Below are 129,984 nucleotides of genomic sequence, written 5' to 3'. Positions count from 1 at the left end.
AGGGGAGTTTATATGGAAGGAGAGATAAAGGGAGGATAGGAGAGCAGTAAACTCAGAGGAGAAACAGCATGATGAGTTGAGAAGGAGGTTGAACTCACAGAGGAAGAGAAGGCGCTCGGTCCAGAGGCTGAGGGAGGAAAGCAGTGAAGACATTTCGGTGCCTGCAATTCAAGATAGCAAGTGGTTGGCCATCCGAGAAGGACAGGCAGTACAGGAATCTTCTGGGTGTGTGGCACTCTCAAATTGGTATTTAGCATTGAATACCAGTGATGGTGATGACACCTCAAAGGAGTGCAGTCTTGAGCATGGCACCAATGGGGCAAACGCCTGCACAGGGGGACACAGTGAAGTGCAGAAATGCAGTAGTCATAGAGAATTCGATAGTTAGGGGGACAGACAGGCATTTCTGTGACCGCCAATGTGAGTTCTGCATGGTATGTCGCCTCCCTGGTGCCAGGGTTAAGGACATCACTGTGAGGGTGCAGAACATTCTGTGGGAGGTCTAAGATAGGTTTAGAGTGCACGTGTGTGAACGAACGAAGCATGGTAAATAAGGTTGGTGAGCTGCAGGCGCAAAGAGCCACATTGGAATACAATGTAGTGATGATCAGAACATAAGAAATAGGAGCAGGACTAGGCCCCCTAGCACCTGCTCCACCATTCAATCAGATCATGGCTGATCTTCAACCTCAACTCCACTTTCCTGCCCGATCCCCATATCCCGTGATTCCCCGAGAGTCCAAAAATCTATCTATCACAGCCTTGAATATACTCAACGACTGAGCATCGACAGCCCCCTCGGGTAGAGAATTCACAACCCTCAGTGAAAAAAATCCTCCTCATCTCAGTCCTAAATGTCCGACCCCTTATCCTGAGACTATGCTTCCCAGTTCTAGATTCCCCAGCCAGGGGAAACAGCCTCTCATCATCTACCCTGTCAAGCCCTCAAGAATTGTATACAATGCAATGAGAAACCCCAGGGTGTATAGGTCCATCCTACTCAATCTCTCCTCAAAGGACAACTCTCTCAATCCAGGAATCAATCTGGTGAACTTTTGTTGTACCCACTCAAAAGCAAGTATATCCTTCCTTAGGTAAAGAGACCAAAACTATACTCAGTACTCCAGTTTGACACTCCCAAGTTCAGAGAACGCACAGCGCTGACATGACCCAGTTCATTGTATTTAATGGTTGGAAGTTCCTGCATGCTTTTTAGCTAATGTACAACATAATATTTGAAACAATGGAATACTGTATGTGATAACCAATCTAGAACAGAGAAAGGACTCACAATTAAAAGCACCTTTCATGCCCTTAGGAGATCCCAAAGAACTTCTCAGCTAATGAATTCTTTTTGAAGGGAATTTACTGTTGCTTTGTAGATCAAGCAGATAAATGGCAAATTAATCTGTTTTTGGTGGTGGTGGTTGGGGGATAAATGTTGGCTAAGACACTGGGAGAACTTTGAATAGTGCCATGGGATCTTTTACATCCACCTGAAGACGGTTGGGACCTTGGTTTAATGTCTCATCCAAAAGGCAGCACTTTGAACAACACAGTACTGAGTTTAGATTTTGTGCTGAAGTGGGGCTTGAACCCATGATCTTTTAACTCAGAGACGCATATAACCACTGGGTCACACTGACACTCACCTAAGCTGAACTGACCACCGAAACAGGTAGTAAACATATGATCGAAGAAGCTGAAGTCTCTAAATCGTCTTTGATTCCTTAGCTCACAGCTGAAAATGCTTAGCAGGCATTAACTACCCATAAGTAATCGGCAGCAACATAATCCACCACTAAGTCCACAAGCAACCCCTCAGAAGCTGCCAACCAGGACTTCAGGACCTGGCTGGTTAAATATGCTGCAATACTAATACTGCAGCTTTCTGGTGAGTGCCCTCAGTCACATATTTGGTACATATTCAGCCCTTCTAACTGCAGGTGGATGATCAGCATTCTACCTTTGAGACAAAAATTAGGCAAAGGATGAACACCTTATATTAATTGCTCTACCCACCCTGAATCAGGACTGCAATGCATTCCATGGTGTGTGCAGATTATTTATTTATGTTTACAGATTTTCACTTCCCCTCGGCAGAGGCTCCCAAACGTTATTTGTAGAACCCCACCCGTCGGAGAATCATCCTACGTACCCTCCCCCAACCTTTCTAAGAAACGTTACATTTTACAAATGAATGCTCCCTGTGTGGAATCTCATGCAATGTGGTGAGGTGGGGGGGGGGGGGGGGGGGGGCACATATCAGGAATTTTGACCCACCCTGCCCCTCCCCGTGACTTTCCATCCATTAAGCCGCATTCATAAAATTTACCCTGTGAGTCACCTCTAAGTAGTGAGAAAAGTATTTTGATGGTGGCCATTTTGTTTTCTCTCTCTGGGTAAAATGTCACATATTGGCTGCCAAACCAGTTAGAATGGAGACGGGGATCAGGGACAGCGGGGAGAAGAAACACTAAATAACAATAAATAGCCTGCAGCAGCACGCACTGGGTTATCAAATAAAAACAATACTTCTATTTAAAGGTAGAATCGGTTCATCCCACAGCACCAGTTCTGCTTACCAAAAATGGCCCACTAGGCACTCGCATCTCCTGTAATAACTTAGCAGTACGATTTCTTGCAATGATAATCACATTCGGGGATGCCAACATAACTAACAAACCTGGCTCTAGGACAATCATTCACGAAGGACATTAAAAGTGCAGCAAATGATATAAAGTGCATTTACAAAATGTATTATCTATACTCTACCTCTGGTACGGAGAGTTGATAGTTGGAAAGTGTGAGCGAGCACACACAATTGCATGCCATCCAATTTTCTCTCCCTGCCCTCCTGTGATAAGTACCTGGACATCATTTCAAGGTCTCTTCCTGCTGACTGGTCATGTGGGAAATCACTGGCACAAACTGGCAAGCTACAGTTCAACAACACTCAGGTCACAATTACATGTTGAGTGTCTGCCTGCAGTTGAAAGTGATACAAATGCCAAACTTTAGCTCTTCAGCATAACTCTGGGATAAAATGGTCAATATTAAAGCTGAACTTCCTTGAAGTTATTTATGTTGAAAACCAATGGTGCCCAAAACAAAAATTATACTTTTTAAAGACCATATGATGTTTGGCAATTTTTGTGCCTTTTGAAGTAACATTTAATAGATTTTAATGTTTAAAAGTAATTATGCTTAAAATACATTTTTTTGAACTGACTTGAACACCAACAGTTCTCATTTCTGTGCTGCTGGGCGCCCAGCTGACAATCACCTTATCTCTTTTAAACATGGATACAAAACACACCTAGTTTTCTTACATGGTGTTTAAGTACACGACTTCAGACATAGAAACAGAACTAGAAGGTTTTTGGTTCAAGCCCCTCTCCAGACCAGCTCAGTACCAAGGGAGTACGACATTGTTGGAGATGCTGTCTTTCAGATGAGATGTGAAGGCAGGGCTTGTTCGGGTAGCATTATTTGAAGAAGAGCAGGGAGTTCTCCCAATGCAAAAGCAAAATACTGCAGATGTTGGAAATTTGAAATAAAAACAGAAAATGCTGGAAACACAACAGATCAGGCAGCATCTGTGGAAAGAGAAACAGGTTAACCTTTCAGGTCGATGACCTTTCACCAGAACTGGAAGTAGTTAGAGATTTAACAGTTTATAAGCAAGTACAGAGCCGGGGGGGGGGGGGGGGGGCGGGGGAAGAGAAACAGGAAAGACCTTTGTCTGTGATAGGGTGGAGGGCAGGAGTGATTAAATGACAAAAGGGATGATAGTGCAAGGCAAAAGGGGATGGTAATTGTACAAGTAAAGAAACAAAAGAGGGATCCAGAGGAGAGGTAAACGATAACAGCAGAACCATTACCAGCACCTGCTGTCCGAGAAAATGGGAGCAGTGGTTATGAACTGAAGTTGTTGAACTCAGTGTTGAGTCCAGAAGGTTGTAAAGTGCCTAACTGAAAGAGGTACTGTTCCTCGAGCTTGTTGGAACAATGTAAAAGTGCAGTTCTCCCAATGTCCTGGCCAACATTCTTCCCTCAACCAAAAAATGGATTATCTGCAGATTTATTCATTTGCAGTTTGTGGGATCTTACAGTGTGCAAAATGGCTGCTACACGTCCCTACATAACTGCACATCAAACGTCATTCAGTGCTTTGGGACATCCCGAGGATGTGATAGGTGTTATGTAAATGCCAGTTTGTTCTTTCTTGAAGATTAAGTAGAAAAAATCCTGAAAGTTATATTTTGTTCACTTTTTGTGCCTTTATGATGTGACATTTAATAGATTTTAATGTTTAAAAGTGATTATGGTTAAAATAAAATTGTGAGGAAATATATCTTTTTAAAACTTATGGGCAACAAACAAAAATTTTGAATATCCTTATTTTTTTCTTAAAATTAGCTGTCCCAAATGACCGTTAAACACTTTGTTAAACCATCCACTGCAATGATGGAAACATGAAACTGTCCAAGATATGCATTTCTTGGCATGTACCGTACCTAAATGTTGTAATAACAGCTTCAGATTTTGATAGATTTGATTGTTATTTTGAGAATGGGCAATAGTCAGCCACTATTTTCTGAGCAATAATCATGGGTTGTCAGATCTTTTAAAGCAAATGTTTAGTGTTCCAACCTTAGTTTTTCTGCAAAGCCCATCACACATCATTCCCTTCAGCTTGACTTCCTCTATAAATTTACTGCTTTTACTGTACTTCATGATATTGCAGAAATATCAAAAATAAATTGCAGTGATCTAAACATTTTCTGATAAACCAAAATTAAGCCAAAATGCAGAATTATTTTCAGTCTACAATCAATCATTTAGAGAATAAGATAGAACTTACCATCTTTTGGAAAAGTGACACCAAAACTCATTGTTTAATTAACACCCTCAGGTTGTTTTTGTTCTTTAAACGTGGGAGTGGGAATTATGCACTGGTACAAATACAACTCAGTTCAGCTGGTTAACAGATATAAAAAGTAGAAGTGTGACTTTTATACTGTTCTTTACGGATACGGGATGTGGTTGACTGATGCCACATGATCACACCAACACCAATTTTACTACCTCCACTGTCTCTCTCCGTAGATTGATTAACTCAGCACAAACCAGGGATCTTCCTGGGTGCATATGACTTAGTACCACTCTGCACCTCTGGGGGAAGTGACAAACCACATGTACACTGAGTTCAACACCAACATTTGATTAAAAACAGAAAATGCTAGAGATATACAGCAGCCCAGTCAGTGTCTGTGAAAAGAAAAGGCTGGTTATCAGGTTTTGGACGTGTATCTTTCATCAGAACCTGAAGACGGGTAATGATGTTTCGGGTATGTACTTTTTAAATCAGAAATATGAATGGTCTGCACCCAAAACATCACAGCCTGTCTTTTCTCTTACAGAAGCTGACTGATCTGCTGTATATTTCCAATATTTTCTGTTTTTCTTCAGATTTCTAGCTTTCCCTTTTTATTTTAAAAGTTTCTTTTTATTTGGTAGCATTTTAATTTATTGTAGTGATACATTAGCACCATAATATAAATGATGCAAAAATGAAAATAAAGTGATTGGGTTACTAAATCTATTGTATGATGGATCAGGCTCAAGTAATGTGTTTAGCTCGAGTTTTGAATCCAAGAAGTTATAGTTAAAACTCAACCAACATCACAAAGCTACCAACTGATGCCAAGCTCTGGAAAATAAATGTTCTTTGGAGAAAAGGAAACATGATCAGATTTAATTGGTTTGAAGTGCAGCTCATACAGAATTAATTACTCAGAGTTCATAAAATCTGTGTATACAAGGTGAGCCCACTTTACTAATCCAATTGAACACTAATGTTATGTAAATGGACCAGATATGAAGCACTTATCTCGGAATATACAGGATGCTGACTAAGAGGAGGTGATGCCACCTTCGTCTCATTGCCTAGTGTCTGGATACAAATGAACTAAATTTAAAGAGACTTTAGAAACATGAACTAAAAGTTCAAATACCAGCCTTGACTGATAGTCTAAACTCATCTTGGCCCATTGGACCATCGACTCCTTCCCCCATTTTCAGTTGGACAACTAAATGGAATACTAGAGGCTCAGTTCAGCTCAACAGAAGTGCATGGTCCTTCCTGTGCCTAATGGAGCAGTACTGAAGTCATTCTGCAACCCACACTGTACTGCTACTCATGAAACTTCCCAACCAAGAAACATGCATAGCAGCAGGAGAAAGGAACTGGGGCTTGCAGAGGAAGAGAAGTGAAGAACAAATATACAAGACAAAATTGAGGAGTGGTTTTCACCATGTTTACACAGAACAGTTTGGCTCTAAAATGAATCTAGAATCCTATGTTGTGGCCAAGCATTTTACTTGAGATTATTTTTCTTGAGTGCAAGGTCCAAGATCAGTCTATTGGGATCTAGATGTCCACTATCAACAACTTCTATAGGGCTCCTCCTGAGAAAAACATCTCAAAGCACTTCACGGGGTGGAAGGAAAAGACATTGAGCAGGAGAGAAGAGACGAACATTTAGGCATGGTCAGATAGAAGGGTTTTTAGATTTTTGATAGGAGAGAGGTGGTAAGGCAGAGGGATTTAGGAAGGGAGAACAAGAGGATAGGGCAAAGTGGCTGAAATAATTGCAGCAGAGAACAAGGAGCAATCTGGTATTGGAGAATCAGAGTGTGTATGGAAGGATGTACAGCTCAAAGACATTGCTGAGGTGGTATGGGACAAGAAGATTTGAAAACAAGGACAAGAGTTTTAATAACACAGGAAGTCAGTGGTAAGAATGGGGGAGATGGGCGTGCAGGGTTTTGCGTGTTGGGGGGGGGGGGGGGGGGGGAGAGGGGGTTTCTTGGCATTTTGGATAAATTATAGTTTGTGGAGGGTGGAAGCTAGCAAGCAAAACATTGGAAAAGCTGAGCCTTAAGGCAATGAAGGCATGGATTAGGTTTTCTGCTGTGGTGAGGGAGATGTAAGAGCAGAGATGTTTGGAGGTGCAAATAAAGTGGTCTTAGTAAAGGAACAGATGTGGGGAAGGAAGCTCAACTTGGGGTCGAGCAGGAGGCCAGGGCTTTGCACCTCTGGACATAGATTTCGGAGGCAAACAAGGACACTGATGGAATTGAGGCTAATAGAATGGAGGCCAGAGGCATTTTGGTGTTTGCAGGAGCCAAAGAGAATGGCTTTAGTTTACCATTATTAAGCTGGAGGAGATTTAGACTCATCCAGAAACTATGGAGTATGGAGGCTTGATTCAGAAAGAGGATGGAAGGCTTCGAAGGAAGTAGAGGCAGTTGTACCGATGGCATCCATTTTGGATACAGAAGAAGTCCGCCCGTTCCTCGCATTTAATATCTGAGGTGAGAATGGAAAATGCAGTGGAGAAAGCTCAGAGGAGAATATTTGAAATGGAATTTGAAGTTGTGGGAAAAAAATAGTAAAGGGAGCCAACAGGGAAGGTGAGTTTGTGGGAGGCAAGGAAGGAATATGAAGCCAGGTGGACAGCCTTGGTAAGGGGAAGGAAAAAATTGAGTGAGTGATCAGTAGGCAGATTTCAGTTAAGCCCAGAATGCTGATGCACTCCATTAGGATGAGGTCTTAGACGAAAGAGCCCTGCTCATGTGGAGCATAAATGCTGGCAGAGACCAGTTGGGCCGAATGGCCTGTTTCTGTGCTGTAGCTTTGATGTAACTGAACCATTTTGCCACAGAAATTAGAGTCAAAGTCATAAAAAAATCATCAGGCGCTCAAGGTACTCCTGCATTATCAGTGCAATCAGCAGCTCACAGCTCATCCCTTGAGGACACTTAGAAAACTGAATTTCTTGTCAAAATAAACTTTTGTTAAAGGCAAAGTTCTTTTTAGAAACTGTTAAGTTTTTTATTGTCCAATTGTCATGTTCATGGAGCTTGTCCCAATCATACTTTACTGCCAGCTATTTGGCTACCTTCTATTGCACCACAATCCAGTAATACAGACAGATAATGGTAAGTGGAGCTTGCCAAGAGATGTGCTGCTTAGATCAGGGTTTCTACAAGCTGCAGATTCAGCACAGCCACTGTGCAAGGCTTCACACCACAGTCCATTTAACCGTTTATTCAGCAACCCAAACTAAATGAAACAATCAGAAAATAGTTCAACTCAATTACATGTGAAAAGTTTGATTCTTAAAGTGTGCTGCTGTGCAGTAAACATTGAATTGAAGAACATTTGAATCAGGACTTTGTACTTCAGAAGAAACTATACTTGGGTCAGGAGTGTGGGTGTGTGTGCACACGCATATAGCCGAATTGGATTGCACAGAAATTTACAAGATCGAGAAGAGTATTTTATCTCTACAAATTTTCAGTGCTTGTGAGAATGGAGAGGGTTTTCAGACGATGGGAGTAGCAATAAGTCTCTCTCACCTCCGTCACTCTCGTTTGTCACTCTTCCTTCACTTCTGTTTCTCTTCTCCCTTCCTCACCCACCCCCCCACCCCCCACTTACTTTTCCCTTTATGAATCTTCCAGTTTCTTTCCCCCAATCTATTTTCTACAGCAAGCAGCACGGAGAATAAGAAACCAAATGTTAGTCAGGACTGTCCCTGACCGTCCCCGGGTAGGGGCTGCACCAGTGGTTTAGAATGTTGGGGAGAAGAAGAAAACGAGTACTTAAGCCAACTTCACCGTCACTCGCCCGAGATCAGCTAACTCAGCACAGTTCACTTTTAATAAATATTTCTACAGGTGGGAAAATAATAAATTTGTGCACAAGCGAAATGCATTCTTTTACCTTCAAAGTAAACTTTTCACCCTTCTAGAAAAATTAATTAGTGCACTTCATCCAATGTGGTGATGTGGAGCAATATAGCCGTTATTTCAAGCAAGGCATTTTAACATACAACCTATTCAAGGTGAATTAGTACACTTCATTCAGTGAACTTTTGCAAAGTTTATTTTAATCCCTGCATCTTTCCTTAACAGCAATACACTTTATTCAGTCATGAGGCAGCAGTACTTAAAATACAAAGGAGAAATCTAGTACGATAACACTAGATTATTGAAATAGTCGTCATTAATCACTCCTCAGTACACCTCGTCCTTCTATTGCTATTGACCAGCATTTGTTCCAATTTTTAAAAAGTACCATTAGCTTTAAAAGTATATTTATAGAAAATATTTCGTGGGTGAGGCTATTGATATCTTGTACAAAGAAAGTCACTCCTGCTGGTCTCTGAAAAAAACATTTCAAAATGTTTTAATAAAAAAATAAATATTATAATGGAAATATGTCTTCCATTGGAAAAAGACCTGGATAATCTGAGCTGGGGGAAAATGCTGTTTTCTTACAGTATCGAACACAGCTGGACAAATGTTTTCAAACTGGTGTAACTTGTGCCCCAATTCCCCATGTTCCCTAAAAATAATAAAAACTCCAACATAATAAAAATTGACAAGTGACATTGGGGGGGGGGGGGGGAGGGGTGGTGAACTCATAATAAAGCTTGTGACATTTGCAAAAATTGTTATAACCATGATAGAATTTGAAGAGGAAGTAGAGAAGTTCGATGTAATTCAGTCTTACAGAAAATGGGCAACAATCAAGAGTTTCACTTTTTGTTGGTGTAAACATAACCAATGTCCAAAGATCCAGTGGAGACAATCACTGCTCTTCCTCAGCTTGCTTGATTTTTCCAAACAGAGATCTGTACAGTTCTGTCCTGGACAGGAGAAAAAAATAACATTTTAAAAATTTGCTTTTCGTTGAATAAATGCTAATCCACCTTTAATTAGCCCACTGCAGCCTGGAAAGGGAGTCTCACAATTTCATAGCACTTTCAAGAATGAAATTCTATCCAAAAATGTTTTTATTAGTTTTAGGACAATGAATGCTGACGATACCATTAAAGGAAAATGGCTAGGAGATCTTACTGAACCCACTAACTGTAAAGTATAATGATTTTATTATCCTTAACTATCAGTAGATATAATTCTTAACCCAAGGTGTTTCTTCAATTTTATTATTTCAACAACATCTTTTAATTCCGCTCCCTGATACAATTTCCAGCAATTCTTCCAATTGCTGAAAATTGACCTCCCAAACACACGATCAGCAATTCCTCCAACCCTGGGCTCCCAATGAAGCGATAAGCACTTACCGCTTAATCAAAAATTAATTTAAAAAATACAAATGATATAAAGTAAAACAGAAGGACATTAAAGTTCAGAATTCTTTGTAACTCTACCGTATCCTCATGAAACTTCCAACTGAATAATCATCTTTGTGATTCACTGCACTGGGGCCCTAGATTTTTTCACTTCTGTAATGCATCTGGCCCCGGTATGAAATCAGATGAATTAGGTCCACGTGCAGAACAAGCCAAGAGATGCAGCCTGATTTCCCAATTGTAAAATGGGCTCCCATGTTTAGTTTCACACGTACGCTAGACATACATGCATTAGGGAAGCTCAAATCAACAGTTGTGGAGCTCAGGCATAAGATACTAGGAGATTTTAACTTTTGGGCAGCTGATCTATTTTGAGGGCCAGGTCTCATTACCAAGCTACCAGCAAGCTGGGGTTGTCAAGCGGGTGTCCTGATGCAGCTCACCAGCTCTGGGCCATTGCAATATCAAGCTGCCCAATCCGGCAGGCAGGCAGGCAGGTTCAGGGAAGGTGGAGCCGGGGACAACAGCAGCCCATATTATTCTTGTGGAGCCTGGAGGAGCACTCCTGCGTCCTGCCGCCCAGCAGAAGGTCCTTTTGAGGATGGTGGCAGCCAGAGTGCTGGCATAAACGGGGCGGTAAGCCATTTTTGGACCAGTTTACATTGGGCGGCCCAAGATAAAATCTACCCCTAGGAATCTGTAAGGAAAATAAAAAGTCTAAAGTTTAGCCGAGGCTTTCAATGGCACAGGTGTGTTACTGTCCATGACTGACAATTTCTTAATAAGTCACCAGTGACCATCAATTCTTATACATTATCTGAACTTCAGTTAAGATGCAACTTTTTAATCTCCACCTTTACTGTACATTTTGCTTACACCCTAGAGCTACTGAAGAGAAACTGATTTCCTGAAGAGACTGGTGTTCACAGAGTGGCAATTTGTGTTTCCAGTTCTTAACGTTTAACAAAAGTATGACGATATTTGTAACTGCACAGATCAGAAATTCAAAACCCATTTAAATATCTTTCAGCTGTGAAGAATTTCCAATGTTAAATCTTCAAAATGCACTCACATCTTTAACACCCTGGGGTAGATTTTTGTTGTCACCACCTGGGCCTAAGCATCGCCTGGCTGGAGCGCAGAACGGAAAATCTGGCGGGGAGGGTCACACACTGGTAATAGAACACACCAAATTTTCCTTCCATTGAAATTAATGGAAAGAAAAGTCCGGCAGGCTTTGTAAGGGCCGTATGATCCTCCCTGCCAGATTTTCCTTTCTGCACTCTGCCCAGCAATGCTTATTGCCTAGGCGATAACGATGGAAATCGACGTAATTGTCCTTTGGGGAGATAGCCTGATTATTTCTTTGGCAGGAATGATTAGGGGGGCCGGGGGAGAGAAAGAGAGAGACAGAAAGATAAAACAGAAAAAGGGGAAAAGAGAGCAAGAAAGATTAAGAAAAATAAATAAAGGAGGTGGTAAGCAGAGACAAAAAAGGGGGGAATGCAAATAGAAAGAGGGAGATACAAAAAGAGCAAAAGAAAGGGGGAGCAGGTGAGAGAAAAAGGGAGGTAAAACAAGAGACTTATTACAAAATACTTGACTCCAGGGAAAAACATTGTTCAATTACATAACTGGATATTTAAAGCTAAAAGTAGTTAAATGCTCACTCTTTATTGGCCCTGAAAATCCAATGTAAACACTCATTTGGAACTAAAAGGCTAGCAATAAAGATTAGTAATACGGACTGAAACAAAAACTTTCCCCCCGAATGCGGCATTGCTGGCGCACCAATGCATTGTTCCAGAACAGTACGACAGAGGAGGTGCATCTGCACAAGGAGGTGTTTAAACGAAAAGTCAGTCAAGTGAACCTGAGCTGCTCTGCTACCAATCAACTCTAGGGCAGCTTTAGCAGAAACTTAGAACAGGTTACCTGCCTGTGCTGCCAGTTGGGGACAATGGTGCGGGACGGGGAAGAACACAGGCGCTTTTAGAAGAAAAAGGGTAAAATTGTTTTCCTGCAAGTACACCATTCATTTTGCAGGTGGTTTTCCCTTGCTTGATCAAAATATGGGAGGCAGCCAGTCAAAACTGTAAAGTTGCACTTGCAACACAAAGCACATATTAGAAGCAGGCATTAACACATACTTGCCCAAGTCCTGCGTGCAATTTCTGGCATCACCAGCATAGCACAGCTGGACAAAAACAAAAAACCAACACCAGTGCTAAGTGGGCTTCAAGCAGACACACAATTTTAATTAGGGTCAACTTCCCTTTGCAATATTCAACAGAACAAACCAGATTACTCCTCATGGGGATGGTAATAAGGGAAAAAATAATCTCCTGTCAGTAACTGACATTAATTGCCTTTGTTCTGGAATAGACCAAAGTAAAGCCAAATTCTTTGCAAAAAACAGGCTTTAACATTGTAGTTGCATTGTTACAATAAAGACCATGACTGAACCTGCATTCCGTCACCTCCCCACAAACCAGCAAGGCATTTTCAGATTAACTGCAGTTTAAAAGGAACAGAAAGTACTATTTGGAATTTAAGCAACCCTCTAATTATTTTACAAACATTTTTCTAGCTTAACATAAGATTCTAAACTGTAAGGACTTTAGCTGTCTTTAGCAACTGTTCACTATTCCATGCTAGAAAACCGTGGCTACTGCAGCATGTCAATAGCATGGAGTCTGAACAGCATATACATGAAAAACTTTTTTTTTAAAAAGATGAAATCTCATTTTATGAAGCTATTCATTATTGATGCCACTTTTTTTCAATTCTTTTCAAAGACAAAGCTCGAGACACTGAGCCAACTGCCGCAAGAACCTTGTCAAATCAAATAACAAATATTCAAAAGGTGCACCCTGACTGGCTATCATGTTCTAAGGCAATCATGTATTTTCTAGAGGCATGTCCTTTTCAGCCAGGCCCTTCAAGTGGGGAAACTAGATGGAATATTTTAATAGGATGCACAAAACCACACAAGCACTGAAAAGATTTGAGGAATTCAATCAAACGAGCAATAAGGGGTATCATTTAAATTCTGTATATTTTAGACTTGAGTGACAATACTTGAAAGACAATGAAAGTGACCCTAGCTCAAGATTCCAATTACTCTCGTCCATTCAACAGCTTAGATTAGTCCACTGTGCTCTTTCATTGTGATTTACTCTTGATTGCTTGTTCTCATACAAGGTTCTGTTTCTAACAAAAAGAAAAAGCAGAAGAAAGATCCATAAACAGTTTTTTAAAAATGAAAACCGCTCCTAAATACAAAATCACTGCTAATTCACCTACTGCATTTAATACAATGGATAAAGTTTTGCCAAACCTTCATACCCACATCACAGCTTCCAAAACGTATTATAGTAGTAAATGGCAGTTTGTTATAAATTGGGGTGGGATGTCCTTTTTAAGCAGTGATTCAGTACCAGTTGCCAATTTACAAATATTTTAACCTCTCTTTCTATATAACTGATGAGTGTCCCCCCACCAATTTTCTCAATCCTCTTCCCCTTGTAAGACATTGATTCCTTTCTACGGTACATTGCCAAGGGCACTGGTTGTCCACCGGTAGGTACTTCGCTCAAATGGTTATTCTTCACGTGTAAGGCTCGGCAGAATGTCAGCAGGATATTTGATTACAGAGGGCTGAGCTTGATCCTGCTTGTGCCCAACATCCACAGACACCTCCAGCTGAGAGTATTGGATAGCGCTACCTAGCAGGAACCCTGGCTGACATTTCCCTTCCCCTATCCAAATGTGCTGAGACCCAATTATAGCGCCCCTACCAATGCCTTGGCTGAGATCAGCTAGCTCAACGTACAACTGAAATCAAATCTGTATAGCTGAATTGCTGACTAGATTAACTTGCTGAGCCACCTGTGGAGAGATCTCTACTCAATACCAATCTTTTGCAGCAAGTGCCAGATACATGTACCACATTGCATCTTCCAGAGATTTGAACATTACAGCGAGAGAAACCTACATTTAAATTACTACCACCTCGCTGAGAATCGTTTTGCTTATATGTAAACAAAAATGATCAATGAGTCTCAATTTCCTACTGCTTATTGTGGGGCGGGTCAGTGGGCAACATATGTTTGCACAAAAATGACAAGCCCCATAAACAAAAATGGGAGGCTCCCCAAATATGGCTGGCTGCCTGCTTACCTTTTTGCATTTCACATCCTGGCCTGTTCCACTTCCATCCACTGTACTCTTCTGCCTCAGCTGGTCCACATATATATTTGTATACTGACGCCCTCAAAGCAAACTCGCTGGATTTGCAAAGGGTGGCTGCCGGGTGTGCCGCATTTTTTTTAAAAAGTGAGTTTCAAGCTATGATCATTTGGATTCCATTAACTATCCTTTTCATACAATAGTGCCACATCAAGTCTGCAGTAGCCCTGCCCCACAATCAGTAACTTGCTACATAAAAATTGATTTAGAATTATTTTATTTTTATGTTTGATGCGCAGAGGAATTGTTGGAAAACCATGTGATATTAAGATCTATGTCCACAGATTAATCACGTTTGTGCAGTAGGCTTGTGTTACCCTTTAATATCAGCTTAGCTCAGTTAGTTGTACTCTCGAATGAGTCACGAGATCATGGGTGCAAGCCCCACTCCAGGACTCGAGCATGTAGTCTGGGCTGACACCCCTGTGCAGTACTGAGGGAGTTCTGCATTATCAGAGGTTATGTCTTTTGGATGAGACTTTAAACCGAGGCCCTATTAGTCTGTTCAAGCAGACATAGAAGATCCCATGATACTAAAAGAAAAGCAAGGAAGTTCTCCCAGAGTCTTAACCAACAGTCCTCTCTCAACCAGCACCACCAACTTCATTCACCTCATTTGCTGTTTGTGGGACTTTGTTGTACACAAACTGGTTATCACATTTGCATGGATTGAGTGATTACGCTTCAAAAAAAAGAGTAATTCATTGGATGTGAAGCAAATTTGAGTGTCCAGAGATGAAATATGCTGTATAAATTAGTTATTTTTATTGTCTGCAAATACAGCATAGCAAAAAAAAAAATGCACAGAAAAGCAGTTCTGGTGGCAGTTTGTGTCCCAACATAATCATACATAAAGTAGTAAATTTTAGTTACATTTGCTCCTCCTTTAATTGCAATATATTGAAACGTCCATTTCATCCAATAGAAAATGGCACACTGCGCTCTATAGACTAGAAGCATCAGTTTGGGTAACAGATGATGCTGTGTATTAGAATGCTTTAAATTGATGGAACATGGGCTTAAAGTCCAGTATAGACAGACAGCTTAAAAAGAGGTTCTCTTGCTCTGATGACTGCTGACAGCCCAAATTGAAACAGCTTTTTGACATTCTTAATCTAGATCTCCCTATTCATCAATTGACAAGTCAAAGCATTCTGAAATTGGGACACCTTCCATTAATTATATAACGTCACTCCAAGAGGCTTTCAGAACTGATCATATTGAAGAGTATGCTCCATAGAAATTGGAATTCAGGAAACTTCGCTGAATGCTGTAGGAACTCTGCTTTGAACCTTAGTGCATGGAGTGCATATTATAAAATAGTTGCAAAGTTTAAAAAGCACAGAAACTACTTTCTCTTTGAAGAGAGAAAGTGGAAAGGACTACATAAAGCGGCCTCGATAACAAATGCCAAAAACTGGTCACATTCCTTGGTAGCTAGCTTAGAGTTCTGGGAAGTATTACAACCCAAACTTACAGCCATGGAAGTGTGTATCATGTTCAAATTATATTTTGAGAGGCTCTCTATTTTCTCTCCAAGTGAACCATCCCAATATTCACCTCCAGAGATATAGTCAATAGTACCCTTCATTGATAAAAACAAAGGCACATTTATGTAATGTGGGGAAATAACTGCAAGGCCAGTTTTCCCTCCCTCATCTGAATGACTTCACAGATGGGCAAACTCGTCCCCTTGGGGAGGCCTGAACATGAATAATCAGTTGACATGGATTCTAGTTCAGGTCTCCCAGTTGACAGTCCAGTACTGCAACATTGAGGCGATCAGGTTTCTTAGCAATTCACAGCACTTGGTCATGGCCCATTTTTTTTTTAAATCGAAATCGGTTTTCCAAATGTAGTTTTGTAATATGGATTCAGGTTTATCATAAACAGCATTTAGACTGCCAAAGTTTATTTAGGAGCTATCTGAGGCTTTGAACATCCGTGTCTGGATGGGATTGAAACTCAGATGCGAAACAACATTCGCACCACAACCCACCTTTTTAACCATGACAGGTTTTAAAAAGGACTGGATGAATTCCTCATAGCAAGAAGGATTCAGGGCTATCCGTGCTGGAATCACAGTAAGGAACACTGATGGCAGGTTTGGCAGGGTAGACTAGGTGGATAATGGTCTTCTGCCCCAAACATTACTATGTCATCATGTTCAATTCATATGCAATGGTAATTAATTGGCAGTGACTTTATGGCATCCGGTATCATTTGGATGGAATCGATAATTTTGCACTGCACAGGAAAATAATTGGGGGAGGGGAAGAAGAAAGAGGACAAAGAATGTACTTCCCCAGCAACATGGTAACCCCCTTGCTCCCAGGCAAATTTAAAGAACTTCCAGAGGTGGATTAATTTCTGGTCCACTAACAGCCTCGCTGTTAGCACTATTGTGTTTTCTAGCATCAATTGATTTGTGATTTACATATAAATTAGACAATTACTACACAAGGCCGTATTTAGCATATAAAATTAATTTACAACTATAACCATTCGTAAATCTCCAGCACACTTTAAAATGACACTTTGTGAAAAGATGGGAGAGGACAGCAGAACTTAAAACTTAGGGGACATGAGCATTTACACAGCAATTTCTAATATGAAGCCAGTTTAAATACATTCACCTTTTAAAAATGAAATTAAATAAATAAAAACTACTAATGTCCTTTACAAAAATAAAATGTTAGTTAATGAGATTTCAGTCCAATACAGCAACTTATCCCACAGATGGAATAGACAGAAAAGGATTACAGCATTCACAGTTGCTTCTCTCCCCCTTTCTTCTTGCAGCTGCACTGGTTTTTTTGGCCAGGTACACCATGCAGAAACAGAAACTCATCAATCCTGCAAGTTTAACCTTGTCACTGTTGAAATTCACTAGGGTAAGGGTACATTTTAATACTTTCAGCTCCCTTAAGGCTATGCAAAATGAACCATGATTCTTTGATTTTTCGTATTAAAAGTAGATTTGAGCCAGTGATTTGTAACAGGTTTCCTCCCCTTCACAGCGTTTTCTTAGAATATCATTAGCAGAGGTAAGTGTAGTAAGGTATTTCATGGTTGATACAGATTCATATTAAGCAGCATACATAATATTTCTGGTGTGAGATTTGGTGCTTCCTGTAGGAGTCCTAAAATTTAATATGGGGCAGTCCAATGGTGTGGTTTGAACGCTAACATGCACCATTATGAAGCGGGAAGGTTGCAGGTTCAATCACCATCTCCACTTGGTTTTTGATCGAGTAGTGTCAGGCAGGGAAATGGTGGGCAGATATTACAGAAGATGGAGGGGAGAAGACTTGGAGGGAATATCTTATCTAGGCAGTACTATGGGACTGGCCAGATGGACCACAATGATCGTTTCCAGCTGTTCTAATGTTCCCTATGTACCTTACACCTCTTATTGACTGGCCAGAAGGACATTGGAAAAGATTTAGAAGCAAACTGTCCTGCTCTCTCAATAACAGTGACACAAGCTCCAGAAAGACCCAAGATAAAAGAACCAGCATCCATGGAACTGTACCCTAGTCAATATCTTCAGGAGAGGATGAGGGAAGATAATTGTGGGAAAAGAGATACAGGGATAAATTAGAAAAAATAATATTTGGCACCAAGATTATTTCCAGACACCTTTTACAATCTAATCAGGTAACAGAGAAACATAGAATAATGATTTTGTTCCTGAATTACTAGTCATATAACAGAAACATTCTCTTGTCACATATCCACTTTGGTGAAATTAACTACAGATATACAATTTTGCACAAAGCTAAGAGTGGTTCATTTACTACTTAACCTCTTCAGAACATTGTTATTTTTGATATGTCAGTCTGTAAAGTTTATTCTGACAATACAGTGTAGTTTTTACCAAAATCTGAAATTGAAACTAATTATTAATAAAATATTCAATGAACTGCATTGGAATTACAAAAGTGCAGGTCTTGGCCACTAGATGGCAGTATTTAATGGCCTCCCCATTAACAAGATGGATGTAAGACTACACTGAATGCTGCACAAATCAAAACATAAAATGAAACAGTCCTACAATAATTTACCCTGTACAGCACTAGGAGGAAAATGTGAAAAATACTGTTTGTGGGCTTTTTAGCAGGTGCAAGAGCACACTGTATCCAGCATACTGTGCAGGCCTGCTTTCAAGTTTAAAACTTCAGAGATCTCCCATCCCATGGATAATATGCAAGGTTTTGAAATGATTTCTTTTCTTTCTTAATCAAATGCTGAAAAACCACAACATTTGTAACAGTTTTTATAAATTCAAATGACTGATTTTAAAAAAATCCCGTCTTGAAGGGATTAATTTGTGCTGTGGTGTGGATCCATTAGCATTTCAAGCCCCGCTCTCCCTGCACCTCACCCAAATGACCATTCTTCATCTGGGCGCTCAGACAAGAGAGTTGAGTGCCGTTAACTTATGCAACCATGGTGGGGGAGATAATAACTGTGTTCAGTCTTGATCCAGTGTCCATGCTCACACTTTCCAACAGAAGACATGGGGCAACGATCAGGAGCAGGCACCCAGTCTGATCTCTCCTCTCCCTAGCCCAGTGGTGCCAAGGTACTACTCCACACTGACCAGAGATTGAGCCTGCGACCCTTCTAGTCCTCACGCAACGCTGGACTGTAGACTTACCAGCTAAACCATTGGTGAGGGCTTTTAAAAAAAGGGTAATTTTAAGTTTACAACAAACATTTTGCACACTCAAGAGGAAACTAACAAGCACAATTAAAAGGATCCCTTCTGTAGACTGAAAAATATTGCTGTTCATTTTGCACATCTATGCTCAACTGTAGCTGAAAAAATATTACATACACATCTCAAAAAGCAGAAAATGTGTACTTTAAGGTCATAATAATGGGCAATCTAAAAAGTTGAAAGTTTAAGCATTTTTCAGTTTCATAAAACTGAACCACAGCCCATTCCACTGAAATATGCACAAGCAGAAAAGCAGAAGCAGAGAGGCAATTTCCAGTGGACGGTACCCTAACTCTGTAATGATAGCCTCAGAATTTAAGGGGACACTTCTGATTTTACCAAGTGCTCAACATGGTTTATCAAACATAGCAATTGTATTTTCCCAAAATATTTAAATATACTTTTAATTTCTTTATTGTAAATATTCCCATTTTCTCTCTTCTTTCCATCACAATTTCACAGGCTGAACAGTCCAATTGACTGACATTCTCACAGACATGTGTCAGCTTCTCTTTGAAACTACATTTTGCTGCAGTTCTTTCGAGGGCCTAGTAGGTAAAGGCAGTGCTGAAGTACAATACTGAGCTATATAGACCAGGAGGTTCCAGGATTGTGCTAAGTTAGCTGATCTCAGCTAGGTTGCTATAACTGGATTTAATGCCCCTCGACTTGGGAGAAGCAACAAAAAAAAACAAAAATAAATCTGCCAGAGTTTCTACACCTGATCAGTATTCAGTAGCTGGAAAGCTCTCACATAAATGATGTGTGAAGACAGGATTGGGGGTTGGTTGTGATGCCATCCATGATCAAGGAGCTTGCCAACACACACTCACTGGTGAGCTCAAGCAGGAAGAATGGTCACTTCAAAGTCCATACAAAACCCTGGTTAGACCGCACCTGGAGTACTGTGAGCAGTCTGGGCACCGCACCTTCGGAAGGACATATTGGCCTTGGAGGGTGTGCAGCATAGGTTTACTAGAATGATATCCGGACTTCAAGGGTTAAGTTACGAGGAGAGATTACACAAATTGGGGTTGTATTCTCTAGAGTTTCGAAGGTTAAGGGGTGATCTGATCGAAGTTTATAAGATATTAAGGGGAACGGATAGGGTGGATAGAGAGAAACTATTTCCGCTGGTTGGGGATTCTAGGAGTAGGGGGCACAGTCTAAAAATTAGAGCCAGACCTTTCAGGAGCAATATTAGAAAACATTTCTACACAAAGGGTGGTAGAAGTTTGGAACTCTCTTCTGCAAACGGCAATTGATACTAGCTCAATTGCTAAATTTAAATGTGAGATAGATAGCTTTTTGGCAACCAAAGGTATTAAGGGATATGGGCCAAAGGCAGGTACGTGGAGTTAGATCACAGATCAAATGGCGGAGCAGGCACGAGGGGCTGAATGGCCTACTCCTGTTCCTATGTCTGTGGAATTATAACCCTAGTGTGAAACATTGCCTCATGGTAAAAATAGGGGGAAAAACCCCTGCAGTTTCAAAGCATACATTATGTGCAGAGCTTTCTCATGACAGATCAGGAAGATCCTGCCCAGAAAATCATGGAAAGATTTTTTTTTTGGCACAATTTTCTCACTTCCTTCACTCCTGAAGGCATTAAGGCCTGCTGAAGTAACTGTTCCATGGGCACTCGCGTGTGCTCCAGAACTTCGACCAAATGACCAATCTTCATATCTGAGCCTAAGTATTGATTGTTAGTAGGCTATTCAATTCTAGAGAGCATCACAGTCCAGCCTGATCCTGTTCTCACTCAACGTTCACACAAGAGCACTTTTCAGTTAGGGGTCGTTGGTTAGCAATGAGAAACCCTGGCGGATTTTCTTCTCCCTAGCCCAGGAGATACAAGGCCAATCTGAGCATTATTAATGCCACAATGGGAGAGGTAGCAGGACAGGTATATAAGGTGGTTAAAAAGGCATACGGGATACTTTCCTTTATTAGCCGAGGCATAGAATATAAGAGCAGGGAGTTTATGCTAGAACTGTATGAAACACTGGTTAGGCCACAGCTTGAGTACTGCATACAGTTCTGGTCACATTACAGGAAAGATGTGATTGCACTAGAGAGGGTACAGAAGAGATTTACGAGGATGTTGCCAGGGCTGGAGAATTTTAGCTATGAGAAAAAATTGGATAGGCTGGGGTTGCCTTCTTTGGAACAATGGAGGCTGAGGGGAGATTTAATTGAGGTATATAAAATTATGACAGGACTAGTTAGAGTGGATAGGAAGGACCTATTTCCCTTAGCAGAGGGGTCAGTGACCAGGGGGCATGGATTTAAAGTAATTGGTAGAAGGATTAGAGGAGGGCTGAGGAGAAATTTTTTCACCCAGAGGATGGTGGGGGTCTGGAACTCACCTCTTGAAAGGGTGGTAGAGGCAGAAACCCTCAACTCATTTAAAAAGTACTTGGATGTGCACTTGAACTGCCATAACCTACAGGGCTACGGACCAAGTGCTGGGAAGTGGGATTAAGCTGGATAGCTCTTCTCGGCCAGCATGGACACGATAGGCCGAATGGCCTCCTTCTGTGCTGTAATTTTTATGATTCTATCAGCTAAAGTAGCAGAGGTGGTGAATTGAACCTGAGACCTTCCTGATTTGCATAGCTCAACTACACCCTGTCTTTACCAAATAAAGTATTGGGGAGCTTGATTAGTAATTTGACTTGCAACACTGAGTGGAACTTCAATATTACAGTTGAGGAAATTCTACTCAAAACTTCACACAGGCTGCCCCTAACCAGAAATTTTAAAGAACAGAACATGAGATCAAGAGGTGACGGAGATATACTGAGAAATACCCAAATAACTCCCTCTATAACAGTGAGAAGTATGGGGAAGACAGTAGAATATACTTCCTTATATTATGTTGTAATGCTGGTTCTGGAACCCACATGTGTGTGACATAAGCACTTTATCTGCTAAGGTAACAAGGTTCTTAATTTCTCTCTCTCTCTCCTACTTCACACAGAAATATAAAAAACTCTGACAAAAAGGTGCAATTCACAAATACATGCAAAACAGTACAATTTAAATTGAGCTTCAGAAACTAGCTAGCCTAACTTTATGGTGTGTAGAACGCTGGATTAAACAAAAGCAGCACACACAAGGTGACAGCTCCAAAACAAAAACAACAATTACCAGTAATTGTGAATTATTACCGACTTGAGATAGATGAATCTGAATGTGGTTTTGTTCAGATGATAAATAGGCCATTGAATAAAATAAATTAGATTAAAGTAATAATCTGGGTAAATTAATGAAGAAAATAACTTTGCTCAAGCTAAACATAAGAACATAAGAAATAGGAGCAGGAGTAGGCCAATCGGCCCCTCGAGCCTGCTCCGCCATTCAATAAGATCATGGCTGATCTGATCCCAACCACAAATCTAAAGAACACAAGAAGTAGGAGCAGGACCCGGCCACTCAGCCCCTGGGCCCTCTCCGCCACCCACAGGGCCTTGACCGATCCAAACTCAGCTTCATGTCCAATTTCCTGCCCGCTCCCCATAACCCCTAATTCCCTTTACTTCTAGAAAACTGTCTATTTCTGTTTTAAATTTATCTAATGATGTAGCTTCCACAGCTTCCTGGGGCAGCAAATTCCACAGACCTACTACCCTCTGAGTGAAGAAGTTTCTTCTCATCTCAGTTTTGAAAGAGCAGCCCCTTATTCTAAGATTATGCCCCCTAGTTCTAGTTTCACCCATCCTTGGGAACATCCTTACCGCATCCACCCGATCAAGCCCCTTCACAATCTTATATGTTTCAATAAGATCGCCTCTCATTCTTCTGAACTCCAATGAGTAGAGTCCCAATCTACTCAACCTCTCCTCATATGTCCGCCCCCTCATCCCCGGGATTAACCGAGTGAACCTTCTTTGTACTGCCTCGAGAGCAAGTATGTCTTTTCTTAAGTATGGAGACCAAAACTGTATGCAGTATTCCAGGTGCGGTCTCACCAATGCCTTATATAACTGCAGCAATACCTCCCTGTTTTTATATTCTATCCCCCTAGCAATAAAAGCCAACATTCCGTTGGCCTTCTTGATCACCTGCTGCACCTGCATACTAACTTTTTGATTTTCTTGCACTAGGACCCCCAGATCCCTTTTGTACTACAGTACTTTCCAGATTCTCGCCATTATGATAATAACTTGCTCTCTGATTTTTCCTGCCAAAGTGCATAACCTCACATTTTCCAATATTATATTGCATCTGCCAAATCTCCGCCCACTCACCCAGCCTGTCTATATCCCCTTGTAGGTTTTTTATGTCCTCCTCACTCTACTTTCCCTCCCATCTTTGTATCATCTGCAAATTTTGATATGTTGCACTCGGTCCCCTCCTCCAAATCGTTAATATAGATTGTAAAGAGTTGGGGACCCAGCACCGACCCCTGTGGAACACCACTGGTTACTGGTTGCCAGTCTGAGAATGAACCATTTATCCCAACTCTCTGCTTCCTGTTAGATAACCAATCCTCCACCCATGCCAGAATATTACCCCCAATCCAGTGCTTCTTTATCTTGAGCAATAATCTTTTATGTGGCACCTTGTTGAATGCCTTCTGGAAGTCTAAATACACTACGTCCACTGGTTCCCCTTTATCCACCCTGTACGTTATGTCCTCGATAATTATCTCTTAGCAAGGTAAAAGCAATTACCTTGGACTGTGCCAACATGGCTGCTGAATCTTGGTGACCAGTACTGACATTTCATGTCTCAAAAATAACTTCAGTAGTAATTTCTCCACCCAGACTAGAGTTAATCTCCTACAATATGCACTATAAACAGACAGAGAACGTATTCAGGAAACCTACTTCTAGGCCATGCTAGTTCTTTTCTAGAGCCGACTCTAGGAAATGCATATGCCAAGCTCTCTTAGCTTTTGCCTCCTCCCCTGTGAGGGCAGCCTGGCCAACAGTGGAACTGAGTCCATGCTGATTGGCAGGGTCGTGTCACTGCTGTGTCACTGTGCACTGGTACACCAACCAGCAGACAAATGGTCGTCTTCAAAAGTTCCAGGGCTACATATAAAATACACTGAGGGGTTTGTGGAAAAATACTGAAGGAATCCAATGGAACTTCTTCACATTATTATAACTAATAAAGATATCATTATTTTCCTAAACAATCTCTTTCACAAACAAACCTGTTTACAACCATGCCATACAATTAGGTAATGAAGCGTTTGATGTCTGCAATAAAACAAAGTTAAAGGGTGTTTTAAAAATACCAACTAATCTAATGAGCAGGGTTCAATTTCTGAATGAGCGAGGGCAGAACATCTCCTCCCTCTAAGTGTTGACCCCACCTGTCAACCAGTGGGTGACTACTAACAGGTCACAAGTAGTTCTGAAATGAAGTTTGTTAAAATCCTCGTCCTCAATGTAAGCCATTACACCACCAGAACGTAGCAGATAACCTGAATCGTAATATCAACTGTACATACTGTAATTTGCACAAATGCTCATTCGACAATTGGCAGTGTGCCACTACAACTCTGTCCACTGCACAAATCATACGACTCAAGACAAGAGTTCTTACACGATCTGCACATACAATCATCATTCTATACCGGCAAATATCTAACATGTGCACACACATCTTATATTGCCTTCCTACAATTACAAACCCTTACACTTCACTTGCGGTGAGGGTCTGGAGATTTATTTCATGCCACCTTTGTTTTACATTTGCTTGCTGAGATTTAAGCTACAATTAAAATTATACCTATACCAAATAATCATGAACAAAAAGGGCAGTTTATTAGAAGCAAACCCAATTTCAATTTCTAGGAAGGAAATGAAATATCACTATCTCTAACCATTTACAAAATGAACTAAAGCTAAAATAACCTGCATGGCACTAGAACTTCTGGGAAGATGACTTTTTTGATGTGTATGGTGTTTGCATTTATTATAGAAACTCTTCAATTTACCCAAATTATTTTTTTAAAGGTTGATTATATGCTATTAGAAATGTTAAGTTAAAGAGCTTGCTATATAATAACCAGCAAATTAATAAGTAGCAAACGTGCTGCAGAAAATGAACATTTCATGCTGTTACGGAAATGTGCAAAAGGAGATCAGACACTTACCCACAGCAAGAAAAGGAATGCTGGGAACTACAAACTCCCTGGATCACTTGTGCATCTTCTAGTGATTAGTTATAGAATGGCAGGAGTAAAGATGCATGACATTTGTAGATTGCATAAAAGGAACAGCAGTTGGGTATAGATACAAGAGAAGCATTTAACATATTATAATATGCATGCTGCTCAGAGCCTGGAGTTTCCCTATAGTGTAATAGGGTCAGAATCTCCCCCTCCCCTATAAGTGAAAATTCACATTGCAAAACAATTATTGTACTATTCATTTTGGTCAAAAACTTAAAAAAAAATTATATATATATATTGCAGAATTTTCTTCCCTTGCCAATTTTCTCCCCTCCCGATGGCGTTTACAGGTCACACTTGAGCACCTTGCTCGACGCGAGACTCACTGTCCACAAATATCTGCAGGCTATCCAATTGCAATGGGGGGGGGGGGGGGGAAGAGGGAGTGGTGAGCAGTAAGCATCGCAGCAAAGCCCAATCTCACCATCACTTGCAATTCACAAAGGCCTGGCTTATTTTGCCCTCTGCACTGAACAACTAGCTCAACATAGACCAGGATTGAACATGGGCCATTCCAGTCTGTATGGCTCAGTTACTCATTGGATAAATTTAATGAGCCATTGGGTAGCCTGCATCTATTTTCCCTCTATATAAAAGGTTTTGAGATGATCAGTCACATGTAAACTTGTGTATCACAAAAATTTTTTTAAAAGAAAGCTAGTAATTTCCAATTGACAGAGAGGGCCTTGCAGCTTCTAATTAACCTTAAGGAGACACACCTAAAAGAGTATATAAAAAAAAGTCAGTCTGACCTCTACTTGACCAGAGGAACTCCCTGAGAGCAGTTAACCTTAAATTGATTTCAGGAAAGCACAACAATTACACCTTCTGGCCTTAAATGGACACACCATGTTACACACAGCTCCATTTTAGAAGAACAACAGTGCGTTACACAGTATAATGCCCCAGTCCTTGTAAAACATCTGACTTATGATTAGCACCACAGGTGCCTAGAATTATTTTGAGGGTGCTTGGCTTTATTTTAAAAAAACATTACAAATGGCATTTTGTTCAGCCTTTGATTACATCACAGAAATCAAAGTAGAATGTAACCTGCATTATGCAGTAACCTTCTAGCTTGAATCAAACACATTTTGGGCTCCATGCCCAGCCACAATGGGAATTTTAAATAGCGATCATGACTATTTAAGGCTAGCTGCTTGGTGCAGGTTCAATTTACTTAAATCATTAATTTGTCATCATTACCTGCAGCTGTAGCTACACTAGCAAGTGTCAGCGCAACCTAATATACCCTGCCTACAACTGCAACCTCTGAAGAGCACCTCCGATTGCACCAGTATGATATTTCGATTTCCCAATCCATCTACTCTTATGGCCTGAGTGACGCAACCGAATTAGTACCAATCACGCTGAATTATGAGGCCTGTTTTGTGCTGCAGACTCTTATCCATTGGGAACTCAATCCAAACTATCCAGAAAAAATTTCACTTCGGATACTCAACGACCAGCACACAAACAGGACTTTCATTCCACCTGCCTGGGAAAATCTGAACCCCAAATTTGACAATGGGAAGGATGTTTATAATCCGGTTTGCAGTTTTACTGAATCGCTTCATCGGTCAATTGAGGGATCGTGCATCTATATTCCACCTGTATACCAATTTAACTAGACAACTATAGGTGCATGTGTTAACCAAAATTACCTCACCGAGATGACAGCTTTTTTAGTTAACGAAATACCATGGCTAATCTGATGACTTAGAGCGACACTGCCCTGTGCAACACTAAGTCTCACAGAACACAAGATTGCAAACTTAATTCCAACTTGAAAACAGATCTCGACCATGGCGACAGTATGATTTTACTCATATTTTGAGCTACCCATGCGATTGAGGGAAATCTGTGTCCAAGAAAGGAGACTGCCAGCCATCAGGCTGGCACAGTTCCTGTCCTCAAGCAGAAACACAGCTGATAGTTGCCTGGTGTACCTCCAGACACGCCCCAATTCCTGAAAATGTTTTGGATGGATCTTCCATTTCAGAGAGTGAACTGTGAAACGACACAGTGTCTGCTGTTATGCTGTCTACCCTGACTAAATACTGAGCTATGAGAATAGCCTAGTGACCCAAACACTAATGCACTAGTAGGTTTGCATCTCGAGACCAGGAACGAGCACCCTCTTCCATTCTGCCTTTTCCCCCCGCCCCTCTCTGCTTGTTGATAGTGTCATTCGACCACATACACACTAGCTTGCTCTGTACTATGGTCTGAAAGTGTTCCAGTGCTGGCATTACTATCTTTAATTCCAACTGATTTGATGTAGTAGGTGAATTGCGAGGGGTCACAGTCTCAGGATACGGGGTAGGACATTTAGGACTGAGATGAGGAGAAATTTCTTCATTCAGAGGGTGGTGAACCTGTGGAATTCTCTACCACAGAAGGCTGTGGAGGCCAAGCCACTGAATATATTTAAGAAGGAGCTAGATAGATTTCTAGACACAAAAGGCATCAACGGGTATGGGGAGAGAGCGGAAATATGGTATTGAGATAGAGGATCAGCCATGATCATATTGAATGGCGGAGCAAGCTCGAAGGGCCGAATGGCCTACTCCTGCTCCTATTTTCTATGTTTCTGTTCTCTTTTGTCCACCTTAGCCCCGGTGTCCTGCAAAAGAGTGGCCATTGTGCCAAGGACACATTGATTGTTACCATCATCTGGAATGGGGGAAATTACCTGTTGCACACTCCTGTGATCATCATGTGAGGTCCAAGGCCAAACCAATCCATGCTGACTGGGAAAGGGAAGCTTCACAAGAAAACCCCATTATTGGAGTAGGTTCAGCAGAAGTGGTTGCATAAAAACCTGCATATTGGGAACTTGAACAGATCAGACATCTAAGCATTAAATAACCTCTCACTGGGATCTTCCCCTAAGTACTAGAAACTAGTTTGAACGCAGAAAAACCTTCGACTGCATCGTCTGAAATAATGCGCCTAAAAATTATTTTCTTGTAGCTGGGACCTCACGTGACTGTAAATCCCTGCCCTTGAACTGTATCGAGAATCTACAGCATGGTTGTGCTCAGATACTTCAGGCACAGGCTTGGTAGAATTCAGCCATGGGCTCTGATGAGGGGGTTGAACATGATTCCTCTTTACTGTAATAGCTTAGTGAACTGACACAAGCCTGTTCCAAGTTTTTGGATAGCTCAAGAACAAATATCTGATCTAATGAATGGCTATAAACTAAATATCCAGTTTATTAAAAGTAAGAATTAGACAGAAGCAGAAAATCAATACAGCAGATTTCACAACTAGGATATATAAAAATAACAAAATGCCTTACATTTGGGTGGAGATTAGGAGACCATCACTTTAACTTTCTTAGTAATACTAAGCATTTGTAACATGAGGTATCATCCAACCACTATGGAGTCTTTAAGTATTAATCTCCATCTCAATGTACTCTGAAAATACTGCTGAGCTGGGAGCACACAGCCTGGGATAGACCTTTCATACCTTTGAAGTTCAAAGCTGAAATACAGGAACACAAAAAGGTGCTCTCATAGTTGAACCAAGCTTATCAAATTAAAGCGATGGTCTCCTGAACTCCAGCCAGATGAGAGGCCCCGGCCTATTTCATGTTAGCTAAATTGATTGATTTCAGGACAATGGACAAAGTCTGTGTTAAGTCATTTCTACTTGCTTTACAATCAAAATGTACAGTATTTGTATAGGAATAATGGCTTTGAAGTGACATTTTACATACCAAACAATATGTAGCCTCTCCACCATGTAGAAAACAACTCTGCAAAGAGACAGACAGCTGAGGGTTTCTCTCAGCACGCAGTAATCAAATTTAAAGTGCCAGCCACATCTCAAATATCTATATTAAAAATCTTAAGCCTACATGCACTTCCTGTCAACTTTTTCCATTAATGGGCAGAGGGTGTAGTTACAACATGACAAATTTACATATTCTAATTTATTTTTAAAAATTGCCTGTCACTTTATGCGGAGTTATAATGTATCAGAAATGGGGTGATTGAGTGTTATTGACTGACAAGCTTGCTAAAATTGTAAACAAACTCAGTTCAAGTTCAACCTGATAAAACTCTTTGAGAAGGTGACGGATGTGGTGGATGGGGAAAATGTAGTGGATGTGGTGTACATGAACCTTCAGCAAGTCTTTGACATGGTACCACACAGGAGAGTATTAGAGAAGATTAAGGGGTGTGGAATTAGAGGGAGGACAGCAAACTGGATTAAAAACTGATTAGAAGAAAGGAAACAAAAAGTAGGAGTTAAGGGTAGTTTCTCAATGGTTGGAAGAGAGTAGCCGTGTCCTACAGGGTCTGATCTGGGATCACTTCTGTTCACTGTGTGTGTCAATGATTTGGATACAGGACTGGGGGTTGTGGTGTCCAAATCTGCAGATAATACTAAAATAGGAGCACCAAAGGAAGCTGCAAGGGGATATTGATACCATGGTGGAATGGGCAAAAAGTGGCAAATGGAACTCAATATTAGTAAATTTGAGGTGGAACATTTTGGTTAAAAAAAATAATTATACTTTGAATGGGGAAAAGTTGGATGGTGTTAAAGATTTGGATTTTGGGATTCCGGTTCAAGACATTAAAAACAGCGCCTCAAGTGGGAACGGCCATTAAATAAAAAGCTAACGGAATACTGGATTTTATGTTAAGAAATGCAATTAGGGATGAGCAATAAATGCTGGCCTTGCCAGTGATGCCCACATCCAATGAACGAATAAAAAAATATATAGAATATAAAAGTCTAGATGTAATCGTGAAGCGATATGAAACCTTGGTAAGGCCACAGATGGTGTACTGAGTTTTGGGCTAAACACTATAGGATGGATGTTGAGGAAATGGAGAATGTACAATAGGATGCCGCCTAGTATGAAGTACAAATACGAAGAAACACTTAAAAAATTAGGGCTGTTTTCATTAGAACAGGAGATTAAGGAGTGATTTGATGAAAATGTTTAAAAATTGGACAGTGATAGAAACAGATTGTTTCCAGTAGTTGAGGGGTGTGGTACATAGGACATGTGTAAAATTAAGTGTAAATTGAAGACAGAGAGGAGAAACTTTATTTTTTTTACACACATACAGGCTGTGAAATATTCTTCTAGCACCTGTGACTGAAACAGAGACCATGGGCGTGATATTAGGAGGGAGGCGGGTTGGCAGCGGGGGGGGTCGACTGGGCGCGTGGATAACACGCCCAGTGAATTCGGGGTGTTCCGCACGCGATTGCAGCCTAATTGAAGCCACTTACCTTGGCTTCCGGGTTTCGCGCTGGAAAGCTGCACAGTGGACGGACTGCGCACCCGCATCATAGGCTGTCAGCTGGAGAAGCCATATTTAAAGAGGCAGTCCTCCACTGACTGATGCTGCAGAAAGGAGCCAAAATTACAGCATGGAGCAGCCCAGGGGGAAGGCTGCTCCCAGGTTTAATGATGCCTCACTCCAGGTCCTACTGGATGGGGTGAGGAGGAGGGGGAGGATAGAGATCTTCTCCCCGGCAGATGGGAGGAAGTGGCCTGCTTCTGCCACCATGAAGGCCTGGCTCGAGGTGGCAGAAGAGGTCACCAGCACCAACATATCACGCATCTGCATCCAGTGCAGGAGGTGCTTCAATGACCTAAGTAGGTCAGCCGAAGTGAGTACACTTACTCCATCTGCCACGTCACCGGCCCCACCGCCAACACTACTCTATCACATCACTCCTCACACCCACTCAAAGCTCATCCTCATCTTACCTGCACTTACTCACCTCGCCAGTACTCATCCCACCATTACCACTCAACCCAATCCTCATACAATCTCATGGCTCTGTCTCATGTATCTCTTTCACAGTCAGCCTCACCCAACCTGCCACTACCTGTGCTGCAGCCACAGGGCATGCATCACATGTGTAAGGCAAACATGTCGCGAGAATGAAGGGGATGCATAAGGGTGTTTGAGGGTTTGTCGTGGTTTTTACTTATAATTGATTTCTGATCAACTCACATTACATATTATAGTGTCACCACTACTGCCACATCTTTGCAAATCTTGTCTGGTTTGTACAATAATGCCCTTTCCTGAGGATCACCATGAAGACCCACAACCAATGCCACCCATTGTGTCACTGCAGAGTGGGTGTAGGTGTATTTGCAGGGCTCTTTTGTGCAAACGACTGAGAGACGTCGGCGATGTCCCCGGTGGCACCCTGGAAGAATGTGGTGAAGTTGTTGAGGGCAGTGGTGACTTTGACAGTGATGGGTAAGAAGATGGTGCTCGGGCCAGCCGGGAGCAGCTCGGCATGAAGGAGGCTGCAGATGTCCACGACTAAATGACGAATGACTCAGCCTCCGTGTGCACTGCTGCTCAGAGAGGTCCAGGAAGCTAAGCCTCGGCGAGGGTAGTGCCTTCTGCGACGCATCTCTTTCTGCGGTTTCCCTCCCTCCTGCTGTGCAGGTGGATGTGTCACAGCACTGTGTTGTGGAGCTCCACGTGTCAGAGGTGGATGGCGTGGCTGGCAAGGCCGGTGATTCTGTTGGTCCTCCAAGGAGGTCATGACTGCAGCTATGGCGGCCCCCATCCGAAAGATGTACGTTTGAGGGGGTCCGCAAGATAGGTAAATGTGTCTGCACACCGGGGTTGAGGTTTCAAGTTGGTGAATTTTATTATTAGGAGGAAGGTGGTAGAGGCCAAACTTTGTCCAAAGTGACATGGTGGCCTCCTGCAATGAGTGAGGGTCTCCCCTCCACCACCCACCCCCACCTGTCAAATGGACCTTTGCAGCTGCCACAGGCTGGTGGCTGCAACACGTCCATTTCAACTGGGAGTGTTTCCCCCAGCAGGGGAAACACACTCAGTTGAGATGAAAATCCCACCCCTCCTAAAATATCCTACAAATCAGGTCTGCTAACGACCTGAACTATCTAATTAATTGGTTTAAGTGGGACCCCGCCGGCTTTAATTGCCGGCGGGAGTCCCGCATGCGGCGGTCTGCGCGCGCATCTAAGCACATCACTGGGGAACCCGGAAGTGGGTGGGTTGGAACCGGGCTCCGGACCCGTCCCAGGAATCACCGATTTTCGGAGCCCCCCCCCCCCCCTACCAGCCACGAACCCGCCGGCTCGGACGTCCAAAAATCGAGCCCCATGTCAACATTTAAGAATAGGTTAGATAGGCGGTTAAAGGAAACGGGAACAAAGGAATATGTCAAGAGTAGGACTACATGGGATTAGGACTACTGCCCATGTGGACAATAAACACGAACACAGACTGGTTGGGCCGAATAACCTGTTTCTGTGTGGTAATTCTATGTAATAACAGTAAGCAGTTGGCCAATCTCAGGATCATGTTTCAGTAAAGTATGTCATCAGCCTACAGCTAGGATCTGGGCAAACAGCTCACATACGTCTGCCAAAGATGGCTGTTTGGAGCTGGATACTTCCTGTAGCCAAACACATTTTAAAAGAAACTTGCAATTTAGGTCGCAGTTATACTGCCTTGCTGTGAAGAAATAGTGACAATATGACTCTGGAGTCAGATCAGGCATCTGACTGGATAGCACAGTAAAGTCGGAGGAGTGAAAGTCTCAGCAGGTTGGTGGGTGTAGCCGAATTCATTTTTCAGCTCACAGACCATGGTATGAATTCTGGACTCCCGAAACTCAGGTGACTAGCAGGACGTCGTCAGGTGAATGCCCAATACTGCATATATACACATATATTGAAGACTGTTTCTTGTTGCACCTATAGTCATATGCTTAGTAAAGGTTTTTACTTTCAATGCCTACTTTTGGTATGATGTGCACTGCAGCAACTCACTAAGGTTACTTCAGCAGCACCTCCCTCCATTGTGCACTCTACCACAGAGAAGGACAAGAGCAGCAATGTCATGGGAACAGCATTACCTGCAAGTCATTCACCACTCTGACTTGGGCATATACCATTGTTCCTCCAATGTCGCAGGATCAATATCCTGAAATTCCCTACCTAACATTATTATGGGAGCAACATCACAAGAACAGCAGCAGTTCAAGGAGAAGGCCCATCACCTTCTCAAGACAATAGGGAATGGGCATTAAATGTGGCCTTGTCAGCATTACCAACATCCCAAGAACAAATAAAAAGTGCATGCATCATGTGGACATCCATAATATTTGCCGTATCTTGGAAATGGCTTTGGAATTGCTGAAAAGGTCACAAAAATCTGAATGGCTGTTTATCTTGGATTATGTGACCATCATGCATTGGAACACAAAATGGTCTCAGATCAGTATATGCAGTATAACTGCAGCCTTAGGCAACATAATAAATTCATATAATAATTAAGTACTACCTTCCATTGATCTGGGCTAAACAATGAAAGATTGGCAGTAAGGTTTTTCACAAAGTTGATAGTGAGCGAGTTGCAATTTCATCACAAGATTATTATATTTAGGTATATAGCTAATAATAGGGATACTGGAATTTTCTGACTATAATAAAGCTTTACTATCAGCAGACCCACTGCTCTCTGGCATCTTGGATTACCTGAACAGCAGATCATTGTGCTCACTGATTAAAGCAAATTTGTTTCTGGCTGAAACAGATTTCATTTTTAACAATCATCACTTGCAGAGAGCTCAAAGGAAATATTAATCCAATTAGCTGCAATTAATGGTTTTCCAATTGAAATGCAGCTCTTTTCAAAGATTGGCCAGGTCCCTATAATTTCAACTGCTGAAAGCTGCAGCCCTCATCAGATGAAATCTCTACTTTTCTTACAATTGACTTTGAAAATCCTGTGCCAGCTTTTCTTCAGTGTTCTTTGCCTTCAGCAGATTGTGCTGCCAAATCTTGAGGTTCCTGTTGATAAAATCCTATATGACACCAGATTCAAATGAAACGTCAAATTGTTAATGGGGTTATCGCATCATTTATTGTGAAACTATTTTCTCAATAGCTACTCTTCCTTTTGCATAAACACCATTCTTGTATCAAATCAGAAAAACTGACTGCGAAACTAATTTAACCTATACTCCTTGCATACTAGTTCTGTTCATCAAATTGGGCACGATTTTACTAAACATATTTTGGGAACAAATCACTATTTTCTTTGACAGCGTTATACATGCACACACCCCTCTCAACATATGACATTAATGAACATACGAAATTGACCGGCAGGAAAACAGCAGTTGGTCCATCAAGCCTGTCCCACACTCATGACGGCTGGAACATCATGACGGCTGGAACATCATGACTAGACACTACTCACCCTGTCGCAGCCATGTAATCTCCTGGAGAGGCAAAAAAGCCAGAGACAGACCCAGGGCCAATAACGGCAAAAAATACTCTGGAAAATTGCTCTTCAATCCCCACCTAGGAGCTTAGTTGGATGGGATCTTTCAAGCTTGATATGTCCCAAGTCACCAAAAAATACAGGTGAGTCAATAACCTTTATGTTCAGTTCTGTAGACCACAAATTAATGCAACTTCACTTTGAATGTTAATTTAAAAACAGCAGCCAATTGTCTTTATAAAATTTATTTTTGTTGGCAAGTTTCTTTTAAAATGTATTTGACTACAGGAAATATCCAGCTTCAATTGTGTTCATGACTCAACCATGCCTTTTAAGGAAGTCAAGCACAGAAATCAGCCACCTTTACTGGTGGACTGGTGAAAAATATACAATATATATCCAAAACGCAACATTATTTCAACAGAGTTTTCAAGGACAACCTAGGAATGTACTGTTTAATAGTAAAAAAATATATTTGAATTAAAAAATATTTCAGATGAATACTGAAAAGAAAGACTTATTTAAGGGGTTTGCTGTGTAAAGACAAACAAAACCTTATCAATATTCTGAGGGGAAAAAAACTTCTTTCAAAGCAAAATAGCAGATCATTAAAACTCACTGAATAGGTTTGAAGTGAGCAAAGTTATAATCAAAGATTGAAATTGTTCTACTGAATCCATTGAAGATTTTCAATGCTACCAAATGCTCAAGCATTCATATTTAAACTAGACTTTAGATTTCAGCTTGCACTTGAAAGTGCCTCCTTTGTCCTTCGTGACAATTACTGCAGGAAGACCCTGTGGCTCTGATTCTTTAGCGGATGCCATCTTTAATGATGATGTATGGGTGTCCCTTTCCTCCACGCTGCTGCAGGTCAAATGCATGACATCGCTGCATGTGTATCAACAAGCAAATTATAAACCGTGTCAATCTGAGTTAATGCAAGGCTGTAATCCCTTTACAAGAGATCTAATATGTGGCATGAGTTATGTTCATTTTGTAATCTGATAAGAATAGAGTGAGTTACAACGCTCTAATAAAAGAGTAATGAGGCTCCTTAATGACACCGTTAAAAGGTAAAATAACTTAAAATATTGCTCTTGTAAAAACTGATTAAATCTGTGTTGCATACTTGCCCTGTCTATTGCTACTTGTCAGATAGACCATAGATAAGGGTACAAGGCATCTGACAGTTCAAGCATTGCAATCAGCTAATTGCAAAGAAGAATGTATATGGTATTTATCAGTATGCATGTTTTATATGTCAGTGCAACTTTTAATAACATCCCTATAAAAAGATTAAAAAAGAACTGATGAGCAAGTATGTGAAGTTATGAATAGAAGGTGGAGTTTAGGCCAGTTTCTAACTCTGAAAAGCAGACGTGGTGATGGGAAAAATCAGAATGAGTGTTACTAATTACTGAATGAAAAAAGTGTGGTAGGTATTTTAGCAGCTTAAGCAGACTCTAAATCTTGCCTTCATAACTCTAAGCCAACAAAGGGAAGATACTTTCAATTCAGTCAGGGCTGTATTCAAACCCAGATCAAAAGGTCAAAGTAAAGTCTCCTAACCCATTGTGCCACCTATTTTCCCTTAATATTCTAATGAATCAAATTTCATCCTCGCACACAAAAGATTAGAGTAGCAAATGATTTCAATTATGCACAGTTTTGCGATAGTGAACTTACTTAAAGAACTAATGAGACTTGACTGGAGATTGCAGATATACTATTTGGGGGGGGGGGGGGTGCAGGGGGGAGTAAAGATTGTTTTTCCTTAATCCAACGAGTCTTGTCAAGGAAGGTGGCAGATGCAACAGTGTGTCTCATCATACAACCCGCTGCTTGGGAATCTGAGTTAAACTGCTTGAGTGAGAACGCAGCTGTAGTTCCCAGTTAGACAGCTGGCTCCAGTGGAGGTTGTAGGAGTACTGCTGTATTTTTCTTAATGTCCAGATTGTCATAAAGGTGTGGAGGCACAACCAAAGCCATGTGACCCTGCATTGAAGCACAGCAGTCACCACTTCTCACAGTCAATCCCCAGGTCACCGATAAGCCAAAGCATACTACAAGACCAACTTATCATCACAATGAACCTTGCATACTGCATACTACATTATATATGACAAAGAACAACTGCAAATAAAAACACTATCAGCAACTGAATCACAATAGGTGTATTAGCAATTTTGCTGACAAGTTAGCTATTGAGGAGTAATTCAAAAACTAAAAACTAACACTATTGTATTAGTTCATAATCCAATCATATATTTTCATGTGCATCACCTTATATTCATCTCATACCTCAGGTTCCAAAAAAGGAGACAAAGAAAATAAAATTAGCCAATGGAACAAGAAAGAAAACAATGCAATAAAACTCATTCTTAATCCTTTTCAAGGGATCATCTCAGATTTGAACTCTTCTGCTCCCAGGATCATGAAAATCTGCTTTCCTCAAGGGATCTGTAACAAGTAGGTTCCACTGTCTGGAGATAGATGAACTAATAACTAAAATGATTGAGCATTTGACTCCCAACCAGAAGGTTATGAGCTCAAATCACTGCCTACCTGTCAATCAAGCACATGTGCTTCACTTACACGTCAGAGTGCTCCATGGAAGCAAATTCTACTTTTGCCAGGTAAGGAAGGAAGTGGGAGGGAGAGAATTAAAGGACCTTCCTGAGTTGTGATTTTTTTGAACCTGGCCATAGAAGCATCAATTGTGGTCATGGAAAAATCTGGCCTCTGAATTATCTCCAGGGAGGAGAAAATGTTTATTATTTAAATATGTAGAAGCTGCAAAATGGAGGAATTAAAGAAACAAGCAATAACAATACATTAAAATGAAGGCAGCTGCTTAGCTTCATTTATGGTGATTTTATCTGTTTTTCAGCCAATCTCCTTTAATTACGTATCTTAGTAAATGAGCAACACGGCCATGCATCCTTTAGAACAAAATCTCATTAAGTCTATATACTGCCTGCTACTACAGCAAGAAAATTTATAATTAATTAGTATATATTGCAAAATCCTCCAGAGAAAACTTAATATATAATTCAATCAAATTATCAATTATACATGTAGTTAATGGTCCAGGTGTGATCCATAAATATCACATCTCTTATTCAATAAAAATTAGTCCTGATTATAGACATCTTGGAATTCAGGAGCCACAAAAGGACTATTCAATTTCTTCTCTAGTCCTTTACTGTCACAAAAAGTATATTTTCCAGACATGAGAGCCTAGAATATAGTTCACTTGTCATTTCAAATGGGTACACAAACCTAATCAACAGTACTGAACATATAATGCTTGCAAAAATCAAATCTTGCTGATTTAGTACAACCCTAAAGTGGCTTCCATTTGTTCCATCACAATCCAAATACACAACCCTACAACAGCAGGACTTTTTTGATAATGCTCTCTTCTAGGTGCCAACATACCAAATACATACACAACTTCCAGAAGTTAGAAGGACAGACCATTTTAAGCCATGGGCCTATTACTGCTCCACAACTGTCCTCCTTGCTGTGGTCTAGTGGATAATGTCATTTCTACCCCACCCCCTTCTACTCAAAAAACCTAAAGGCAGACACTCCAATCCACAGCGTGCCCGAGGCAAAAGCTGATGATACTCAACCGAATAAAGAATATTTCCATCAAAGCACATCATAAATTTAAAAATATCTTTTTAACCCAAGTACATTCCATATCTGGCGATAAGCACTCATTATTCACAGGACCACTTCTTAATGAACATTGAAATAATTTCATCAGTAGAAGTATGATATAAAAATACAATTGTTACCCCCAGAGTAAACAGCTGTCCATAAGCCTGGTTGCCTCTTTAACACAGGATTCTGAATGGTTCCCCACAACCTCTACAAGCTGGCACAGGCTGGTGGTTTCTCCAAGCATTCTCAATGTGCAGGGTCACTAGCTATTCATTTTATATGCAACATTTTGGCTTTAACATTTCCACAGAGGACTAGAAGAATATGACAACTAATTGGAAAGAGTTGAGTAAGTATCAAGAAACTTGTCTCACCTTATTCTTTAATGGAACCTACCCTTTACTTGTACTTGTCAGCATTAATCAAACCAAATTAAAATGAATGCCAAAAGCTATATTTTATGAATATATTACTAGCTAATTTATATTCAAGTGTTCCCACTTATTCTGAAACCACCTTGTTGAGGACAATGGATTTTTGAAATAAGTGTGCACAGCAGGACGTTGGTTGTTGACAAGTTATCACAACATAAATAATTTCCAAATTTCCAAGTAAAAATCTGATTCATTTCAGGAAAATAATCAGGTTTCACTATAGTTTGGGGTCAGGTGGTTCAGTTGGTTAGGAGTCATAGCCGATGACCAGTAATCTCAGTTACTGGCCTTTACCTCTGGAGATCCAAATCTCAGGAAAGTGAAACTGAACTCTCACAGCTGGCCATTGTTAATGGACTACATTCAGCACTTATTTGCTAATGTCAGCTTCCAGAAGCTCAGTAGGACCAACAGTGCAACAAATGGAATCGTCTTGTGCATAGAGGGTGGGAGAAAGAGGTAGGAATGAAGCTAAATAAAGGGGTTTATTACATGTACTGTCAGAGAACCATCACCACCCCTCTAATTCTCTGGTCTATAGCATTATGGGTTTTGAAGTAAAAATTTTCCATGTTTCTCTAGCTTTATCATCAATCACCATAATGAGCAAACAGTGATACTTTTTGAATAAATGAGTTATCCCTCCAAAATTACAAAAATAAAAAGATAAGTATGCCAAATTTAGTATATGTTAATACCATTAATTTGATTGCTACAGAATCTACAAATGCTAAGTTTTCTGTAAAGTTACACATTTATACAAAGACATACATTTAAGTCTTCAGCCAATTCGATTCACTCCACGTGATATCAAGAAACGGCTGAGTGCATTGGATACAGCAAAGGCTATGGGCCCCGACAACATCCCAGCTGTAGTGCTGAAGACTTGTGCTCCAGAACTAGCTGCGCCTCTAGCCAAGCTGTTCCAGTACAGCTACAACACTGGCATCTACCCGACAATGTGGAAAATTGCCCAGGTATGTCCTGTCCACAAAAAGCAGGACAAATCCAATCCGGCCAACTACCGCCCCATCAGTCTACTCTCAATCATCAGCAAAGTGATGGAAGGTGTCGTCGACAGTGCTATCAAGCGACACTTACTCACCAATAACCTGCTCACCGATGCTCAGTTTGGGTTCCGCCAGGACCACTCGGCTCCAGATCTCATTACAGCGTTGGTCCAAACGTGGACAAAAGAGCTGAATTCCAGAGGTGAGGTGAGAGTGACTGCCCTTGACATCAAGGCAGCATTTGACCGAGTGTGGCACCAAGGAGCCCTAGTAAAATTGAAGTCAATGGGAATCAGGGGAAAAACTCTCCAGTGGCTGGAGTCATACCTAGCACAAAGGAAGATGGTAGTGGTTGTTGGAGGCCAATCATCTCAGCCCCAGGACATTGCTGCAGGAGTTCCTCAGGGCAGTGTCCTAGGCCCAACCATCTTCAGCTGCTTCATCAATGACCTTCCCTCCATCATAAGGTCAGAAATGGGGATATTCGCTGATGACTGCACAGTGTTCAGTTCCATTCGCAACCCCTCAAATAATGAAGCAGTCCGAGCCCGCATGCAGCAAGACCTGGACAACATCCAGGCTTGGGCTCACAAGTGGCAAGTAACATTCGCGCCAGATAAGTGCCAGGCAATGACCATCTCCAACAAGAGAGAGTCTAACCACCTCCACTTGACATTCAACGGCATTACCATCGCCGAATCCCCCACCATCAACATCCTGGGGGGTCACCATTGACCAGAAACTTAACTGGACCAGCCATATAAATACTGTGGCTACTAGAGCAGGTCAGAGGCTGGGTATTCTGCGGCGAGTGACTCACCTCCTGACTCCCCAAAGCCTTTCCACCATCTACAAGGCACAAGTCAGGAGTGTGATGGAATACTCCCCACTTGCCTGGCTGAGTGCAGCTCCAACAACACTCAAGAAGCTCGATACCATCCAAGATAAAGCAGCCCGCTTGATTGGCACCCCATCCACCACCCTGAACATTCACTCCCTTCACCACCGGCGCACCGTGGCTGCAGTGTGCACTATCCACAGGATGCACTGCAGCAACTCGCCAAGGCTTCTCCGACAGCACCTCCCAAACCCGCGACCTCTACCACCTAGAAGGACAAGAGCAGCAGGCACATGGGAACAACACCACCTGCACGTTCCCCTCCAAGTCACACACCATCCCGACTTGGAAATATATCGCCGTTCCTTCATTGTCGCTGGGTCAAAATCCTGGAACTCCCTTCCTAACAGCACTGTGGGAGAACCGTCACCACACGGACTGCAGCCGTTCAAGAAGGCGGCTCACCACCACCTTCTCAAGGGCAATTAGGGATGGGCAATAAATGCTGGCCTCGCCAGCGACGCCCACATCCCGTGAACGAATTTAAAAAAAAGTAAAGCAGACTGGGCTTTGGAGTTCCCCATCTCCCAAAAAGGTTAGTTCAGCTGCAACATAAAGCTATTACTCCAGCACTTCTACCCATTATGGAAAATAGCAGACTTTTTTATAGCTTTCCAAATCCAACATACATTTTCTATTATGATATCTCAGTTTGCTCTGCAGGATAGCACAAAAGTGATTAAAGCCCACTGATGGTAGTCAATCTGTGAAGAGATGTACCTCGGGCCAATCATAAATTTACGATGATTTCTCTTTTCTGTAGCATTATAATTAGAAGAATGAAAGAAGCAAGATCACTTCAGTAGATCTGGCATGGCTATACTTTGATGCCAGTGACAAATGGTGATCTGATAACAAGAGAAGGGGCGGGTGATGGGTTGAAGAACAGGTCAATATCATTGTGCCATGAAACACATTTGATGATCGTAATTTATTACTTACCTCGCATCATCGTTCATTGTACCGTGGTCAATAGGTGCCATGAAACTCACTAATTTGTTGTGAACGTGGTATCTGATAGGAAAGAAATGAAAAATTTATTTTTTTCTGATATTTAGGCAATTTCATTTTACTTGCTTTATTATCCTAAAAGATAATGACCTAATGTTGGAGTATTTATATAATTGGATTATTTTTCCCCTCTGTCATCTGAAGGAAAAAGATCTGAAGGTAAGAGGCATTCCTTTACCAACTCTCTCCAAAATAGAGCCCTACAGTCCAAAAGGGGCAGACAACATTGAAACATGTTCTTTCACATCAGTCATACACAGGTTTAGGCATAGATGCAGCTTTTGATAGTTCATTACAGCCTAAGTAGGGTCATTTAAGTTGATAGTCTATTTATTGAAAGAGACAACTAACATTTCAAGAAATTACAGTATCTGGTTTGTATCACACTGACATCATGCATTTCAAATTCAAGTTAAGCCTGCAGAACATGTATTATTAACCTTTAAATTAAGAACAACATTGTCACAAAGTATTAGGATGGAGGTTTACACCCAGAATTCTCCTAAGATAATGAATTCTTGATGTCAGCTGAGGGTTTGGGAGGGGGACACAGAGCAAACCTTGACTGTTACCACATGGAGAGGGTTAAATTTGAAAACTAGTAACTTTCCTGCAGCTCCTAGTGGCTGATCACAGAGCAGCATACGCTAAGATCTGGGAGCAGGCAATGGTGCATTGAGTGGTTAGATTTGAAAAAGGGAGGAGAGAATACAGAACAACTGGGTTGGTTTTTGCATAATAATAATAGCATCAGTAATAAAACAAATTTGAATGAGATGGATGCAGTAATTGTATCAATTAAATATGCGATTAAAACCAAGATTAACAGATTAAAATTTTTAATCGCTAGATTAATCACGATTAATCTTTTTCATCACTTGACAGCCCTACTCCTAACAGATAATCAAGAGTAGCAACAGTAGGGCTCTGGGAGCAGTCAGACTGCCCCAATTTTATTTTGAATGCAAGCTGTTGGGGAGGGGGAAGAGAAAGATGAGAAAAGACGAGGCTGGAGAGGGCGAATGGCGCCGAAGGAGGGGGAGAATGGGGCGGAAGGGAAATAATCAGCAAAGGAAAAGAATTGAGCAAAGGGGGTGTAAACCTCGTAGAAGGTATTATATCCCTTCCAAATAAAGCTACTGTCTTACTCTCCTTTTTGATAACTGAACTAGAATACTTACATATTACAGTGAATTACATAGTCTACAGCACAGAAACAGGCCATTTGTCCCAACTGGTCGATGCCATTTGTTTATGCTTCACACGAGCCACCTCCCCCCTCTTTTCCTCCAACCCTATCAAGATATCCTTCTATTCCTTTCTTTCACATGCTTATTTAGCTTCCCCTTAAATGGATCTATGCTATTCAATATTGTGTGTGTATATATAGTAGGTATTCCTAATGGACCTTGATGTTAACTCCTCATAGCAAAATCGACAGGATATACTTACCGTACTTTTCTGCCCTTGCTTGCTCTGGTATCTACTTTTTTCTTAATCTTACTCCGTAGCTTCTGAATAGCGAGCCACTGTCTATATAAATGAACAAATATTATTAGAACGGGAGTGAAAAACAAACAGAGAAAAAGCACAGAACCAGTTATAAGAACATTATAGGCACAGGTGAATGTTTGATCTCCATTTTACAGAGTTCCTACTATTGTGTTGTCAGCGAATTTTGAGATTGTGCTCCCGATGCCCAAGTCCAAATCATCTATATATACACACCGAGAACAAAAGTGGACCAAGCACTGATCCCTGGAGCCCACCACTTCCAAGCCTTCAACAATCCATGCAACACCTTTTTACACTAACTGTTTCCTGTCTGTCATCCAACTTTCTATCTATGCTGAATCTCCCTGTACAAGGAGGAACTTTGCTGTGAATCATGTTAAAGTAGTTCCTCTTGCCTCTTGGCAAGGGGAGAAATAAGCAGCTGTTTGGAAGCAGACAATGTGCCTACTTGGCAGCACTGAAGTGTAGATGGCAGACAAGTTACAAGAATTTTTTAAATTACATTTAAAAGTTAGATATATAATCCCCATCACAACTTTCCTCCTTTCTTTCTTGAAGGTACTGACTTCCGCTGGATCTGGTTTCACAGAATGGCAATCAGAAATGGAAGTCCTGGCTGATTTTTCCCTACCTAGTGCAGGGACATTGATACCAACTGTAGAGCACTAACTGTAGATCCCCAACGGTTATCAACTAACTCAGGACAGATCAGGAATTGAACCTGGGTCCTTCTGTTATTATGGCTTTGCACTCCACTGAACAGGAACTTTACCCACTGGGCTATCAGAAACAATTAACTTTACAAATATTTTGTGTATGTGTTTTTACGTATGTGAAATACAGAATTGGTCACATGCAAAGTTATTTCATGTGAGCACAGAAACAGAAGTAGGCCTTTCAGCCCCTCGAGCTTGTTCCGCCATTCAATTAGATTATGACTGATTTGTACCTCAATTCCATTTACCCACTTTTGTTCCATATCTCGATACCGTAACCTAACAAAAATCTACTGATCTCAATTTTGTAAGTTTCAATTGACCCAGCATCCACAACCTTTTGGGGGACAGAGTTCCAGATTTCTACTACCCTGTGCGTAGAAGAGCTTGCTGATTTCACTGCTGAATGGCCAGGCTCTAATTTTATTATTCCCCTTTGTTCTGCATTCGCCAACCAGAGGAAATAGGATCTCTGTATCCACCCTAGCTGAATCCTTTTATCATTTTAAACACCTCAATTAGATCAGCCCTCAATCGTCTATTTTCAAGGGAATACAATTTCATTGCATTATCCAAGAGTATTTGCACGTACTTGGTTTCAAGGTGTCAGTTTTTATTTTAAATGTTTGATAATGTGCAGTAAACTCTCTGTTGGGTTACCTTATTCATCACCCAGTTAATACCATTACCCTCCACAAACATGACACTGAGCTCATCACAAGAACATAAGAAATAGGAACATAACAAACATGGCCCCTCAAGCTTGTGCCACCATTCAATAAGATCATGGCTGATCTTCGACCTCAACTTCACTTTCCCGATCATGTCATTAGGCACTGCCTGGAAAAATCACCGTTTTAAGTGAGTGAAAATTTCTGAATACAGTTCCTTCCCCCAGTTTTAATTCTGGATTACTGTGCTGGCAGAGTTGAGGGTGGGTGACAGACTCGTGTTAAGGTAGTGATTGATTTTAAGTTCCTATTTTGTAAATTGTCTGTGTTGAAATTACAATACTGATGACTTTACTACCACCACCAGTTGTCAGGCTTTGTAAATGCTCTGCCAGCTTCTGAACAACTCATTCCAAATTACATATAGTTAGGAAGGATAGAGATCTGATCACATAACTGTAACTGCATCCATTTTGATAGTATTAAAGTTTTGCAAGACCAAATAGGTCGTCATGGACAACAAGGTCATCTCTATCCTCTTGCATGCGTAAAACAATAATTTTCATCTGATTCAGATTTTGCATAAAAGTAAATCTGCATTACTTTAATCACAGTTCAAAGTTTTTGGGTCCCTCTTTCCTGTATGGTCACTGATGTGAACACTGAAATTTTTGCTGAACAAGTTATCAAATAATCACAATTTACTGCCCAAAATCAAAAATACCATAATTTCTTAAACTGAAATTAAGTGTTTAGATATTCCACACTCCAGAACACACTCAATTTTATGGTGCCATTCATTTCAGAGGGCCAAACAAAATTTTAGCAAAGTAACTAATTTTGAAATAAAAATTAAATGACATAGGAATAAGGCCCAATTTAATTAAGCTTAATGGGGGATTGTAGGGCCTTTCTGGATGGATGAATTATGAGCTGAATGGCCATCCTCATCTGCAATTATCTTATTATAAAGCCTCAAAATGCAGAAAATTCTAAATTTAACTGAATTTTTACACTCATCTCTTGATAATTATATATAAAATATGTTTGGAGCATTAAATTTCTCTCCATGAACATAACCAGCTTTGGTAATTAGGGCTACCTTTCAACACTTACCGGCCCATAGCAACCTGATCATTTGGATCTATAGCACTAGTCTTCCGCTCTATTAGTTCTCTGAGGAGCTGTGTAAAAATAGGAGATTAAAAAAATTAAGTGATTAGATTTCAAATTACAAATTTTAGAAATTGTCTCTTTACCAGCCCATTCATTTTCTTCAAGCCTATTATAAGTTATTGTGGGGCAAACAGATGGAGCAGTGGGTAAGCACATTGCCTTTTGGGATAGCATAATTCCTATATTTATGGCAAACATCCAAGATGGAAGCCAAAATAGGTTAAAAACTATATTACAGCCACAAGCTAAAGCCCAACAGTACTCCAACAAGAAAACTTTGCCTCATAAAAGGCCAGCTGCTTTCCAACTTGCAGAGGACAATCTACATAGGTATTAAAACCTGCACTTTTTAGCTTTGTGTATGTTGTGTGTTTGGTGGGGGGGGGGGGGGGGAGAGAGAGAAAGAGAGAAGAGGAGAAGGAAATGATAAAACACACAAATACAATTATCTTTGGTATCTGTGGTCTCCAGACATTTCTGTAGCTCTCTGCTAAGCGTACGACTTATGTGACTTCATTATCAAAGTTATTTTTAAAACCACTTTTTGTATTCTTACTGAATCAAGGCAGAATATGAATAAATGACTGCTGGACACAATGTTGTTTGGTGCTGTAAATACACTGAGCATGCTGTATTTCTGATCGGATTAATTTAAAATGCTCAGAAAAGAACAATCACCATATAAGTAAACAACAATGCAACCCAATAGTTGCAGTTTTATCTCTGGATTCTAGTGCCAGTTCAGAGTTAAGGCACTGAAAAGATTACCACTCCAATGACAGGCAAATATACGGAGTTTTGAAAGTCTCATACTAGACCTCAAATGAGTTTGGAACACAAAAGGCTGCTTACTTAGCTATCCAAGTGCAAATGGAATATTTTACCAACTGCAGCTGAACGTGCTCACGGATGGGGAGGAGTTTACACTACCACAAGAACAAACTAGTCCCCAAAATGTCATTCATACAGAAGAGGAAGAACTTGCATTTATATAGTGCCTGATCACATCCTCAGGATGTCCCAAAAGGGCTTTGCAACCAATGAGTTCCTTTTTGAAGTGCACTTACGCAATCAAATCCAGCAGCCAATATGCACACAGGAAAGTCCCACAAACAACATGAATGGCCATATAATTTGTTTTGGTGTCTTAGGTTGAGGGTGGAATGTTGGCCAGGACACCCGGAGAACTCCCTGCTTTTCTTTGACAATGGCTTGGGATCTTTTACTTCCAACTTGGCAGACAGACCTTGGTCTCATCTGAAAGGCAGCACCTCTGACAATGTAGCACTACAACCAGAATCACGTGCTCAAGTCTTGGAACAGGACCGAACCCACAAATTTCTGACGCAGAATAAGTTACTACGGATCTGAGAAGCAAGAGTGCTATCAACTGAGCCAAGCTAATAGTATCCAATTAAAAGCAATCACCAAGGTCCATGGTAACTTATTTTTACCATACAAACACCAACTGAAACACAAAGGCCACATAATTTGATGACTATTACACTATAGCTATGAACGTAAATGATCACAACTGTAAACTTGAGGACAATGATTAGAAAGCAATTCTCCCATCATCCTCATTATGACATTCTCATTCTGTTGTTTTCTGCATGTCAACAGATATCAATTCTTATGGATTCAAACACCAGTGCTGTTCCAAGGCTTAGTTTTCAAAGAGGAGCTTCCATGGACAAGGACAGATTCAATGTATCTAATACTACTAGAATACAAAGTTGTGGTTGACTACTGAATTGAGTGGCATGGTGGGTTAAGTACACCATCCTGTCACTTGTCCTGGGTCTGAATAGGACTCAGTGACAGGATAAATGTAGTCTCCTCTCTCTTTTCAGGCTGTAGGAGTCCTCTATGTTAGATGAGTTTAGGCAGTCTCAATTCACGTTAAGGTCACAACACAGAACGGTTCATAATTCAGCACTAAACTGACAGTTTCAAAAAGTGGACAGTAAGGATGGGCTGTAGGAAAGTGGAAAAATATAGGACAGCAGAGGATCCTCTTGTGAAGGTGGAGTTAAGGTATGTTGAGAAAGATTTGGAATTTTACTCTGAATCAGACTGTGCTATACCTAACCTGGAAGTGCTCAATGCTGAAACACAATTGCAAAATTGAAAGTGTTCAATTTCCCAGCACCGGTAGCCATCAACCTGATGAGCATAAACATTTACCAAAAATGTGTACTTTAAAAGTAACTAGTTATTGGAGCACAACCTATCAAAATATACTATATTACTACAGCTTTTTAAAATAGTCTATTTTGAACTAAATTGTCTGTGGATATTATTCAACTTTATTATTAAAACAATGACTCATTATTACAGCTTTCAACATGAATTTTTAGGATAATGCCAGTAATCTGCAAGTCTATTCTGAAAGTATAATTTCATTAACTTAATAAGCCACTGCACTCACTATATTACTAGAAAGCAACCCTCCCTTCCAAGCCCTATTCATCTGACCTACTTCCAACATCTCTCTGGCAGACAATCTGTCAGTTTATCTATTGTTGTTCATCATAGTCACTTCAGGAAGCTAAATAAAAGATACAAATCCACCAATGCACGGGCTTATGACACTGTAAACCCACGTAACACTGCCACTCAGTTAACGTGTGCCCTTAATCATTGCAGCAACTTCAGCGACGATCTCTGCCAAATCCCACTCAACAGAAGAAATTAACCAGGTCAGCGAAACAGGTGCAACACTATGTCTGTCAACCACTCTCTTCCCACAATTACTTGTACACAATGAAGCGGTAATCTTTACAGATCATCTCTCTGAAGAAATGTATTGAAAACTGTAAAGGAAAATGAATGTGCTGCTGCCTTGCGGCTCAGCAGATGTCTGTGGGTGATGTACAAGGCAGGGATGAGCTGTCGTAGAAATCTGTCAAGGTTTGGCTAAGTGATTAAAGCCTCCACAGTCTAAGCACCATATTTAGAGTCTACAGGAGTCAAGACTTGCACCCATTCCTTGCTGCGATGCCAGATGTTGGCTAACGTTTCTGTTTCTATTTACTCCACTTGGACAGAATGAGTTGGCACAGCAGCCGCACAATCTGGAACATTCTGCAGTTGCTGTGTTAACAAGTGTCAGCCATCATTCAACCAAAAGAATGTTAGAATCTCTCTTAGTTGCTGCTGTTTCAGATGTGTCGAATCCTTTGGGAACTGACTATGATTAAGTTCTCGGATCAGAGACACATTTGGTTTACTCAGTGTTATGCTTCACGAACCTTTAAATTAACCCCTCACCTTCATTAACCCTTTTAACAAGGGCTATACTTTTGATATCTAGAATTAAGAAATCAAGAATGCCTAAGTATAACTATTAGTTCAAATTACTAAATGAGTTTTGTTAATAGAGTGGTAACAGGTAATCTATCTTAACTTTCTGCAATGATTTTTCAGGGCTATTTTAAACAACTGATTTACTTCACATGCATTTTACATCTATATTTAGGAAAGAGAAATTGATTAAGACAGAATGAAACAGTACATCAAAAACCACCAAAATCTGGTATGTCAAGAACTACATTTTTAATACAGTTTTTATTATAAAAATGTCGTTTTGAGTCCACTGATGGTTCAACTGATGAAGACAGTGAGTAGGTGATCAGGAAGGTCTGTGCTGCATTGGTGCATATCAGCTGGAACAACAGTAGGGATGCTACAACTGGCCTTAACGCAATGTGTTCAAGCAGAAAAAAGCAGCAAGTATTTGCAATCTTGATCGCTATCCAGCAGTCCTTGCAGGAAGCATGTGTGTGTATGTGGACTCAGAGGTTGAAAGGATCAGGCTCAGTTACAATATTCTTGCGGTAAAATAGACCGTCAACTCTGTGTCTGGGCTCACAAGTGAAAAGTGGCCAGATAGACAAGGTATCAGAGGAAGTCTGTGGAACTGTACCTCGGGTAGGAATTAATGCCTTTAACAGAGAAGGGGCGTGGAAAGAGGGGGGAACAAAAAAGGCATTAAAAAAATATTACACTCAAGTGCTAATGTGAATCATTCAGTGGGCCTTCATGCCAAGGAACTTTTATTAGGATAACAGAACATGGTAGGACATGTTTTTTTTCTGATTCAAAAACATTTGAAACATGAATAAAACTGCACTGATCTGTTCACCATACCCAAGAACTAGAAAAATAAAATCGCTTGTGACAATGTAAAGAAACATTTTCCAAGCAGGTACGCCAGTAATATGAGCAACTGGCTCCCCTGCTTCAACTGTCTGAGGGGACAAAAAAAACAAAGTCGACGAATATGCTTCAATAAATCAGTACGTTACCTGCAATTACACAAACACATACCTTTAGACCCGCCAACATTTCTTCTATAGCAGATTTAAAGGCAGGTTATTTCTAGTCCTAACTTCTCTATAAAATTGTACTGATATTTTTAGTGCTGTAAAAATTGCTCTTCAAAAATACAGCCTTTCTTGTATATCAGGTGAGTGAAGTAAAAATCCTTATTCTAAAAAAATGTTATATATGATATATATAAAAATTCAATATATTAGTTATTAAAAATAATTAGGCTAAAATGATTATTTTTTTCAAAAAGGAGATAAAGAAAGTGACCTGGTTCAAATAATTGGAACATGGTGAACTTTTTCCATTGCTTCCCCTCCATGGTTAATTTGCCTCATTTGTATTCGTTCAGATTTTTCCTGGGTGCTTTTCTTTTGTGCATAGATTTTTGCCAATCACACCACAGTTGACTTAAAAAAAATTTTTTTTTTTGATTGTTCTCCCCTCCTGTAACATTCTTTTTATTTTAAAAGGGAGAGTAGTGAAGATTGTAGTACTTGTGCAGCCCCCAGAAAGCAGACATGAGCAGCACAAGCAACGGCCTGAGTTCGAGTCAGCTGCCCTCTCAGTTCCAAAAGATGAAGGACTGAGAAAGGAAGGATAGCATCCCTTTTAATATTTACAAATATACGAGGGAATAATTCAACACTGCAATCTAACCTTTGCAATTCTGATGGTTTTCTAAACCACTCAAAATTTCACTTTCACAGTTTGAAACATTATTTTAAAAAAAATTACAGCACTGAAACTCAGTCCCGGCCATTCGTTATTCTCGATGTAATGCAGGGTTATCCTCTAACCAACCATAACGCAAGAAAAAAAAACCAAGATGGGCCCTTCAGTCCATCCAGCTCACTTTAAAAGGAAATAAAATTTTCAGACCTGTTTCTAAGGTGGTTCTCCCCCCTTCCCCATTAGGTTCCCACCATGGAATGCAACACTTTCCCACTAACCAGGCTGTAAATGGTCTGCTTCCAAACCTAATCCAACACTTCTTCGATTACAAGAGTGACCTGCAGTAAATCTGCTGCTGTAAAAGATGCACTTCACACAAATCGAGCCCAGAGAGTGACAACCTCTGGCATGTGAAGCTGTAGGCCTAAACCAGATTGATGCCACAAGGCCATTTACATAAAGTGATTTCTCTATCTTGGCTTGAAGCTTGTATCCTTTCATTCCCCGCCTTATTCAAGAATTTCTTTTTGGAGGAGGGGGCACAATTGGAAAATTTAGTGTTCATTAAGATAAGAGACCTTAGTGGCAGAACATCTGTGGCACTAAAATGCTAGTATAAAACATTTCCATCATGCATGAAAAAATAGATGAATGATTGGAAGATCCCTTAATTATAATAAATTTAACTGCATTTATGAACCCCTATGTTCATCAATTTCACTGTAGCACTAGGCTATACAGCCAGATGTATATTTTAGTTCTTCCACTGTCTCTCACAAGGACTTCGAAGCATCATTTCCCTAACAACTCTGACAGAGGTGGAGGAACTATAACCTGTGGAAGAATTTGTGCATCAAAATTATAACGTCACGTACTCATGGGAGCCAGTAAAAACATCAGGGCTCCATCCGATTCACATGCGAGGTCCTTTCCGGGCTATAATCCATCAGATTGCTGAAAACAATTTACACTTTGCCCTATCTGTATTAATAGCTAGGAAATTCTGACGACACTGGGGCACTGCCTGTGAATACTAAAATCCTTATACAGTCTACTCCTCATAATTCAAAGTCGTTTGTTACACTAATAAAAAAAAATGAATCACCCAATAATTTGAATTAAGTAATGTAAATAACACAGTGAGATTTAAACGCTATAAAAATTAAATCAGAATCTGATAAGTGATTTTGAATTAATAGGAATAGATTGTAATTGAGGTAAAACAAACAGTAACTGCATGTTTGGAATATCTAGACTCTGAAGCAACCAGTTCAAAAGACTTGTCAATGGAAGCAGCTTGTGATAATCAAGTTTGTTATAATAAAGTTTGACTGTATGATGCACCCCTCCCCAGTGCATCATAAAAGCTACTCACTTGGGTTGTTGGCAGTATGTTGACTTGGCTAAGGTACATTGTAGTGTAGCCTCCTGTATAAGTATAGGCATAAATCATATTCATAGTGAACACTAAGTACATTTCAAGATACTGCAGTACCTCCCCAGCTGAACTGCTCACACAACATCACTTAGTGTCGCTTCACGTGACTTTAGAAGATCACGTCCCCTGCATCCCCCAGAATAAAAAATGCTTAGCCATGTGACATTACTTGAACTTGATCACAGTTACTCACTGTGTTTGGCATTTTAATCCAGCTTTGAAAAAAAAATAGGAGTTGATAACAATGTCTATTATCCAGGTCACTACACTGTTCATCCAGAACAAGTGCCAGCTCTGTATCTTTTCTGAGATGATTTATTGCAAAATGTCTCTTAATGTAAGACTTGCTGACTGAAATGTTTCTCTGATTTGGAACAACCTGAACTGCAATGACCCTTGTCTCCTCTATTGCTAGGTTACTCACGTCAATTTAGATGCTTTATTGATATCCAAACAGTAGCTGGGGTAGGTGAACCCCTTGCTCTATTTAAGAACACTCACCTGATGGTAAAAGTCGTCATCATCAAAAATCTCTTCGTCTATGTCTTTCAGATGTGCATTTGACTTTCCTTGTGGTACAACCTCCTGTGTAGAAAAATAAGCTGACTGTCCATTACAGAGCAAGGGAGGAAAGAATTCCAAGTTCAATAAAAGCCCTGTCACATTTCCCTTACTGCCTAGATACATAATAGATATTTTGTACATTTTAACAAATCTCAGGTGCTTTCCACCCCCTGTCCCCTTCTGAAGGTAGGGGCTCATCCTATGGTACGTTTTCACTGGTCTTACCAGTACCTTGCCTAAGCAGCCAGTTTTCATGAGTGGCACAGAAGTTTTGACAGGCTATTTGTCCACAGGAGTCACCGCAACAGAGACCATAAAATCTAATGTTCACACAGGTGCCCTTTTCAGGAGCGATAAGTGAGGACTAGTGTGGTCAGTTATAGCACGGGACCCTGGCTGAGATTCTGTAACATGGCACAGACCGCTGCTCCAGCTTGGACCCCTTAATGGTCTGATGGCTCACTGCCATACCACACAATGCATTCATCCACTCAGCCTCAAGGCAGCTGCCATTTGTATTTAAACTTTGAGGTATTTCTGAGCATGCTAGGATTTGTTTGCTTAAAAAAATTCCAAGTCTAAATTGTTAACGATAGTTGTCGTTCAATCTTTTGATTCCATTCTACACCAGTCACTGAAAGCAAACATGCAGGTGCAGCAAGCAGTTAGGAAAGCAAATGGTATGTTGGCCTTCTTTGCAAGAGGATTTGAGTACGGGAGCAAGGATGTCTTACTGCAATTATACAGGGCCTTGGTGAGACCACACCTGGAGTATTATGTGCATTTTTGGTCTCCTTACCTAAGAAAGCATTTACTGGCAATAGAGGGAGTGCAGCAAAGCTTCACCAGACTGATTCCTGGGATGGCAGTCGTATGAGGAGAGATTGGGTCAACTAGGCCTGTATTCACCAGAGTTTAGAAGAATTAGATGGGATCTCATTGAAACGTAAAAAATTCTGACAGGGCTAGACAGACTGGATGCAGGGGTCTGGAACAAGGGGTCACATTCTCAAGATGCGGGGTAGGACATTTAGGACTGAGATGAGGAGAATTTTCTTCACTCAGAGGGTGGTGAACCTGTGGAATTCTTTACCACAGAAGGCTGCGGAGGCCAAGTCACTGAATATATTTAAGAAGGAGATAGATAGATTTCTAGACACGGAAGGCATCAAGGGGTATGGGGAGAGAGCAGGAATATGGTATTGAGATAGAGGATCAGCCATGATCATACTGAATGGCGGAGCAGGCTCGAAGGGCCTACCTACTCCTGCTCCTATTTTCTATGTTTCTATACAATAGAATTCAACATTAAAAGCACAATTAGTTTCACAGTTCGGAAAACAAGCATGTATTCTGAAAGCTTCAAAAGGACATTCATTCAATCAAATCATTCAATAATCAAAAGAGAAAAGCCATACCAAGCACAGAAATGTTATACCAGAATACAAGATCCAAAGAATTTAAGTTAAATCTTTAGCAATAGTTTTAAATGTGTTGCTTCACAATTCCAGTTGTCAATAGGATTCTGTTTTGCTATTTTAAAAGTTTGCTACTCAAAAGCTAGAGGATATTTTTAAACTCCGGAAGGTGTAAATGTCTCCTGGATTACAGCTCCATGGTTCCCTTCTGGTACCACACCCAAGTGATCATTCTTCATGTGGCACCTAAACAGTAAGTGCTGACAGAACTTGTGACTGTATAGAATGCAGGCATCACAGTCAAGCCCGAACCTGTTTACACCAGGAATACACTTTCCAGCAGTTGTCACTGGATAATGATCAGTAATCAGAATCCTAACTGGTTTTCTCTCCATAGCCCGGGGAAAGAGTCAAACCATAATGCTCCTACCATCACCCCAGCCGAGGTCAGTAAACTTAGTACAGGCTGGGACTGGACCTGGGATTTTCTCGTAAAAACCGAAATACTGCCAATCAAACAGAAACGGAAGCAGAAAATGCTGGAAACCCAGCAAATCAACCATCTTCTGTGGAGAGAATAGGCAACAGGTGCTTTGAGTTCATACCTTTCATCAAAACCCATTAGTTCATAGGTTCAGATGAAAGGTATGAATGTAAAGCATCAACTGTCTGATCTCTCCACTGATGCTAGTTGACCTGGTGTTTACAGTTTTTTGCTGGTTTTGTTTCTGGGATCTTGTAGTCTGTGTGGCTCAGTTACACATTGCCTTTATCCAACTAGGGGAAGATATTCCATCTCTTTTTTTTAAAAAAAGCAGCTTCTTCAGAATACAAGTTTGGAGTTTTAATTCCTTGTTGACATACCATCTCCCCAGGCACAGTCTCCGGAATCTGCTGAGAATCTTCTTCCGCTTTTCCGAGAATTCTATACAAGGATCGTTTAGTCTGGGTCCGTCGTAACAACCTCTCTTTATCCATCATAATCTGCTCAATCTGAGTCAAGACTGAACGTTCAAAACCACTGAACCCCTGGAATAAAAACATCAGAACAGCAAGAAATCAGGTAACATTCAATTTAAAAATGCATTAATAGAAGGAGCGCTCCTTCTAACTGAATTAGCGTGAAATTCATCTTTCAGTTTTAATGAATGGTCTTTCCACAAAGGTCATTTTCTTTAAAAAAAAAGCAGATTTATAGAAGCTATATACAAATGAAACATTAAAATGTATTTGTGTTCCAACAAACGTTATACGTGACCTACTAATCCAACCAACTAAATATATAAACCAATACAGTGAACCTTCAATTGTCCACAATACCATCAGCTACCAGAATTTCCCTGGGAGTCAGGGATTAGTTTTGCATAAACCACCTAAAATGCAATTCAGAGTATTCAGTTGATTTTTTTTTGGGTCTGGGTGCTTGATCCAGTAGAATAAGTAGTTATCTGTATATCCGGTACCTGGTAGAATCCATGCAGCTCTGGTGCTTAGTTTTAGGTCTGGGAGACCAGGAGTTAGTTTGTCAAATTTTTTTGTCAAGAACATAATTTTTAGAAGAGAATAATATAGGTTGCGTCTGTATTAGGCAATCATAACAGGTCAATCAAAATTTTAAAACTATATCTGATTAAAATGAAGACTTTCAATTATCCACCAAACCCCCTCCCTTATAGAGGTACCACTGTATAAAGCTTTAGTTCAGTGTTTGATTAAGCACGATTGCCAAGATATTTGACCCAATAGCATACAGTGAAGAAAGATGATCATTGCCACTATAAGCCAAACAAAATTAGTGCTGCCATCACTTGCACCCTTTAGGAACATGCATTGTCGTGTCAATAAACCAAAGATAAGTACAGAAATATTTCACATTATTGAAAACATTAGTCTTAATATAAAATTATGTTCAGTTTAAGGCAAGATGCAATAAAGGTCCTCATATGTATTAATTGCACCTTTAATGCAACCACACAACAAACTTGACAGTATGTATGAAAATAACAAGCTCCATTTTGTCATAATCATAAAATATCCTTACAAATAGTTCCCAGACTTTTAAAAAATCTTCCCTTTCGCTTCGAGAAAATATCGAAAACAATGCAGAAACAAAAGATCAATTCACCTTGCCCATTTTGCCAGAGGATAATTTTGTTTTATCGTGCCATTTCTGCAACGTGCTATTCCGATATGTTTTGAAGTCAGCAAACCGCTTGGACATGAAGTTTGGGTACTCATCCATTTCAAGCTTCCTTTTCTGTGGCCCTTTCCTCTCCTGCACTTCCTCCATTTCATCATCACTAGGAATCTCATCACTGGAAACAAAGAAAGCAGTACCTTACAAAGGTGAATTCCTTTTTTTACTTGCACAAGTATGAGATGCACAACACAAAACCGTAATCTTGGTTTATTCTTGGCATGTCTTAAACACAACCAAATTTTTGCTCTTACCATTATTAGTAATGGAAGTACTGACGTCATTATGTAAACTAATTTGAAGGGGTATTTTCCCAGTTTTTTTTTTAAGTGTTTGACATTTTTATTTCACAGGTTTGTGTTCCACAAGGTAGAAAGGAAATGTGGCTCATCCAGGAAACAAATTAATCGGCATCTAGAAAAACAATGGGTTACCTGCCCAGAAACAATAATACCTAGAGCTATTACCAAATTTCCTTGGAAAATAGAATAAGCAACTTTGGTAACTGTCAGGTGCTAACTGTTTAATGGATATAGATCCAATTTATTTCTAAACAGAAAAAAAATTAGAATATTGACTAATATTTATACAGCAGTAAAACATCAATGTAAAAAGAGACAACTATGAATTACTGGTAAGATGTACTACACATGGAGGAGGACACTTAAAACAACTGAAAAAAGATTTGGCGTCTACAAAACTCATCGTAAGTGTCGTATAAATCTTTGAGTCTGAAATCACCAGCATTCATTTTGACAGCCAAATAAAGGCTGGAAATTCATGTCCACTGGGACTGTTCTTGGACTGCCAACACAATCTTGTCGGTTGTAACTCCCAACAGCTTCACAAACACCTGCTCAACATCCGCTGTAATTAGACTGAATACAATACGGCCAGCATTTTGCAAGAGAAAGCAAGTGACTGAAATATCCCATTATCAACTCACTCACTGCTGTATACTTTCCAACACTGCGCTTACCTGTCTGGCTCGGGTTTCTTGCCATTGACAAAGTACTGTGTGCTTGGATACTGGAAAAGCAGTTCATCCTGAAGCTCAACTAGTGACCTCAGCAGTGCCTTCAGTGCTTTGCAACCTAAGGGGAAAAAGCAAGCATAACGATTACACATCTGACTATACATTTATTAATTGAACCTTTTTAGTCACTTCAGAGATAAACTTTTCTATTTGTGGGGAAAATATGGAATTAGCACAGGATTAAGCTCCTGCTTATGAATACATTCTTTACTAGTGAGGCCTTTAAAGGGCCCAAAATTGCCCTCATTGATCTGAAATGGAGATCAGCCCTAAAAGCAGCCTTACAAGAGTGAAATCTGGTGTTAAGATGAAGTCTTATAAATATCTATTAAAGGCATTACCAAATCATGCTTATGTGCTGTGGGCATGCTTAAGCACAGAGACAGTAGACAATCCTGTGTAGTTACGGTTGAAGTCATCCCTGTAAGGTTATTGGACAAATTTTTTCCAGTTTTGTTTATAAACATGTACCACAGTGACATCTTTCATGTTACTGAAAAGGAAAGAAAACAGAGGTGTCTAGATGGGTTTTTTTTTAAAAAAAAGAGGGGTTGCGGGCAGCGATTTTGAAGGGGGAACGGTGGGGAGAAACGGACCATGAGGAAAAGCAGCAGCCTGAAGACTGAATAGGGAAGAAAGGATCTTTGTCCAAAAGTCTTGAAAATTTACTGGAGAACTAAAAGTAAAACAAAATCAACCATTTAAAATGCATGGAGTATTCCACTTGAGTTCCTCAGCCAGAGAAACCCCATTGAATACTCCATGAATATCATGCTGGTATATGTCCTAACAACAACAGAAGTTTTCCTCTCCCAAAATGGATGAAATCCCCATTTAATATCCATCCATAGTATCAAGCCATGGTAATATAATACAGGTCTAACCAGGATTTCAAACTTGTCCAGTTTGTGTATGCATACACAGGTACAGATGCACATACACAGAGATAATATAGCAGGAAATTTAATCCAAAATGTCTGTGACAGTAGTTTTATGCATTTAATTTACCATCCAGAAACCGCTCAAAGTCCCACTGAAATTAGCAAAATTGGAGTACCTAAACTTTTTGTGTGAGAAATTAAAAGACCAACAGATAGTATTAAGGCTGAATGTTGCCAAGTACAGTATGTCTAGATTATATTTAATTCTATTGATTCTAAAAACAGGCTTATTACAATTAGACTTGCTATTTTGATGTTTAATGAATGCCAAACAAAAATAAAATTGGCAGCAGAATCAGTGCTTAAATGAAGAAAATCACCTACAACTAATTTGGTGAAGCTACAATGGCGTTTTGAACTTCCTGGGCTGTCAACTATAAGCAGGCCAAGATTAACTGCAAACATTCTTCATCTTCCTAACGTAACGTATTTGCCTCAGTCAGTTGAATTTTGAGGGAACAACTCCACTAAAGATATTAAACTACTCTGGAGACACACCCTCTGTATAAGTGAAATCATGCTCCTGCTGAGGAATTCCACTGAATTCTCCAAGCAGGTCAGATGATAATTTTAGTCCTCTCATCCACTGAATTTACAGGCCATTTGGATAGAGTTCCAGGCTTTTACTGTTCCTTTTCTTCAGGCATTATTTGCCACTTCAAAACTGCCGTCATCAACCATTCCTTAAAAAGCCCACCTTAATATTCTCCAACTGCTGCCCATCTTGAAACCTCCCCTTCCTCACTAATGTCCCAGAATGAAAGCCATCACACCCCTGCACTGAAATTCTCATCTCAAACCCATGCTACATCGCTCCTTATCTAGAAAATCTTGCTTAAAACCTACCGTTTCAATCATGTCTTTGATAAGGACAAGTTATTGTTGTTTAATTCAATTTTACGAAAAAACAGACAAATGTTTGAGAATCTTTTTTCAACGAAACCTGGACTTCAGGTGCACCCTAGCACATTTGATGCACAATAATACCCTTTCACTGTAAATAACTTTCCAGCCTCAAGTGTTTGTGTAGTCCTCAGTTTGAAAGTTTGTGATAGTCCAAAGGCACCAACTGCAGCTATTAGTCGCTTGAAAAGCTTGAGGTAGGTACAGCAGAATCCGAAACTTTGTGAGATCCGTGGGCACTAAAAGTTCAATCCATTGTAGAACAGTGTGGATTATAACTGAACAATAAAATACCCCAGGACAGAAATTCAATTACATGAGCTGGCACACATCAGCCAGACACGAAGTTCACAAAGTTTAATTTAGGATTTTTGATAAATTAGTAAAATAGAAGCTGAGGCTTTAATTATAGGCAAAGAGTCAAATCAAACTTTTCTACAAGGGCAACTGAAATATTATCAACCACAGAAACCCTCAGCAGGTCAGTCAGCATCTGTTGAGAGAACAGAGGAGTTAATGTTTCAGTTGTGAACCTTTGGCAGTTCTGAATGTTTCTAACATTTTCTGTTTTTGTTTCAGATTTCCTGCAACTGCAGTTTTTTTTTAGGAATTTACTATCAATTCAGGAGAGAAAAAAAAAATATGGGAGATACTTCATTGTAAAATCCATATCTCGTGATTTTTCCTATTGCCCAGGGCTAATCCATTGATATGTGGAAGGTCAATGAACAAGAATTTCAATTCTTAATAAAATTATAGTCAGTCAAGTTCATTACTTGCAATGAAAGAGTTAAATAGCGTATTGCATTAATTGAAGTACTAATGCCTGAGTTATAGGTCAATGTGTGTAAATCAGGGGTTTTAGTTTTTGGTCAATATCATTAACATTTAAACATTTCCAATTGCTTACACATGTAAATGACAATACGAGGTATCAGATGTAGTAGAAACAGCTTTCATCACAGCTGCCACTTTAAAAACTTGTAAAAAGGGCACATATGCAAACCATTCTGCATCTACACACGTAGTAGGAAATGTAAATTGTTTGCAGTATTTGTTTGGATGAGCACATAACTGGCATATCTCTCAACCTGCAACATGTTGAAAGGATGGAATTCGGTCCAGGGTTTGGTACAGGAGTGAGTTTTTTTCCTGTAGAAGTAGCAAAGCAACTGATTTTGCTGGCATGGGACCGTTGCACATCATTGCTGCACTTCTCGATGGTGCTGAATGTTGGAACACCCTGATTAAAGTGCAACAGTTGAGAGGTATGATAAGCAGACAACCTTAAAATGAACAGAAATTCGAACATGGCCTTTCCCTTTAAAGTTTTTCTTACATTCATTAAATGTATTACATAAACGTTAATCAATTGAAGTGACAAACCCAGTGAGTACTATGGATTAACAAAGAGAAAGGGTTAAAGGAGAGAAGACAGATTGGGGAACGAGAGACCTGGAATTTGTACAGGAAACCAGAAAAGGCTACATATCTATTTTATTGATGATTTCTTGTATTCTGGTTTCATATAGAAATTGATTGCCACTTACTACACTGTAAATCTGCCTGCCTTGGGCAACTAGTTCACCTTGTGTCACTGCATGATCTGTTTCTTAAGTTTACCAAATGTCAACTTAAATATTCTGAAAAATTTGCTATTTTACTGGTTGTTAATGCATTTCCACAATTTCCATATTTATTTACTCCCATGTCAAACTGAGATATATTTAGTTTTTTGGGGAAGGAATGTAGCTGTGAGAAGTAAGAAGCCTACAAAGCAATGACAGCAGCCTTTAATTGTTGGAAATTAGAACTGCAAATAAACGACAATCAAGTAAACGCAGCCCAATAAATATTCAATATATGGACTACTAATTTTTGAACATTTAGGGGCATCGGTGGACTTTTTTTCCTTTAAAATAAAACTTAAAAGCTAGGTGCCCCAGGTACTAACCAATATTAAACCCAATAATTTGCAGTACAGTAAAACAGTAAAATATTTATTCAAAACTTATGAAAAAAAAAGTTAAAAGTATCATATTTAAGAATGTAATTGTTAAGGCATTTCTTGCAGTATGTGTGTTAAATATCTCGTTTATTCAGCAGGGCGATTGTTAATTTTCTACTTTCAGTAAAGGTCAGCAAATGTCTGCCACCTTTGATTAACCATTTGGGTACATGTCCCTTGCAACTTTTAAAATATGCCAAATATTTTCTATTGTGCACCTACAAAAATTCATTAAATTTCTATTGCTGGGTATCAAATAGAAGAAAATTCCACCATTTCTTGATGGACACTAAAATGCACAATTTAAAAAAAAACTGTGCCATCATTTGCAAGAGTTAATGAGAGAAGATGAATATAGCTGAAAATAGAGCCCTGAAATGGTTGGGCTGCAGCCTTCGATACACCCTTGCCTTTTTGGATCATTTTCAGCTACTTTCTAGAGACGGTTAAGAAAAGAATGACTGTTACTTATTAAGCAAAGGAGGAATGACTTTCAAAAAAAAAAGCTGTTTCGTCCACCATCACTCTTAGGATAGCAAGTCTATCGCTCAATATGACAGGAAACCCACATCTGTGACCTGAGAACAATGGTTTTCATTCAAATCCACAAGCCTGCTGCTTTCTCTAGTCGTCCCCTGCAATTAATCCCAAGAATACATTTGATTAAATCTTTTCAAGCAAATCCTTTGCTTTGCTTTTGTTAGTTCATTTCTTGTCAACATCCATTAAAGTATGCCTTTAATTCTCCTACAATCTAAAAAACACCGATCCTGCCGTCTTCAACTTTAATCAACTGTACACCAGCATTTTTCATTTCATAATAATGTGCTGTTTGGAATTCAAAAGGCAGGCTCCACATCAATCATTCCTTGTGAATTTTTCCACTGCAATAAATATGCAAATGAGAAGCTAGTCACTCGTATTTCAGGCCAACTTGCTAGTGTTTTAAAAAGACACAAATTTATTAATTGCCAGTGGCCAGAGGAATCCTATTACTGTGGGCATTGATTACAAAGCTGCCTGAGTGATTATTGTGCAACTTGCAGACTATCCAGGCATGAGGAGAAATTATTAAACCAGTCGAAGATTATCAACTTGGAATGACAATAAGCTTCAACATTAAGGTTCTGCAAAGTTCCTTAACAAAGAATAACATATGAACTGCTCTGCTGCTGAATTAGCATTATTCCATAATCCTAAAGCCCACCAGTGCTACTTTTCAGTTTATCCTGTAATACCCTACAGAATTGTAATTCTGACAGAAAGAAGCTGATGAATTTAGACTGTTCAATCCAACTGACGGAAGAGAGTTGAAAGTATTAATGCAGCCCAACCTTACACGTGTTTAATACCTTATCAAACTTAATTTGAATGCCAATATATAGTCAGCAAAAAGCCTTTATTAGCAGGTAATCAGCCATTTAAATGAGCTGTTATAAGCAGCAAAGCACACCATCTGAGTTACAAATACAGATTCTACACATACCAAATATAGGTTTATAGATTAATATTTCTATAACATGTTTAGAATTTTGATTTAAAAAAATATATACAATTAGTTTTCCTAACCAGTTTCTGATGAGTTAATAAAAATATTTAAGACAATTAGTGCTAACTTTTCATTTGCTAGTTATTCATTTTGCGGTATCTTTTCTGTATTATATCTGACAGAGTCCACATAAAGGAGGGATTTTCTGAACATCAATTACATCCCAGGCATCGTGTAATGCAAACATCATAAAGAGCCTGAATATGTTTACTTTGCTCTTCCATTTGGACTGTATTAGGAGTTCATTATGCAGAGTATGCTGAAATTCTTTTTTTTAAAAATACTCGTTGATCTCTCGGTCTTTACTCCCCATGTGCAATGCCACAAGTATAGTCTTAAAAAGCTGAAGCAGGGTTATGGGACGGGGGATAATTGCCAGAGCTTGCAGATATAATTTAGTTCCCATTTTTAAGATATGCATTCTGACCTTATTTTTAACTAATACGTGGATTTTACATTACTTGTATTTAAATAGCAAAACTTGTGGTAATTTGGGAAGCAGAATATAGTTGATTGGAGCACTGGAGTTTCATCACTGGTGGGAAGGTCTAAGTAAAGTGTGACAAGTTTACATTGACAGTTTCCACTACAAATGTGGACATAAGAATTTATAATTTATAAAAGCTGATAGGAAGTGAGATTTTTAATATATTAGAGATAGTATACAATTCTAAAGTTGCATATTCCGTTTCTTTTCTATAAACTTGTTTTAAATAACTTCAAGTTTGAGATTCTATTGCATGGGTAAAAAAAGAACGTGCATTTATGTAGCATCTGATCATATCCTTGTAATTCCCAAGAACTTCACAACCAATTACTTTTGAAATGCAGCCATTGTTATATAGGCAAATGATGCAGACAGTCTGCAAACAGCAAGATCCTACAAACAGCTAATGAGATAAATGACCAGGCAATGCATTTTGGTGGTACTGTTTGAGGGAGAAATGCTGGCCAGGACACCCAGGAGAATTATCTGCTCTTCTCTGAATAAAGCAGTCAGATGAAGCCTCGGTTTAATGTCCTTTTCAAAAGGCAGCACATGTAACAATGTAGAACTCACTCAATACTGCTGAAATGGAAGTGTAGATTTATATGCTCAAGCCTATCATGGGGCTTGAACCCACAACCTACTGACTCGGAAGCATGAGTACCAGCAACTGAGTCACTTGCCAAGAGCAATTATAAGCTGACCGAGTTTTTGCCAGCGTCTTACCCTCCTGAAAGAAATTAGTATTAGTAAAAAAATAGTACTAGAGAAATTAATGGGACTGAAAGTCGATAAATCCCAAAGACCTGATGATCTCCATCCAAGGGTTTTGAAAGAGGTGGTTATTGAGATAGTGGATACATTGGTTGTCATCTTCCAAAATTCTACAGATTCTGGAACGGTGCCTACAGATTGGAAGGTAGCAAATGTAACCCCACTATTTGAGAAAGGAGGGAGAGAGAAAACAGGGAACTGCAGACCTGTTAGCCTGACATCAGTGGTAGGGAAAATGCTAGAATCTATTATAAAGGATGTGATAACAGGGCACTTAGGAAATAATAATAGGATTTGGCAGAGTCAATGTGGATTTATGAAAGGGAAATCATGTTTGACAAACCTATTGGAGTTCTTTGAAGATGTAACTAGTAGAATAGATAAGGGGGAACCAGTGGATGTGGTGTATTTGGATTTTCAGAAGGCTTTCGATAAGGTCCCATACAGGAGGTTGGTGAACAAAGTTAGAGCACATGGAATTGGGGGTAATATACTGGCATGGATTGAGAATTGGTTAACAGACAGAAAACAGAGAGTAGGAATAATATCACAATCTATATCAATCATTTGGAATAGGGGACCAAATGTAATATTTCCAAGTTTGCTGGTGGGAATGAGAGTTGTGAGGAGGACATAAAGAAGCTTCAAGGGGATCTAGACAGGCTAAGTGAGTGGGCAAGAAAGTGGCAGATGGAATATAATGTGGAAAAATGTGAAGTTATCCACTTTGGTAGGAAAAACAGAAATGCAGAGAATTTTTTTAAATAGTGAGAGATTGGGAAATGTTGATGTTCAAAGGGACCTGGGTGTCCTTGCACATGAGTCACTGAAAGCTAACATGCAGGTGCAGCAACAATTAGGAAGGCAAATGGTATGTTGGCCTTTATTACTAGAGGATTTGAGTACAGGAGTAAAGGTGTCTTACTGCCTTGGTGAGACCGCACCTGGAGTATTGTGTACAATTTTGGTCTCCTTACTTAAGGATATACTTGCCATAGAGGGAGTACAACGAAGGTTTACCAGACTGAACCCAGGGATGGCAGGATTGTCGGATGAGGAGAGATTGAGTAGACTAGGCCTGTATTCTCTAGAGTTTAGAAGAATGAGAGGTGATCTCATTGAAAACATAAAAATTTCTTACAGGGCTTGACAGGGAAGATGCAGGGAGGATGTTTCCCCTGGCTGGGGAGTCTAGAACCAGGGGTCACAGTCTCAGAATAAGGGGTAGGCCATTTTGGACTGAGATGAGGAGAAATTTCTTCACTCAGAGGGTGGTGAATCTTTGGAATTCTTTACCCCAGAGGGCTGTGGAGGTTTAGTCAAGGAGTACTTTCAAAACAGAGATCAATAGATTTCTAGATATTAACGGCATCAAGGGATATGGGGACAGTGCAGGAAAATAGTGTTGAGGTAGAAGATCAGCTATGATCTTGTTGAATGGCGGAGCAGGCTCGAGGAGCCGGATGGCCTACTCCTGCTCCTATTTCTTATGTTTTTATGTTCTCTCCCCAATCTCCCTACCAGCCTTCATTAAACTCATCTTGTCACCTTTCTCTCTTGATATCCTCCTATTCATCTCCTCTAAGTACCCAGCTTCCTCTTAGCCCCATGCAAATATCAATCCAACTTTATTCTCTGACAGTCTCTATATCCTTCAAAACTTCTGTATATAACCCCATCATAAAAAAAAAACCTATTCTCAATCCCCTCAATTCTCTTCAACTACTGCTCCATCTGTAACCTTCCCTTTCTCTCTTGACTTAGAATGTGTTGCTATCTTCCAATTATGATTACTTTGTTCCTTGTTTGAGATGCTCCAAATAGGCTTCCAGGACTGAGAACACCACCCAGTGAAGTACTTTGAGATATGTCTCTGCACAAGAGGTTGCTACAAAAATGAAAGCCTGTGTCATTGCTGGAAGTCCACAAATTAACAATGGGTCTATTCTTCTCACCACCGCATAGTTATAGGATGGTTTTCTATTTACACACGAGCTGACATCCACTAACTTTTGAAATACATGCTGTGCATGTACTACCAATTTGTTCCTGGTTGACCTTCACTATGACAATGGTGGTTTTATCCTAAGATAGCTTGATCTCCATTGAGTTTAAGTGGTTAGATCACACATTGGAATGGTTTATAAACTGCAGTGAACAGGTAGAATGAAGAGCATTAGTTTATGCCACATTCATTTCAGAGACCCGCGGGTCGTCAGGGGAAGGAGAAAGCTATTGTCAGAAGAAAAAAGTGCCCCATCATCACTGTACATTAAAAATCTCAAAGCAAAGCATACTTTATTAGGAGGGGGACTTTATTATTTATCACACATTATACACAAGCTGCTTTGCTCAAAAGCAAGTTTGTTCCATATTTGAACCATTAACTTCATTTCTATGAAAGTAAATGTCAGATAATAGCAAGTAATTCCTCTTATAGAAAGCTTGACTCTCGTGATCTATGTGCAGACTGATGACATGGAAGCTGATATTGTCAAAGTAAATGGCTTAACTTCTAGCCACAATGTTTTTCTACCACGCTCTGGTTAATAAAGGTTTGTCCAGTAAAATACAATGCAAATAAATTCCCCCTAAACAGAGGTTTTGATTATCTTTTTTATCCAAAAGCATTCATCATACTCCAGTGAAATACAAACTTAAATGTTTTATCTTGAAAATCTCAATCCCAGAGATAAACATTATTCACATCTAGAAAGGTAATTCACATAACAAGGATTTAAAACCACCCTTTGCTCTTGTGACCACACTAAAAAGAAATATTTTTCCATACAAACCAGGAAGATCCCAGGTTCAAACCTTGGTCAGCGTCAAGTAAGCTGATCTCAGCTCGAGTGCCAATAAAGGTGTGACAATTGGCCTCTGCTCCCTGGGTTAGGGAGCAGAAAATTAGACAATCCTACAATCCCTGCTGGAAATTATGTCCACAAAATCACTGCCAGCAAGTTTTGTTTTAAAAAAAACTTTCTGTACCTTACTTACCAGCACTACCTATTGGACCACTTTCATGCCCATAGTCATGGGTCTATTTCTGAACATACTAGTCTTGATTTAGTCAAGTATAAGTGTTCCTTTCCGATAGGCATATAAAACCTGATTTACTGTGGAATTATAATAGTGGTATTTTAAACATTGCAAGGTCAGAGCCCATAATGAAGTTCTCATTTTCTGCCATATTACTCTCAGGAGGTTGGTGGCCTCTATTTGGTGTTTGTAAAAAAGGTGAGGAGATTAAATTAGAACTGCTGTCACATCTATATCCCAGCAGTTGCTGAAGAACTTTGGAATTCGAGGTGAAATCACTGGTTACTATAGTATATTTCAGGAACTGGATATATCAACTAAGAATAATTTTTAAAAAATAAAATCAGGACATACTGATTAGTTCAGTTCTGATGAAAGATCATCAACCCGAAACGTTAACTGTTTCTCTCTCCACAGATGCTGCCTGACCTGCTGAGTGTTTCCAGCATTTTCGGTTTTTATTTCAGATTTCCAGCATCCGCAGTATTTTGCTTTTGTGACTGATTAATTATTGCCGAGCTTAGGTTTCAAAAGCCTCAAGACTGTAAGAGGAAGTAAGGACTAAGGGAGGTAAAGAATTTCAGTTTTTAGGTCCGGGGAAAGAATTGGTTAGAACAGGAGAGTGCAATGGATCTTGATTTCAACACAGTGGGAATGTATACAGAAAAAGATGGTGTAAGATGCCATGTTGGGAACTTAGAAAAAACAAGAGAGGAAAGTTAAGAGCAGCACTAACCACAGTATTATATAGGAGCAAGAAAGATTGTGACAGTGAGGTTGAAAGCTAGAGATAGAAGAGGAAACGCCCATCAGGCAAGCTTTTTCTTGTATGCTGTCCAGAAATGTCCAGATATGGAAGCAGTAATCATGGACTTGGGCTTCAAAGAACTTTTCATGTAGAGTTAAGAGCTGTTGATGCAAAAAGCAGTGTTTGGCACCAAGCTTCTTGGAGGCAGCATTGGCAATTGAAGCATTTTGGTAGCTTTATTTAAGGTCAGAGGAGATAGCAAGGTCAAGAATATTGATAGCTCAAGGGTGGAGGCCTCGAAGGTAAAAAGTAGTAGCTGTTGGTTAAACTTGCCACAGAAACTGTGTCTTTGAAGATCTGAAAAATAAGATTTCCATTCATCCATTTAGGGCATGGAAGAGATCACGATGTAGTGATTCAGCCACTGCACTGCAGAATAACCGGATGCTGTAAACAGTAACAGCATATGAATCGAAGACAGTTGATGAATGAAGAATGATGATATCAATGAGTGAAGGACACGAATGAGCAGAGTGGGACAGTCGACAAAGCCCCAGGATGGGGGAATGGCAGGGGGGGGGGGGGGGGGGGGGGTGGTGAGTCACTGGGAAAAGAATCAGATCATGAGCCACCAACCACAGCTCAGATAAAGCAATGAGAGGAAACTAAATAGCCATGACCACAGTTTTGGCGGGAGACCATATGATAACTGGATTAGACCAAATGGTGCCAGACCCAGTCAAAGGCTTTGGAGCTGTTCAAGGCAATGACAGCTAATTCACCGGTGTTCAAGAGCAGAGTTCCAGAGGTACATTTTGCATGCACCAATTGAATGGCAATGCTGAAAACCATGCTGCTGATTTTCAGTGAGAACGTTCAAGATGATGGATAATTTGAGACCAAATAACAGCATTCCATAACCTAAGAAAATAATCGATGCAAGAGCAGTGGGCAGTAGTTAGAAGGGTAAGACGGGTCAACTTTCTTAGGCAAAACATGAGCATGTTTCCAAGGAAGAATCAAGGGTGGATGGCAAGAAAGAGACTGAAAATACTGTACAAGCCAAGGATGATGTCAGAGGCAGACCTTGAGACCAGGAGGGATATCATCAGGATCAGAGGTCTTATTGAAGTCCTGAGAGAGGATCTGTGAATCATTGTGTGAATAAAAATGGAAGTTGGTCATAATGGTTAAAGGGAATAGAGGAAGTTCTTTACTAAGATGATTGAGATTAGAATTGCGGACGAAAAGGGAGCCAAAAGAGATCAACTTTCTCTTTAGGAAAACTAGAACAATTTAGACAGGGCCCCCTAATTTGCAGTAATATAATACTGAAGAAGCCTGGCAGAATCAGAGGGATGATAGCATTTAACATATAATGCAGTTTCTGAAATATACTACAGTAACCACATTGACTTATTCAGGCAGTCTGACCCCAAGCTCCAAAGTTGTTCAGCAATTGCTGGGATGTACATGTAACAGCAATTCTTTCATCTCTCCTCTTTGTTTCATAGGCACCAAGCAGAGGCCAAAGAGATCCTGGATGAAACAGAGATGGAGTAGAAGAGAACAAACCTGTATCATTCTATTCCACAGCACCAGATACTGCTGATCCAAAGTATGCCACTTTTTAAACAGCTATTCAAGGGCTTCAAATCACAGGCAAAATACCCAACAGAAATTTAAATTCTTTTCTATAGTTTACAAGTACATGGTTTTCAAGATTTTTCACATGAAACCCACATCTCAGAACTAATTTCATGAAGAAGTATGGTACACTGTCCCACAAAAATTCAGATCTAGACTTGCTCAAAGAAAATTTATCCAACATATAATTGAGCTAGGTTAAATAGAGCAGAAGGAGAGGAAAAGGGACTTGCATCCCTGTCATTATGGGCTGGAATCAAACCCAAGTCCTTGAGGTTAAAGGACATTCTAATCTCACTGTACTATCCCGATCTCTTAAAAAACCTTATAAAAGTGTGCTGAAAGGATTGATTAGCAGTCCCGCTATGCTTAAATCAGAAAAGGATTTGTAGTTAAGAAAAAAAAACTTGCATTGGCATTGCACCTCTCACATCAAAACATCCCAGATTGCTTCACAAAAGTGGCTGCCAATTTGCACATACAAAGTCCCAATAACAGCAATGAGATGAATGACCAATTAATCTGGTTTGGTGGTGTTGGTTGAGAGTTGAATATTGGCCAGGTCACCAGAAGAACTCGCTGCTCTTCTTCGAAAAAGTCTACCTGAACAGGCAGACAGGGCCTCAGTTTAATGTCTAATCCGAAAAATGGCACCTCCAGTGCAATGATGAGGAAATGCTGCTTTGTCGAAGTGTCAGCCTAGATTTATGCACTCAAGTCCTCGAGCAAGGCTTGAACCCACAACCTTCTGTTTCAGAGGTGAGAGTCCTATCGCTGACCCATGCTGACATTTGGATTTAGAATAGTAATATTCAAAGTTTAAATTTTGGCCATGTTACAGAAAGCAAAATAAATACTGTGTGTTCCTGAGTCTCGAGAAAATATTTTTGTTTCTTATTCCAGATGAGTAGTTTTGAGCCAGCATTACTATTATTGGAAGTTGAAGCCCCGGGGTCCAGCTCTCCCTATAAACTATATTTCAGCGTTCTTTATACTGTGTTGAAGAATTTGACCTTATTCAAATTTCTAACTAAAAAGACATTAACTTGATTAGCCCTAAATAAAACTGTGAAATTGTGAAATATGCTGTCCCTACTAGATTGCCTGATCCTTTATCAGATAATCCAGTTAAAGGTAAATCGTGTTTAACTAACTTGACAGAGTTTTTTGATGAGGTAACAGAGAGGGTAGATGAGAGCAATGCAGTTGATGTGGTGTATATGGACTTTCAAAAGGCGTTTGATAAAGTGCCACACGGTAGGTTTATCATCAAGATTGCGGCTCATGGAATAAAGGGGGCAGTAGCAACATGGATACAGAATTGGCTAAGGGACAGGAAACAGAGAGTAGTGGTGAACGGTTCTTTTTCAGACTAGAGGGAGGTGTACATTGGTGTTCCCCAGGGTTCAGTGCTGGGACCACTGCTTTTCTTGATATATATTAATGACTTGCACTTGGGTGTACAGGGCACAATTTCCAAATTTGCAGATGACAAAACTTGGAAGGGTAGTAAACAGTGAGGATTGTGACAGACTTCAAGAGGACATAGACAGGCTGGTGGCATAAGCGGACACTTGGCAGATGAAATTTAACGCAGAAAAATGCGAAGTGATACATTTCGGTAGGAAGAACGAGGAGAGGCAATATAAACTAGAGGGCACAACTGTAAAAGGGGTACAGGAACAGAGAGATCTGGGGATATATGTGTACAAATCATTGAAGGTGACAGGGCAGGTTGAGAAAGCGGTTAAAAAAGCATATTGGATTCTGGGCTTTATAAATAGAGGCATAGAGTACAAAAGTGTGGAAGTCATGAACCACCTTTATAAAACACTGGTTCGGCCACAACTGGAGTATTGTGTCCAGTTCTGGGCATCGCACTTCAGGAAAGATGTGAAGGCCTTCGAGAGGTGGCAGAAGAGATTTACTAGAATGATTCCATGGATGAGGGACTTTAGTTGCATGGATGGACTGGAGAAGTTCTCCTTGGAACAGAGACGATTGTGAGGAGATTTGATAGAGGTATTCAAAATCATGAACGGTCTACACTGAGTAGATAGGGAGAAATTGTTCCCATTGGCGTAAGGGTCAAGAACCAGAGGACATAGATTTAAGGTGATTGGCAAAAGAACCAAAGGTGACATGAGGAAAAACTTTTTTTTTTAAACACAGCGAGTGGTTAGGATCTGGAATGCACTGCCCAAGGGGGTAGTGGAGGCAGATTCAATCATGGCCTTCAAAAGGGAACTGGATAAATACTCAAAAGGAAAAAAATTTGCAGGGCTACGGGGAAAGGGTAGGGAAGTGGGACTAGCTGGATTCTTCTTGCATAGAGCCAGCGCAGACTCGATGGGCTGAATGGCCTCCTTATATGCTGTAACCTTTCTATGATTCTATAATAAAACTGTAAATTTTGAATTGAGATGTTTGTCTCAAGGAAGCAGAATTTCCAGTTTTGCACTGAACGTATATCTAGTCAGTGGCAAAACAGCATGCAATTTGCCATCTCAACAATGCAAACCAAAAGAAAATCATGGCAATGCAATCATTTTGTGGAGGCAACCGTGAAGCCTTTGTAAGTTCAGCAGGTCACGTTGCCTTACAACACTGTCAATGTGATACCTTGCATTTCTCTGAAGTGGAAGGTTAGATTAAAAAGGAAAATTTAACATCACTTTTTAATTAGAAGTGTTGAAAATCTTATCCGTTTATAATTGATAAAACAAAGGATAAAAGCAGCATACATAAATAATGACTCTAACTTTATCCAGCAGCACAGCCTAATTAATTATTGTAGATACGAAACAGATCCATTGGGTGACAAATGAATGGAAGATTCTAAAGACGCTACCTCGGCAAGATTCTCTTCCTCTTTGAAAGTAACCTCACAGTCAGTCTACAACAGAACTTTACATTAAGAAACACACAGCTGTTTCCCCACCCCTTCAATTTTAAAATTCCTCCCCCCCTCTATTATATCCCCATTTGGCAACCTGCACACTATTCTCACTTAGCTAAGAGCGATCAGAAATGCAACTTATGCTATGTCAGGCAGAGTCAAATTGTTAATTTTTCCAAACAGAACACAATGTGTCACATTTTATTTAACTGTGGTTTTTCCCGCTTCTCTCCTGGAGCCACTGATTCATGCTGCAGGTGATGACTGCATTCCGATACATACTCATTCTTTATGTGGGCTATCACGTTATTGGACTTTGGGAAGCATGATAGCTGAGTCTAATCATATTCCATATTGTGTATAAACCCACTATCAGCAATCAGGAACCCTGGCTGATTTTTTTTCCTCCAAGTAGCAAACCATAAGTTTGCTTTATAGTGCAGAATTACAACAAAAAATGTATTTCTCCCAACATTTTTATTCTTTGAAGAGGTAGTGTGTGAAACGGTGCTAAAGTGATAAGGAGAACCAAATCAGTACAAAGTAACCTTGATGGAATCCAATGGGAGGCAGAATGTTTCTAGTAATGTAGTAATGTTTTAGGCAAAAGACCTTTGATCCATCTAGCTCATTTTTCAAAACCTCCCATTACCGTGATTTTGGAAATAGCCTTGTATCCCATTTCCTTTTATAAAATCCGCCATGGCTTTCTATTCCACTACTCCCACTGGTAATCAGTTCCACAATTCTATCGCCCTCTTCCAAAAAAAAGTTGCCAAAATATCCTATTTTCCTTTGACACCTTTTAACTTTAAACTGTGTCCCCTAGTGCTCAAATCCTGTGTCCAACAGAAAAACTTTCTTGTATCGCATGATTATACATTTATCCGTGTTAAACCCCATCTGCTATCTCTCCGCCCATTAACGTAGCCTGTCCAGATCCCCTTAGAGTATCGAACATTGGCCACTACATCGAATTTGATGCCAGCCACAAACTTTGAACAATAGACTGTTCTCAGTGTCATTTACAAAAATTATAAACAGCAACAACCCCAACACAGACTCCTTTGACAACTGGTTTCTACTCTGACATCTTCCCATATATCGCCAGCCTTTGTGGTCCATCATCCAGCCACGCATCAATCCAGCTTAATACTATGCCATCTGTCCCATGGGCATGCACCTTATGACTCAGTCTGTATGCGAGATAGTGTCAAATGTCTTTCTGAAATCCACTGCCTCACTGTCCTCTCGGTCTGTAATCTCCCCAAAGAAATCTAGTAAATTGAACAGGCATGACCTGCCGTTTCTGAACCCACCTAGCTCCCTAATCAGACCCTGTCCTTCCAGATGACCCATAATGTTATCCCTCAAATTCTCAAACACCTTCCCCACAATCAAGTGAAAGCTCACAGGTCTGTAATTTATAAATGATCAATCTCCAGAAACAGGTTACTCCACATTTTCTATAGGGGTCTGGAGCAACTCAGAAGGCTTGACTTTGGACATTTTGCCTTTAAAACGGTTTCAAGGCCTTTATGGATTTGTTTGGGTTATTTTTCATTCCAGCGTGCAAAAGACAGTGTCAGCTACCCAAAGGAAAACAATCAATGCAGACAATTTTTTTTTATATTAGTTATAAAATTATAACAAGATGCTGGAGGACAATTTTTTTTTTATATTAGTTATAAAATTATAACAAGATGCTGGAGGTCAACAAATACAGAAAAAGTAAAGGAAACAGAATTTGAGACACTGCACTCTGGCCCCGGACAGAAACTTGAAGGTGTGGATCGTCTGAAACCTCTTTGTGGACCCCAGTTTGGAAATCTATAGGCTATGAGACGAGTTGAGACTTCCCGTAAGATGTTTGCAGTCAGCAGGCAGAGAACTTTCATCCTACCCACCTTTGCTGGACTCCAGCCCAATTCCCAGAGATGAAAAGACAATTTGCTGAGCCTACTGTACCACCCAGTTCCCTGAATCAGTTAATTCCATTTATAAAAGCATACCCTCACACATGCCAAGAAAGTGCACAGCATCAGTTCTGATGCAATACAGATGATTCACAAATGTGAGAACAATAATTCATGCATATAGAAAGAAGCAAGTGATTAATGAAGGCCTTTCTCAAGAAAAAAGATCTATGTAACACACTACTACTGGTGCAGTACTCATTCTATTCTGCACAGCTACAATTCAGAAAAAATATTAATTAAAATCGCAATTTATGCAAATACTCACTTCTGATTATGTAAATATTGTATTATGCTTTGGAATGGGGCTGGGGAAAGATTTTTTTTAAACCACATATGCAGTCACTAAGAATGAGGGATGCGTGGTGGTAACCATCAAATTTCAAGTGCGTGTGTAATGTACAATTTAATTTTCATGAATCTGGAATATTACCAAAGGGAAAGAAAACAGTATTCAAAAGAAAATTTAAATAAGACACACCAAAATGTAATTTAAATTCAACATACAACAAACACAACATATATTCCCCACTCATTTCATCTAAAAATAAAAAGATGTTAAGTGGGTATTTCCATTCTTTCTCGGAAGCAGCTTTTCATTGCCAGGTTATTCTTGGATGCTGGCTAGAATACACAGCAAATCACAAAGGTTAATAGACTAAGATTTGAGCATATTAATTGCCACAAGCTGCTAAAATAAAAACCTACATTGCTGTACAACAATAGGGATATCATTGAGCGATAAAATAATAAAACTCCCTCTAAAGCAGCGACTTGCAGACATCAGGTAGAAAACAAACCAGTGAAAACAGAAACAAATTCAAGATATCAGAAAGCCGTATTAAAAAAGGTAATTATACAGATACACATGCAATCCTTAAATTAAGTGCAGATTGTGTAGTTGTGCAGCACGCTTAAAATGCAGATGCATCTAGCGGCTGAACCATAAACTGGAAAAATAATCTAGACTATAATCAATACTGTAACATTGAGGGGTTTTTCCTAATTAGTCACTGGGATATTTTTCCATTTCAATGCACTGGGAAATTTCAAAATACCCATGTTATTCATCTCTTTCCCTGTTTGGAAACTACAGCACCAGCTGAGATCAAAATATTTCTCATTGTGAAGAAAATCCCCCGCCCAACTTTCTCCCTCCTGAAGGCTCTAACCCCTACAGGGAAATGGCTTCACATGCACTAGAAGCCTTCCAGCACCTTATCCAAATAGATATATATGCGAGAGCTCAAACACAGAGTACTGGCAGGCTAATCAGCAATGGGGAAAGGGTTAATCATAGCCAAGCCAGACACTGTCCTCTCCAGACATCCACATGCACATCTTCCAGCAGGGACCACTGGAAAGCCATCAGGAGCTTGTTATACTGGACAATGCTTTTACCACTGGGCCATCAATGTAGCCCCAGAAAATGTCTCCTAATTTGCATGTTTCAAGTAATTGTCTAAGTGCTGCTCAAACCAGATGTGGTGTCCAGGTTTAAAATCCATTCTGCAGCATCGAGTACCATAACTGTTTATAAAGTTTGCTGAAGGAGCATTAATCTATTACAGTTCATTCCGGATAAATGCATACCTGATCTAAGCACAATTCTGATCCAATCATAGAATTCCAATGTAGCAAATCAACATCCATTCACCCAATATACGGAACTCCTTATCTAAGCATATAACATTCCCCAAACTATTTAGATTTTCATTGCTCAGCACACTGAATGTGGTCAGTCCAGCAGATGTCAGTCACCTTTTGCATACAGAAACTTCTAAACTATTACGTATACTGAAGTATTTAAATTTTGATTCTGCTACAGTGCAAGCTGGGGTAAATATTGCACTTTTCATAATCACTGAAATCCTAATCCAAGTGCAATAGGACAAAAGAAGAACATTTCTTGAAGTTAATATAGAATTCAAACAGGAACTGATTAAGTTCCTGAGTCAGAAAGGAGTAGTGGGTTATGACTTTGCGGTAGAAAGCTTTTAAAACTAAATACAATGGACCGATTGTATTGTGACCCAAGGGACCGACCAATGGGGTGAATAGCCTTTTATTGTTCTTTATATTAGTATTCTAATTGTTTGATTAGAATTTAATTGGGACTTTTTTTGGGCCGGTATCAGGTTTATATGAAGCATGAAATCCTACTAACAGTAAATAATAAACTTAGGAAAAGGAAAGCTTAAAAAAAACTTCACACCGAGTTGTGAACAGACAGCCATCGTATGCTTATAAATCCGGACTTGAAGTAGTCAAAAAAGGTACAGATTCTAGATTTAACAAGGAATAGATTGTTACAGTACACTTTTAATTCAAAGCTGCTCAATTCAAAATATCTGATAATTCAACTTTTACGAATTACATTCATACTTTGTGATGTTAATTGCATTGTTTAAATTCAATTTACTGGATAATTCAATTTTTTTAGTACAAAAAACAACTTTGAATTATCAGGACCAGGCTCTACAGGTTTGGAGCTAAAGCAAGAGGTAGACTAAAACTGAGTGACTCCTGTACATGAACCAAGATGACAGGTCAATCTAGATGGCTAATATAGTACTTTCTCATTCTTACCTTAATGGAACAGAAGAGTGTAGGAATGGTGCCGTACGTAAATTCTATATCGTCTTACCCTATGGCTCCCTCCACAGTACAATCACCAAATAAAAACAAACAGTCACACTAGAACACATGGGGATATACATTTCAAAAGCCAGCATTATGTGTAGAATACAACATAAAGCAACAGAACAAAAAAGGCCAATATATAGGAAATGGGCAATTACAAGGAGTTTATACATGCCTAATTTAAACTAATGTGCACAAACATGATACAACAAGACTATCTTTGACATGGAAGTCATGGGTTGTATTCACTGGTGGCGCATTTTTTTTTTAATAATAGTGGAAGTGCAGGGATTATTCAAGTGTATTGTAATGGAATTATGGAAAGGATTAGATTTGCCATAGGATAACAAATCCCAGTGCATTGAGTGGGGGTAGCTAGCCTAAATATGATAAGATTTCCGGAACAATAGATGCTATCAAGTTTATTTAATTTGCATTCAACATGTCAGCATCGTCAACTCTTGGCAATGTAAAACAATGGGTGGAAAGTAAGGAAATAACATTTGTTGATTTCTGCAGGCGGAAACAAAGAAAAATGAGCTTATCCAATCTCACATCTAATTTGCTGAAAAGTGCAAGAACCAAAGCAGACAAATTTAATATTTACGTTTGTTAAAAATAACTATATTTTGGTCTATTTGAGCAATCAAACTAAACAACCCTTTAGCACAAAATCAATTTCACCAAAGGCACACTCAAAGTAGTTTTTTTCCTCCAATTAATTGACTTCACTTCACCCCTAGTGTAAACGAAACTGCCATTGAAGAGTGTAAATGACAACAGGTTCAACACTACCTTTACTTGTTGCACTTGCATTGGACAAATATTGAACTATGGTCAAAGAAACAAAAAAGTTGTATTATTGTGAACTAAAAACTGAACTTAAGTGTCAGTCTCGGCTTAGTGGTAGCACTTGCCTCTAACTCAAAAGGTTGTGGATTCATGTACCACTCCAGAGTCTAGTGCACATAATCTAGGCTGACACTGTAGTGCAGTACTGAAGGAGTGCTGTACTGTCGGAGGTGCAGTCTTTAGGATGAGACATTAAACTGAGGTGGACGTAAAATATCCCGTGGCACTATTCGAAGAAGCGCAGGGAAGTTCTATCGGTGTCCTGACCAACATTTATCCCTCAGCCAACATCACTAAAACAGATTATCTGGTCATTTATCCCATTGCTCTTTGTGGGAACTTGCTGTGCGTAAGTTAGCTGCCGAGTCTCCCTATATTACAACAATGACTACACTGCAAATATTTAATTGGCTGTGAAGTCCTGTGGTAATAAAAGGCGCAAAATGCATGATCTTTCTTTCTAAATAACTTCATTTTGGGGAGCCAATTCCTTCCAGTGGTTAAACAAGTAAATCTAGTGTGAAAGCAATTCAGATTAGAAATACTGAGACAAAGACTTTCTTGTTGAAGAGACTTTAGGGCACAGTATGCTCCTCTGCTGTAGATCTGCACAGGGCTCTGATCTGGTTCAAGAATTTGAGCTTTTCAAAGGTCATATCATAATTATTTCTCCACAACAGATTGAACCAGTTCAGCAAAGTTAGTTAACTGATTAACAGGCGCTTTTGCTTCATATATTTTATGTACACACTTTGCATAAGTGAAATAATAAACAGTGAAAAAACATATTGAGGACACTAATGGTTTCTCTGTGAGAATTCAGATTAGCAATGCTCCAAAGGCAAGAAGACACTGTCCTTCAAGGAACACATTACCAAAACAACCAGCAAGAAGTCAGATGCTGTCTTGCTGAAGGCCTGTTTATAATGCAAGCTACATCTTGAGACACTGGCTTAAGAGTGTTGGTCTTGAGTAGTGGCCAAGACAAATTAGCTACCATGCATGATGTACAATCACAGTGATGTCAACAGATGATGTCATGACACACAAAACATCTAGATCAATGGGGTGAGTTATATCATGACATCATCATGACAGCAGTGTGTGTATATATCATGCTGCCGATTGATGACATCTGCAGACGTGTTCCAAAATCACGCTGTTGCTGGAGAAGCTCTCTCAGTGGGCAGAGTTAGGCCAGGCATTAAGGCTCAGTGAAAAACAGGCCTTCCTGGCTGCAATTTAACCTTCACCTGGCCACTGGCTATGGGAGGTAAATGAGAACCGGTGGCCAAAGCATCTATAAAGAGCAACAATTACAGTATACAGCATGAGAATTCTGCCTCACTCTGATGACAATATTGTTCAGTGATTGTACTGACATAGTTAGCGGTTGCAAAGAAACCGAGCACATTTCAAAGACGGGAGTATGTTAAATTGAAACTCCAGGAAATTACTACTCAACTCGGGGGAAATGTGCGTAAAGCGATGTAGGAGCTACATTAGTGGCAACAGATTTTGCACATTAATTTTCGGTTGTGCTGTTACTGTGGTCTCTTGTATGGTGCATATGGGCTGCAGAAAGACCCAAAATACCTCAAAATCTGACCTCCATACAAAAAGGTTAATTTTTGCACTCTTTATATTGGTTCAAGAATGATCCAGAACCAGGACTAAAGTTGGATCTACACCAGCAGACTCAGACACAATAGTTTATCAAATTCAGACCATTTCACATACCTGTTCTGCCCATAATCAGCTGCTGCTTTCACTTGGATGTAATTATATGCATGGATAAAATAAATATAAAATAAATTTTACTATTAAAACCACCCAACAAGGAAATCCAGAACTGTGGTGGCTCATTGCAGATTTGACATCTTGAGACAGGATACTTGATGCTATCACAACACAACCTTAGCTTCAAATCACTTCATATACACCACACCAAAGATGATAATTTGCATCACCTTAAAGGGCTTTATCCTCCCCCCCACCCCCACAAACCTGGAAGGAGGAAAAAAAAGAGGGAAAAAAAAAGTATAAGTTGTTCCTTATAAACATTTCAAGATAGAAGGGGAAGATGATATGCAAATTGTGTAGTACACGCCGCTGGTGAGGGTGCAAACATTGAGTTTCATGAAATAATTTTGATCTTTGGGTTTAGAGTCATATCTAATATTGTAAATAATTAAAAATATAGAAGTTAAGTTAGGAATGCAAAAGCATTTTTACGGGGACTATTTTGTGAAGATAATGCATCTAAACTCGGTCATTTAATTTAGCCAGAAATTTGAAATGGACAGCACCATTTTTATTTTGAATTGAAAAAATGATGAAACCTGAATTTCTGATTTTGATTTTAAAATTAAGAAAACATGGTATGCATCCTGATGGTTCAGTAGTAAAGGCAGTATACGTAACAGCTGTATAGACCAGAAGCTTCCAGGTTCAATTCCTAGTCTCCTCTACTACTATCCTGGCTGAGATCGGCGAAATCTCAAATTGCCTCAACAACACTGATAGGGAGAGAAAGAATTCAGCCAGGGTCCCATGCTCCAGACCATTATTCTGTGTCTCCTCCAGAAACTGTGCATATTTAAACATCAGGTTAAGAAAGGATCAGGCTCAGCTGGAATGCCTCCACCTACTGAAAAATCTACCCATCAGTGTTCACTATCTAGGCACACACAAGGGTGGCACTTGAGTGAGGTCCCAGAGCATGACCACCACCCATGGACCCATACTTCAGAAGAATCAGCATTTGAGCAGGGGAGGGGTGAGATTTGGAGAGGTGAGATTTGGAGAGGTGAGGGGGTGGTTGGGGGGGGGGGGGGGGGGGGGGGGAAGAGAAAGAGGAGATAACCATGACACCAAACATTTTTAGGGGCTGAGCAAAAATGTCACCTCAAAATGTTTTACACCAGAGAGAAACAGATCAAAACAAGTGTAAAGAATAATGTTTTGTTTTACTAGTGTCAGAAAAGGCCAGAAAAGCACTATTCTTGTCCCAACCTCAAACATATAGAGATGATCAATACAGGGTCCACCTACAGTGCCAGTTCCAAGTTGGTGCTGACAAAGTTTCACACGCTCAGATGCAAAACTTGGAGAAGGTCTCCAATGCAGCTTCCTAGGATACTAAAGCCAAGTAATGAGAGATTGTGTCCAGGAAATTGTCTCACCACATTCAAGTTTGAATGCAGTATAACTCCAGTCCAGGTTGAAGTTACATTTTAAAAGGTACTCAGGAGGTCCATACAAAACTACTTTTCCACACTGGGAGAAAGCCTACATTCCTGGGTGTTCTCTCCAACATTTAAAAATAACCACCTGGGGTGTGGAGCTCTACACATCCATCTAAGCAGACATGCGCAGAGCTCCTTTGATGCTCATCTCAGTGTAAAGAAGGTGTACAGTATACACATTGCACATCACAGATACTGAGACCAGTATAACTGCAGTCAGAATCATAAGATCATTGAAAGTTTCAAACATCACACATTGTTTGAATGCTAACATTGCACGATTCCTTCAAGTTGGTGACACATTAGCTGGCAGTCAGCTAATGTGATTCCTATATTTAGAAAGGAAAATTGAACCAGTCCAGGGACTACAGACCAATTAGCTTAACCTCAATGGTAGGAAAGGAAATGGACTCCTCACACAAAGATGTAATAGAAAAACATCTAGAAACCAAAAATATAATTAAAAAGTCAGCATAGATTTCAAAAGGGAAGGTCATGCTTGATCAATCTTATTGAATTCTTTGAAGTAGTAACAGAAAAGGTAGCGCAGTAGATGTAATATATTTAGATTTTCAAAAAGCCTTCGATAAGGTACCACATACTGGACTCATGTCTAAGGTCAGGGCATGTAGAGTCAGGGGACAAGTAGCAGAATAGATGGCAAGCTGGCTGCAGAACAGAAAACAGAGAGTAGGGGTTAAAGGTAATTACTCAGACTGGCAAAAGGTGGGAAGTGGCATTCCACAGGGATCGGTGCTGGGGCCACCATTGTTCACTATTTACATAAACGATTTGGACTCTGGAATCGGAAGTACAATTTCAAAATTTGTGGACGACACCAAATTTGGGGGGGGGGTATAATTAATACCGAGGACAACTGCGACAAAATACATGAAGACATTAATAAACTTGCAGAATGGGCGTGTAATTGGCAAATGAATTTCAATATAGGTAAGTGTGAGGTATTACATTTTGGTGGGAAGAAAATGGGGGCCACGTACTGCTTGGATAATAAGAATCTAAACGGGGTAGAGGAGCAGAGGGATCTGGGGGTCCAGATACACAAATCACTAAAAGTAGCAACACAGGTTAATAAGGCCATTAAAAAAAAGCAAACCAAGCAATGGGGTTCATTTCTAGAGGGATAGAATTGAAAAGCAGAGAAGTTATGTTAAACTTGTATAGAACCTTGGTTAAGCCATACTTGGAGTACTGTGAACAGTTCTGGTCTTCATGTTATAAAAAAGATATAGACACACTGGAGAAGGTGCAAAAAAGATATACTAGGATGATACCAGAACTGAGAGGTTATACCGATCAGGAACGATTGAGCAGGCTAGGGCTCTTTTCTATAGAAAAGAGAAGACTGAGGGGTGACCTGATAGACGTCTTTAAGATTATGAAAGATTTTGATAGGGTAGACGTAGAGAAGATGTTTCCACTTGTGGGGAAGACCAGAACTAGGGGCCACAAATATGAGATAGTCACTAATAAATCCAATAGGGAATTCAGGAGAAGCTTCTTTATCCAGAGGGTGGTTGGAATGTGGAACTCACTACCACAATGAGTAGCTGAGGCAACTAGCACAGATCCATTTAAGGGGAAGCTAGATAAACATATGAGGGAGAAAGGAGTAAAAGGATATGCTAATAGGGTGAGATGAAGTAGGGAGGGAGGAGGCTCTTGTGGAACATAAACACCGGCATGGGCCTGTTGGGTCGAATGGCCTGTTTCTGTGCTGTACCAAAAAAAACTCCAAAGTATACAATAATTTCCACTTTCATTTGTGGAACTGGAATCTGGATGATTTAACAGTATTCAGAGCCACCTCTGGCTTTTGTGACACAACTGAATGTGCCCATAGAACATATACAAATTGATGATAATTGATCAAGTGACTTGTGTAAAGCTCCACTAGGGTTACTTCTCGTAGCACGATACTAAGCAATTCACTCCCTTGTGCCTATAACTGTAAACCTTTATCACCTGATCAAAACATCTTTGGATTTAACTAGGTCTATTTTGAATATACGTGAATTGCATACAAATACAAAACCAGTTTAAATAGCAAAACACAATTTGAAAAATGAGCCATAAAGACGTATAGAAAGGCATTAAAGGTGGCCTCAGGTGTAAAATAGGCCCGTTTATAGCATATCAAATGATATTGTTACAGAAATGGTTTTTCATATCACCATTTGGCAATTTAGTCACTAAGCTGTCAATTATACAACAACAGTTTACCTCACAATACACTTTCAGTTGCAGTGCATGCTGTTTTTATTATTGGACACAGTTGACTAATTTGACGAGTCAAAGCACCAACTGTTTATTCTGCCATACCTCTGTAATGATATTGCATTCCTGGCCGGTAATGAAACATGGCACTTTCCACAGCTTGTAATGTAACTCATTAAATAAGTTAACAACATGCATTTTGCAAACAAGGTCAAATAATTATTATGCAGTTTGACCCTTCCAATCACCTTCATTCAACACAATATGTACATCAATCAAAATGCCAAGTTACAAAAGTCCTAATTTTACATTTATCCAATATATAGTAAAGCTCAAACTCAAAAGCACTGCTCTGCTTCATCATTCGTTTGTGGCTGAGGGGCTAAATCAAAAGGAATTTGCACACTTGAAATAAAACAAAACAATCAACCAAAAATAGTGTGTTTACTATGCAAGCAGTACATAGTAAATGTGGTTTAGAAACACAAGCTTATTCAGAACCTTTTAAAGATTAGCATATTTTTGGCTACTTTGCTGATTAGACAGACTGACTAATGCTTTCTTGAAAGATTTTATTTGCAAAATCAATTATTGCTTCTAACCCAGATTAATCAAAGCCACTTTATTACATGCAATTATTTAAATTTGGATTTTCTTACATATCCTTACACTCTGAGTCCCGTACTAAAGGCTCAAACCATTTTCTTTCGCCTTGCCTGTCTCATGCACTTTTAGTGGCCATCTATTGGGTGCCATTAGATCTCCAGCTTGTCTTCTCAGCTGGGGAAGATGCGTGACACGGTGAAGACAATATAAAATATCAACAGGTGCAATATTATAAAATACATCTTAAAGCAGGCCTTAAGTGTAACATCATATTTGATGAGTGGAAGAGTTGGCACTAGATAAAAAGATGAAGTGCTGCAACACTCCAAAGGCCACGTTGCTTCAAGAATCAATGGCAAGCAATAGAATAAGGAAGGACCAGCGCAAAGCAATGTGTTCAGGAGGATTCCAACCTGGTTGTGGTTTTTGATTGTGAAATCTGTGGGGGAACCTGGCCATTTTAGTAATCAGCAAATTCCCGCAGTCAGATACAGAATCAGTATCAACAAGTAATGAAAATCCCTATCTGGGGGTCGTCAAACAAACATGAAACAGACAACTAAACACACTTACTGTCCTTCAAAGCAGTTGCAAATTCTGGTCCACCTTTCTTTTTGAAGGTAGGCAAGGAGTCTGGCTGTGGAAGCTGATTGGCAGTCACAAGAGCTTTCTGTAGTCGGATTCGTCCTTCGAGTATTTGATCCCACAACGCTTTAAAACAGAGGATGCAAATAATTTTAATTCCTTCTACTTCAGACTGCTTGCCTCGTCAATATTTAAGCAATAAATGGGCACATACAAGTGTAATCAGTTGGAATTGAGGAAACATAGATTGAAGGGTGAGACAAGAAGCGGTTTATCAAATTGCTGTCTTCAATGCGAGCATTCAGGAAGGCTAATGGTATGTTGGCCTTCATTGCAAGAAGATTTGAGTACAGGAGCAGGGATGTCTTACTGCAGTTATACAGGGCCTTGGTGAGACCACATTTGGAGTATTGTGTGCAGTTTTGGTCTCCTTATCGGAGGATGAATGTCCTTGCCATGGAGGGAGTGCAACAAAGGTTTACCAGACTGATTCCTGGGATGGCAGGACTGACGTATGAGGAGAGATTGGGTCGACTAGGCCTATATTCACTAGAGTTTAGAAGAATGAGAGGTGATCTCATCGAAACATATAAAATTCTAACAGGACTAGACAGACTAGATGCAGGGAGGATGTTCCTGATGGTTGGGGAGTCCAGAACCAGGGGTCACAGTCTCAGGATACGGGATATGCCATTTAGAACCGAGATGAGGAGAAATTTCTTCACTCAGAGGGTGGTGAACCTGTGGAATTCTCTACCACAGAAGGCAGTGGAGGCCAAGTCATTAGATGTATTCAAGGAGATAGATATATTTCTTAATGCTAAAGGGATCAAGGGATATGGGGAAAAAGCAGGAACAGGGTACTGAGTTAAACGATCAGCCATGATCATTTTGAATGGCTGAGCAGGCCCGAAGGGCCTACTTTTGCTCCTATTTGCTATGTTTCTATGTAATTGCAAACTACAGTATGCCTTCAAGTTATTGTGACCCAATTTATTTTTTGTCTTACACAGATCAGCAAGGTTAGAGGTAACTTTAACATGGTCCTTAAATCTGCTAATACCTTAGACACTACTGCCTCAGACTCCACTCTGTCCCTCAACCTAAATTGGAGGGTATCAGAATAACCAACCATAACTTAAGAAAGGCACCCAATTAAATCGATCAGAAAGGAATCGGTTTAATTCCCTGGCCCAAATAGAGTTAGCTGAATTATCAGTGGTGTGCTTAGCACCTTGGGCTACCGTCAGACTGGGGGAAGTGCAACTCCTGATTTGTGTCCATTAATCTCTGCTAGAAAGTGTGCATTTCTGCTGGAGAACAGTCAGGTTGGGTTAAGATATCCCCATGGTTGAATGTCCTGCCGAGACCAGTGTCTAGGCTCATGCATTAATAATGGACAAGGTATCGAAGGACTGTCAGTAACTATTGAATCCTACCCAGCATCAGTCAGTGCTTTAGGAGAGGCAGAAAAAAATTGGGGAAAAAGGAAGAGACCATCTGGTGAGGAACATCCAGGAAATAAAAACTCTTCCATGAATATAGTTCAAAATCAGCTCTCGTCAGCTGAAAGATAGTGCATGCAAAAAAAGCTTTCATGAGCAGAATGTGAGACAAGACAAACCAGCTTAATTTCAAAGCCCATGTGGAACGTTTAGAAATCTACCTGGAGCTTTAATCAAGCAGGCATTTCTAAACCAGTGAAAGTAAGATTTGAATCTTAGCAAATATCAGGAGTACAATTTTAAGATAATTAATTCATTTTTTTTTAAAAAAGCAATGAAAATAAAAAGGCTCAGTCCCAATTCCATTCAATGTCCTTAATGCATCACTATCCCTTGATTCTCTCAGTTTGGGCAGAATGAAAACCACAACTGAATCCTAAATGACGAAGGCAGATTGGAGCAAGAGTCTTGGCTTACACTGGCACCTCAGTATCTGCTGGCCATCAATTGCATTTAGTTCGATCCATTTTTAATTCCTGCCCTCCCTCTTGCTGAGGTATGGTTCCACAGCCACCAGTAGCCTTTATGTATCTTGCCCAAGTAGCCATTCTTCATGTGTCAGTCAACATGACAAACATGCTATTTGTTTGTGAAGCGCATCACAACCAAGCCAGGTCCTGTTCTCACCTGACATCCACACACATACATTTTCCAGCAAAGATCACTGGATAGTAATCACTGGCTGATTTTATCCCCTTCCAAGCATGGGGTCACTGAGGCCAAATGTAGCATCACAAATGCCCAGCAGACATCAGCTACTGGGAGCATAAACTGAGAAGTGAACCTTGGAACTTCTTGTCGGTTTGCCATTGCACTCCGATCAGGATGGATCTCTGGTCATCTTTAAATTCAAAGAAGTGAAGCAGTGACTGAACTCAATCTAGAGTCATCATAAAGACCAGTCTTTTGCAGATCAACAACTCAATGCATTGCATTTTTAGCATTTTGCTTTAACTGTACAATGTTCTTATGTTATACTAGCAGATATCCATAACATTGCTCACATGTAGTCTAGGGATAGGAGAATGTATGTGATGATTACCTGCTAACCTGAATGCTACTGCTTTAAATAAGTAAATGCAAGTAATTGTAGCCAGTTAGGTCAGAGAGCAATTGTAATTGATTGTAAATTTCAGGCTCCAGAGCAAAATAGTGTGACATCTGGCGCATGGTGAATGCATACTAGATGCAAAGCTTTTATATGTAGGTCTTCTGTGACATTGCACACAGTAAATCAGATGGTATGCTGTTTTATAAAGAACAGGAGTTTTATATCATGTAATACATAATATATTGGTCTGCTAAGCTGGAACTGTATCCCTTTAAAGTAACAAAAGTTTAATTGTTGTTAAGTAAACACAAGCTCAGGTCATGGTTTAATTGTTATTTGGTTTGGGAACTTTGCAAACTGTAAAGTATGTCAGTTTCAGCTTCAGGCAAAAGTATCCTGGATAAAGAAAATGGCTCCCAACCCTTCCTTTCTTTCCAAAAACAGATTGTTTTGCATAAATATCCAGTGGTGTTGCTCATGCTCAATTGGGGATATGTTGTTTTATAAGGGCAGAAATATTATACCATGTAAAACAATGTATTATTTTTCTGCCAACATGTGTCTATTTAAGGTGACAAAGTTACACAAACACTGGGTGAGTTTGTAGAGAGGTTAATTAAGAGCCTATAAATATTTTGGCTCTGGTATTTTGCATTCTTGAAGAATTGCTTTGTTTCTTCAGACTTTTTTTTGAAGCGAGGACTACACAGAAATTTGGCTGCAACATTAGTTGTGATGAGAAATATGCGCTAGGCGTACTGTTTTTACAATGAAAACAGAAATTGCTGGAAAAGCTCAGCAAATGAGGCAGCATCTGTGGAGAAGGAAATAATTAACATTTCGGGTCGAAGACCTCTCGTCAGAACTGGAAGATATTTTAAAAAGTTAACATTTTTAAGCAAGTACAGAGCCAGAAAAGGGGGGGGGGGGGTGGAGGTAGGAAAGAACAAAAGAGAAGGTCTGTGACAGGGTAGAGGACAAAAGCGATGATGGTGAAAGGCAAGGAGGCTGATAGTGGGACAGGTTAAGAAGCAAAAGATGGGTCCAGAGTAGCTGCGAATGGCAACAGCAGAATCATTACCATCACTCGCTGTCCGAAAAAATGGGAGCAGTGGTTCTGGTCTGAAGTTATTGAAATCGATGTCAAATCCAGAGGATTATAAAGTGCTTAAAACGAAAGATGAGGTGCTGTTCCTCGAGCTTCATTGGAACAGTGTAATAGGCAGAGGACAGAGAGGTCACAGTGGGAGCGGGACAGGGAATTAAAATGGCGAGCGACCGGCAGGTCAGGACCACGCTTGCAGACAGAGCGGAAGCGTTCAGCAAAGCGATCACCCAATCTGCGTTTGGTCTCCCCAATGTAGATTTTCACATCGTTCACCTGACGAAGGAGGAAGCCTCCGAAAGCTTGTGAATTTAAAATAAAATTGCTGGACTATAACTTGGTGTTGTAAAATTGTTTACAATGTAGAGGAGACAGCATTGTGAGCAGCGAATACAGTATACTAAATTGAAAGAAGTGTTTTTATAATAGTTGATAAGTCAGAGAATGCACTCTTTTAGAATGTCAGGAACATTATACCGTACGAAGTGTAGGTGTGTCTCTCATTAAGGCTACAAAATCTATTTGCTATTAAGTTAGAACTGGGTTCATAGAAGTCAATTTAAAAGCTGCTGATGTTAAGTAAACAGTGAGTAAGTTAATTAATTAAAAGACGGCAGATATCCTGGCTCTAGAATTTAATGTTTCTGGGAGTTCTTTATCCTTCTTTTCGAAGTTCAACACAAAGTGGAGTGCGATAGATAGGAACTGTGCTGTTTATATTACCAAGTATGATGATCCTACTTCAAAACATGATTAAACGGTGGGAGTGTCAAAATGGCAGCAGAAGCAAGACAAAAATGTCTGTCTCAACAGGTGAGAAATACAGTAATGAAAACCACTGTGGAACTGTACCCAGGAGCACTGAATGTTTAAAATAAATCTTACACAAGTATTTCTGAAATACTGAAATGAAGAATCAGACATTCTGAAAACAATAGGTAGAAAGAACTACAAGAGTAAAGGATAGGATTTTTCTAATACTTCTACTTGGTCAGTCACTGAGAGGCAAAGCTGTCCAAAGCCTGCTAAGGAGGTCACACTTTAATAACAGGCCCATCACAAAAGTTACCGGAAGCAATTCATACAGGCAAACATAAAATAGCGTTTACCCGAATACAGGAAAACACAGTTACTAAATCTAATCCAGAAAAAACATACAATTTGGTTAATACTCACATGAGCAATGCAACAAATTAAAGGAAGTAATCTCTAGTTAGTGCCTTGAACCATTTTTGCAAGTTTAGTCTCCTCTGGTGTTCATAGCGGGCAAGAGATATGCCTCTTTGATTCTACTGGAGGAAGTAGGAAGACTGCCTCAACTATGAGAAAGCCAACCTGTCACAGCAGAAATTACTGCCATGCTTTATTCAAGCATCAGAATTTCCTGTTACCTTCCAATACTACACAAACTTGCATCAGAAATACTACATTGTCCACAAATTGTAGGGCTTTTTAGTAGGTGGGAGGGGGAAGAAGAGAAGGCAAGTATAAAGTTATGAATCAAAACAAGTCTTATCGGGTACACTTGTGTTTAAAAAAAAACCTCAAGTCTCTACATGGGTTGGAAAGCCGAAAACATACACCCCAAGGAAGCTTGGATTCAATCATCACACTTACTCAGAACATATTCTTCTGTCAGATTCGAATGCGTACGTTTTTCTTTGATCTTTATCAGCTTATTCCGACTTCCCCCTAAGTTTCCCTGAGAGAGTCAGCCACCAAAAATGCATGAAAGAACCTAAGGGTATGTCTTTCCTGCAGAAAAGCACCTAGTTTCTGCCTGACACCAGGGTTGAGATTGGTACATAGAATTTTGGGCAGAAGCCTACATCTTCCTATAAAGCAGTGCAGCACATTGGGGCATCAATATATTCACCAAATCATCCAGTTTTCACCAGGCTATGTTGTCGCAAGGTTCATGCAATATTTTTGAACTGTAGCACGGTAACATGGAGGGAATTCTCAGTCATAACACCATTAAAATTGCAAAGCATCCTTAAAGAATATTATTTTTATTGAAAACCAACAGAATCAAACCTCCCCTGCACAAGAAAGCCTCCCATCACATAATGGTATTGACTGAATGTGAAAAACCCCAGATCAACTTCACACTGTAATACCAAGGTGAAGGATGTAGCATGGTGGGAATAGTAAAAATGTAACACGAGGTCATGAAAAAAAGGGGAAATTTTGCTTTTTGACTGAACATATATGTCCTCTGTATGTCTAATGTAAACATAAGACCAGAATAACCACATTATCACCAATACAAAAAAAATGTTAACGTACCTATTTGGTTTTTTACTGACTGTCCCTTCTCCACCTCTTCGGCCACTTTTTCCTTGGAGAAAGTCATTACTGTAACATTGTCTTTCTCCACATCGTCATCACTTCGGTCATCATCATCCTCCTCCTCCTCCTCCTCCTCTTCACCACTATCATCACTTTCTCCAATATCATCCATTCCTTCTGTGAATTTCTTAAAGTCTTTGATTTTTTGGAAGTCAAAATTACATTCTTTCATCTTATTACACAAAGGTTCTGTGTTGTTCTCTTCTTCCTCATCATCTTCTTCATCCTCAGTGCTTTCCATGTCCTCAGTTGTTTCTTTCTCGTTATCTAACAATTATGGACAAAAAATGTTAACAGTTTAAAACAGGTTTCTTAAGACTAAATGCTTTTGCCTGCTTGCTTAGCAAATATTTAACATAAATTAGAAACATACATTTTATGTACGCATTGAAAGGATATGTAAAATAGTTCAGAATTCCCCATCTCACCCATCTATATGTTTATACCGCATGACCTACTTGGAATTCTCTTCAGCTTTAAGATTTTGCTAAACTGGTGATAGATCTACAACCCTGCAACATCTTAAGCTGGCAGCACTCACAACTTAATTTTTCATCAGCTATACAAATTGAAACCATAAAATTAACCAGATGACCCAATTTGGTAGGAACTCTGCTACCAGGTTACGTTGCTACAAGGTATATGCATATTTTCAAAATGTAGTAGGCTTACATGAAGGGAATTCATGGTCACAGACACCATCAAATGTTTAAAGCAAACACTGCAAACATTGATAAATAGCTGTGAACTGTACAGTATGCAAGGTGCAATTCAAGGAGATTCATTCAATGCCTTCTCTTGAAATATGTTTTCTTTTATTTCCAAGAGCAAGATATACTGGACAACGTCCAAGAGGCAAAGTCATGAGTTGTGCAGCCGTGTGACCGGCAGTTATTTAATAAAAATAAATTCACAGGTACGCAGAGTGTAGTCACCTCTATTTAAAGTGACTCAAAGTAGGGAATTACAGGGCATTTGGGACCTACAACCATGACAATAATTTATATTCAGTTAAATGTCAGCTGCTTACATTGGCAAGTCAATTCTACTTCCATTTACATGTTATATTTAAAGCCCAAACTACACACATTTACCATCTGTATAAATTACCTAACTTTTATGCAGAATCCAAATACAGCCCATTAAAAATTCAAAACCGCATTTTGGAAACTATTCTAATGTAGCTAAAAATAAAAAGGTAATGTGCTATTTTTTGTAAAGATTTTATTCTCTCCCTTTCAAGCTAGAAGAGAAAGCCGCAACCATGTGACAACAATAAATCAATTATTACCCATAAGATTGCGATAATATAAAGCATTCAAACTACTTGGGAAGGATCTGAATCCCAAGTCCTTAAGTGATTAGGACTGCTTGAAACTATGAAAATGCAGAGGCATATCACTCACCTGATGCACCAGACAAAGAATCCTCTCCAGCCTCTTGCTGCAATGCCTTTCGAGAGGTTGCTTGCCCAGCATACCTCCTGTCTGTATCAGACAGCAAAACTGAAGCATGTTTCCGCAGTTTACTGTCAAATGTCCAGTCATCATCTCCCTCATCAAACCTGTCAATTACTTTGGCAATAGTTGCTGTGAAGCAAAGAGAAAACTTTAGTCCCAGCATGCACTTGGTTTTAACAGTAAGACAATCTAGCTATAGCTAGCATGTAAACTGCTCAACCCACTACAATAAAGGTTGCAAGTCTGTTTCATTATAAAATTGTTAAAGAAGCAATATTTCTTAATTGGCACAGGTGACAGTTATAATTTATTTCTATTGATTATTTTTAAAGTTTGCTGCTACCCTGCTAGCACTGACATGTTCAGAGTGGGTGAGTTGAGTGGGCTGCAGCAGTGTGTTGCTTCTTACCTGCAGTCTGATTCTCCATCAATAGCTGCCCATGGGACAGAAGCACTTGTTTCACCACTATGTCTGACACTCCAGCTAATCGAAGGGAACAGCTGGTTTAGCACAGCACTAAAATAAACTTTTAATAGTATCCTAGATACAATATTCAATGGTACAATGTACCTTTTGTTTCTGAATAAAATTGTTCAATTGTCCACATACGTTAAAAAAAAAGGTTGCTGTAAATTGGTTTGTGGCACAATGCAATTACTCTAGATGCTCAAGCTGCAGCCAGTGGTCCACAGCCCATAAAACCCAAAAAACTCAGACCTTTTTGCACTAATATTTCTGGGCTGGGGTGTCCTATTTGAATTTCAGGTGCCCAACATTTTGCAAAAAGATTTTCTTAGTACTGTCGGTGGATAAATCCCAAATGAGAACACCAAGATTCTCTGGACATGGGCAGGTCGGCTGCAGCGCAGCATAATAAGGACAACTTACCAGCCAAGAATGTGGCAGAGGACCAGCAGTTGTTTGTGTGAGGTGAGGTGCCTGATGTTTAGGCATGTGGATCTGTTGAGAACAGCTCCACCTAGTTCAGAGGTGCAAATCGGCAGCTGGGAGAATCAGTGAGTCACATGGGAATAATTGACCAGAGCTCAGTTTAGGAAATAAGGTTCAAAAGAGCAAGTTACATGTGACAGGAAGTACACAGCGCATGCAAGACTTTTCAAAATATATATCGTTTTAATATGTTAAAAATGCTTCCAAATCTAATTTCTCAACATGATATGGTTGTCTGTCATGCATGAAATCACAAGCCTGTTTAAGGCCCTACTGCAGTATGAGAGCAAAATGCTTACGGCTATAGTCAATTATTAATGAAACCCCTTCATTTACGACAACATCCTAGGATCAGTAAGCACTTCTGAACAGCAGGTATATATGAAGCGACCAGTACTACAGCATATTGTATAGTCACACACACACACACCTCAAATTCTGAAATGGAACTGTTTGATGCCATTTTCCATAAAATTCGCACCTTATTACAGGGCATCACCGAACTGCATCAAAATAATCTTTTGGTTAAAAAATTAGTAATTTTTAAGAGCAAGGAGCTGCTCATCACGCAAACTACCTTCTTCAGATGGCCATTTTGTTTCCTTTTTCTCAAGCCACCAAATGAAGTACTGGACAAAAATTAGACCACAAAACAAAAGTGGTGTCTGTGGACAAATTTTCCATCCCGACTGTCCCATCTTACCACCAGGGTATGCATATCACCAACAGGGGACAGAGCAGGGTGGAGAAACATATGGATAACACTCAATGCCAAGCTGTTAAATATGAAAGTGTCAAAAGCTGATGAGCATCACAGGTGAAAATGAGTTGTGATTAGAATTAATTTAATATTCAAAAGGTTTGCAATCAAATCTTCTGTTTATGGAAGAATAAAAATTCCATTATTACATTTTGTCAGCATCTATTGTTAGCACAGAGGGCACTTTAGTGCCTTCCATTTCTATTAAAAGTGCCTTCCAAATCTCCAGATAATTTGGTCCACCATCATGAAAATCACATTAGTGGAAATTACAGTTAGAAATTATGACCTGGCACAGCCCCAACTGCCCTATATTTTAATAATGTATTGAAGCTAGTTTAATTTTTAGCTGTGACTCACTGGTACTGTAAATACTACAAAATAAACTACAAACAAGTGACCTTAATGCCAAGCAGAACTAGGCTTCCCCTTTAACTCCTTCTCAGATCTAATTTGGAAACGCTTTGATGTATTGTGATATTTGGAGTGTCAGTGAATCACAGAGCTCAGTGTACAAAAATCAAAAGCTCTGTGACAAATTCAAACAGTTTTTAAAGCTGTGGCTGACACTCCAGTACAATATTGAGAGTATGTGGCACTATTGGAGGTGCTATCTTTCAAATGGGACATTAAACCTAGTTTCCATCTGCCCCCTCAGGTGCATATAAATGATGCCATGGCACTATTGGAAGAAAAGCCAAGAAGTTCTCTCAGAATCCTGGCTAATTATTTATTCCCTCAACCAGCAGAACAAAAACAGTTTAATTGGTCATTATTCTGACTGCTGTTTGTGGGACCTTGCTGTGCATTCATTTGCTACAGTGTTTCCCCACATTACAACAGTGATTATACTTCAAAAGTAATTCATTTGCTGCAAAGCGCTTTGGGGTGTCCTAAGGACATGAAGGCGCTATATAAATGCAAGTTCTTTTTCTTTTAGCAGAATATAGGGAAAAGTCCCAAAACTGAACTTTTATGCAAACAAGAAACCATTGAAATGAAACAAAAAATAGTATACCTCCACACTTATAAATATACACTAAAATAACACTTGATTTACACTAAAATAAATCTATAATTTTGCATCTGTTAGGCTTTAACTGCAAACAATCCACTAACATGTCTAATATTGTCACCATGATACAGTTCCAACTTTTGTTCAGGAAACCAGATAAGATTAGTTCACCTTCAAGACAACTGATACAGCCTTCCAACTTTCTCAGTATGAAGGAAAATTTATCCAATCATTCCTATTAAAGGAAAGAACTAACATTTATATAGCATCTTTCACATCCTCGGGATGTCCCAAAGTGCTTCCACACCAACGATTTTTTTTGATATGTAGTCACTGTTGTTATGTAGGCAAACGTAGCAACCAATTTGTGCACAGCAAGTCTCCGCAAGCAGCGAGATTAATTACCAATGAATCTGTTTCGTTTATATTGTTTGAGTGGTAAATGTTGGACACCAGGAAGATTCCCATGCTCTTTGAAAAATGCGATAGGGTCTTTTATGTTCACCTTGGTTTAATGTCTCATCTGAAATACCGGCACCTCCGACAATGCAGCACTCCCTCAGTATTACACTGGGGTGTCAAATCTAGATTATGTACTTAAGTCCCTGGTGTGGGGGCTTGAACCCAGGGGAAAGAGCACCATCATTGATGTGCCAGGGGATTGAGCTCATAACTGGCAAATGATGTTCAACTTAAAAAAGCACATATGTGTAGGTCAAATGCTGAACATACATACTCTAGTGCATGGATCTCTAAAGGTTCATGAATAATGCTGTGAAGCAACAGCTAGAGCGAATAGGTTGTAATTACAGGACAATTAACTACAAGACAAAGCATTCTTTTTTGTCCTTGTACAGGACCTTGATTAGGTTTCAGTTAGAATAATGTGTCCAGTTTTGGTTGTCTCACATGGTGAATGATGTTGAGGCTTTGGAAAGGGTGCAGAAGAAGGCCATCAGATCAATCTCCAGTTTAAAGCATCTTAGTTACCAAGACAGACTCAAAGAGCTGGGACTGTACACTTTACAGAAGCAAAGACCAGTGTTATATGTTTTGATCAAGATTTATAAGATGATGAAGGGAATTGATTGTGTTTGTGTAGACAGTTTGTTTTAACTAAATAGGCTAGGGAGGACCAAGGGGTCACAATTTCAAGTTATGCAAGGCCTGAACTAATTTTTGATTGCCTAAAAGGGGTTAGAGAAGAATTTTCCAGATTTTTTTCCCCTAATTGACCTGGGTTTTTCCATCTCTCCCAAGGGATAACATGGCTTTCAGGTGGGGTGGGGAGTGTATGTATGGTCATGCACAAGGAATTGCAGTTGTGTGGGTGGACCAGTGGGTCTATTGCTGTCCATCAAGGCTGACAAGGCAAAATGCATGAGTGGAAACAGAGAGGGGGAGGCATGATGTAATATTACCTTTGCACCAACACTAAACTAGCAGCATAAATCCAGAGTCAAGGGCCGACCTAACTCCTCAAAATGGCAGTGTTGCACCACTTTGGTACCACAAAATGTAAATTCAGTGTGGGGGTTAAATCTGGATTCAGGGTAACTAGAAATGCACCGAGGGAACACTGTGGATAGGTGAGCTAGGTGGACCTATGGTCTTCTGCCAGAAACTGTTACTGTTACAAAGTACTCAAGAGGGCTGAGCATATTCTAAATCCATCCAAGTTCAATGTAAATGTTTTGAAAGCAGGGATTCTCCCTCTCTGCTTTCTAAACATTTAAATTTTCAAACTGTTGGGTGAGAGCTGTGCCCACGCCTGTATCTAGCTCTCTCATGTGTAAGATTATTACACAGTTCCAGCCAGGCAATATAAACGCTGTTCTGCTCGGCTGGAAACCGACAGACCAGCACTTGCATTGTAAATGCGCCCTTAAGCAGGACCGGTGGCCCTTCCTAACCCAGCTGGGACTGGCTGACTGCTTCAAACCAGCAGATCTCAGACTGAACCATGCTCCACAAACTCTGCCCATTGTAAGACGGTCTTAAACTTTCAGCAGTATCCAGGTGATAAAATAATGTACATTTAATCAACATAACGAAAGAGCTCAGAACCAAACAAGCTGCAAACTTCAATTAGCGACTCCAGCACCTAAAGTTTCACTTGTTGTCTACATTTAAACCGTACCGGGGGCACAGGCCGCGCCGTTAAGCGGGGTCCCGCTGTCGCCCCGAGTCGGGGACAGAAACCGGGCCCCGAGCTCTCGCTCGCAGCAACAGCCGCCGCCAGACTCCCACAGGCCGGGTGATAAAACATTTAATTATTCTGTTAGAGGACGAGCTCCTCTAGCCGGAGACCGAACACGCTTCAATCGGAGGCCCCGTTACCTTCATCCTGCTCGTCCGCCGGGTCTTTAAAGGTCGGTAAAGGGTTTAACAAGTCCTCCAACTGCTGCGAGATGGACGCCGCCATCTTACCCCCAACCTTCAGCGCGAATGGAGCCTATTCAGGATGACGTATGTCCAATTAGAACCCTGACTTCCGGCTCTGTCTGACACACAGTGCTGATCACCAACACACTTTCAACATATTTTACAACATTTAGTGTTCAGCTTCTTCAAGATCCTTCTTATTACATAAACCTTTTTTTTTGGGAGGAGGAGGGGGGGGGGGAGTGTTTTTTTTTTGCTCGTTCTTTCTGCAGTAAGAAACTGCATATTTGTGATCATAATTGTAACAAGGATATTACATTTTTCGAATTATATCGCACTAAAGAGGTACAGCCGTAAAATATTGAATAATATCTTATTTCTAGAGAATACAGCAACCGAAATCTATTTAGAATTCTAATGAAATTGACAGGCAAACATTTCGCCCCTATTTTTCCACTCTCGTGGGTCATGGCTTTAAATTTTCCTGATGTTGAGACTTTTAGCTTATTCACAACCAAGGAGACTTTATTAATATTTAATCACTGTGAAACCACAATAGAATTATGTCAATGAAAATATTAACAACGATTATTTCAATACATACATGTGATGCATATAGTGAAAACTAAACAAATATAATTTTAATTTGTATTTGTGCTTCCCGTTATTATTCACCATAACGTCATATATAGTGTATGAAGCATATGATAACATGGTTAATATTATCAAATTAAAATATTCATAATCGATAAATAAATGATTGAAAATCTATTGCAGCGTAATTCAAACAATATTTTATTTATTTTAACGCGCTTTTTAATTAATTTAACCAATTGGCTTAAATCACTGTTAAATGTTGAAAAACAACTTACGTTGTTTAATAAAATTGTTTTAAAATTAATAATATAGTCAAATTGTACGCCCAGAAAATATAAATTCAGGTAAATATAATAGGCCGTACGGAGAACGATTGGAGGATATGCAAAATACAATGGAATGCTGTTAAAATGTACAGAACACTTAGGATACACAGAGTCAAAGAAATATATGTCGTGTGTTCTATTGGTGCGAAACCTCTCATGAAGAAATAAGGAATTCGCTTGTGTCGGATTTTATTTGGGAGGATTGAAGGGCACTTTGCAATTCAGGTATATAGAAAACGTACAATAAAGTACAGCAGTGGAATCTGGCGTCGGAAAAAGTGAAATCGACAGGACCCATATGGAGTTATTAGTGAAACTATTTCCTAATACGGTGTTATTATTGGAACTTACATTACTGCTAAGAGCTATTTCAAATCCGCGTTCCTTAATCATTTAAAATCACATTTCTGTGCCAAAATAAAAAATGCAACAACTCAACTTTTTGGCGGGTTAGTGGATTATTTATACCATCCTTTAAGCAATACGCAGTGTATTTGTATATTTCTTAAATCGTAGTTTCTAACTCCTTTAAAAACCTATACAGAAAATCGTTTTACAGATGCTATCCGAAAGAAGGAAGACACTGAAATGTATTTCAACGGTTAAAAAAATACAGAAAATGAAAGGTGATAATTTATTTGGGAGGAAGATTTAGGTGCTACATTTATCTATGATGATGCGTAAGTGCCTAATTGTGAGAGTGTAACACCTCTCGCCTTCTATATTGCGGGTACCATTTTTCATATATTCTTACGATTACGTGACATATATATATAAAAAATATGTTGATCTTTCAGTCCTAATTTTGAGTTCCTCCTCCAATAAAAAAACAAATTTCTGAGGAATTACTTTTTCTCAAAGTGCAACAGTTTGTGCAATTCACCTGAAGTAACATATTGATAAATCGCTAACAAAACTGGTTTAAGCCAATTATTGTATGCAAGTAATAATAATTAACATTAAAAGCAAGGCCGTGCATTATTAATCACTAGGTAATGAAAATAAATCATGGTTAAAAATGATATCTTTAAAATTTTGTGACGCGTTCCTTAAATCACTTATTCGATGTGAATTAATTATTTTGAACTCGATGCAATTGCAACGGCTAATTTTAAGATTATGTTTCATTAAAAAAAACAAAGTAATATGCGATAAAGTCCAACTCTTATGTATTTAAATTAAAGGAATTGGATACTCCCCGCAAGTTTTATATTTACTTTTTAACTTATTTTAATTATTTAACTGTATTCTATTTGGCAAGAGCAGTAGGTATCAATTTTAACGTGAAGAAATAAAAGTAATGCAAACTTTAAAGTTTTAAAAATATAATTTGGGGTAGTTAATTTATATTGTTGGTAGTCTTAAACAGGCCGTGCTTCGGGAGCAAAAGTTGTAATTTAATGGATAGATAAGTAAAAGTAAAAGTGATCTAGAAACTCCCAGTGTGTTCATTCTGCCACAATACCTTGTTCATAAACAAAGCACTGACATTTAAAGACATTAAAACATCAATTTTTTATTAAAAAGTCACAAATTTATTCAACATGTTTTTCATTTATACAGTGAATGGTCTAATATGCAACGGAGGTCACAGAAGCTTAGGCCTATTATTATGACAAAAAATGACATTATCATGAGGAATTCTATACTGTATAAAGAAAAAAGTAGCAGCTATCGACTGCATATTTGACCATGTAGTAAAATTGTTTAAATATTTGACCTTTCGTTTCTGTAAGACACAAAAATAAAATCCTGTATGAATCTATATGGGCATTATTAACAATATGAATGATTTCTATGAGAGGGCTAAAAATTAGCGGAAAGTATAATTTTAACACTCTCTTTCTGAACACTTTCTCCAGTGGATGGTGCAGTGCACCTACAGTAATTGTGCTATGTCTTATCTATTTGGCACCTTTCTAGTTTGTTTCTCCACTTTTGTAAACATACGCAACAAAAAAAACACTTTGTACAAACTGGAGCTGTGAACCACAACTCCAACAAACTTTTTGTACATTTTTTGGAAACAAAAAAAAAGTTTGGTTATTTGATGCCCGTTTGTTCAATTCAGATCAAGAGGTTCTAAAATGTTTTCTAAAACATTAAACTCCTGAATTAAATATAATACGTAAACAGTAGACTCTTTCAGTTCATTCATGAGCTTTTTTTTGTTGTTCAGCTTTGTGTAGGTAGAGTAGTTTGCGTTGAAGTCTTGAGGGCTCCCAAACGCCTTTGTCTTTTCGAGGTCATTCTGAAATTTGTTCCTTTTGGGTTTTAGTTTACCAGCTTTTGTCGCCCTGCTTAAATCTTTGTTGTTGTGTTAGTTCGTTGCAACTTTCTCCTTGTTAGAAGTTTTAAAAATTATTATTTTAATATTTTTGTGACGAGTTTTTTTTTTGAAGATCTCGCCTTGTTCTTGCTGTCCGGGCAACGCATTGTCTTTGGGGTTGGGGTGGAGCAGAGAGAGGGATACAGTGTCAATACTGTCCCTTGACATTAGTTTCGGCAATTTCCGCCAAGTCGGAAGTCGTTACCAAACGGCAGCCTCGTTCATTTCCGGAGGCGGATGTGACAAATGGCTGGTGTATCCCCCGTTAGTGAGGGAGAAGGACGGGCTGGGACCCGGCCCGAACACGTCCGCCGCCATCGAGTGCATTGAAGGTCCTGTTAAGCCCGGCTCCGGGCTCGGAGAGTCCCCGTGAGAGTGAGAAATCATGTCAGTGAACCTCTGGCTGTCGCCTGCTCCCGGCAGGTTGCTGGGGTGATGGCCGGGCAGTGGATGCTCGAGTCCGCCGAGTGGGGTCGCCCCAGGCCCGGAGGAGGGCACAAAACCCAGATCCACTGGAGTCTGAGCCTGAGACGAGGGGGGACCTTGAGGAAAGAAATCATAATTGCTTCCAGGACCATAATATTCAGTCTGGTAATCTGGGAAGGAAAAAAAACAGCAAATAAATATAAATGCAAATCATCCTTATGCAGTTTTTGAATGTGCAGTTTCAAGGAGTCAAATAAGTAATAGGGATGAATAAACTTTGTAATAAGATAAACTAGGTTTTGTTAGAGTGTATCAGCAGTGCGTTGTTCAAAAGCAAAACGGGAGCCAATTTAAATCAAAATAGGAACACAAGAAATCATTCCTACACATTAAACTTATGCAAAACCAATTAAAACTCACAGCAACAAAGTTTGCAGTTTGGAATTCCCAACTTTGCCTTGCAGTCCGAATTTATTTATCTAATTGATATAAATACTTTAGAATTTAAATCGGTGACTTTAGTTTATCTCCTTTGCACATTGGGGAATTAACTATTAAACGGTAGGTATCTCCTAAACATTAATTTCCCTTTAAAGGCACCAAACTCGAACCTAGTTAATCCCCTCCCAACACACGTACAATTTGGACCATGGGTTCAACCGCCAACATAAAGTCATGCGTATTCGTTCCCACATTATTGCATTTATTGTTATTCTTTATTAGCTACTCAAATTAATCTGCTGTCAATGTAAAGTCTGTGATCAGAAACTCAACCTTCACCCATCTCTGGGAACCGCAGATGCCTACATGCTGTTCTGTAACAATGTGAAATAAAAAGGGGTTGTTGTACACAGTGCGGTGAGATAAACTGGTAATGATCCTTTCTGGTCCAATGATACCCAATCATAGGGCACATCTCTGATGCGAGGTTCAAAACAAAAAAACATTTACAACATTCTAGGCGTTGTAATTTTTAGTAGCTAAAACAAACATTTATTAAATTCTTTCAGAGTCATGTAACGGACAATAAAATCAGAACATTTTTTGTGACACACTGTGAATTATTTTCTCTTTTAGCTAATGAGCCTTACATTCTAGCATCCCCCAAACTCAGTTGATCAGAATTACTCTGTGAATTCACAGTGTGACGCGCAACGTGCAAGGCAAACAGCAATCAAATGTTTTTGTTCTAATTTATGTCCCATTTGTAAATCAGACTGATGTCTTGTTTTTTTCTCTCTCAAGATTTCATTTCTGTAAGTGAAAAATGAAGCAGATGTGATTGCAAACAAACGCTTGGGAAACTATTCTGTGTTATTAATCCCTATCACACAGAAGGTCTGGCGCAGCAGGGTCCCACTTTTTGAATAATGCTCACTCATTTTACACAAACGCAACCGCTCTCACAAAACCACCACTCAACTAGTCATTGTAGAGCATTCGGCAAATAACAGCCTGCCATCTCACAATGTAGTTTGAAAGATATTGTAAAATAGTTTATTATTCGGAACCGAGGTTTAAGTCATTCACTCGCACTTATTAATTACCAAATTCAGTAAAGTGTACTGAAAATAGTCTGCTACCTAAATACGCCACAGGTATTAATGCAAATTACTCCCAATACACATTATTTAAAAATCCGTGTATTAATAACAATGCTTCATGTACCAACATCGTTTACACCCCAAAGTCTTAATAGGGTCTATATTTAAAAACATCACAGTGTTTAGTGTCGAATGTGCAGTTAGTTCTTTTGAAAGATTTTCTGAAATTCATCTGGATCTGTTTTCCCTTGTAAAATGTATTTTAATTTAAACGCCGTTGCAGTAATCTGTATCCGACCAGTTCCTTTTCAATTCAGCCTGAATGCATGCTAATTTACATAAGTAAATGAAATGGAGAACATGAATACTAAAACTGGCCGCTACGAGCAAGATAAACAAGGATGGAAATGATGCTGGCACTTTAAAACCCTCCAACAGTTGTATAGAAAACTTAAATAAATGCGATCATAGCCGACCGCATTTTTATTTCAAATTTGCCTTGTTTCAATGTATGATCGAACAAGGGGAAATCCCTGCCAGTTGACCCGCTTATTGCTGTGTAAAAGATTTTATAAAAATGTTTTATTGGGAGATATTGTATCAGAAATTAACTGCCCAGCACAATGTAAATGAAGCTAAAAATAAACTTACTCTACCAAAATTCATATTTAATGAATAACGATTCAGCAAAGCGCGGTCGTTTTCTTTTTCATGTGAAGCATACATCATATGTTTCTTTCAAAATGAATAGGAAAGATGGAAAATTAGGATCTAAAGCCATAAGTTTTTATTTGGGGTGGGGTACGGGAAGCGGTTCTAGCATTTGAGGGTTGAAGAAGTTTAAGCTTCGTGCTATGGTTTTGTTAAGAGCCTCTCACTTATGCTGTTCATTCACGCCATATTAATTAACCCCATCCCCTCCTGTGTGCTTATTGTCTTCCCCGTGTACTCGCCATCAAATAACAGCAAGTCTGCTGTTTACAATCTACTGGAAGCCCCACCAGTCTGTCATTAAACATACACATGGAAACTTTGTTACAAAAAAGTTCACAAATGTTATACCACTTCAGTGTACAGTAGCATTGTACCGGATATATCTTTTCGATATCTCGGTATGTATTATATAAAAATATCAGTAATGCGCTACACTCATTCTAGCACAATTCTTTTTATAATATAAATTACAAGATAAGATTCATCCAGATATAAACTAAACAATTCCAGGCCCTATTCTAACTGCATACAGGCCTGAATAGATATGTGCCACCGTAATTAAAACATTTGCAGTCGCATCAAGTAATCATTTTATTATTAATAATTATAAGTAAATAAAACCGAAGCACTTTTTCAGATGTTTCACATTACAATGTTCACGTTACACAAAAATAGTGAAATGTTTATATTACGAAGTCAAGATCGGTAAATGTTTAATACACGATACAGCAATATAATCAAATAAAGCCAATCCAAATATTTTTTGCAAAAATAAGTTTTTAAAAAATCATTACCTAACGATCCTTAACTTTATGGCACTCTCTATTTAGGCGTACAATCTAGTTTACTTGCATTCTGTTAAACTCCAAATCGAAAAATAAAATCCACAATTGTAAGCAACGTTAACATTAGTTCGTTTTAAAAGGAAGACCGAAAAAATAAGCTACTTGTATCTTTTTAAGAGCCCAGTGTAGATGCCAGTAGTATACACAACCCTGTGGCAATACATCATTATGCCACTCTCTGGGCTTTTTATACTGATGTATATGTACATACGCACGAATGTATTATTTCAGTTCCTTTTTTATATACCTGTAGTTATCTTAGGCAGGCCATTTATTTTATACGCTACTTATTGGGGTTCCCTTTTTCTCAGTCGGTTGTTGTACGCGGGAAACACTGCTAAGTTGATTCCGCATATGAAACTGATCTGACATTGACAAGTAGATCGTTGAGGGAAAAGAGATACTTTAGCCTTAAAATAGCACGGAGAGTCTCTTCGTGTAATCAGTGATTGAATAAGTCAATAATAAGTCAATAAATGGCTAACTTCATACAGTATTTCAATTGTCCGTCAATACATGACTGTAAAACTGAATTTGCAGCGTCCTTCTCATTAAATAAGTAATCAGTTTTTAAGCACATCCTGGGGAGTGTTTAACAGAAATGAATTGGGACTTACCCCCGTAGTAATTGAAAGGGCCGTTTCCCATCATGTCAGCCCCGTCGAGGCGATCTCCCAGGGGTCTCATCCGTCTGGGGCTGCGGAAAAACGCGTGTCTACGAGCCCCTAAAGCACTCAGCTGCTTCATCCGCCTCTCCTTAGACCTCCTGTTCTGGAACCAGACCTGGGGCACAAAGCAACCGCAAGATTCCTTTCATTTCGACAATCCTGAGTTAATATTAAACCATACATACAACGCAAACAATACCCTTCCAATTCCATAATTCAGAATTAAGATAAACATGAAGAACAGCTTTAAAAAAAAGATTGGCTTTAATTCTACACTGCAACATTCATCTCAAACCAGTGTTGAAACACAGAATGCTAATATTTACATCTTCCTGAATCATAAGCTGAAAAAAGCAGAAGGTTTTTGCAAAATTAAACACTAAACCAAATTTACAACGGACATGCCAAGCATTTCAATGACTTCCCCTTGATTCGAGACCCTTAGGTTAACACACAATGTTTCTCTGCCATATTTTAAAATGCAGTTGCAAGTTGAATTAAAACCCGACTTCCTTATTTTAATATATTTTCAAATTCAGCATTGTTCCGTTATTAATTGTATGGTGGAATGCTTGAAATGTCGTATTATCTTGAAAAACTTAACATTTTGAACAAAAAGTGACTCTTAAACCAAAAGAAAGTAAGCGCTCTTCTCCTGTTTACTTTTAAAAAACTCACACGTTTTAAAAATATGTATAATGGACGCATTAAACAACATAGTTAAATTCTCAAGTTTCTTATTGAAATAAAGCCAAATATTTAATAATCGCAAAATTGCATTGAATGAAGTAAATTAATTGTTAAAACCAGTTTGCACAGAAGTGCCGGCAAATTAAAAAATATTTGCAAGAATTTAATTTGCTTTGTAAGAAAGGTGAAAGGGCTGTGAAACTAATTCCAGTTGCTCTGCAAGATTATAAGTAATTGTTATCCCTGACCTGGGGCTGGTGTGTTCTATATTTAACCGGGGTCGACTAAAGTGACAGCCTTCAGTAACCCACCTCAGGATTCTCGGCCCCTTTATTTATTCCACAATTAGAATAAGTGTCGAAAATGTTTCCTTCTTACATGCCCTATGTGGTGTCATTGCCCCCATTACACCAAAATCGTGTTTCTGCCTCAGTTGCCTTAAAGCTGGGGGTCCTCTCCACCCACCCATTAATTACTCGAGGGCTGGAGGTATCGCGTATGTAATGTTTACCATGATCTCTTAACTCACGCCACTGCCAATTTAATTTTGCAGGTCCCTCCTCCCTCTCTTGCAGTCGGTTTTATCACCTGCCCTGTCGGGTTTTCCTGTTCACTTTCTCTGAGCTGTTTACACCTCGGTTTGGTTCCTTAAGCAGAATGCTCTCTGATAGTTTGACCCGTCTCTGTACAATCATTGTGTTTAACCAGATTTCCTGGTGCAGCTGTTCTCTTCTACACTTGTTTCTGGGTTGACAGTAGTTTGTGTCCTCTGATCATATAATTACTACATTTGGCCTGCTTTATTGTCTCTATTTATATTTGCTTGGACTTGGCTTGACCTCTTGGGTGCAGTCTTCAGGGTTCTCTGGGTATCCTATGTTCATTGCTCTCACATTTGACCCGATTAAAACGGATTGTTTACCCATCTCCACTTGTTTAGCTTTGTTTCTTGTGTTATATACTTTTGACTATTTATCCCGGCTTAAACTTTTCCCCACTGAGGTATAACCATCTCGATAATCCAACTTTTTGTGCAATAAAGCGCTCTGAGGATTTGTCCCGGGTCAAAAGGTATACAGTACCAGCACCCGTTGGTTAGCCATTTCTAATACGAATTTCTCCCCTCCCCCATTGTCACGTTTAGTCTGCTTCCTCGAGCTAACTGCTCTTTATAATATATCCCAGTTTCTAAATCTCTCGTTTATACACCATTCTTTTTGTTTGATTTCCTCTTAAGCATTTATCTCCGTTTAATCCTCACTCAGCACTTTACTGTAAGTTTTACATTGAGCCTAAATCACTGCCTCCCCCCGCCTCCACGCCTCCCACGTTTTTTGTTATTTGAGCCCTCAGTTCTAAATGTCTCTCTTACCTGTATAACCCTCATGTTTAGCCCGGTTTCCTGAGCTAGCTGCTCTCGGATGTGTCTGGTGGGTTTGGGGGTTGCTGCAAACGCCGCTTTGAGAGTTTCCAGCTGTTTTGCTTTGATGGTTGTGCGGGGACCCCGGCGCTTGGCTCCCAGATTCTGTTCCTCGTTCTCGTTATTGGCAGTCTCTTTATCTGAAATATTGGCGCTTTCTGAGTCTTTTGTGTCATCTTGCAAATGATCTTGAGAATCCGGTGATAAACTTTGATCACTACATGCCGTTACTGTACAACACACAAAATGAAATGGAATGATGTATGAGTTCACATCACATAAATAACCAATTAAAACGATGATAATTACCGAGATTGTATTAGTAATTGATATATAGCCCCTTCGGACCGCCGAATTACTGTACTTCTACATTTTAAAATAAGATATATTCCAAACACATCAAGTTTAAATGATACAAATATGGGTGCTCTAAATATTCCTACTTAATCCTTCCCAAAAACGAACCACTCACATTATGGTTACATTAAAATGAAAATGTAAAAAATGTAAAACGGCAAAAAGTTAACAGACAACTAAACCGGAATAAAATGACATAATGAACATACAGGACAGTGTCACATAAAAGCTACATGAAATTCGTACATTTTGCTATTCGCTATAATACATAAAGTGGCATATGGCATTTTAATTTAATGAACAGCAAATAACTATTATAATGGGGTGGTTACGAAACGGGAGCCCCAACCTGAGCGCGGTGCCTGTTATAGCCGCTTTTGTAATCAACTTACGTACAGCCCCTATCCCGAGCATTGACATCCCTCTTCGTTTTACAAGGGGAATAAACGCTGTTTTGTAGTGGAAGTATTTAATTTACTAAAACACAAGCGGCGAGATTATAGTAATGCTACAGCCTATTGATACTGTAACGTTGGAGTAAACAGGTACTGGGCCACACTATCGCCCAGATTCCCATTAAGCATAAATATATATATATTTACTATGAAAATTTGGCCTTACCTGACAGCGCTCCGTTTTCTTTCGAATTATTGCTGTTTAGAAAATCGTCCTTACAAACAAATTTGTTTTCGTCTATGATGTAGAGCTCTTCTCCGGTGGAAAGTTGTTTGTTGCATATCATACAAGTAAAACAGTTCAGATGAAAGACTTTGCTCCTCGCTCTCCTCACCAGATCGCTCGGGGAGATACCCTGATAGCAGCCGGCACACTTGGTACCAAAACGACTGAAAAGCACCACACGAAAAAATAAAGTCAAAGAAAATTTTCGTTTTATTCAGAACAGTTGTCGAGTTAACTATTTACTACCAACCCGTCAGAACAGCAAAGCGCAGGCACTAATTTACATTTATACTGGACAGATTAATGTTATTATTTTACTTATGTTGCACGAAAGTGTCTACCAGCACACAAACGGGAGAAAAGCAGTCTATAATTATACGGAGCCGCGTACCAAGCGACTGAAGCCACACAAAATCGAGACCGATACACCGGCGTGGAACAGATTGATCACTGAGCTGTTACTCTTAGAAAAACGACTGGAAATCAGTACAAACCATTTATAAGAAATCTATAGCAGCAAACTGACCGAAAGTGTCAGAATGTTGTGGGAAATGGTTTACAGTGAACCAGATTTACAGAGCCTACCCCTTACAATGCAACTGACCACTTATTATTTGCATTAACCGGATTGATATTTATTGTTTCGTCTCCATTTCAATTCAAAATACACAGCGGATATAAAAGCTTTCTTAGTCACTTACTCAAAAATAGTCGCGGCTACAATGTCAAAGTATCATCTATGAAAAGTGGAAAGTTGATTAATTCCTTTGTAAGGATCACCAAACGCGTACCCTACTCTATATTGATTCAGACTTATCAAAAAGTTTTTATGTTAAAACATCAGGGTATTTTACATTTTTCATATTAAAATATTAAGGTATTTCTGTACAGTATTTAATGTCGGTGTACTTCTTGACTAAAATGACACTTAATGAAATCGTATAACAGGTGATCCTAAACTATTTGACTCTGCCGAAGTTTACCTGTATTTTGATTTTTAAAAACAAGGAGACAGGCTAATCAATATATTCGAGAAAAGGAAGCTAAAATGCTGCAAGAGTGGCAATTTATTTTAAAATGTTGGCAAAAATATTGCTGCGAATAAAATAAAATAACTTTCTATTGAAAAATAAATTTTAAAAGAATCTCATGTCCATGTTGAGTTTAAAAATCATTGGATTAATAAATGTTACGTCATTTACAGGTGACGGCAGATTGAAGTGATGACGGCGTATGATCCCGGAGGAGGAAGGAGATTTCAGGAGAGCCTGATTAGAAAGGTCTTCAAACTTGACATTATACCATTCATTAATAATAACTGAGGGGGTGGCTGGTTCAATCAATGGTTCCGGTATATAAGCAATAGGCAAAGGATATTTTGCTGTCACAGTTGCATCTGCAACTTGAAACAGACTAGTACTTTTAAGGGCAGAGATAATATAATTTAAAATGTTAAAAACTTTTTTTTAGAAGATGGTTAAAGCGAGTAAAGGTTATTGATTCAAATAGAGCAATAAACACGGTATACTTATCGTATAGTTGCAAATGAAAGTTATTGTGAACAAGAAAAAGTTAGATAGTAATAACTTGTTTAGCAAGCAAGAGCAATATAACTACCCTATAGCATGCAATATATTTATAGATCTACCATCAGACTCACATTGTACATGAGGCAATTACATTGGGTTATGGATTTAGTTCGTGGGATGGGGAATTGCAATTGTGCAGGTATTTGTGCAGTCCGTTTAGGTGATTGCTGACAAAGGTTTGCCCATATGTCTTTTGTCTATGGTTTCCTCTTCAAACACTTTGTTATTCAAAGCCACTTATCACATCGTTACTTTATCGTTACAATAAAGTAAAAACACCAAGGAGGTAGACAGAGCCAATGGATTTCCTCTTGGATTCGTAGTTATTGATCTTTGCTTTAATTTGCCTCAGCAAAAGAAATGTGCGGTCTCCCAACGTATTTTCTCCTGCTGAATATACATTTTCCGCATTTCAGATCAGCAAAGTTGCTGGACGAGGGCTAAATGAAAGTGTGTGAATATTGTGTTTTATGTTCATGCAATTCAGTTGTTTTACCAAATTGCGAAGCAATAAATAGTTATTTGAGGGATTATTGCTAAATTTTTCAGTTCACAATTTCTTTTCTTTAAGTAACTGAACGGGACATTCTTCATAAATATGTAAGTTATCCAACATTCTTGTTTGACATTAACTATGAATCATGTGTTATATATTCACTAAATAATGTTCCAAAATCTCGCAAACAAATTAAATCAACAGATTTTTCAGCCTCGGAATAACATAAAAGAAACTTGGAAGTTTACACAATACGAATATAACAAGTCTCCATCATTCTGATGATGCCTTAAAAACGTACCCATTGCACTTACCGAAAGAAGTCGTTTTTGCAGTAGAGCTTTCCTTCTCGTGAAAAACATTTTTCTGTTAAATTGCATTTACATTCGCAGCACTGCACACATTTCACATGCCAAGCTCGGTCCAGGACATTTAATAGAAACCTATCAAGAATAGGCCTCTCGCACCCCGCACAGTGCACCATTGTCTTTGGATTGTTCCCAGATAATGAGATAGCTGACGGTTAGATATTTGGCTGGTAATAATGAGGTCCTCGATCGTCCAGCAGGCTGATCCTTAGAATGGCTCTTATTAAAGGGCGATGGTTCCAACGGATGAAGTGGCCAGCGTTCTTTCTTTTTGAGGTAGCTGATATAAGTCAAAGGAAACCGATGCAGGTGTACTCCTAAAGCAACAATCGCCCTCTTAAAGTAATAACTATAAAATAAAAAAAAGGCTACACTAATCAACAAGCAACAGTGCTGTCACTCTGGAGTATAGGAGTAAATTGTTTACTCCAACATGATGCAAAAAGATACCAATGTTTAACTTTGCCTCTTGTCTCATAAGTATTTTGGTTGGCTTTTTATAATAAATACTTCAGTTTGCTTGTATTGAGTACCATTAGCAAAATAATAATAATACATATATATTAAATACTCCAGAAATAAAATATGGGTGACAGGCCTGTGGCAAGCATTGATTTTGATTTCATGGTTCAACTTTCCTGATCTGGAAGAGAAATATCCCCAGTCGTGTTTACTGTACAGCTATAGTAGTTGTGTGGATAAACATGCCAATCACTAGCTGCTGCTGCTCTGCCCGCCGCACGCGCTCACTCGACTGCATGTTTCCTGGAGCTCGCGCACACCTTATTCACATCGCCGTCACGCGCCCCGCCGCGTCATCGGCGCCCCCGTCCAATCAGCCACCCCGGCGCCATGGCAACCATTAATTTATTACAGCTTTTTTTTTTGTTGCCCTTTTTCCTGCCTTCGACCGACTCGCAACATCTCGCCTAGAGAATAACGGAAGCCGCGGCCGCTTCTGAGGGTTTAGGTATAGTTGCATTTTTGCCATTCCTTCTACCATTTTCTTTTGCCTTTTTTTTTTGTTGTTGGAATATTAACTCTGCACTTTTGTTCAGCGCAGTTTCGCGGGGAGGCGTTTGGATAAAAAAAAAACAAAGAACAAGAAAATGTGTTTACATGTTCAGGGCCTTTGCCCTTTTTGGAGTTTTTTTTGTTGTTGCTGCTGGCCAGATTTTGTGTGTGTGTGTGTGTGTATGTGAGACCTAAGTAGCTAACATTCAAAGCTTGCATCTTTACACAAGTTTTTTTTTTTTGGCGCATGTTTCGGTCATTCTGCATTAATACAAATTGTTGCAGGATGATTGCTCTGTTTGTTATCAAGTGATAAGTCAAGATAATTTGCAAAAGGTACGATGGCGATACCTTGATCAGACTGATCAACGTGAAATAACAAGCATATTACTCAAGGGAGGGGGGAGGAGGTGCTGTGTAGATGCCCATCATCAGGTGAAAATGGAAAAGGAGGAGTATATGACGTTTGATGCAAACACAACGGTGGGGTGAGTCAATAAAATAACTTGCATATGCATGAGCGTTTTTTTCCCCTGCCTGCAAATGCGTTTTAACCTTTGAAGTGGTATCCGCTGAAAACGTGAGAGACGATAGGAAAGACCTAACAAGTCATTTTATCACCTCTGCACTTGTTGATGAATGCCCTACCCAAGGGGAAATGCTTACTTGCGATGTTTAATGGACGTCTTTCCCGATTAATCTTAAATTCGACACCAAATAGTGGCTAAACATATTTGCATACTTACTGTTAGAATGAAAGTTTTGATTTTTTTTGATGTGTGTGTATTGCGTCTCGCGTCAGCGCGGATGAAAACAAGACAAGAAAGGCTCACTCTCCAGTCAGCATCTTGAGCAGTTGACAGATCTCAGCTGCCAAACCATGGGCGCCGTGAAAGTTGAATATTTGCATTCAGTTCAGACATTTCCCATACTTTTCAAAACAAAATGTCTGCACCACTACAATCCGCTTGAGATAAATCTTCCAGTGCGGCAACTAGAGTAGGTGTAGAGTGGGGATATCCATGCATTTTATGTCTCGCCGGGTATAGGCAGCGGTACTGCAAAGGACCAACGAGGAGGCTATTACTAACCGATATCTACAGAGAGGATCCATAGACTGTAACACTGCACCGAATGAGCACTTTCACCACTTCCAGTTTTATTCGAATAGGCGCTGACAGCCCGATACTGGAGCTAATCCAGGATACAGATTGCTTGGAAACACAAATACTATTTGTGTGCATTTATTTGACTATTATATAAAGCACTGTCAATTCGTCTTCTGCAGTGTCTTAACACCTCAATTAGCGAATCAACTCAATTACTAGACACCGTTTGAACTTTTAACATCGCCATGCTTTAACAAGCGGTGAACAAATCTTAAAGTATTTTTTATTTTTACACGGTATTCTACTACTTTCTGTCGGGTTTATCGTCGGCCATTCATGTCCAATGCGTTACCATCCAATCTCACATAACTACAGATTCCAAATGTTGAACCTGTCCACTTCCATTCTTATTTGGGCCCTTTGGACAAAATACCATCCCCTGATATTGGGGGAACAATTGCGCTGTCGCTATTTGTACCGACATCGTAAATTTATTCATTAAGAACGTGTTTATGATTTCGCTACAAATAGCGAACAGAGCAATTTTTGGTACAATTCTGTATTTTTATTATTATTACTGTGAAGTATATTTAACCCTCCAAATCATCTTAAATGTCATGTTTTAAATCGGTGAACTAAATAGTAGTTGTACAGTTTCTGAGAAATTAATGGCCCACAGCACAAAAAGTGAAAAAAAATAGGCCTTGCTCCCCTTCAGACAGGAAGCCATCCGGGGGGAATTTCCACAGTTACGAGAAGAAACACATCATTCTAACCACAATAAAGGTGCAACATTTAATGGGCGCCAACTTTTTTTTGCTCTTCGGACACCGTCTTTGTTACTCAGTTGCTTCTTCGTCCCACGTCCGCTGCCACTCCGCTTACAGCACATAACTCCCTCAAACAGATTCTCTTCCCAGTTTGTTTATGTCATGCGCACAATCTTTGTGAGGACGTAAAGAAAAGAATCAATAAAACCTTTCTGCATATGGGGTTCTTCTCATGCAAAAGGGGAGAAGCGTGGCTGGTATGGATGTGGCCCTCCAGACTCCACAGTGACAGCTGTAGTCTTTTATCTAGGGACCCTTTCCCTTTGACTCTCTCCCAGATGACATGTGTTGGTCAGGAATGAATATAGATAAGAGATGAGCAACATCTTTGCGGCCATCGTGTCTATCTCTACTCCAATATTTTATTCAGCTGCAAAGCATCTGGTTATATCATTGTAACACAAGCGTCTCTCAGATATCAAAGAGTTTGCAGTTGGGTGACGAAAGTAATTCATCTGGACCATAGCATCATATCGATAGAAACTCGCGCACTATATTTAAGAAGCTAACATAAAATTGCCTAGTTTGTGCATTTAATAGTGTTATGCAACTAATCACCACTAAAGTTCAACATCCTGTAACCCTGGGCCCGCCTACATAAGTGAAATTGACTTGAAATTAACAAGCAGGGCAGTTGAAAAGAGGCGCCGCAGGTTTGAATCTATTGGAAAGTAAAAGTGCCAGAAAGAGAAAAAATGCTCCTTTTACATACCATTCCATGGAGTAATGAGGAGATGTTAATAGGATACACGGGGTTTAATATTCAATTGTAAAGTCCGTTCAAATCACGTGATTGGGTGTAAAACTGAAATCTGTGCAACACTTTGACGCAAAGGTATTTATGAAAGCGTAGACGAGGCGGGGATGCTATTGCAAATATTATTTGGGGGAGGGGAATTAATGTATCCACCCCCCGTTTTCCAGTTCTACATAAAGTACACTCAATCGGTGTCGACAGGAGCGACGATCACAGGCAACATCCTTTCACCCTTCCTTCAAATTACTGAAGTGAAATGTAATCAACTGAGCATGACAGTACTGCAAATAGTGTGCACTTTTTGACCCGGCATTGTAAACGAACTTTCCGATGTTAAGTATCTATTTTCAGTTCGCAAAGTAGATTGTGTAAAAGGATTATTGGGCACGATATAAAGGGATGCTTGAAAGATTCGAATTCAAACAGCTTGAAAAATAGATTTTATATTTTAGACAAAATATTCTGCTCTAACTTACTCCAAAAGATTTTCTGGTACTGGCATATTTCATCATTTATTTTAAATTAACCAGTTGAGCTGAGAAAAGGAAACATCACAGCGATCCAATGTCCAGAGATGGAGCTTTTGCATGTTGACACGAATAATCATTCTTGACACTTAAAATTACAACCACGGCGCGGGAATTGTGTCTTAACCCTTTCCCTTCACATAAATCCATAGGGCCGCAATCAAAGGGCGCGATTTTACAGCACTTCATCTAAGAAATGACCATGGCTCGAAGGAGAAGATTATCAGCAGAAGGCTCAAAGGCTGGCGGTATTAACAGGTCTAGAATCTCTTTAGCTTCATCAAAACAAGAACAGAGCAGCCAGAGTCACAGCCAATGGCTGTCAACGCGGAATGGAGGGAGGTATCGATTGAAAGTGAGCACCCAGTCAATGTGTATGAATGTTAACGGGTCCAAACACAATTCACAAACTCAGCCTTTTCCTTTGCTCAGCACGACAGGGGTTTGTCGTCCTCGTCCACACAAAATATGTGCCATCACTCTCCATCTCTGACTCTAATACGTTTCAGTTATATTCTACGTTCATATTATGTCTAACATATTACTAGTTAATATCCGTGCAATGCATAGTGCATCCAATTATGTATACGATGTAATATATGTATATATATATATGCCTACATATATATCACACAATATTTGTGGATGGTCAGCACTTTTATGTGCTTACATGTATTTCTGTGAGCATACAGTTAGTATAGCTAGCTAATGACTAGAACGTACTTAAAATAGTCGTACACCAGACCAATTATACAACGACCACCAGGTATATTGGAAAATCGATAATATATTTTAACACATTTATTAAAGTTATGTTATTTTAAAAGTTCGAAATAACACGTTTCTCTTGTAACGATACATTGAATAGCTCTTCACAGACGTGAGTAGATTTTAAAAGTTGTGATATTAGATACATCACTCAGGAAGGAAGGTTGTAATTAAATGGCGACTAGGATAGCAATGTACCGTAAATGCTGATTTCCAAAGTTTTAATTTGTAAATTATCCCTTCATCGATAGTCTATATAGAACACATGTAATGACGAATTAAGGTGAGGACTGCCGTTATAATTGTAATTTGTATGACTATATTTGCACCTAATTACCATAAAAGGGACAGTACAATGGAAGACTGCCAGCTACTCTGATTATTTTTTTAAAAATCAAATTTAACAATTGTCAACATTCAATAAAAATAAAATAATCTCTGTCCTTTTATTACCAGCAGTTGCCACTTTAGGACTTTGAAGGAAGTCACTCGGTAATTGCACTCCATTTCAAAAGTTAATCTTACTATCTACTTTCCAGAGACTTCTTTTTCATTTTCTTGCCAATTCCACATACATTTAAAATCAACTAACCAAGAGTCTTTGCTTTACTTGGTTTTGTTTAGACTCGGGGCATCAATAGATTACAGGAATAAACGTAAAGTTGCTTCAATAAATGATTGGAGAGCATAATTACAGAAACAGAGACTCGGATTTTGATATCGGCCAACCAAAGGGCCAGAGACTGTGGTACTGCAACTTTAAATACGTCAAGAGCGTTGAAATGTAGTCGAAGGAAAGTTTGTCAAGTTCAGGTTTACAGGCAGATCGTTATTGTCATGTTTTTAACCATTGACTCATTTCCCCGCCTCCATAGCACACGTGACTTTATCTGAAGCGATCAGACTGGTTGCTTCGCTTGTCAAGATCCATAGACACCCCACCCTCCCCTTGACCGCTCTGTAGGAAGATATGGGTGACACTTGTGATAAACTGAGAAATATTAGCACTAGCTACGGGGCTGTGATCGGCCAAGTGCAACTGGATTACAAACAACTGTGAAAGATCTCCCTGTGACTTGAGTACAAACGCGACAGGATAGCAATAGCTTCGCATCAAATGAACCACGAGTTGGTCCCTTTTGCGCTGCTGTAAACTTTCGCAGGCCAGACAGAAAAGACCTAAAAGATGCAGAATGCTCCCACAGACTTTTCTCTCTAGACTGTCAATCCAAACCTTCAGGACACATCTGGAAATACACCTCCAATAATACAATTAACATTCAGCGTGTACAGGGCAAGCACGTTTCTCCTGCCATGACTAAAACCTCGGAACGTTTAAATTTACTGTATCAGTGGTTTAAGTAATTTAACTGCATGATTTAGCGGATAAGTTTGAAATATATGGTAACACTTTATTGCTGGTATTTGATTGCCATTATACTTAGATCAATGTACCCGAGTAAAAAACCACAAGATTTGCTCCAGCAGTCAAAACCATGGTTAGAATTAGCGCGATTGTTGCAAAACACGCACATACACACAAAACATGAATCAGATTCTTATAAAAGGAGCAAAATAGTTCCAAACCACACTTCAACCCTGAGGCTTTTCATTAACATGTTCTGATGACTCTATTTTGCTTTTTCTACATTGTTTTCTTTCTGTACCTCGATTCCAATAAGCGCGAATAGGTCTAGTACCTAGGACACTGAGATACACAAATGTGCACAATTAAAGCATTACATAAACAAAGTACCGAAAAATTGGACACGCAATAGCTCAGGATAAGAGAATGCATTCCGGAAGTATGATTTATACACAGGCAGGACCAGAAGGTGGTTATGGATGTGGATCTTAGGAACACTATCACACCACCTGGCTTAATATTTCCATCCAGTTAACTAGATAAGTGTGCAATTGCAATAAACAATCGTTACCTGAAAAATATAATTGTGAGAATTACATTACTGCATAACTATATAAAGGATCTGTTCTGAGAAGCTTTCAGACTAGTTGCAACATAGGAACTAAGCCATTTTTGAGGCAAACTTCAGCTACATATTATGGGTATTTCTATTATTGCTTTTCAGACACTTATGGACCTACAAATAATTTTGAAACGCATCTAATTTTTGCATTTTTCTTTTCTAAATTGGAGCAGTAAGCTATTAGTTGGTATTCCCAATTATACGTCAACAATACATATTTCTGAGAACTTATGTGAAATCCTGTATACTACTGATAATAACATGTCCCTCTGCAATTATAACAGTATATAGAACAAAACAGTGCGTTATTAATGACCTTGCCCGTAAAATGGCAATTATAGTTTGCGAGAGTCGATCAAATTATAGATTTAAATAGAATTATAGTCCTTGCAGGTATATATAGAAAATGTACGAGTTAAATCAATCAACTCTTCCCAAAGTAGAGAAACTATACAAATGTAAGATCCCGAAATTACAGCAGGGCTTCAGAGCCTAATTCGAAAGATTTTGCTCTTGTTTACTCCAATATGTCAACACTGAAATGATACAGGTACTGTCAGGACGCACAGGAACATAGATAGAAGCATAGGCAGAAAACACGTACTAGGGATGAAAATAAGTCAAACTTTTGGTTGAACTGAAACGTACTTTTCTCGGCTGGGTTGGGGGTCAGTAATAAGTTTTGATGAGGCCAAGTCAAATGGTGAGTAATGGGAGGATAACATTCTAAGCAAATCATGCAACACTGTTCTATATATACAATGGTTTTCAAACTTGGAAAGAATCTTGACTTAACTATTTCTGAGGATATTTTATGTTTATATATACAGCCAGATTGTGTTAGCAGAACTGTTGTGTCACTGGTGTGTTTGTAATTTATAGTATTAGAGTAGAATATCAATAAGACATTGCTGTTTCTTATATTGCATATTCGCTTTTTTATTACTGTGCATAACTTAAATGTAACACGAACCATTGTAGAACCAGCATTATTCGGCCTTCGTGCCATATGCTAATTGTATTGTTTCGCGTGCATTTGGAGTTGGGGCTTCTGAGAACATGAACTTTCTCCGTGCTCCAGCGATTCAGCGGAGCCCTGCAACTCGTCTCTTCTTAGGACACGAATTGTGGAACTCAAAACATCTGCCAGTCGGGTCGAGATATTGACCAAAACAGCACAACATTTTCCCCGACTAAAAAACTCCCTGACAGCCTGCGTTAGAAATTCGATGAAGTCTATAGATCTTCCTGTAGTCATGTCATTGGGACAGCTGCTATTTTCGCTCCAAAACCAATAATCTACAGGCAGAACAATGTCATTTATTTTTTTGTTTCCCTCATTGACTCCACATTCAGCGCCAAAACTTCAGTGAAAAAACTTTTAAATCAGTCGTGACATCGATCAACTTCATTTTACCCCTAGGAACCTTATGCTACTTCTGCAACGTTTAGCAAATGCTCCAATTAATCATCTCCGCCAACAGATATAATTGAAATGCTTAAAATATATGTTTTAAGAAAACATACGGGGAAAGTGGCAAATTGTCCACCCAATATTGAGTTTCCCAGAGTGATTCCATTGCAGCAGACGATACTATCAGTGTAATGTCGAAGAAAAAAGAACACATGCTACAAACTGATGCGAGCGGCTGATAAATTGCAATCAGCCTCAGCGTTACACTGCAGGCTTGGGAATAACGGCGGTCTCAGAAATACAAATGGCTTTAGTGCTTATCAATGGCTTTACACGGAGAGAGTGAGTGAGGAGAATGCGAGAGAGAGAGAGAGAGAGAGAAAGGAAGAGAGTATATTGGAGAGAAGAACGGAGTCCCCCAAGAGTCTGAACCCAATCACACCTCATCTATCTTCATTGTCTGAGTGTGTATGTGTGCAAACGCAGCCCCAGCATGGGAAAAAAAGGCACTATCGAAGCCACGGCTTTTATTTTATTTCCTCGAGATCAGGAGGGAGATAGAGCTTTTTTTCTCTCGCTGGGAACTGGTGCTGGGGGAGAGATATTTTATTTATATTTTACGGTTTTATGTTAGCGACGTGTCAGGGAGACAAAATAAATTGCTAATGCATAAGCAAAACCCGACTGCTTTGGCTTGCTGCGTGTCAGAACTGTGTGGAAGGAGTGGTGATATGGGATTTAGAACGGATGGGAGGCTCTGAGGGATTTAAGTTGGAAATTACTCTCTCCTCCTGTACAAAATCAGTGACTGATGATGGGCTTTCTGACTGAATTTGAAAGTGCTGGTCCTAGGGCAAAAGACTGGATCTGGTTTACTAAAAAAAGAGCACCGGGTAAGAAAGAGTAGTTTGAGAGAAGAATAGGTGCTGAAAACAAAGCAAAGGTATTTCTAATATCTCCTGGCTTTCGCCTTGCCTGTGGCTTGATTATGTTATTAAGAATTATCCTTTTCCAAAACCCATTGAGCTACACATTATATTCACGCGAATTACAATTCAAGACCGCGGCCTTTTACAAAATATGAAACTGTATCCATAAGTTCAAGACGTGACGTGACACTGCAGTACAAAACAATGTTTGTTTAAGCATCTGCATTAAAGGTGTAGTCTGCCTATCAACTCTTAGCACAGAGCCAAGTCAAGTATCGCAAAGAATAAATGCACATCAGATAGTTGTGATAAATTAATAAATATTAACAAAAATAATCAGTTTGTAGAAGATTGACCCCGAACAATGCATTAATTCCAGCAGACCAATGAATTAAAAATGGCGACTACATTGATTGGGGACCTTAAATCCATGTGTGCAAAATACATAGAGCTTTCTTGACAACGCTGGCCAAAACAAGTTATGTTGTTTACTTTGGGCAGTGAAAACTGCAAACAGCTTATTTACCTGGGGTCGTACTTGCAATTTCGACACGAGCAAAGCTGGATTCGAGAAGCTTTCTTTGCAAGGAAACTTTAGGCACCGGTAATATTTTATGCTTATGATGTCATTTGTGTCGCAAAGGTTACAGGAATACAAATGGCTCTGAAACTGTTAAGGCTTCTATTTCATATTTCATATGTGTGAAATAAGGAGCTGTAGGGGTAATTTGAATTTACTGCACACCTGAATGACTGCATACAAATAGGCATGACATTTGCAATGGTTGTCCTAAAAGACTGTATTAAACCTCCTGAAATCTAATCAGCAACCCCCTAAAATAGCGCATCCATCTAGCAATGTTTTTGTACTGTTGTAAAATGAATTCTACCATTGCAACCTATTTTCCAGGGTTCGCACAGACTAGGAAACACAGTGGGTAAAGTAGTATTTAAGTATTATAGTCTCAAAACAGTGTCTAACTTCACATCAATATTGCTGAAGAAAATAGAGCCGATTTAAGCAAAATAAACACGTCGTGAATGAGACCACGTTATTAATCCGAAGTTAATTTTAAAAGGAATTTGATTTCTATAGGCTTTCTTCTGCAAAAAAATGAAGCAAATGTGGATTTTTAGAATGTTTAAATGCACCGTTTGTATCTATGTTGGTTTGAAATATACGTCGTTCGAGATTTTTGTCGCTTTAATTGCAAAAGTTATTTACAGCGATCACATTGGTGCAGTTAAAAGGGGTTACTCATTCTCATCGCCTAGCAATAAACTACGCTGTTTGTTATGACTCGTTTTGCAGACACCTCTTCAGTGAGGGTTGTAAATAAAGGCTGTTCAGTGGACTCTGGGTGGGTAATAGTTCTCACCTTGACTGCAAAGCATGGCCCAAATGTTGGATGGTGAGGTCACAAAAGAACTGGAAGACCAATGTGTGGCCACTTGGTCAGACTTGGAGGAGTGTCAAGTTGAGGTAAAGAGTGTTGAGGTGGAACAATGACATTCCAAACTTGGGGGTCAGGCGTCAGGTTAACCTTTATCTGGCCTTTGCCTCGAATCTGGCCTTGGATAACAATCTGTTAAGGTACAATATCTTTGATGTATTGAGCGATTTATGAGAAGCAGTGTTGACACAGAGACATTCAGAGCTTTCTTTTAAGAAAAAGACATTTCTAATTTATTCACCTTGCGGTCTCCTATTTAAAAAGCGAATAACTCACAAAACGACAGAAACAAATCAAAATGTCTTATGAAAAAAACTTCAGAAGGACGAATATTAATAGAAGGTAAATAGATTTTAGGCAGGTATGAAGGAACACGAGAGAAGAGAATGAGAAGATAAATAAAAGACGCAATAAATGTATAAACAACCATAAACAGAGCAATATTAGAACGGTCAAACTAAAGTCCTATAAAAGGATAAATGTTGGAATTATTATTTCATATTTCGAATAATAATAATGATAAACAACGGATTTCGCACCATGCGAAATTGTTATTTTGGTGTAAATATACTTGTCTAATATTTACTTATTGGTAATAAAGTATGGATTTTGTAAACACATTATAATTTTCTATAACGGAAGCATCTTTAGCTTGTATATCATTTCAGTGATTTAATTCTTTTAACATATTATTCAGCCATCCGCTCCTAGGGTGTGCTTTGCATCACCAGTGACAACCCCTGCAGGCTCATTCACGTTGCTACAACACCTAGCCCCACAGGGGCAATAGCACCTCGGCCACAGGCGCGAATTCTAACACGGAGCGAGGTATCTGCTCAGAAATATCAATATATTGTCAGCTTTGCATTTGCTTTTTACACGAACTGGGTTATGATGCTTCTGGAAATTAAGCCGTAACGGCATTACGGCATTGTCGAATTTAATTGTAATTAAAGTTGCTGTTAAGTACAATCGAGAGTTAATTGTTATTTCTGAAGAAAGTGAGGTATGGGGACAAAAAGTGAAAGTGAATAACCCAATCCTACTCACTGGCTGTGTGCTTATATGTGTTCAGTTATCTATCTTCTCTCTTGCCTTCATACAGCACACATAATTCCTGGTGACAGTGCTTTGAGCTAGTGGAGTTAAAACCAAAGTTAATCACTCCACACACACCGAGTGCCAGTCACTGAGTGTTCTCATGACTGCTCGCCCAAGCAGCACAGAATCAAGGCCTAATCCCAATGCCTGCCTTAGGGTCAGTCAGTGCCTTCAAGGGTATACTGTAGTATACAAACGCCAGGATTCACTCGCTGCTTCGGTTCTGTACCGCGGGGCAGTCCCACGGAGCCAGTAACCGTGGAGTTAAATCGCATCTCAGGATGATCTTTACAAACCTAAAATCACCCAATAGCTGCAAGGGTAAACAGCACCATAGGGTGACTCTCGCAAACAACAGTTCCCTAATAGCCAGAGGGACACTCAGTATCCTGGAGACCCAACAGTCCATCATAAATTCTAGTATCATGTGGGGAACATCCACTTTAACCCTCTGAAGTCTTCGATATGAACCTTGCATCTACGTTTACAATAACATTTATTGTGTCTGTTATATAGGACGATGGTCCCATTCTTCTTCCTAATTAAAGTATTTAGATCTTTATAATTGTTTATTTTCTACTTTTCGTTACTCACCAATCGTATTATACAATACCTCTGTCTCCTCGTTCAATTGTCACCCCAATCACATTTTCCAAAAAAAGTCAACCTACCTTTCGACAAAGAATGTTCTCTCAGACACAGCCGTCATGATAATTCTTCACCTACCCCACTATGTAGTCCTACAAATAAAATTTATCATATAACATATCAAAAATTGAGAACAGATTACAAATGTACTCATTAACACAATTCCCAACAACTTCCCTCTCCTTTCACATACAGCATAATACACCCCAAAAAGCTGCTGAACATCCGGGACTCTGTGTACATTCCCCTCGACTACTTTGCAATCCTCACCTGGGCAGCTGACTCCCTACTTTCACAGGATCAATGTAAGAGGCCTCAATGTAAACAAAGTGCACATTGCAGGAGTCAGCCTGTGATCTCAAAGGTTGCAATTCCCAGGAGTCAGCACGTGATAGTCTTCCCTGATCTCCAGGATCATTGTTCAGGATCCCAGTCTCTAGGATCATTGTTGAATGGTCCTTTGACAGGGAATATTATTAACTGAATCAAAAGGAAAATACTGCGGATGCTGGAAATCTGAAATAAAAACAGAAAGTGCTGGAGAAGCTCAGCAAGTCAGGCAGCATCTGTGGAGAAAGAAACAGAGTTAACGTTTCAGGTTGAAGATCTTTCATCAGAACTGGAAGATGTTAAAGAGTTAAAGTTTTTAAGCAAGTACAGAGCCAGGGAAGGGGGGGGGGAGGGGAGGAAAGAACAAAAGGGAAGATCTGTGATAGGGTAGAGGGCAGGAGTGATTAAATGACAAAATGGATGATGGTGCAAGGCAAGGAAGGTGGGTAATGGGACAGGCCTGTTTCCTGGGGAGAAAAAGGGAAAGTAAAACTAATTGAGAGGAAGGAGAGAAAAGTAAAGAAGCACAGAGAGGAAAAAGGGAGTGAGAGAGACACGTACACATAAACAGAAGTAAAGGAAGATTGACAGAAAGAGAGAGAAGCAGAATTGAAGAGAATGAGATAGAAACAACAGTGAAGAAGAAAGAGAATGAGAGGATTTTTTGCAGATTTATCAGAACAAATATTCTTTCCTAAAGGAGGGTGAGAAACTATGAGATTTCTTTGGTGGAGCTCAGTCTCCCCAGTAATTGAAAAGATGGGACCCACTTCTAAAATGTTTAAGAACCACTGCTTTAACCAAATATACCTCTAATGTGCACATGTACAGGAGTCTGTCTCTGATGAACAAACTCTGAACTTTATTTTAGGTGGAGACTGGGAGGGGGCAGAGAGATGAGAGCAGCTGATTGAAAATACGTGCTTTTGGCAAGTGAAAAAAATTGGCACATGGCTGCTAAGGACACAGAGATTTGTCTCTTTTGTTTTTAATTTAATTGCACTTGAGTGTCTGGGACAGTCGAGAGAGTCTGAGAGGGAGGGAGAAGTTGAAGGGATACGCAGAGATAGGGACTGCATGCAAAATATGGCAGAAATTAGAGAACAGCAAAGAAACCAGAGAGCAAGAGAGATAGAAAATACAGAAATCTCAAGGGCAATTAGGGATGGGCAATAAATGCCGGCCTCGCCAGCGACGCCCACATCCCATGAACGAATAAATAAAAAAAAATCAAAGAGAGTGGAATAAAAAGTGCCATCTCAAGGAAAAGCAGAGAAAATATCACAAAAACAGATAAAGAGGGAAGCAGAGAAGGGAAAGAGAAAATAATTTAGAAACTGCAAAGAGAAAGAAAGAGACAAAGAAACAAACACTTAGAGAAAGATTGGAGAAAACATTACATAAACCTCAGATAGCGACAGAACAACGGAGAAAACAAAAATATTGCAGAAACTGCAGAGCAGTGGAGGTACAGACACATGAAGGAGAGAGAAAATATTACAGAAATTGCAGATAGACAGCAAAACAGATACCCAGAGAAAGGGGGAGATAGTATTAGAAACTGTGAAGATAGAGAAAGAGTAACAAAGAGGAAATATAGAAACCGCAAACAGAATACAGAAATCAGAGAGAAAATATTTTAAAACTAGAGTATGTCGTAACTAGACTGCATTTGCAGTTGTTTAACTAGAATAGTATTAAAGTTTTGTTGCACAAAATGATTTATGTTGTGTATTCTGTTTTGATTACCAACAGGGAGAAATAAAATTTTGAGGTGGGGGGCAGAAGAGAGATGGAGACATTTCTTGTTCTGGGGGTGAGGACAGAAAACCTACTGAAGGGGGAGAACACCTGGAGTGATGGAGAGAAACATTTTTACAGAAAGGTTGCTAAGAGCAGAAGGGAAGGTTGTTATGGAGCTTAGTGGGCTCATGTTATAAAACAGCACATCATTTGACTCATCACAGACAATGTTATGGGAGATCCACAAAAAAAACACTTGGATCGATATAATGCTTTATCATCTCTTTCCAAAACACCTTATAACACTTCATATCCAATGAATTGCTTGGAAGTGACTCTTGTTAATAAATTAATAAGTATATATATTATAATTTTGGAATATTATTGTGAATTAAAAGATGATATGCAATTATATGCATTTCTCCATACTGTATTCAAGACTTAAAGAAACTTTTGCTGATTCAACATGCCAGAAGACTTGTATTTAATGCATTTTCAAAGATTCAGCCCTCATTAGGGTTAAATCTTTTAATTTAACCAAAAGCCTTAAGTCTGTTCAAGTTTAAACATTTTACAGGGAGCGTTTATGTTTTTGATGGGAAAAATCTCAGGGTGGAACAGTACAATCAGAGACCAATGTATGGCATTGTACTAGCTCATTTTGCTTTGCATTTTATTTAAACTTGTTTTTGCTATATTTACAGCAATCTAACCATACAGTGGTCAGTCTAACACATTGGATTTTATATTAAACCAATGATTTATGTTGGATGGGAGTTGGGGGGGGGTAGGGTGTGGCGAAAAGTTATAAGAGTTAGATTGCGGAGTTGGCTAAAGCCTTTGCAGCTGACTCACAAAGTAATGGCTGCAGCTATCTTTAGATAATGTTTATGTGTGTGACTACTCGCTATTTACAGTGATATCATGAGATTCCATATTTGAAGCAATGATATCATTCACACTATTTTCAACATTGTGGGGAACTTTTCCTGAAGGCTGCAGTACACTAGTGAATTGGTGACTGACACATGTTTTGAAATACATATTCAGCTAATAATCCAGAGACACATTGCACATATCACACATCAAGGGACATGGGTTTGACACATTTTCTAGCTTTTATGTTAATTTTTTCCATTCTTTTCCGGGTTATCCTCTTCTTCTCAACATTCCAACTGAGAAAAGAAGAACAGGCAACCTTTTCCAAGTCCTCTGCTAAAAGCTGCTCTGCAAACGATAGCTAGGAGGTACAAGGCACAGGCTAGGATGACTCATCCTTTGATTTTTCTTTCTCCTCGGAAAACCACCTCTCCTTGATTTCCTGGTGTGGAGAATCATGGGCATAAACTCACATCATGCTGTCCCATGGCACAGTGCACTGGCATATAACCAAACTAGCATATTCGCTACTGCATTTTAACATTAAAGCATAAGAAAGTACAAGTTATCAGTGACAATAATATTCTTCTGTAAACTCATATTATAGAGCTCGATACAGAATAAGTAGTCTGATGTTTAAATTTCAAACTGTCCTGATTGGTCAGATTCTGCTCACCGGATCTTGTACGGTTTTGATATAAATCCCATATAATGTAACAGAAGCACACAACCAAAGAAGCTATGGGTACAGATTGAAAAGTGAAAATTTGAATAATGTGCATATTAGACATACCATGCATTTTTATACATAATGTATATAAACAAACATCTTGTGAATGTGCAATGTCAGGGCATGTTTGAAACTGTTGGGAAATACTGCAGATTTTTTGGATTATTTCTGGTTAACCTGACAGTTATAAATATCTCTGAAGGAAAATACACTAACTAACACACCAGTTCTGCTTGTATATGTCTGTGCCTTCCATTACTTCTGTCCACCCCTTTATTATTCTCCAGTGGAATTTCTATTAATGTCTAACTCCCAGCATGATGGTAATTTTTAGCAGTCTCCATCGATAAACCATTACTCAGCACTTTTCCTTGCAGACACACAGAGTAACCCTCCTCCATCTTTAATGTTTTGTCCACAACTTCATATAACAATGACAGACAGGCTACCCCATTGGCTCAGCTTGTCAGTGCATGTTTTAGTGTGAACTGAGCCATACGGACCAGGAAAATCCCAGATTATATTCCTGGTCTGTGGCTTGATAGCTCATCTCAGTTAAAGAAAAATAATTTTACCATTTCGTTCCATGTCGTGCACAGAAGAAATCTTTCCCCTGACTAGTGTTTGCTATCCAATGACCTGTGTTGAGCAAAATCAACATTACACTGAGTAAACCATCTTCTTTCCCAGTAGTGAGCCCCATCCCTTTATTTAATACAACTTACTGAGTACCCTCTCAGGTGGACGTAAAAGATCCCACGGCACTATTTCAAAGAAGAGCAGGGGAATTATCCCCAGTGTCCTGGCCAATATTTATCCCTCAACCAATATCACTAAAACTGATTATTTGGTCATTATCACATTGCTGTTTGTGGGAGCTTTCCTCGTTTCCTACATTACAACAGTGACTACACTTCAAAAGTACTTAAGTGGCTGTAAAGTGCTTTGGGACATCCTGAGGTTGTGAAAGGCCCTATATAAATGTAAGTTTTTTTTCGTTTTTTACAGTCATTTATTTACAGTGTACAGTGAACTTAGCTATAATGGCCCAATAATGAGACATCTTCTTGTTGAGTACAGCCACCCTTTTGCTGACCAACATTTATTTTAAAAGCATTTCAAATGCTGTAGCGACAGTTTTGGGAGAGCAGTGCCCCCCCCCCCCCCCACAATGACCGATTTCTTCATTTACAGTTCCACCTGGTGCTCTTCCTTATCAGGTGCGGGGTTAAAGCAAAGCTGGTTGTAAGACATGAAAATAGTGGGTTTCCATTTCCATTGTGGATAGTTGTACTCAACATAAAGGTGAATGTATTCATTATGGGGTTTGTTGTGATTAAGTTTGGTATAGAGATTAACTTGGGCAGTTTATACTTCTAATAGCAAAAGCATCATCATTTGCTGTCCATGACTGTTGACTGCATGTTGAAGACTGCTGCCCAGTCATATTAAATTCCATAATTCATTTACCTCAAATGGTGGAAGTCATGTGCTGCTAAGAGGAGTGTTGACAACCTCAATAAAGTACTGTATAATAGTGAAGACATGTTTTATGAAGTGTATGAAGAAGATATTAAGTTTTAGGCCTCCAATAAGAATATTCTTGAATTCTAACCCTCATATGGTAGGTATTTAATGATACTGAGGCATATATCAATGAAGGGGCTTGCGATGTACAATGTCCGATTGTAAGCTGAAAAGCTCATTTTTATCATTGTTTTCTTTCATGCCCTGTTATATAATAGAGGTGATATGATAGCATAATATTTTGGAAAAAGGAGCAGGGCAATGCAAAATTGTGATTATTCCTTTGTGTTCCATTGTAGTTCAGAATTACTTGCATGCACTGCCACCTTTTTATTACTTACAGTGCAAAATAGTAAAGATTTTAAAAATATCATGACTATGCACCAAGTTTTTAAGACAACCTTAATCTCTGTGGCACAATTAAATTACATTTTCTATGTATTTTAGTGTAAAATCTTTCATCTTTAACACATGTTTCTCTACATTACAACATTGACTATACTTCAAAAGTATAGTCCTGAGGTTGTGCAAGGCATTATATAACATCCCTTTTGAGGCATGTGATTTGCTTCTCATAGTTAAAAAAAGGTAACCTTAACAAGTAGCTCAGCACCATTATGGCAGGTGTGTTCCCATAAATTCTTTTCATCCATTCGAATATACTCAAATGCCCATGAATTCTATTGAGTAAAAAGTGAGAGTTATAACTTACAGAAATCGAAAGTAATGCACCATTCACCCTCATTTAGCACGCAAAGAGAAATTTCTAGCCATAATTGCATAAATAAATGGGCAAAAAGCATGATTGCTAAATAAAGCACAAGGTAAGGTTTCATCTTGCTATTTATACGTCAAGCAGTGAATAGTTTTATAAACTGGTCAAAGTGGTGATGTTTACAGGTCACATAGATTCAGCCTGTTCATGATGTTCATCTAATTGACTTACATAACACAGTGCTATCCCAATCTTACTGCCATACAATGCAATGGAACGGTCTTTACTGTTATTTGTACACTGTTATTTGCAAGCTCAGTACTTTTACAGGTCGATTCTGCATTGTGTTCAGCTTAAATTACCTATGCCTTTTGTTGAATAAAGATCTTATTAGTAAATTTGTGACTGATATACATGCAAATATAATATGATTGGTGATAGTGAACATTAATATTTGCTTTATGTAAATTCTATTTATCCAACAGTCATTTATAATTTGCATAACTTACACAAATGTAATATAACAAAGGACTTAATTTAATTAATTTATTTTTATTACTTCAGTTGCTTTCACTAGATTTTCCTTTTGTTGCAAATGCTAACTGCAAAAATCACTAATTGGTCCAAAAATTCATAGGGATTTTAACTCAATGGATTTTTTTCAGAACCAACCAAGTTAAAATCCATATGAAATAAATGTATTATATGGTATATTGACATGGTATATATCCCAAAAATATAATGTTAGGAAATAGACCATAGAAATATAAAAGATGAATTACAAATTAATATTTATAATCTAGTAACAATCCTCATATATACCAGCTTGTTTAATTGTAGCAGTCCAGCCAACCTACACTCAGAATATTTTTCCTGGACTTGCAGCTGGACTATCCAGTTACACTGTAATCGATTTTATTTCTACCATAGTTCCAGAAATGAATGACTTCTGTGAAAATGCGTGCACTGACAGCAATTTGCATTAATTAAAAGGTTTCAACTGCCTCTTCCCTCTACAAACATATACAATAAGTCAAATTGCATGTGAATACAGCAGGCAACACTGTGTTTATTTTAGGTTCAACAGTATCTCATTTACACGTGTTAATTAGAGCTAATTGGGACTAATTAAATGAACAGGAACCCCTCTGGGGATGTTCATACCTATAATTTTGGTAAATAGTCTTAATTAACATATGCAAGTTAGGGCTAATTAGCATTGATTAAGGGATTTTAGCTAAATTTTAAAGCGCTGCTCTTCAAATACTTTAAGCAGTACAGAATTTGGAATAAACATTAAGCACTAAACAGAAAAAAATGCTTTTGTTCCATTTAACATCAAGCTTACTTACACTGTTTC

General features: G+C 39.3%; 2 protein-coding genes across 2 annotated transcripts; both read right to left on the bottom strand.

Annotated features, from left to right (window-relative positions):
• Positions 1-8,936: 8,936 nt before the first annotated feature.
• Positions 8,937-97,196, bottom strand: aatf (apoptosis antagonizing transcription factor). Its single transcript, XM_068008233.1, has 12 exons — positions 97,067-97,196; positions 91,946-92,128; positions 90,477-90,806; positions 84,515-84,652; positions 57,324-57,438; positions 56,273-56,462; positions 55,012-55,176; positions 52,667-52,750; positions 45,661-45,728; positions 43,095-43,175; positions 41,574-41,645; positions 8,937-9,725 (listed from the first exon to the last, which is right to left on the bottom strand). The coding sequence occupies exons 1-12, from the start codon at positions 97,149-97,151 to the stop codon at positions 9,668-9,670; spliced, it is 1,569 nt and encodes a 522-aa protein (XP_067864334.1). The 5' UTR covers positions 97,152-97,196; the 3' UTR covers positions 8,937-9,667.
• Positions 97,197-99,534: 2,338 nt separating this feature from the next.
• LOC137299271 (LIM/homeobox protein Lhx1-like) lies at positions 99,535-110,906 on the bottom strand. Its single transcript, XM_067967936.1, has 5 exons — positions 110,108-110,906; positions 107,649-107,872; positions 106,623-106,900; positions 104,510-104,675; positions 99,535-100,959 (listed from the first exon to the last, which is right to left on the bottom strand). Exons 1-5 carry the CDS (start codon positions 110,275-110,277, stop codon positions 100,565-100,567), a joined length of 1,233 nt encoding a protein of 410 aa, XP_067824037.1. The 5' UTR covers positions 110,278-110,906; the 3' UTR covers positions 99,535-100,564.
• Positions 110,907-129,984: the final 19,078 nt, after the last annotated feature.

This window comes from Heptranchias perlo, chromosome 28, assembly GCF_035084215.1.
Source record: "Heptranchias perlo isolate sHepPer1 chromosome 28, sHepPer1.hap1, whole genome shotgun sequence".
NCBI classification, from domain to species: domain Eukaryota; kingdom Metazoa; phylum Chordata; class Chondrichthyes; order Hexanchiformes; family Hexanchidae; genus Heptranchias; species Heptranchias perlo.
Note: the sequence above shows the minus strand (reverse complement) of the source record. Positions and strands in the feature narration are given on the sequence as shown.

Excerpts from the sequence above, each read along its gene's own strand:
- aatf (XM_068008233.1), bottom strand. The coding sequence starts at position 97,151 with ATGGCGGCGTCCATCTCGCAGCAGTTGGAGGACTTGTTAAACCCTTTA. Across the intron at positions 84,653-90,476 it reads GTCAGTAAAAAACCAAATAG|CGTTGTGGGATCAAATACTC; the intron begins GTACGTTAACAT and ends TCTGTTTTAAAG. Across the intron at positions 43,176-45,660 it reads GATCAGGTTGCTATGGGCCG|ACAGTGGCTCGCTATTCAGA; the intron begins GTAAGTGTTGAA and ends TCATTTATATAG.
- LOC137299271 (XM_067967936.1), bottom strand. The coding sequence starts at position 110,277 with ATGGTGCACTGTGCGGGGTGCGAGAGGCCTATTCTTGATAGGTTTCTA. Across the intron at positions 107,873-110,107 it reads TGCAAAAACGACTTCTTTCG|TCGTTTTGGTACCAAGTGTG; the intron begins GTAAGTGCAATG and ends GGTGCTTTTCAG. Across the intron at positions 100,960-104,509 it reads CCCTTTCAATTACTACGGGG|ATTACCAGACTGAATATTAT; the intron begins GTAAGTCCCAAT and ends TTTCCTTCCCAG.